The 131,620-nt window shown below is 30.5% G+C and overlaps 1 protein-coding gene across 9 annotated transcripts; it reads right to left on the reverse strand.

Moving 5' to 3' along the window:
- Positions 1 to 1,379: 1,379 nt before the first annotated feature.
- LOC132731939 (nuclear factor 1 A-type-like) lies at positions 1,380 to 89,263 on the reverse strand. Of its 9 annotated transcripts, none has more exons than XM_060718233.1 (15): positions 88,529 to 89,263; positions 86,817 to 86,876; positions 47,842 to 47,997; positions 46,095 to 46,470; positions 34,037 to 34,108; positions 25,771 to 25,863; positions 19,017 to 19,070; positions 17,679 to 18,014; positions 15,768 to 15,995; positions 12,258 to 12,359; positions 7,014 to 7,165; positions 6,239 to 6,407; positions 5,696 to 5,841; positions 4,873 to 5,104; positions 1,380 to 4,424 (listed from the first exon to the last, which is right to left on the reverse strand). In XM_060718233.1, exons 1-15 carry the CDS (start codon positions 88,607 to 88,609, stop codon positions 4,219 to 4,221), a joined length of 2,463 nt encoding a protein of 820 aa, XP_060574216.1. In that variant the 5' UTR covers positions 88,610 to 89,263; the 3' UTR covers positions 1,380 to 4,218. The 9 variants fall into 9 exon arrangements, with proteins under 9 accessions (XP_060574216.1, XP_060574219.1, XP_060574218.1 ...); XM_060718236.1 differs by lacking the exon at positions 88,529 to 89,263 and adding an exon at positions 88,001 to 88,080; XM_060718235.1 differs by lacking the exon at positions 19,017 to 19,070 and having other exon boundaries at positions 88,529 to 89,259.
- Positions 89,264 to 131,620: the final 42,357 nt, after the last annotated feature.

Consider the following 131,620-nt stretch of genomic DNA (forward strand, 5'->3'; position numbering starts at 1 on the left):
AATATTTATTTCATTTCTATTTTTAGATTTGTATAAAACCATATGTTTATTTCATATCAATTTTTAAATTTGTATAATACCAAATAAATACCAAAAATTTATTTCATATCTATTTTAGTTTCAAATCTGTTTTACCGAATGTTTATTTCATGTCTATTTTTAGATTTATACCATGACATATATTAGTGCTCGCCAATTTTTTTAAGCCAATCACCGACGAGGATTTTTCAAATTTTCAGGAAAGCTACAGTCGCTTCGCAAGCTTCGCTCCTTTTTAGCTTTCTTATTTACGAAGAACACCCAATATGCACTCTAACCTATACTTGTTGTTTTTTCCTTGGCAATCTTCACAGATATTTTGTAATATCTATTTTTAAACATGATGACATCACAGTAAAGGTAAAAATCAACATCTCAGCAGTTATAATTACCTGAGACTTATCATTGTTTATAATACTACACTTACATTCACTTTTTATTGCAGTTTCAAAATAAATGAAGCATATGTTACACAATGCCTGTAAAAATTCTGATTTTCTACTTAATTTTCAGAACATCTTTACTAAACAAAAACAACAAACACCAAAGTATTTTGTTGAAAATATTCCTGATCAACATTTTGAAATGAGAAATATGCTTTTTGGATATCAGTTATTTCATCTAGCTTTTTTGATTTGTTAACAAGTGCATCTTAGAGGCATATTTGCTATTATAAGTGTTTAGTTGTTGTTGTTTTTTTAATCTATAAAACTTAGAATTGATATGTGAACAATTTAGTTTAAATAACTATCATTTACACCACAAAGACATCTTGGGTATCACTGTACAAATGCTTGGAAAACTATCATTTTTCTTTTCTTAACCACCCTGCAGTGACATACTATTGACCTGTGAGAAGCCTGTCAATTCTATGTCATGTTCTTGTTGTCATTAAAATAAACAGCAACTCATTGTGTTTTTACTACAATGTCGCAAACAACTGTCTCAATCAGTATAAAACATTACACAGAAATACCATTAACTAAATTCATAAACATAAACAACTGTTACTGCAAGCTGGTGAAAAAAGCAATTGAAAATGAAACTAACTCATAATTAACAACTGCAAATTGGTGGAAAAAAAATAATTTGAAACAAATCTATCAGTCCCTAAGACAACGATAGTTAACAAATTCAAATATGAAAATGTGTTTGCATATCTTGTACAATACTTTGATCCAAGCTTTAACTATTCATCACAAGTGGTTTATTCAACTTTCTATACACATGATAATGAGGTAGATTTTATTCACACAACACCGATTTTTTGTAGAAAAGAACTGCATAAAAACCCTGATGATTTTTTTTTATTTTTCTTTTCCAAATTGTTTTCTCACAATAAAATGTAATATTGAAGCGTACTAACTACTTTATAAAACTGCAAATAGGAACCAGTGTCAGAAATCACACTGATGATTGGCCGATATCAAAGAATTACCCAATCAGACAGCTGAGTTTTATCACTGGTTCCCAGTCCAGATCTTGGTATCCGATCAAGATCTCTAATATATTTAACCCTTACTACATTATGATGTCAGAATGGCTACCAAGATGATATAAATTCTGTTTTCAGAGGCATAACATCTATAACATTAAACTATTTATTAATCATATCTACAGGTTAAAGTTCAAATCAATTAATGATTTCAAAGTCTCACACAAGACATTGTATTCAGAGGCCTAGCGTACATTTTTTGCCGGATGTTTGTATTACGTTAGAGCATTTAAGACAAATGGATGCATCTTTCAAGTAAAAATCTAACCTAGTGCAATCTAACCAAATGCAATTTAACAATAGCATGGTCATGGACATAAAATAAATAGCATTCAATAAATTATTAGGATTATTATTCATTAGGATCAAATGACTTGAAGTTTTCAACTTTAAACATACCGCTGACTAGGGTCAAGTAACTTTAAACCATTGGCTCGTTAGGTGTGGCTTTAACCTGAACTGAAAGGTTCATAGCCCTTACTATTTTTTTCAAAAATGTTATAACAGTTACACTATAACTTCTATCTTTTTGTATCAACTAAAACTTGATTGATTCAAATATTCTTTACCCAATCATCTTACACCAATTTTCTTTTTTGAAAAGACTTTAAATAAAAGTGTGTCAATTAAGGCACCAGGTGTTTCATTAATATTTTTGTATGCGCGTCTGCTTTATTATTAAATGTAATTTATTCAAGCAACATACCAAAACCTTTACTGTAACGTTGCTCTATCCCAGCAGTTGTGCAAATTGTATAGAAGTTAGCAAACAGAAACAGACATTAAGAAAATCATCAAAGTCGTTCATTTTCTTTCTCCCTAACAAAACAATGAGAAATATGACATACATATGTGTATACATAACATGTTTGTGTAACATAAGACATTCACAATGTGCATATTTTATGCATAGTACAGGATGTGTTGATTTTGAAAATGTATAAATGTGTTAATTGATCTACTTAATACAGTCATCATATTATCAAAACACTAACCACCCTGAATTTGTGTAATGGGTTTGCCCTGTTTTTTTATATGGAACTGTCCATTTCAATATAAAGGGATTTCAATATCTTTATTTCAAATTGCTGCTGTCCGGACTGCTTAATTAGAAGAGTTTAATATTAAAACACCTTCAAATATCAATGAAAAGTTCCAAACTTAAAAGAGGTCAAGTCCAATATACAGATTTAAGAGGGAGGTGGTTATTAATATTGTTAGTTAAACATTAAATTGGTGTATCGATAGAATATGATGACTTTTTAGAAAAAATCGTTATTTACTTACAGCTACATTTGCTTGAATAAGAAAAAATCCTTACAGGCAAAACATGTTTCAAGAAAAATGTTCTTTTCCTCTGGATACAATCTTATTTGAATCAATGAAAAAAGAAAAGTTACAGAAAATAAACTGGTTATTAAATTGCTTTTGCATAGTTAAGTATGTTGAACATCAACAAATAAAATGGTTTCAGTGCAAAACTTGTAAACAAATAACATTTTTATTATTTGAATGTAACAATTTATATGATACTGAAAACTGAGTACAAAAGTATACATTGTTTACTGTACTGTTTTTCAAAAATTTATGGAAAGAAAATATGTGCACCAAGATCTCATCTTCACGTGAAAAGCATCAACTTTTTTTTGTCATATTCTTTCACAGGACAGTAATACAAATTTTGCACATTTAAGTAATATAATTTTATACAATATTAAAATAAAAGGAAAATGTGAATAAATAACACTTAACTCAACTCAGTAAACAGTATCATTTAAATTTCTATAAAGTTATTTTTGGGGTGCATACTGTCTCATCTTTTTCAGTCATCAAAATTGTTTAAATCTGTAGAATGTTACAACTTGTTTAGGGCATGATCGTATAGTAATATGCATATATGAAGCTAAAACAATATGCCTTATTCCTACAGCTTGTAACAATGCATGCAAATATATGAATAAATCACCTCTAGTCTTACCAAATATAATTATACACTTAACAAAATACTAAATCAACCTCTGATCTCTAAATCATTCAAATGCTCTTGTTAAATCCAATTGCAAGAAAGAAATAAAACAAAGTAACAATATAAATAAGAGAAGAAAAAACTGTCAACTGACCTTAGGCTTTCATTATTAAGAAAGGGGAAGAAAAATAATAAAAAATAAATAATAACAACAATGGTTAATCTATCACAGCCTTTCACAGCACTTCATTGTGCACAATCTCAATTTTTATGTACCCCACCCACAATAAAACACACCATGATGATGATAACAACAAATTTAAGACATAATTTTTACATGGTCTATTATATTGTGTGTTCAAATAAAAATCTGCACAAACAACCACTTATTTGTTGAATGCGAATTCCATTGACAAATCCATCGTTTTTTAAATAAAAGATACAAAAATAAACTTAATTAACTTCCTAAAATACATGAGTATATTTATTTGCATTCAATATTTATCAAAACAAAAAATAAATAAGTAAAACTTTGTTTCATAATACTAGACATTGCAGCAAAAACCATGATGATAAAATATAGTCTTGATATTTCAGATTTGATTGGTGTATTGTTTAAACATCATGGTGATAATTAACCCCACCCCTGTGACAATTAGCCCCACCCCCTACAGTTTGACTGTCCTGCCCCCTAGTGGCTACACCATTACTGTGATTGTCAGGTGCCTTGCTGTTGACCCTGTGCTGGCTGTTTTGGTGTTGGTGGCCCTGGTGTAGCAGGCCCCTGGTGAGAGGGGGGTGGAACATGGGAGGGGCCAGCTGACTGCCCCGCCCCTCCATTACCCGTGTTGTTACTGTTACTGTTGCTATTTCCGTTAGTATGATCCATACCCTCTGAGTTATGAATCACTGGAAATATTCGATCTGAAAATTTAACAGATAGTTCTTATATAAATTCATTAAAGCACAACATTAACACAAGATTATGATACAGTCAAGTTATTTTTCACCAAATATCCACAAGTGGTTGACTTGCTTTGAGACAAACAATAGTAACAGAATTTGGTGACAGACCGGAAAAACAAACATACAAATCTGAAACTAAATTGCTGTTGACCTGTCATTTTTTGCACCACTTCCGTTTACCTGTATACACAATTTGACGACTGGTAAAAGCATGTTCAAGATAAGTAGAAAAGTCTCCTTTTTAAAACAAACACACAATATGAATAATCAATCTGAAACATACTAAACAAAGACAGGCATAGAAACAAGCCAGCTACAGGCATGTTTGATAACACCCAGTTAGAATTATAGGTAATTGATATTGTGGTTAGAATTTTAGATAACTAATTGAGGTTATATTTTGTACCTTCGTTCATCAGACCCTCATCAGGGTTAACATGCATCATTGTGGCAAGCATACTGTTATAGTCCATGTTATCATCCAGCGGTATTCCAAATGGAGTGGTCCAACGAGGTATTGGCGTCGACCTTGGTGTCGTACGTGGCGTTGCTACGGGCGAAGAGATCAAACTTAGTGTAGTTGGACTGATAACTCCACTGAATGCATTGACTGGACTGATATTTGGATACGAGAATAACTGAAATACAAATATGTGCCAGTTAGTTTTTCATTATATTATATGAAATCTAGAGTCTGAATTACTTAAAATTACTCAGCATCCTCCATTCATTAAGTAGGCTAATATCAAAATAAGAACATGGTCTGCAGACAATATGGAGGACAGCTTATAGTGTGGTTAGATCCTAACCTCATACTAACGGCAACTACTGTACTAAAGATAACATATGTTTTAACTCTTACAACTCAACATACTATAAATGGACTTGTCCATTGTTAAATATGGTCAAAACCATTCATCATTTAAGTGAAATTTTCAAAATATTTGTCAACTGTAAAGTGGACAGTGCAATTTGATCTTGGTCTGCACTGGTGGAATGGGTAGATTTAGTTGCTGTCAACAGGTTATGAGTAAATACAAGTCAGATTTTCCATTAACCAATCATTTTTCAGACCTGACTTTGTTTAAAGCAGCTAACATTAAATGGTCAACTACTTCCAATCTATAGAGCTTTTGAAAAATAGAAAAAAATTGCATATTTGATGCTTTATGGGCCTATAAGAATAAGTTAATATATATTTATCTACTGATTATATAGAAAACAAGTACCTGATGCCCCTGTGGGTGTATATGTGCAAAGCCGTGTTCCGGCCTCTGTAGCACTGAGAAAGGACTAGACATTATAGATCTGTTGGCTGGTGGGGTACCAGGCGAATTACTCACTACCTGACCAACACTGCTGCTAATACTGGAGCCTAAAATCATCATGTTATACAATTTTAGTCCATTTTATAGAAACTGTCACAAATAATATTGGAAGTCTTTACTTTTTTTTACTTAAGTTTTATGAAACAATATTAAATCAAGGAACTTAATTTGGGAAATTATGTTTATGTGTTTTTAAATTTCTGATAAAGTATGTGGAGCTTATGCCAAATCATCCCTTTACCTACTTTAAATTTTGTTTCCTTCTATATAAATCATGTACATTAAATAGCAGATACATTTTGTTTATATTTTCTCAAATATAACCATTAGAATATGAAACAATGCAACTGTAAAGTTTATGAAATTTTTATTGTACATTGTACATGAATATTTCAGTGGTGATATAAATATATATCTTTCTATAAATTTATAGAATGTACAAACTTGACATTGAAGTAGAACTGTTAGTACTGATAACTGTCCCATCTGACGTTCTCAGTATTGCGACCGGACGAGCCAGTGTGGGAGGAGGAGGGGGTGGGGGTAACATCCCCGGGGTGTAATAGTGAGGCATCTTGCTTGAGCTCTTCCCAGGTGGCGAGGGAGGCGTTGACTGTAAAAGAAAAGATATTTCTTAGCATATTATAAATCATTTCTTAAAAAAGTGTTTTTACTGCTCAAATGGCTTGTTTAAAACAAATCAAAATAGAGCCTCAGCAGCCAAGTGGTTAAATTTCCTGACTTCAAACCACTTGCTTATCTCCATTGTTGGTTCAAATCCCATCAGGGACTAAGGATAATTTCATGTATGGAAGCAACCCAGCAAACTTATGAAGGTTAGCGGTTCTACTCAGGTGCCAGCTCATGCCTGCAATAATGCAGGGAAGGGCACCTGAGATCTTCCTCTACCAATAAAGCTGGAAAGTTACCATATGATCATTACACTGTTGATGCAACTTGAATAAAATTCAACAAATAACATGTAAATAAATATTATCAAAATATGCCGTAATTTGTGATTTTAATCTTGGCATGCATTTACTCTTCACAGTAACTGAAAAAAATTGACTTGAAATAACAATAAACTTGTCTTGTGTGTTTTGCTTGTCTTATGTGACAGACAGCAAACAATAAGTCCTTACATATATACATGTGTCACATTTATTCTTATTACATTAATTTTTTTATCAGTACTTCTTTTTATATACCATACACTAACCTGGCCTTGCTGTGAGGGATTATTGGCCTCCTGGCACACTAGAGAAACAAAATCCTGGAAAGTGTCACTATTGTGACCACTATGTCCTGGCTGGTCAGGATACTTCATCTGGCCATGACCATGACTCGAATTTAATGACATGGGCTGCATACCTGTAAATACAGTAACTTCACCATGTAATTAAAGATTATCAAAGTAAGTTGTTCCAAGTGTGAAAATTTATGAAAATCAAAAACTGAACAAAAGTCTCCAAATGAACTTTTTATCATTGTCCAGTTTTTGTTTTGAATCATCCTATCAGAGGCTCAAGTTTGACTTCTTCAACCAAGTTGTAACCTTTATGTGCAATAGGTAAGTTGAATTGGTTTCCAAAGTTTCTGACAACTTAAAGTAAATATGGCTTACAATAGGCACACCACGAGATTCATCTTTATTTCTATAAAATTTAGGAAAATACCTGAAAACTTCTGTAAATGTATAAAGCACTAACAATTTTTATTAAGATCCTTAAATGTACTAAAAGTAGACAAAAAACAGCCCATACATGATTTATAATAGGGTACAGCCTTACATCGTGAAAATTTATACTTATCTCAAAGTCTTCAAGTGTTTTCATAAAATTTGATTTTTTAAAAACTGTGATTGCTCATCTGGAGGCATACAGTTTTTTAAACACTACCGGTCGGGAACCATCAACCGGACACTTTTTGAACATTTTTCCGTACAGATTTCATAATTTTTAACATAGAGACCTAAAAATTTGACACAGTTCAGCTAGGTTCTTGCCCTAACTAACAAACTAGTTTGTTTATTTCTGAATGTATTGACACTTATATCTCGACAAGGAGGGTATCAAAATTACCTAAATTGTCTACACTACAGTACCATGTGTCCGGACAGATATGTACATGACGTAATTTAATCCAGATAAAAGCTTGGGTGTTTTGATTTTTAACATGATATACAATATGTCAGCAACAAATGCTGAAGTCTTGGATATTCTATAGTTTACTCTGCAAATGATTATAGTGGTATATGAGGTCAGGCATTGCTTTCCTGGCCCCCAAATTTCAACGTCAACATTCTTGAAATAGACATTAAAATATTACCAGTTACGGAGGTTGAAATAAATTTATTTACTTAATTATAGAAGAAACATGCATTTATTGTTGGTAAAAAAGTAACTGACATCCACTGAACAAAGAAAATACTAAATTAAGCATTTTCTGGGCCGTCCAGGTTTGATGGTTGTCCGGTTTTGGTGGTCTCCAACCAGTAATGTAAATTGCCATATCCAAAGTATCACAGATTTTTTAATGAAAGTTTAAATATTAAGCTTTGATACTGATAATAACACTCTTGTAGTTATCTCCCTTTATATATCTGCATTTACAGATTCTCCTGTTTAATGTAACTCACAGGCCACCACCACTCTGGGAATAGTGGGGACTTTGAACTTACTGATTATAAAACCAGTGGTATGATATATGAACCCGTGTATTATGGCATAAAATTTTTACTTACAACAGAAACCTTGGCTACCAGTTCACTCATAAAATTTAAGATTTAAGATTTCACATATACAATACCGTAAATGTTGTGAATGATAAAAATAGATAACATTGTACATGTACATACAAGACACAATCTATGCTAATATGTTTTAAAACACTTAAAAATGCAGTACATTGACCACAACCTCACCCCCAGGGATGAAAGCAGGGACATTTATAAGCATGCAATATATAACTGTTTATTACCCCCAGTCAAGTTTTAACTGCTTTTTTATTTTGCCTACAATCCTCATAAAATAAAATTGGTTTACTGTAAAAAAAAACACTGAATATTTCTGGAACAAAATAATTTCTTTTGCAATCTGTCTCTACGAAAGATTAATAGAGTGCATTTTATTTGGCTGATGTTTTGGTGCCACAAGTCACATGTTCTACACTTAACTGTAGATATGACAATTATGACCATGACCCTATTTTTTTTGTCTCCAAATGTGACCTTGACCCAAAAAAGCAGATAATGACCTTTGACATTGAATTAAGACAAATACATGAACTTTTTTGGTGAGGGCAAGTGGTTTGAAGTCAACGACCTTTACCACTCGGCTATGTATGCCCTCCCGAAACCACTGGTGCCAAACATAACGGAAGTAAATTAGACCTTTTATCTTAAAGTGTAACCTTGACCTTATAAGATAGAGACATAGCTCTTAAGCGTATCACTCAAAGTATTGTTTTGAAAATGAGAATAAATTTTGTTTGCCAATGGTTCGGTAAAAGTTTAGCCCAATACAAAAGAGCGTTACAATAACTAAAATATAATATAGTTGTAGATGAAAAATGCACAGGAATAAAAAATGATGCTATACAACCAATAAAAAAAAAACATGAAGAGTCTTAAAAAACAACGTAACTTGTAAGTCCTTTCTGAAAAAAAGAATTTTTTACATCTTAAGGCATTACTGCAAAAACTGAGTTTTTTTACAATTCCTTAAAGCAACCATTTACTGTGGCTGCATTTAGGGACAACATTCAAAACTGGATTAAAGAAAACATATAAAACTTAATTCTGAGGAAGCAAAAACACTGCATAGCACCAATCAATCGAGCCCAAGCAAAATTTATTGCATGCAACCACCTATTACTAGAACTATCACTGATCCTACAATTAATTCCCTGAAACTGTATAAATTCTAGTTCCATATGACAATATTATTACCCATTAGTCTAGAGACCTAGCTCTTAAGCTTACTGATCAAAGTATTGTTTTGAAAATGAGAATAAATTTTGTTTGCCAATGGTTCAATAAAAGTTTAGCCAAATACAAAAGAGCGTTACAATAACTAAAAGATAATATAGTTGTAGATGAAAAATGCACAGGAATAAAAAAACGATGCTATACAACCAATAAAAAAAAAACATGGAGAGTCTTAAAAAACAACGTAACTTGTAAGTTCTTTCTGAAAAAAAGAATTTTTTACATCTTAAGGCATTATAGACTCAAAATTGTAACTGCAAAAACTGAGTTTTTTACAATTCCTTACAGCAACCATTTACTGTGGCTGCATTCAAAACTGGATTAAAGAGGACATACAAAACTTAATTCTGAGGAAGCAAAAACACTGCATAGCACCAATTAATCAAGCCCAAGCAAAATTTATTGCATGCAACCACCTATTACTAGAACAATCACTGATCGTACAATTAATTCCCTGAAATTGTATGAATTGTAGTTCCATATGACAATATTATTACCCATGTCTTTTGTCTTATTTACTGATTTTTGTTTTGGTTTTGTTATTTACCTAATAATATTTATTCTATTTTTGAAAAATTGTTTACAGTGAAAATTATTACACATACTCTACAACTTTAAATTTTCATTTCTACAAAAAATGCATTTCTTTAATATTTCATTTTACAAAATAAGCAAAAAAAGGACAAATACTTCTGAATTTGTTCAACAATAAACAATATTTTTTTCCTTAAGACTCTATTACAGATATGATAGCGTCAAATCTATTCTAATTATAGCATGTCATAAATGACAGTAATGTGTGTGTGATGAGATCAATTATATCACTCATTCTATTCTGTTACATATTCATTATTCATATTCAAACACTGTAGCGTAGCAGCATATATCCCTGAAAAACAACAAATTGTGTAGAAACACGTTATAAAACATCTGGAATAAAAGAGAAGTAGCTGAAGATGGGATGTCACCATAAAGCAGGTGGAGAGGATTGCAGTAACACAAATGAGCCGCGTCATGACAAAACCAACATAATGGGTTTGCCACCAGCATGGATCCAGACCAGCCTGCTGATCAGGATCCATGCTGTTCGCTTACCAAACCTATAGCAAGTAGAGAAACTGATAGCTAACAGCATGGATCCTGATCAGATTGCGCGCATGCTCAGGCTGGTCTGGATCCATGCTGGATGCAAACGCACTATGTTGGTTTTGTCATGATGTGGCTCAAATCATGTCTTATGTTTTAACAAAAACAGCAAATGAAAACAAATAGTTGCCTGTATCCCCATCGCAATTCTTAACATCATCATGAGTGAATAATGCATTTAAACAACAACATGTTGATTAAATCAGCACATGTTATATTTTGAGAGGCGTTGAAATAGTAAGAAAACCTGATTGAATTGTGACGACTTGCCAATAAATTCATTTTTCCTTTGCATCAACTAATTTTGCTTGGGTCTAAATCATCACCATTAGAATCATACTTTGACTTTCGAGCTTTACTTCAAAGTAAGTAGAATAGCCCCACTACTCTTTAAATTGTCAAGCTTATACACAGATCCAATTACTAATCATCTAAATTGCAGTTATGTATGTACATTTGTTTATAAATACATTTTAAGGAAAGAAACTTATAGTGCCACATACAAATAATTTGATAAGAAATATCAATATGACTGTAAAGAATTTGTATGTTATCAACATATTTTACAGATATGTATTATAATTTATATAACCTTTATCAGGAATAAACCAAAATGTGGTGACATGTTTGGATAGCCTTGGCTGTGAAAAAATCTTCAACAAACCTTAAGAGTACACAATGAGTATTGGGAGAAATATCAGTCCTTAACCAACATGTCAATCAATCTGTAAAGTGTCCTTAAATTATCACTAATTTATCACATAGGGTTGAAGAAAGCTAACAAAATCTGGTATTTTCCAATAAAATTTCATCAAAAACAAGAAAAGCCTTGTAAAATATGTGCTGTTCAGCTGGTACTTTCCTACAAAGTTTCATCAAAATCCAGAAAAGTAATGTAAAATGTGTGCCGTTCAGCTGGTATATTTCTAACTAAGTTTCATTAAAATCTGGGAAAGGATTGTAAAAAGTATATACAATTTATGACCTGGCATTTAAACAGCGCTATTTGTTGGTTCTAGGTCACACCAACACTGTAAAGGTCATTTGGTGACTTTCCATCATTATTGGTGGTGGAAGAACCTCAAATGCTAACCTCAAGTGCCCCTTTGTTAAGCAGGCACCTCAGCACTACCATCAAGCCATAAGCTAACTGAATAGAATCCAAAATGTTCAAAATGAGATTTGGGGACACAGATGTGAAGGTTAAGTACTTTAAAGTGTTCATATTTGGACAATCTGTGTTACTGCAAACATAGAGAAGGGATAAAATACGAGTATAAAGAACCACAACCATCTAAAAGTGAAGAATGATGAAGATTTTTATCGTACCAACTAGAGTGGTGAAGATCGGCTGAAAACTAGCACTGATCACAGATGCGTGCCGTGAACTTCTTGCCACATCCTTATCTTCCTCATCGCTGTCTGAGATTTCTATATATGATGAATGGATGAACAAATGTATGAGAACATGTAAATAAATGTATGAGAACATGTAAACAAATCTATGAGAACATGTAAACAAATGTATGAGAAATTTATGAGAAATGTATGAGAAATCTATGAGAACATGTAAACAAATGTATGAGAACATGTAAACAAGAGCTGTCGGTAGGACAGCAACGCTCGACTATTCTTAGTGCTTGATAGTAAAAAAAATACTTGATACAGTTACCTCCTCCTGTTTACAGGTTGGGGTAATGATGGTGAACAAGTGTGCAAAGTTTCAAAGCCATATGTCAATGAACTTTGAAAATATTTAAGGTATTACAAAAACTTTAACATAAATTCTAAGTCGAAAAATATAATTGAACTATTACAAAAACTTTAACGTAAATTCTAAGTCGAAAAAGGGGCACGATTTTGTCAAAATGCTTGGTAGAGTTACCTCCTCCTGTCTACAGGTTGGAGTCATGATGATGAACAAGTGTGCAAAGTTTCAAAGCCATATGTCAATGGACTTTGAAAATATTTGAACTATTACAAAAACTTTAACGTAAATTCTATGTCGAAAAAGGGGCATGATTTTGTCAAAATGCTTGGTAGAGTTACCTCCTCCTGTCTACAGGTTGGGGTCATGATGGTGAACAAGTGTGCAAAGTTTCAAAGCCATATGTCAATGGACTTTGAAAATATTTGAACTATTACAAAAACTTTAACGTAAATTCTAAGTCGAAAAAGGGGCATGATTTTGTCAAAATGCTTGATAGAGTTACCTCCTCCTGTCTACAAGTTGGGGTCATGATGGTGAACAAGTGTGCAAAGTTTCAAAGCCATATGTCAATGGACTTTGAAAATAGTTGAACTAATACAAAAACTTTCACGTAAATTCTAAGTCGAAAAAGGGGCGTAATTCTGTCAAAATGCTTGATAGAGTTACCTCCTCCTGTCTACAGGTTGGGGTCATGATGGTGAACAAGTGTGCAAAGTTTCAAAGCCATATGTCAATGGACTTTGAAAATATTTGAACTATTACAAAAACTTTAACATAAGTGGTTACGCCGACGCAGACGCCGACGCTCGGGTGACTACAATAGCTCTACTTATTCTTATCGAATAGTCGAGCTAATAAATGTATGAGAACATAAATAAAGAAACAAATGTTTCAGAACATGAATAAATGTATAACAGCATGAAAATAAGAAATAACACATAAGAACATGAAATAAATGTATATGAGCAGGACTCAGGATATAATGCATGACAACATGAATTTTATGTATGAGGGCATGAAAAACGCGGAAAAAAACAATAGGCATTTGATGGTCCCCATAGTTCCAACAGAAGTTTGAGAACCACAGAAGGCATGTTCCTACCAAAACAAAAAGACATTCATCAATAAACTAGAAATGTGTCCATAGGACACGGGTGCCCCCAACGCGCCACTGTTCTGTCAATCTTACGACTCTAGGTCAAATATTTTTTGAAAACTAAAAATCTTTTACTAAGTAAAGGGCAAGAACTTTACAAATACTGAATAAATCCACAAGCAAACCCCAAGGTGCATAAGTACACATGATGACCAACATTCTTGTAAACTTTCAGGCCTACAAGTGAAACACTTTTTTAGCTATGCATGAACAAGTTGAAAATTGCAAATTTATACTACTGTAACTCAAGGGCAATAACTCTAACAAAACTGAAAAAAATCCACTTGCAAAGTCCTAGGTTCATAGCTTCACAGTGATGTGAATCATTATTCCTGTAATTTAGTGATGTTGATCATTATTCCTGTAAAGTTGGTTGATTCTAACTCAAGCACTCAAGGAACAAATAACAACATAATGAAACAGTTTTTACTAAGTCAAGGGAAATAACTCTACAAATACTGGATAAATCCCCAAGCGAAACCCCAGGTGCAAAACTAAATATGCTGAGCAACGGTTTAATGACTCTATGTCAAATCCTTTTTGAGTTACATGCGACACAAGTTGAAAATTGCAAAAAATTTCTAAGTCAAGGGCAATAACTCTAAAAATACTAAATAAATCCATACGAAAATACCCAGGTGCACAACTACACATGCTGATCAATATTCCTGTAAAGTTTCATGACTCTAGGTCAAATCCTTTTTGAGTTACATGCGACACAAGTTGAAAATTGCAAAATTTTACTAAGTCAAGGGCAATAACTCTAAAAATACTAAAAATATCCACACGAAAATACCCAGGGGCACAACTACACACGCTGATTAACATTCCTATAAAGTTTCATGACTGTAGGTCAAATACGTTTTGAGTTACTTGCGACACAAAAGAGAACGGAAGGACGGACAAGGGTAAATCTAAATGCCGCCACTAAAGTGGGGGCACAATAAAGTGTAAAAAATCTAGTTTTAGCACAGGTTACCTTGACCAACTCCTGACTTTGTAAAAAGATTATCAAATGAATGTTTATACCAAATATGAAAGTCATCTCTTATAAAAACAGGCTCTATAAGCAGAATGAATTAAAAATCTAGCATTGTGACCTTGACCTGAGTGACCCCAAACTACACCCAAAATTAGACAAACCATCCAAGGTATATTCCTACCAAATATCATACCAGATATCTGTCAAAATATATAGGCTGTATAAGCAAAAGTGTAAAATTCTATTTGTATCACTGATGACCTTGACCCCATTGTCCCCAAGTCCAACCAAAAGTAAGAGGACCATCCAAGGCATCTACCAACCAAATATTTAAGTCAAGATATTGATTGATAAATTAATCTACTTGGAGAAACTGAAGGAAAATGCGACAAATCTACAGAACTATGAAAGGACAAAACAGCAATAAATGAATAAAGCATGAATAAAATGTGTAATATTAGCAAGAACATACAATTAAATTGAATTAATGTATAACAAAACAAATTGAATGTATGAGTACATAAAATAAATGTATGAGAAGCATGAAATAAATGTATAATACGATACAAATGTAAATTTATGAAAAAAAATGACTTTAATCAACTGTTTAACAAATATATACCTTCCAACAAAACAATGATATCAACTGATTAAACATATTTTGAGAATATTTTACATATTTACATAAAAAATGATGAGGCACAATGAAGGTGAATGAGAGGTCTTCATGAAAAATGCTCCACAATACTACAATTTTGAAGTTCTGCCTTTTATTCTTTTTTTTCTTATGCCCCTTTTTTAAAGGGGTTTTAATTTTTTTGAAAACTGATTTATAAGCAAATGGCTGTAAATACTAGGTGAGAGAAAAAGAAATCTTTAAATGTCTCCAAAATTGTTCAGCTGTGACATCATTTTGAATGAAGACCAATGAAATTCATGTTTACATTAAGTTTTACTATTGGAGGAAAAAACAAATGAGGTCAAATTCACCTGTGGCCCTTATATGATGTGGTGGGGTTTCACTCTCGTGACCGGACTCCACTGGTTGGCCTACATGGTCACTAAGAGGCCTGGGAGGTGTGGCTACATGATCCGATCTGCCATCATGGTGGGAAATAACAGGTGCAAACCCTATACCATCCCCAGTAGATTTGGTTTTCAATGTTTGTATGATATGAGGGGAATGCAGCTTCGTAGATGAATGTGCGGTTACAAGACCTAATGTATGAGGCGATGGAAAAGAAATATTAGCAATCCAGGTGAATAATAAGCAATCATAAAGTCTGTAGTATGATGTGTGTTCTAATATTAGCTTGAACAATGCAATAACAGTTCAGTACGGTACTATATCATTTTTATTACATCATTGTGATATCAATAATAAATACACTATGCAATATCATTCTCTATTACAAAATGATATCAATAATTCTTTCTGCAGTCTGATATAAGCTATCTAACTACCATTCTTTTGTTGTTTTTGTTGTGGGCTTATCAGTTCAAAGACATGTTATGTCACAAGTTATATACCATGTAATAAAGCTTTAATAGTACCAGTATCATTCATATTTGTGATTAAAAAAATACATATTTCTTACCACCAATGTCAAACTGTTATGGTATTAAGTAAGGCTATTTCCTTTTTCATCAATATACAATCATGGCATTATATCAATACTGCTTTAAACTGTTGCATAAGAGTGTAGGACAAATGCCCTCCCATACATAACAATAATAATTTAAATTATTGCCAAAAGACTCAATGGTCAAATATCAAATATTCTGAAATTAAGATGTTAATCTTACATTATTCTGTACCAAATATGATACTGTATCTTTTTTTTCATACAATATTATATAATCACATACTTTCAGCTATGCACTTAAAACAAAGCTCCTAAAAATATCAAACACTGACATTCTATTTTTTATTCGCAATGCTTAATGCTAACTATTGTCACTTCATAACTCAAAACATAACGTATTTTGTCTGGACCCACAGAAAGGGCATCAAGTTATTCATTTTGCATGTATGAAAGTTTACAGAAATTCTGTTCTTTTGTGAAATTGGTTAACAACTATTTGAATTTTAAATGTTACTCAATGTGCCCTACACAAAGTTCTATTCATAGGCTGACTATGATTATAAATGTGAAAAAGTATAAAATCAATAAATGAAAAAAGATGATGAAATTATACAAATTTATGGTCTAAGTTGCTGTAGATTTTTTATTTCAGAAAAATGAAACCGTACGATTATTTGTTCTGTTTTAATGCAAATATAACAGGAAAGTAATTATTGAATGATATGAAACTTGATTTTCATATTGTAAAATATATCAAAATTGCTAACTATAAATAGAGGACGAACATGACCAAATTCTTTGTGCTAGGATATAATCAGGGTATATAGGAAAATTAAGTAGCTACAAACTCATCTGTTAGCATTTTAGAAAAAGTCAAAACACTACAAAATAGAAACTGCGGTTTACCTTTAATTTCCAAATGACGCAAGAAATAGGAAATAAAACATCTAAGAATACCCTCCAGTATTTTATAAGAATATCTATAAAGCCTACAAGTTGTTACAAACTACTTCACATTTACGATGCATATCTACATCTTTGTACTTTCTAGTACACGGAATCTTAACAAAATTTTGCATGCTATAAAATGATAATGTTTTATGACAGTAGTTATATCCTTTAAAACAACATTTGCTGTATATGCTCACCCATAAATTTTGTTTCCCCCCGAAAAAATTCACTTGAATTTTTCATGGTAGCTAAATTTCCATACATGCAATCGTGTTATATTATAAGATTTGCACACACATTAAATAATATGCAAGCAGTAACACTTCAAAAGTAGCACACGCATGTACTGGTGTACAAGTTTTACCTGGATCCATGTTTGGGTCTTGCCAACCCTGCTGACCGGCCATCCCGCTGGCTTTGTAGTACGTTGACATCTGTTCCGTATCATCACCAACGCTCTCTTGATCTTCGTCCGCTGATGATATAGAGCTCATAGTCGAACGTTTCAATCGTTTGTGAGGATTACCTGAGGGACTGAGTTGGGACTGACCATTTGGCATGCCACCGTGGTGCGCCGTCATGGCAACCATGTGATGGTTGGGGTCCTGAGGATGGGGACTGTAGTTATAGTAACTAGGGCTGTCAATCTTTGGTGGTGGCAACATCGGATGGGTTCCATTTGGAGGCATCATAATAGATGCTGAAAATATACAAGTGAAAAACAATCAGTGAAGAGAAAAATCTGAAAAGTCTCTAACCATGATAATTATTTCATATTAAACAAACAATAACTTTAAATGTCATTCCAAATCTTTGTGAATTGCCCTTGCTTCACACTTAAATTGCAATAAATCTGCTAAATTTCTCAAAAGAAGAGAGATTATGGTTAAATATTAAATGAAGGAAAATTGTGACCCAAATTTGCATGTTTGTTCCTGTATTATAGCATTAAAATGATAATAAAATAAATAAATACACAATATACGACAGATAGATAGGGAATATGAAAATGAAGACGTAGATATTAAAAAAAGAAAAGAAAGTTTGGATGCATGAAATGGAACGATGATTAATGGAGGTCGTACATATTGAGGAGGGTATAATTAATGTCACAAAATTGACAAAGTTTGGAATCTTTTAAGTGCCATCACAAATTTTTGATTGCAGGATTGAAAAGTTCTACATTACAAACATCTTTAATAATTACTCCACACTACCGTTTTCACCTGCACTAACTTAATGTGTGGTAAATGTTTAAATAAGAAAACATTACACATCAGTAAATATTTTGTATTACAATAAAATTTTAATTTTCAGTCCAGGAAATTTTCTGTCTTAAATACATAAATATTTTAAACAAAAGCATTAGATGCAGTTCTTGAAGAGCCTATGTCACTCAGATTTCAGATCAATTTCTCATCACCTCTGTGGATTTTCATCACAAAGAGGAAAGTAAAGAAAATAATCAACTGCATTCAAAGCTTAGTGGATTTAATTCAGGTGCACGTTTTTCTTAAAATAAGGTTCAGAAATTCTTCCTTAGTCGGCAGAACTAGCCAAGAGGCCAGGATTAGGACCTCTACTACAGTGTCTGTGCGTCCTGACAGTTGACACACTACCAAACAATAAAATGTGATGGCACTTTTCAGCTTCCGTAGACAAAAGATACAGAATGAAGAGGATAGGAAGGGAATTTACAAACCGTTAGCTTCCTCCTCATACTGGTCTTGGTCACCGTCTAACGGGTCTAAGGGGTCTAAAATGAAAATGAGGTTTGACAAATGATACATGAGATAATGTGGTTTATAAAAATGAGGATATTTTAGTGAGTCATTAAACACTGCACAAAAAAGAAACAACATCACAAAATATTAACAGATGCAGCGTAAGCCCGAACAGTGATTTTGGTGAAATTTAATTATCACATATTTGCTGCAATGATTGTCATGGCATAGCAGTATAAGTAAAGATTTTCAGTATTTGATTTATATAAATAAATATAATATATAAATAATAACTTAAAACGTCAAACTTCAGCAAAGTGCTTTGATAACCATGTCATGCAAACATCTGAAGTTTTGTATGCAACATTTATGTCAATTCTTACATGCTGATTAAAAGTAAACAAGAACAATTCTTTTAACGAGTTTGAAGACATGAGTGAAATAGATATCTATCTGTCGAGATATTCATCTGTCAGCAGATGTAGCATCCAACTAAAATAGAGTGGTTATAAAGTATGGTCCTTAATCTTATTAACCTTTTGCCTGTTTGTGACCAGTGTTTGTGACCAGTGCAGACCAAGATCAGTCTGTACATTCTGCCAGTTGATCATTGGTCCGTATTATTCACCTTTCAGCCACTAGGACAATTCTTTTTTTAATTTTTCCTAAAACTGATGAACGGTTTTGTCTAAATTGAGATATGGACAAGTTCATTTAAGAAATCAAGTGGGGTATGGGTTAATGGACTTTCCCTGCTTTAAATTTGGACTCATCTATTGCTATTTTTAGGAGTTATAGGTATACACCAAACAACAAGATAAAATGCAAAAATTATCAAAACCTCTTTCTCATTAATAATAATAATCAGATAAAAAAATATATATATATAGAACTCTCTTAAATTTACAATGGACAGTTCCAAACATAACATTAGGGAAAGTCCATTTTATAAATTTAGTGGAAGTGGAGTGAATGTTAATATGATAAATGATGACATGAAAATTGATCAGAATCTTGCACAGCTAGTTTTTCTTTCTTTCTCTAAAGAATACTTCAATTTGCTTCAAGTAATGCAGTTTGATAAATAAACAAGATTTCTCAACAAATTTCTACGATATTGAAACAGAATTAAAGAAATTACAGAAGTCTACAGGATTTTCTACATGATTAAGATAAACACACAAACTGCAATTCTATACACCGCCTAATCCATTAGAACTCTACTATTCTTGTAACAATGACAGCAAAATCTGTATAAGGAAAGGAACCTTTATAACAACATTTATTGTACGTGGACAATCATAATGATACTGTTTAACATAATTAAATATCAGCTTGTACATGGGTCAATTAAAATAGTTGACCAATATCCTGAAGTTCCTTTAATTAGCTATTTTGTGAGAGAAAAAAATATTTGTGTAGAAAAATTAGACTTTTAGGTGTGTAAAAATCCTAAATTCAAGAAAACTCCAAAAACTTTTTATCTCAATGTGCTTTAATATGACAGAGAAGCTAACAAAACTCAATAAATATGAGGCAGCATGTCCCAGTGGTTAGCTCACAGCTAGAAATCTCAGAATTGCCCAGGCGGGTTCAAGCTCTGTCAGAGGCAAGATGTTTTGGGTTTTTTAACAAGGAACTTTAAACTCAATTCTTTATATAGTACTGGTTGGTTCCAGAAACATATTCAAAGGTTGAATTTGAAAGGCCTACACAATCACACTGAAATAAATTCTGTACAAGTTAAACCCCTAGAAATTTTTTTATTTTTTTCAATAATTTATACAATGCCTTTATCCATACATCTTATCATACTATATTTAATTACATGCATATACAATGAATATTAAATTTCAAAATGATATGCAGAAGTACATGACAAACTTTCTTTCAAAATAAAATCCAAGAAAAAAAAACAGAGAAAGGCTTTCCGTGCAACTTACTTTATTTTAAATTTAATACCCTCTGATTTACATTGTTCAAATAAATATACAATTTAAAATATGCATTTAATAATCTCTAGTCACACGCATGTGATCCCTAACACGAAATGAAAAACTGAGCAGTGTCACCCAATGTTACTTTTATTAAAATTTTAAAGCGACTCCACCATGTTGGGACTTGATATATTTTTCCAGTAACTTGTGTACAAATTTTCAGATCATTCCCTCACCAATATTTCCAGAATAATAATTTCTATTTTTCAAAATGGCTAAAAAAAAAGGTGTTGCGATGCTTTTCACTCAAAGAATTCACTCAAAGCTAAGAAATGCAAAAAAAAAAAATCAATATTCAATTTATTTCTATATATAATAAATTGTTATCTCTTGCAGATTTTTCGGCTTAGTTCTTCGCTTGATCTATATCCATGCCGAGTGGTTGAGGTCTTTGACTTCAAACCACTTGCCCCTCACCACTGTGAGTTCGAATCCCAAAAGGGACTTTGAATTCTTTCATGTTAGGAAGCTATCCAGCTAGCTTATGGAAAGTCAGTGGTTCTACTCAGGGGCCCGTTCGTGCCTGAAATAATGCATTGAGGGGCACCTGAGGTCTTCCTCCTAAAGTTAACCTGGAACATCGCCATATGACCTATATTGTGTCGGTGTGACGATAAAACCCAATTAAAAAAAATATATATAAGAATTTCAAATTATATGTTTTTAGTCTTTTTTACAAGTAAAGTTCCTTCAAAATATAGAAATGAGCGCAGTCTGATCAGGATCCATGCTGTTCGCTTACCAACTCTATTACAAGTAGAGAAACTGAAAGCGAACAGCATGGATCCATATCAGAATGCGGGGATGCGCAGGCTGGTCTGGATCCATGCTGGTCGCAAATGCACTATGTTGGTTTTGTCGTGATGCCGCTCAAATCATTTTAAACAACCCCGCAAAAAAATAAATATAATCATTTTAGATATACGTTAATTATATTTAACCTAAATAGATAATCATAATTATTTAATTACAGTAGTGTTTATAATCAAACTACTGTAATGTTTTAACATTGTATGACGTAAAAGTAAATATACACTGTGGGCTTATCATAAAGAACAACTGGACTACGATCACCAAATATAACATACCTGAATGTCACAGGTCAACAAGATAAAACAATTTAACAAATTGACTGCCTTCAACCCTAATGAAATTATTTTAACATAAAAAAGGAACTTTACCATATTCAGCAGTCCCCATAAATATATTTCATATAACAATTAATATAAAGCTTTCTTTTATGGTTAAAAACGGAATATTCAGAGTTCTTTAAAGTGTCAAGAAATTTTAGTTATTGTTATTGTTAAGAAATGATGTGAACAATTAAGCCTCCTTTAACTTCATTTAGATAATACAAAAACATTTTCATTTTCAGCATGGTTCTCCTTTATCCATAAACTGCCGGATTTTTTCAATGAACTTGGATAAGAAACTGCTGTGACTATTTCCCTTTAATTTCCCTTCAAAATGAATCATAAAAATTCCTGTAAATAACTATTTACTTTTAATAAAGCAAATTCATTTACCTTCATATATGTACATGTATATAATTTTCTGCCCTCTTTCAAACCTTTTATATTTCATATTAGAGGTAAATATCATGCAAAATTAATTTACCTCTCACTTTGCATTTAATAAGTAGAAGAAAAAATTCATGCATATTAGTATATAATTTCCATCCTAAGATTGCCTTTAAAAATTTTGTAAATAGTAAAAATGCATGCAGTTTTAAACAAAAATTATATAGTACATATAAATTTCCTTCCCTATTACTTGCCTCTAAAATTCATGTAAATGGTAAAAATTAAAATGCATGCAAATATCAAAATAAGAAATAATTTTCCCATCTAAATTTGCCTTTAAAATTCATGCAAATGGGGGAAAATTCCCGCAAAAAAGATATCAAATACAGAAAATGCCACAATGTATCAATATTTAAAAAAGTTTCGAGTTAAAGTAAAAATACTGCACAATTCACAGATGTAGGGGCACAAAAATATATTTTTTTTAAAAATATATAAATAAATAATAAAAAAATTAATAAATAAATAATTTCTTGAATTCGAGACAAAAAATAACGAGGAAAAAAAATCAACAAACCAAACAAAGTTGTAACAAATGACAAAGATACAGATATTAGATATGAAATAATGTAGTTTAATACACATATATACAAATGAAGGATGACTTAGGAGCAGACCTAGGCACTGACACCATTATATGGCTGCATGCAAAACACTTCAACGTGCTATATATGCGATCACCATTATCAGTAATGTCTCGCAACTTTATATTGCATCTGCTTGCCAAAATATATACCATTCTTTTGAAAGGCATTTTTATGCATATGTATAACTTTTATATTCAATTTCTCTTCTTCTTTTTTTCATTTTTAAAGGAAATTTTTGAAATTTTGAAAACTGATTAATATATTGGTAAATATATAATTTATTTAGAGGAAATTAATTTTATATAAATATCATCTTGAAAATATCAAGATTCCTTTATTCTAGGGCAGTTCCATTAATTTTACTCGAACTTCTAAAGAAATTTTCTGGATTATTTAAACTTGTCTCAGAATATGCAAAACTAATAGAATTAATGTTGTAATTATTGGGCATGTGTGTTTCTTACTATTCCATAATTAACTCGAAACTTACAATTTAAGTACAAAAGTGAATATAAGACAGTTAATTTCCCCATTCCTGTATTTTAAATAGGCCAAATTCTGCGAATAAGCTATTAAGCAGAATACAAGAATAGCAAATTGCTCGACAATATATACAAAATCAAACCTCGACCATATACAACTATGACAATTTATGTAAAACAAGAGCCCGGTTTGAGCCGGGTGATGCTCCCCGAATAGGTTTTGGACACAGGAAAGTACACCTCTTGTAGTTTCAGAGTTATGTCCGTGGAAAAAGTTCAAAGTGCAATAATTCCAAAATTAGGCAAGGCAGAGTTACAGTTCTTTGCACTGCACTTCTAATCAATGTGATCTATCAACCTACAAAGTTTCTTGATGATATCTCTTATGATTTCCGAGTTATGTCCTGGACAATTCAAAAAGTAAAAATAAACAAAGGGCAATAACTCCAGAATTAGGCAAGGTAGAGTTATGATTCTTGTGCACTGCACATCTACCCATTGAGATTTATCTACCTACAAAGTTTCATGTTGATATCTCTTATAGTTTTACAGCTATGTCCTGGACAAGATTTTTCTAAAAGGGGAGATTATTCAAAAATAAGGCTTAACAGAGTTATGGTTCTTTTGCACTGCACCTCTACTCAATGAGATCTATCTACCTACAATGTTTCATGTTGATATCTCTTATAGTTTTAGAGTTATGCCCCGGACAAGATTTTTCTATAAGGGGAGATAATTCAAAAACCAGGCAAAATAGAGTTATGGTTCTTTAACACTGCACTCCCCCTCCAAGCCCTCTACCACTGTATGAAGTTTAAACAAATTATCTCCAAGGGTTTTCAAGTTATGTTCCGGACAAAGTTCAAGTTCAAAGTATTAAAATAAACAAAGGGCAATAACTCCAAAAGTAGGACAAAAAGAGTTATTGTTCTTATGCACTGCACATCTACGCATTGAGATCTATTCACCTACAAAGTTTCATGTTGATATCTCTTATAGTTTTAGAGTTATGCCCCGGACAAGATTTTTCTATAAGGGGAAATAATTAAAAAACCCGGCAAAATAGAGTTATGGTTCTTTGACACTGCACTCCCCCTCGATGCCCTCTACCACTGTATGAAGTTTCAACAAATTATCTCCAAGGGTTTTCAAGTTATGTTCCGGACAAAGTTCAAAGTATTAAAATTAACAAAGGGCAATAACTCCAAAATTAGGATGAAAAGAGTTATTGTTCTTATGCACTGCACATCTACCCATTGAGATCTATTCACCTACAAAGTTTCATGTTGATATCTCTTATAGTTTTAGAGTTATGCCCCGGACAAGATTTTTCTATAAGGGGAGATAATTCAAAAACCGGGCAAAATAGAGTTATGGTTCTTTGACACTGCACTCCCCCTCGATGCCCTCTACCACTGTATGAAGTTTCAACAAATTATCTCCAAGGGTTTTCAAGTTATGTTCCGGACAAAGTTCAAAGTATTAAAATTAACAAAGGGCAATAATTCCAAAATTAGGATGAAAAGAGTTATTGTTCTTATGCACTGCACATCTACCATTGAGATCTATTCACCTACAAAGTTTCATGTTGATATCTCTTATAGTTTTAGAGTTATGCCCCGGACAAGATTTTTCTATAAGGGGAGATAATTCAAAAACCGGGCAAAATAGAGTTATGGTTCTTTGACACTGCACTCCCCCTCGATGCCCTCTACCACTGTATGAAGTTTCAACAAATTATCTCCAAGGGTTTTCAAGTTATGCTCCGGACAAGACAACGGACGGACAGACGGACAGACGGACGGACGGACAGACGGACAGACGGACAAGGCGCCGACTATATGCTCCCCCGAAATTTTTCGGGGAGCATAAAAATATTTCTGAAGCCTTACTATGTAACATGACCTTATAAGGCCAATGCTGAACATTTCTTAAATAATGGTCATAAATGTTTTTTTGTTTGTTTTATTTTTATAAATTAATGAAAAGTTATTTTCTGATCCAAAATATTAAAATCGAGGTTTGAAAGATAAATATTGCATTTATAATGGAATCATCCATGTTTGGCCATGCTGATACTTACGTCGTGTGACCCGCATTAATTCTCTAGCACTGAAGACCCCCGTGGCCATAATGCTGTCATTGCCTGAAACTCCTGAATGAATGTTGCCTGGCACTGAAACATGGAATGGTTAGCATGAGACAAGAATGATTGATAAAAAAAAATTGTGGTAAAAAAAAAATGATTTTCTTATATAATAAACAATAGTGACCTGTCTTACAATTGTGTTATACAAGTTTTTCGCTGATGTTCGATGGGCTCTTGGATATGATCATTCTATTTATATCACTGCTACTAGAGTACTGAAATACTATCTCACTTAATGATATGAGATAGTTGATTGCTTTATAAATTAACTACTTGATCCAATTAACGATTTAATGTAAATTCTGAAAAAAAATCAGTTGATTGCTTTATTAATTATCTACTTGATTCGATTTATGATTAAATGTAAATTCTGAAAAAAATATCTTAAACAGTACCATACTAAAACTCCATGCCTAACTGAAATTTCGTTATCACCTCCATTCTACAAACTTTCAATATTTTCAGTGCTAGGATTAACATAGAATTATGACTTTCAATAGAGACAATAGAAGACTCATTCAGAAATTAAGCAACAAATTAGCTTTTGGATGTTGATGAAAATCAGCAGGATTCTCAGCTTAAATGTATGTTTTTTCTCCCTGAAATCAAGTGACCAACCCTGGCAACAACTTTGCTAATGATTGACCCTTGACCTGCTGAAACCATGTTTTAACTAGTTGATAATAATATATCCCTGGTCCATATGGTTTTAACTGGTTGATATGGCTTGTTAAAGCATGTGGGTATCATTATTAATGAGAGACATAAGTAGCCTTTCTCATTAATACACATACATCATACATGTTATCTTATCTCTTTTAGAAAGTCTTAATCTGTTGCAGAATTCCTCAGCTAACTAACCTTGCAGACTGCTTCCAGGTGTCTAAACACATTTTCGAAACCACAGACACAGTATCATGTAACACAGTCAATCAGATCTATTTAAAGTTACATGTAAAATTCACCTAACATATTTTTTTGCGGTAATCAAATACCCTTACTTCTCCAATAATTGCAGGTCAATTTAAAATGGTTCAGCTGTTGAAGGAAACAATTTGTTAGTTATGGGGGTGGTCACAAGGACTTAAAAAAAACCCAACTCTTGGGACCAGAATATAGGTAACATACTATTTCAAATGTAAGGTATTTCTAACAATATATTACCCAAGAGTTATAAACAGGTCAAATCCTAAGCCCCTCTCTCCCAATACTTCTTTCCCCCCTCCCCCCCCTGCCTCTTCCACCACCTTAAAGGTTACCATACAATTTAACCATCTCTTCTTCAGACAATCTATTTTTGATGGTAGCAATTTATCAGGCACATTAAGATAATTAAATTACAGTTATCAGAAACAAATCAGCCTTATCTCTCTAGTGAAAACATCAAGGTAATGGGGCAGATACATGCTGTAATATGATAAACACAAAATGCAGTCTTGCTTCTGTTTCGTAATAGGGACAAACATACTTATCTTTTTAAAAAACTTTGCGAGTTCTCTCAAATTTCAGTCAATTCCTTGATAGCATTTTATGAGTAAGGATAATAATTGATAATTCTACAGTTTCATTCATCTTGATGATAATTCAAATCAGAGGTGATAATAAGTGATAACGTGGAGCAGAGATGATAACAAGTGATGACTAGAATCAGAAATGATAACAAACTTTTTTCTCCTTCTTCCTCCATATATTTAATTGGGTTATGTCAATCAAGGAAATTGTATTTTATAGAACTTTGAAAAAATATGAAGAAAAAAATAGATAAAGATAAACAAAATAAATTTTGTTCCCAAGCGACATTTTTTATTTTTATGTACCACTATCAACCTCAAACAGAGCTTTTTTCTATCTTTAAAAGTTCATTTTCCCTTAAAACACGGCAACAAAAAGTAATATGAAAATTTCTTCAACCAATATCAAAGGTCTCTGTAGAATACAGAATATCTAGATATTCCTGGCAATCAAATTATTGCTCTATTTCAATGAGAATGCACGCCTAGATATATGCAAAATCATTAAAGTAACAACTACCTCTTATGATAACAGATCTGTTGTAAATAAATTAGCACCTCAGATGCTTCAGATATAAGGGTCCTGTTAACTTTTATCTGATTCTACAAGCAACAAAATGTGCTCACCATCATTTTCAATCCTCTCAGAACAAAACAATGACAATTTAAGATCTTAATAGATCTGTAACCAAAAAGGCATGCCTCCCCTCTGGTTTCACTCAACAAGGAAAACCATCATATGAAGTCTGAAGGATGTAGGTCAAATGGAAACTCAAATTATTGACAATTACCAATAAACATAATGTATTTGATTCTGGTAAATTCATAATATTAACTTCTTTTCAAACTGTTGCAGGATTTTTGTTTAATGACTTATTGACCTATTTCTACAATTCTCCCTCATCTAATATACCTCTTATTTGACCTAATTCTAACCTTTTCCCTCTGTCTGACCTATTTTTATCATTTTTTTTCCTTTTATCATCAATAATTTGAATCTTCTTTCTCAGATGATATCTGATCTTTTTTATCTTTCATCCAAATGTGACATTTCTTTATCTTTCTTGCACCTTTATCTGACCAATTTCCTAAAAAATATTGCCCTCCTATTTGACCTACTTCCTAATATTGTCCTCCTATCTGACCAATTTCCTAATATTGCCCTCCTATTTGACCTACTTCCTAATATTGCCCTCCTATTTGACCTACTTCCTAATATTGCCCTCCTATTTCACCTACTTCCTAATATTGTCCTCCTATCCGATAATTTCCTAATATTGTCCTCCTATTTGACCTACTTCCTAATATTGCCCTCCTATTTGACCTACTTCCTAATATTGTCCTCCTATCTGACAAATTTCCTAATATTGCCCTCCTATTTGACCTACTTCCTAATATTGTCCTATCTGACCAATTTCCTAATATTGTCCTCCTATTTGACCTACTTCCTAATATTGTCCTCCTATCTGACCAATTTCCTAATATTGTCCTACTATTTGACCTACTTCCTAATATTGTCCTCCTATTCTTGTCCTCCTTTTCTCTAATTTGACCTATTTCCTAATATTTTTCTCCTATTTGACCTACGTCATTCTATTGGTGCCCTATGTAATTTATTTCTATCTTTCTCCCATACTATTGTTTCCTACATGTATATCTGTCCTGTTTCTATCCTTCCAAAATCTGACCTATGTCCACCGTTCCTTTTATATAACTTATTTCTATCCTCCCCCAATCTGACCTATTTCCACTTTCCTCAAATGTATATCTATTCCCACCCACCCAATCCATCTGACCTATTTCTATTGTTTTAGCTTATCTGATCTTTTTTACTCCCCCTGCCCATACATTTGACCCCTCATTTGACCTATTTCTGTCTTATAAATGACATATTAATCATATCACACTTATACAAAGAATGATTTAAGTTTTATCTGAAATGACTGTTTTGTTTTCCATTACATATCATACTCCTGGACAATGAATTGTTCTATTGTGTTTATTGTTCATTGCATTTATTGCATGTTCTACAAAAATCTTTTCATACATTCTCAAAACAAAAGCCTAACTTTATATCCTCTAATACAATAAACTTAATTATAACAAATTCAGGCATTTTTTGTACACTAACATGAGAATAATGAGGGTGTATTGAAAGGTAAAAATCGGCATCTAGCAATTTGCAGATTTTTGTGAGGCTGCGGAAATAATGAAGTTATTACGACTTTATCTCCTCTACAACTATTAACATCTGTCGGAATCTATCTACAACATGTGCCTTGAAATCTTTAGAATATTAGCAAGAATAATTAAATACATGAAATATCAACTTCTGATTACACTAGGTAAATTAATAGGAAGACGAACATTACAATAGGATTTCCGTGTTGTTGTAAAAAGAGAGAGAGAGAAAAATAATCATGATTTACGAAGCAGAACAAACTATTATTATAATATACTTTCTTGTTTTTAAAGGTTTGTAACTTTTTCTTCTATATTACCGTGCAAATTTTGTGCAATAGACTTGCTCTCCTTGGCCGACGGAGCAGGTCAAAATTTGTTATTTCATGGATCTTGATATCAAAAATGCTGAAGTAAGATTTTCAACATCACCTTGGAAAACAGTCTTGCCAATGATTGCATGGATGTAAAGGCTGGCCTGGCTTTATACTTGTAGCATACCATTAACATAACTGACTATCCTACGTTATATTAGTTTTACAGCCGGCTGGCAATTTTGTTATGCCGATTAATTACCTCAAGTTAGTGACATGTTGCAGATCTGCATAAAAATGTTACAATGGACTGTAAATAATGTATTAAGAGCATAAAATTAACCAAGTTAAGGACCGGTGGAACACATATTGAAATATTTGCACAATTGAATTTCAGCCATATAATTAGTAAACCATATAATTAGTAAACATGGAAACAAAACCTGCTGGGGTATTGTAGATCAAAGACTTTAATGATGAATGTCTTTCCTTCTTGCATTGTCTACATCATTTCATTTATGGTGCAAAAAAAGAAGTTGCAGAGGAAAAAAATGTTGCCAATTCACTTTAGTCTGACAAAATTTTAGCAACAAATTCACTATTGCTTAAAAAGGGTAATTAATTCTTCTTTTACTATGTATGTAAATAAAATATTCCATACAAGGATGCTTAGTTACATGTACTTCATAAGATGACATAATTCATCTTTAATACTATTTTCTAAAACATATTTTCTTTTCTTTATATAGTTTATGGTTGATATTTTACCAAATTGTTAACAACTAACTTGTTCATAATAATTAATAATAATCTTAAACAAATCATAAATAGCAAAAACATAATAACATAAATTCTAAGTTGAAAAAGGGCATAATTCTGTGCAAAATGCTTGATACAGTTACCTCCTCCTGTTTTACAAGTTGGGGTCAGATGGTGAACAAGTGTGCAAAGTTTAAAATCCATATGTCAATGGACTTTGAAAAAAATTTGAAACTATTGTAAAAACTTTAACATAAATTCTAAGTCGAAAAAGGGGCATAATTCTGTCAAAAATGCTTGATACAGTTACCTCCTCCTGTTTACGAGTTGGGGTAATGATGGTGAACAAGTGTGCAAAGTTTCAAAGCCATATGTCAATGGACTTTGAAAATATTTGAGGTATTACAAAAACTTTAACATAAATTCTAAGTCGAAAAAGGGGCATAATTCTGTCAAAATGCTTGATACAGTTACCTCCTCCTGTTTACAAGTTGAGGTAATGATGGTGAACAAGTGTGCAAAGTTTAAAATCCATAGGTCAATGGACTTTGAAAATATTTGAACTATTGCAAAAACTTTAACGTAAATTCTAAGTCGAAAAAGGGGCATAATTCCGTCAAAATGCTTGATACAGTTACCTCCTCCTCTTTACTGGTTGGGGTAATGATGGTGAACAAGTGTGCAAAGTTTCAAAGCCATATGTCAATGGACTTTGAAAATATTTGAACTATTACAAAAACTTTAACATAAGTGGTTACGCCGACGCTCGGGTGACTACAATAGCTCTACTTATTCTTATCGAATAGTCGAGCTAAAGACATAAATAACAAAGTAAAAGACAAAAAAAAGCTTAATTCTTAAAGAGAGATAACTCTGTTTAAAGGGCAGTAATTCTGAATATGAAAAAAAATGTAACCAAAGTAGGGTGAGTATAATAGCTCTCTATATTCTTCGAAAAGTTGAGCCTACAATCAAGGAAATTACAACCCTCTTTAAATTTTTCCAATTTCCCATCTTCTTTTTTACTTATGTTTTTTATGTGTATATTTTTGTATAATTCATGATATTTTTATATTCATATCATAGACAAAGTTTTAAACAATTAATTTAAAACATTAATAGTACCATTTACTTCTGTATACTTAAATTTTTCATCATTTCATAAATCTGAAACTTTAAAGTATTCATGTAGAAAAGAAGAGAAAAAACATCCATGATGAAAAAATATCAAATTATGTCTCTATAAAACTGTAGTTTAGAGCAAAAGAAACAAAAAACAAAAGAAAAAATTTCCTGTCAAAGTAATTATTAAATAATTCCACAATACACACTATTTTTATTTTCTTTTCTTTAATACAGTAGACAATTGGTTATTATTTGAGACTCCCGAAAAAACCAAAGAGTGCACTCTCCAATTCGTTCTAGACATCTACTGCAAGACATTGTTTTCCCTGGAATATGACAGAAGCCCTTCAACATAATGTGATTTATGAAATCAGATTTATAAATATTTACTGTGATCATGTTATAGGCTGGAGAGGTCCAGGCTAGAGGATTTGTAGGCTTTAGGAGGCCAGACAATTCATGCTGGACATTAATTGGAGATTTAGTTATACTGGACACTAGAGTACCTCTAATCTCCTCATATTCCAATCACTGTTCACTTTGACATTCATTCACTTCTGCCTATGATTTTTCAATGAAGAAATGGTATGACAAAGTAAGCCAATATTAAATTCTCGAAAGCTGGTTAGTCTAGGGTTAGGCTACGATATCACTTCTAAATCAAGTTTGAACAGAAAAATGACGGTGATTTTTGGACCAAACACATATGAGTCAGAGGTTTCTATTTCACGTTTTTTTCTTAATTCCATATAAAACTCCAGATGACAATTTTCAGTATATTTTATATAATTTGAACTGACATTTACTTTAGCTTCACATACTTTGGCACTTAGTATTTACATGAATATCTTTATAAATATAAAATGATGATTTTCCAAACTATAGAATGTAAATTATTTAAACTAATTCTACAGTGTTTCATAAACAGTCATGTCCGGATTCAGTTTTTTAACTGTCCATAATTAATTCGAAAGATATCAAGATATAAATTTGTAGCTCATACTGTTAAAATTAGGAAACACATTTTCCCCATAAAAGTGAAAGAATCAGAACAATTTTTCAAAATGTAGCTACATGAATCTCACCTTAATTTAGCAGCGCTAAATTATTCATTGATTTTCTGTTATAACGAGCAGAGATTATATGTAAGTTAAAGACGGAACTGAAAGATTGGTCTACCGAATCTATCTACAAATATAGAAAACTTGTTGAAATTTTGACCACAGATTGATCAAATCTAGCAAGTTTCGAGAAACAAGTACCGACAGTAAGAAAAAATCTGTCGTTACGAACTGACAATGTGCAACAACAAAAATGTTGAAAGAGCCAATTACATTTGTATCCTCTGGCACTGCCTAGACTAATTAGTCAGTAATTTACAACAAATCACTTGCTTCCATATTAAATACCTATTTTACATAGGTTACAAGTACATTCACCCTATGAACGGTCTTTCGGTGGTCACTTACCCTCGTAAATGACACCTAATGAATTGAAATAAATTCAAATACTAATTTGCTGTCAAGTGTGATACAGGTGGACAAAAGGACACGTCCTACCTAATTTGGCAAAAAATTGAACCTGATGCCAAATACCTGGGAGAGGGGACGAAAACAACAGGTGCGTAAAATATTACCAGTATCAGTTACAATCTATCAACATAGTCCAAGTCTGAAATTAGTTTTAATTTCATTGCATTTTATATCTCATTACACGACAATGAAAACACTTTTGATCAAATTCGTACACCTCTGTAAATAAAACTATGTTTTAATGGCTGTATTTCTTAAGTGGTCACCCCAACAGTGACCTTTGTTCAAAACTAGGAATTGAACTCTCTTTTTAACAGTAGATGATTAGCTCATAATTATTGAAGAGATAACTCCCTTTTGACAAGAGTTCACTCTCTTTTCTTAAGATAATTTCTCTCTTTACTGTCCCCATTTTTTATCAACCCATGACTAAATGAAATATTCACATTACATTTTAATATATTGTTTTTAGTATATTTTAAATGAAACAACATATATAACTCATAAAGGCTATGTTTTGCCATAAGGCTCTCCTTATTGACATAATTGGAAAATCACATAAGCATAAAGACCAAGATATATTATTATTGCAAAAAGAGTACAGTCAGGTCTGTCTTTTGGTTACATCAAACACAGAACTTAAACAGCAAGAGTTATTGTGATAATAGGAGAATGTCATGGTTATTAAAAGCAAGTGAAAAAGATGAATGAAAGAAGTTACTTGGTTAATCAATTATGTTAGATTATATTTAAGGTATTTCTACTCAAGGTGTTTTACCTTTAATATCCTGGTCATGATGATTCATAGGTATTTCTTGATAATCAGCACGTGGATCCCGAGGGTCCGGAACTGAAAACATATCAAAACTAGGTCAACGTTTGGTGAAGATTTTTTTTTTGTAATTCAACTGAATGTTTAGCATAAGCTATGAAAATGGAAATGAAAACAACAGTTAAATTTCTCTGTTCACATTTTAGTCTTTGAACTGTATGCAACAAGGTGGTTCTTTTCGGGTGTCCACTAGGTGCCTGAAATAATGCATTAAGCGGGGCTCCTAATGCCTTTTTTCACCAGTAAGCTTGAAAGTCTTTAAATGATGTCCTATACAGTATCTGTGTAACTTTTACCCAATTTTATACCTTTCACAGTATCTATAATTTTGAAATGCTTTATGGGTTTTTTTTATTGTTTTTTGTTTGTCAGTTTTAAGCACCAACACTGTATAAGTCATGTACCAACTTTCCAGGTTTACTGGTGGAGGAAGACCTCAGGTGCCCCTCGGTGCATTATTTCAGGCACAAACAAGCACCTGAGTAGAACCATCGACTTCCTGTGAGCTAGCTGCATGGATAGCTTTCTCACATGTAGCTCTGACCTGCTCAACCCTACAGTGTGAGAGGCAAGAGGTTTAAAGTTCTTTTAAATTACAGTATATAAGAAGTTAAACCCCTTACTGCACTAAGGTGACAATATTATGACTACAAAACCAATGTAAGGCCAATGTCCAGCTACGCTTCAACAGGGTAAGGATTCTTTATACAGACCTACTAAGGAGGGCTACTAACTGCATTCAAACTGCAATAGCTATATATATTGTATATATGAATTTTATTTCAATATACTAGTAGACATTTATATATTATATTTAGATAAACTGACATTTAGTTGAATGTCAAAACTCAAGAGATTACTGGTTAGTAACAACAAAAGTGTAAAATATGTTGATTTTTTGTTGATGTTTTTTTTTCATGTAGCATTTCCATTCTATAAAAATAATACATTCAAGGTTAAAAGCTGTTTTAAAAGCTGTTTTAAAGGGACTCCAGTGAGGCATTTTTGACATGACAGGACTGAATATATATTTTGATTATTTTATATTTATTTTAATAATTCACCCAACCAACTAGCCAGTGATAAATATCTTTATCCAACTCAATCTAATAAACTTAATCTAATAAATGTTTTACTTAAGTATAATGAAATTCATGAAAAAAAATATAAATATATTCACAGAACTATCACAAAAATTCTGTCGAACAATATCTACAATTGGTTAAAAAAAAATCTCACACTTTTATTCTTTTGTATTTAGGAAATATAAATGTAAGTTCTTTTAAAACTAATTTCAAGAGATTATCAAGGAGTTTCTGCCAGTTGGAATGACTTATCTATGGCAACAGTATAGGGTCAGATCATCCTATTGCTTCTATGCAGTCTGACCACATCATTTTGTTATCAAAATCCCTTGTTGAAACATAGGACTGTTCCAAATTTTCCAGGACAAGTCTAATTGACACTAAACGGGTAAATTTGAACTTCACAATAAGTGAAAATTGTATATATAAGCTCAGTGCTGTTTGTTTAAGAAAGGAACATAGATAGTTAATATTGATCTCATTTGCTATATAAACTGTGGTCCATCGACTTACGATATACAAATTAATGCGTCCCAGTAGGTATGGTATACTCAGAACATGCTCCATGCATTGCTGTTAACTAGCGAAAAATGCTTTACTAGGAAGACCACTCAATAATGCCTCTATACTGGAGATGATAAGCGGAAATTTGAAATTTATATATTTTTGTGTAACGTTGTATAAGAGATGTGTATTAAAGCTTCAGAGAATGATACTCCAGTTCTTTGATGATTTGATATCAAGTTAAAAATTTATGTCCATCATAATCGTAATGACACATGGATAATATTTAGATAAACTAGAAATGTGTCATCATGCCACGGATGCCCCCGCATGCAGCCAAAATTTCAGATGTTATAATATTTAGTTCCAAATTTGTTTGCACAAATAATTTTTTTCATTTTAAGTTCAAAGCCCTTAAAACTTTTTCAATGTTAACACAAACCATTTTTCATACAATGTTCAAGGCACTGAAATTATTCAGTCTAAACCTTTTTGAAATAGCATATTTCATATTTGTAGCCAAAATAATGGCTAAATACATTTCAGTGCTGAAACTGAAAGTTCAAAATTTTTACAACATTCAAGAAAGATAAGTTTGTCCAAATCATTGAACCACGACCAAATTCAAACTTAAACTGCTTATTCCTAAGAAGTATCTATATTATTTTCAAAGTGAAAGGGACATAACTCTGCCAAAAAAAAGTCATCCAACCATGACCAAATTCAAACTTGACCTGCCCATTCCTTTGGGACATATCCATATGTCAAATTTGAGTAGTTGGGTAGATAATGAACAGAAACTGTAAATTTCATATTTTTTTCAAAGTGAAAGGGGCATTACTCTGCCAAAAATCATTGAACCATGACCAAATTCCAACTTGGCCTGGGCATTCCAAAATATATCCATATGTCCAAATTTGAGTTGAATGTGTTTGTACCATTGGGGAGATAATAAACAGAAACTGAAAATTTCATATTATTTTCAAAGTGAAAGGGGCATAACTCTGCCTAAAAATCATTGAACCATAACCAACTTTGAACTTGACCTGCGCATTCCTGTGACGTATCCATATGTCAAGTTTGAGTTAAAAGTGTTGTACCATTGGGGAGATAATGACTGGAAACTGAAAATTTCATATTATTTCCAAGTGAAAGGGGCATAACTCTGCAAAAATCATTGAACCATGACCAAATTTTGAACTTGACCTGTATTTTCTCACGACATATCCATATGTCAAATTTGAGTTGAATGTGTTGTACTGTTGGGGAGATAATGAACGGAAACTGAAAATTTCATATTATTTTCAAAGTAAAAGGGGCGTAACTCTGCCAAAAATCATCGAACCATGACCAAATTCGAACTTGACCTGTATTTTCTCATGACATATCCATATGTCAAGTTTGAGTGAATGTGTTGTACATTGGGGAGATAATGAACGGAAACTGAAAATTTCATATTATTTTAAAGTAAAAGGGGCATAACTCTGCCAAAAATCATCAAACCATGACCAAATTCGAACTTGACCTGTATTTTCTCACGACATATCCATATGTCAAATTTGAGTTGAATGTGTGCAACCGTTACTAAGATAATGAACGGAAACTGATGATGACGGAATGACAGAATGACGGAATGACGGAATGACGGAATGACGGAAGGACGGAAGGACGGAAGGACGGAACAGGGTAACACTATATGCCCCGGCCATTACATGGCGGGGGCATAAAAACTTAAGTATTGTTAAAATGCACAATTAATATTGTTTTGACAAATTGTGTTGTTGTACCTTAAGAACCCCCCCAAAAAACATGAGTAAAACTGTAAAATCACATTAATAGGGCTATAAATTATAAATATTTGAGCAGAATTGTAAAATCACATGAGCAGGTCTGTAAAATCACATGACTAGGACTGTAACTTCACATGAGTATGACGGTAAAATCACATGGATATAAATGTAAAGTCACAAGAGCAGAACTGTAAAATTACATGAGTAAGACTAAAATCACATGAGTAAGACTGTAAAATCACATGAGTAAGACTGTAAAATCACATGAGTAAGACTGTAAAATCACATTAGTAAGACTGTAAGATCATATGAGTAGAACTGAAAAATTACATGAGTAAGACTGTAAAATTACATGAGTAAGACTAAAATCACATGAGTAAGACTGTAAAATTACAGGAGTAAGACTGTAAGATCACATGCCAGTAGAACTGTAAAATTACATGAGTAAGACTGTAAAATCACATGAGTAAGACTGTAAAATCACATGAGTAAGACTGTAAGATCACATGAGTAAGACTGTAAGATCATATGAGTAGAACTGTAAAATCACATGAGTAAGATTATAAAATCACATGAGTAAGACTGTAAAATCACATGAGTAAGACTGTAAGATCACATGAGTAGAACTGTAAAATTACATGAGTAAGACTGTAAAATTACATGAGTAAGACTGTAAAATCACATGAGTAAGACTGTACAATCACATGAGTAAGACTGTAAAATCACATGAGTAAGACTGTAAAATCACATGAGTAAGACTGTAAGATCACATGAGTAGAACTGTAAAATGAGTATGTAGGACTTAATTATTATAAAAGCATATGCGAGTAGAGTGTTGAGAAAAAAAGTTCTACATTATATCTAATGATCATTATTATTGTTTTATTAATAATAAATTAATAATATATATTTAGAAAAACATGATTGTAAATATTTTCAACCCTTGCATTTTAATGAATGCAGTTTGGAGATTTTTTTACTTAACTAGATGACAATGTACTTTTTTACAAACAAAAAAATGTATCAATGCCATTTAAAATATCAAATGAACTATAAATAACAATGTATCTTCCACCTGACAATGCCGTTTAAATACCAGCAAACAAAAACGCTATCTTTACCAGGCATTATCTAACCATTTACCGAAGATTTTAAACTGTGATACCTTTTACAAACAAAAAGGTAAAAAAAACTGAACAAAAGAAAATGCCGATAATTAATACCAAAATCTGCAAACAGTACTGTTTTTATCAGAAAACCTTATAGTGATGTAATAGCACCTATTGTCGTATAATACAGCTGTCCAGGAATAAATCTTGAGATACGGATGTACAGTATAATATAAAAGTTATCGTTTCTTAATTCAAGATTTTATTTACACTATTCAACTGTTCAAACAAAGCAATACCAAGTTCTTCAAGAGTTATTTAAGTTTACAATAATTTATATTGATCAGTATACTGGTTATGTTTGAAATTTTAATGAATACTTATTGTATCATAAATTCAGGTTGTTTTTTTTTATCTCCAAACAAGAATTCATTCACATGATCTTATTCAAGGAAGCTTTTGCATTCTCTATAACAAGCAAAATTAAACACTCTTATATATCTGTATGAGCCTCTAAAGAAACTGAAGTCAACAAGCTTTTTTTTTGTAATACCTGAAATTATATAATAGAAATCTAAATATAGAAGAACCTCAGAACAATAATTTTAGGACAGAATAAAGTAAATGAGGCTTTAGGACAAGTATAACAGTGGTTTTAGAATAGCTGTAAATAAGACTTAAGGTCAAATAGAAATGTGGTTTTAAAACTTATAAAGAAATTTGACATTTTAAGAACATTTAATACTCCTGTCTCTAGAAATATAACTTCATTGAAACTATAGGACAAAACAGAAATATTACTTTTGTATGTCTCTTGAACTCTCATTAGATAATCAGAATTTTGGCCTTGACTGATATAATTGGAATGTTTAAAGGACTGGGAACTGTGACTTTTTGACTGTGTTTTTGGTACACCTTTTGTCTGATTTTAGGACTCAAGTTTGGACAAATAGGGATGAAGCTTAAAGATAAACAGAACTTTGGTTTTAAAACAAAAAATCTGTTGCTCTAGAAAAACTAGAGATGTGGCTGTAAACACTTCAAAATTAAATACTGCTTCTTATAACAAGAATTAAATTTTATTAATTTATTATTAATTATTTATTAATTTATTAGATAAAAGTTAATTTTTTTATTTTTTTTGCAATAATGAACAACAGGTTTAAGGTTAAAATACAAACTAAAGAATAATTGGTCCTCTTAATAACTTTTTTATTTCAGAAAAAAAACAAACAGAACTTAAAAAAATTGCATCAATAACATCATTACTTGTTTCTTAAAAAAATTTAAAGAGGAAAAAATTGTTTAAATCATGGACAAGAACCTATCCCTTTAAAATTTTAAATACTTTAAACTTAATCATGCCCGATTTAAAAACAAGATCACTGATATTTATTTACATATAGGTTCAGCCAGATTTGAACCGTGTCATAGATCAGATCAGATTAATCGCGTGTAAAGTATTATGTACAAAATTAGATATATTATTTGTATTATAACTAATTAAGCACAGATTAATGGCTCAGGTTACAATTTCAATACGCAAAGTAAAAATGTTTAAATTTGATACATAAGGTAATGTGTCAAGGAGGTTAAATTGCCTTTGACAAGCGGGAAAAATGATATGGGGGATAGTAACATGCCGACTTGACAGTTTCTACTGGATACCATTTCATGGAAACACTAATACTGGAAACACTAATACTGAAGTCTTAACACTGGATACAAAGTTTTTGGAATAATAATGTATGATTCCCTTAAAAAATACTGGTATTTCAATTGAATTTGCTAAGAAAGCAAAAACAAAACAATCTGTAGACAATGAGAAGTGAATTTTTATACACTTTCATACATATATAATATATTATTTATATATTATAAAGAGTATCGGAAGCTTTAAGGAACCTCCATAGAGGTTCAAAAAGCATTAAAAAAAACGAAATTTTGAAATAATGAATAATAACTCCATCATAGATCAACTGCTGCACTTAAGAAAGGTAAGGTGAAGATTATAAAGAAGGAAATACACTAAAATGGATTGAAAATTGTATTTTAAGCTAAATTTTTATTCTGAATCCTTTTAAAGGTGTTAATAAAAAAAATTTATTTATTTATTAATTTATTTTCTTTTGTTGCTATTTTTCACAGTTAATTATTCTGGAAAAACACAAGTGATCAAAGAATCTGACACTTTGCACACATTTACTTTTTGGTCGGGACCTACATCAAATCGGATATAAATCTTGAAAAAATATTTCCTCTCCTGTCATGTCTAAAAACATCAGTGGAGTCCCTTTAACTCTCAAACAGAATACAAACAAAATAATATCAAGGGTTTTAGTCTGTACACCTTTGCAGTCTGACCATGTTTGATACTGTTAGTTGCTGCTTTAAGTATACTGAAACCCCTTACAAAAACATTAATGCAAACAATTTAAATTGAAACTTTATAATACTTTTTTTAATAATATATTTAGGATTTAAGATCATTATTTTGCCTGTGACTGCTGTGAGTGCATGATTGTTAAAATGTTTCATGTGAGAGAGGCCAGGACTGGTCAAAAGGCAAACACATTCAGTTCTTTGGACAGTTTTGACAGTATTTAAACTTTCTGAAAGACACACAGTTGCTGCACCCTGTTGGTGAAATAACTCTGAATCTTTGACTGTAAACCCTACATTCACAAATTCCCCTGCTGTTTAAAAAATCAGAAACGATGAAACATAAAATAAATGTAGCTAAAATTAGTTTAATAACTGATATAACAAGATTATTGGGCTTGCAGTCTGTCGACAGGTCTGTTAAATTACAACAAAGTCTATCAATAATTGCCACAGTCTCCTGTTAATGAAATGATGCCTTAAAACATGCCACAGTAAAGATCAATCACTTCTCATCTTGGACAGAATAATCTTGTGTTTGGATCAACTATAAGTATTAGTTTATACCAAACTTAAAAGCTACAATTCTTCATCCTCAATAACCCATGACCTGTGTACTCCTGATGAATGCAGTTCAGTAAAATCATTACTAAATGTGATGAATGCCATTATGTGGCTTTAAAATAAAATTTTGTCATTCAATCCCTTGACCACTTCCCTGTTCAAAGATAAGAGTACTGTCATAATACTAAACTCATATACATAATTGATGCACATATGCAGGTTATCATGTTTTTCTTGACATATTTATGTAATATTAAACTAATTAACTCCTGAATGTTCAAATTATTTATTTTTATAATCTCAGAAACCTGAATGAGCATGTCAGTCTTTAACACTTGCGAAAAAAAGTGAGTTCACACCATCATTGAACCGTTTCTAATTGAATAACCTGTGCTGCTGTATACATGTATAACAATGTCAAAATTCATATGTTCAATAAAAGCAACATAATTATAAATAACAATATAACATTTTAACCTGAGACTAGTCATTTACTATAATTATGTACTGTTACAAATAAATAAAACATATTAATATTAAGTTAACACTAGCCTATCCCCTAATTTATTTTTTTTAAAAAGAAAAAAAAAACCTAAAAAAACGTGACGTTCTGACAACTTATATATTAACCAGTACTTTGTCTAAGCATTACTACAGCCATTAGGGACGTAACTTTTATGCAAATGCCGTCAATTCATTACATTTCTTTCAATTCGCCACTGCATCCACATCTGCTTAGAGGCCCATAAACACACTATGGTAAATAATATATAAAGTATTAACCTTACATAGATAAACGTATAGACTCCCTCGATGACAATTTCCCGTGCCGAAACGAACTGATCAAAATATACTCATATTGATAGAAAACGTATACTTCACAGCCACTCTCGTTTGAATTTCTTTCATTTTTGCCTTAAATTAAACTTGCCCCAAAAATTTATACAGTTATATGGAATAAAAGACGGCAATTACAGCATTTATGTCGAAAAATGAATAATGTCAGACACATGTTTATAATATTTTATTCCTGTAAAAGTGAAACCAGTCATTAAGCATAAGGAAGTACATGGTAATTCTTTAGCTTGCTAGAACCAATGGTGATTACTAAAATTTGGCATTGCAATCAGTTAAAAGCCACACAAACTTTCACATAAGACTATAAACTGGCGATCTTTAAATTTTTATCTTTATATTCCCGAAACTTATAGCAAATGGAAGATGTATAGGTCTATATAGATCTAATAAAGTCAGCAGTGTAAGAATTTTCTCATATTCTACTGTTGTTTTTTGGAACTTTTTTTAATAAGCATTTTCTCTGGGGTTCATTATGTCCTGTTGACCTCTTCAGCTTCCTCTTTTTGACAAACGGTGGTAGGTGTAAAAAAATTTATAAGGGAAAATCACAATTTTACTATCAAAGGGGGATAGTTGAATAAAATATTCATGAAAATCTAATTTTGGATCCTAAAAAAGACTGGCTTTATTTCAAATTTCAATTCATTTTTTGAAAAATGTTTTTAAATATTTTGAAAACTTGTTAAAATATGTGTCCAGAAATTGGGCTATGGTTCTCTAGAATGATGATCTAAGTAAATCTGTAAAATTGCAATAATATTATATGGGTTTGATTCTGAAGAAAAACAGATGTTTAAAGTAAAGAAAAAAAATCCTCTATCCAGACTCTATTCTTTCTGGCCAATAAATTCATAACATACTGAAATCCCCAAAATTTACAATGGACAGTTCTTAATTCAAAGTAGGACAAGTTGATTATATAAATTTAGCATGGTTTTCAAAGTGTTAACATATCAAAACAAAACTTTCAAAACCTAGGTTACTAGACAAGTTCTTGATAGAAAGAAGCCATAAAATATCTGGGCATTTTTAAAAGAACACTTTTTTTTTTTTGATTTTACGATAAATTATGTCTGTTTTTATTACCTGCTTCCTTTAATTTGACCTACTCCCAGTAATGTAGCTAGTACCTGGCTTCATTCTAATTAGGTTTCAAGTAACCTGTATGAAGGCTAATTGGAAAATGGTGTTAGTTCAAGAGGTTTTTCCACTAATCATAACATTCCCACCTGGCTAGGATGCTTCAAATATTACCCTGATAATTTGGTAAATAGGAACTCTCTGCTATACAAGACTTAAAATAATATTCTTTTTTGATTCATTTATTGTAGACTTTGTCCTTTTTTGTAATATTTGTTCCTTATTTCTATCCTCTCTTTTGACCAAAAACATTCTAAAGTGTCCCTTTAAAAATCCTCTTTAAAAATGTCCTCTTTTTTCCTACAATTCCTCATTCTATTCTAAGACTCAAATCTTATAGTCAATTCAATAACCCCTCCACTTTTACATACCCAATAGTGAAACCTACAAGCATTCACCTCAGAATATACCATAATCTTGTCAACCATAATAAGATATACAATGTGCTTAAATTTAATGATGTCAAAAATTTGCTTTACTGTATTTTCTTTTAACCCTTAAAGTGCTTTATATCTTAGACGGACAAAACCATTTTTTTTTGGTTTGGGGGGGGGGGGGGAGGGGGGGATTTTTCAAAATAATTGTACTGGTTGAATAGTGAACAGTGCAGATCATGATAAGCCAGAATTGATGTTTTGGCTGATCTTGGTCTGCACTGGTTGCATGGGTAGAATCTGGCAAATAGTTCAACGATAAAACCCTCTTTTTTAATGTATTTTCACAGTATACTAATTCACTCAAATGGAGATCAAGACACTGAAAAAACCTAGATTATTTTGGTGTAGATCCCAAGCTACTGCATACCAACAGATTACAATACAGAAATTCCCAGACTTGCATTCTTTCATGTGATAAAAACCTAAAAAACTGAAACTATTTCTGTTGTAAATTCTGATTTGCTTTTACTTTAGCACAAGCTAGTCCAAACTGACATACAGTTGGATATGTAAGAAATGCTAGAATGACAACTCTTTATTCATAACGGCTGAGAAGTAAACAAATAAACTTTATAAATTGCTGGTACAAAATCAGTATAGAGAACAAAATAAATAAGCTTTAATATTTTCACTTGACTTTTCAGATGAACAAGAAATAAAGCAATAAAATTATGGACACTCCATGATATCATGATGTAACTTTGACAAAACTGAAATGATAAAGAAATGTAGGAAAAACTATTTTTAGCCTTAATAACCTTGACCTAATTGATTTTTTAGGGTAAATCTACAGAAAGTACCAATATATCAAATAAATACCACATAAACTTGGGCTAGCAGTCAATAAAATGGTGGACCATGAGAAATTGTAAGAAAGTGTGATGTCCATCACTAACCATGGCAAGATGGAAAGACAGAAGAAATAAAGGACAATATGAACCAGAAACAAAGATTATCAGAGCATAAAAATTACCTTAACTCTTAAGTTGTTCTTAAGTCTTTTCGCACATTTTTTAATTACCTTTAGCACAGGAAAAAGACATTCCAATTTAAATAATAAATTAGTTCTCTCTTGCCCATAAATCACATTTCAGATTACAGTTACTAACCAGAAATGCAACAACAACAACAAAACTTGCAAACTAGTCAATTTCTATTGAGATATTACAGACCTATGTAATTCTATTTAGCATTAATAGGCAATTTGTTTGTTCAAAAAACTTCTACAAAATGTCATAATAGGGCTACCGTTTCAACCGGTAATAAGTGTTTTATCTACCAGTGGTTTTCACACGCACAGATAAAAATGTGATGTAATTCAATTATCTAAAGTGTGTGTTGTGTTTGAAGATGATAATAATTTTCTTTATAACATTTTGTTGATTGTCCTTTCTCCATTTCTTTCCTATCTCTCACACAGACCCCTGTTTCAAATTTCAGAGTTGATTTTTTAATATAATTTCATAATGTTGATTTTTAACATAATTTTATAATATCTTGCAGAACAGTTTTACTTTTTGTGCATTGAACACTGTAACAGGTTACAAAATTAAAAACCGGTTATAATTTTGATCTACAACACAAAAATTAAATCATTTATATTGACAGAAAAAAAATTAAAGACCAAAATTTAATTTCTGTCTGAAGAACAATGACACATTTTTATTCCTGAATTGAGAAGGCCTGTTTGGGGCAATTTTGTGGTGGAATGGACAGCGGGGTTTGGATAAATTTTTAGACCAATGATAATTATATTAACTTCAGTGCCAAACAATCTTAAGAATCAAGACTATTGTTGTACTTTCATATTTTTTTTACTTTTAATTTTCTGTTATTTTTTTAGCTCTTTTACATGCATTTCAGAACTGTCAAATTTTGAACCTTCAGCATGTCAAGCTGTGAGTGACTATATCAACCAGACCTTGGTTAAGTGTGTTTAAGAAACCACTCAACAACTGACCCCATGGAAGAGAGACATGTTACATTGTATGCTATGCCCTTTGAATATCAGGAACACCCTCTTAACGTAACATGGACTGAAATTGCAAGGTCATTACATAAATATAGAAAGGCAAAGATTAATTATAATATACTTATAAAATATCAGCACATACTGACTGCATTCCTGTACTTACCATAACTATGTATAAAGTTGGCAAGGTACAGATCTAATTCTCTAACAGATACTGATATATGGTGTGGATTCACGCACAGGTTTGGATGTAAACAGTCTGGCGACTTTTCAAGCCGCTCTCCGTCTGTGCTTTCCAAGGGAATAGCTTTAAATAATATCACCATTACTAAATCCAGTCTCCACACTTTGTCAGCTTGTCTTAAACAGTCTATACGCCGCATTTTTCCTTTTTGATCGGGATTACTTAACACACATAATGGCGGTCTTTTACCCGATATACTAAGCACAAAGTCCTCCCGACATTCCTGTGTGATGTCTTTTCGTAGTTTAGCAAGGAGCCTGGAAGCCCACTTTTGTTTGATTTCTGGTTTTTCATTCTGCAGACAGAAACATAATTGGTTAAGAACTGATTAAATATGTGTTTGCGAAAATAAATCTTAACTTTGACATGCATTTCTTTAAAAATCTAAAATTAAATTTGTTCAAAGTAAAGTTTAATTTAAGGTGTTCTTTAAGGAAATCATGAGATTATAAATTCAAGTACATGTATACTGAAAACAATATATTCACAATCTGTCTGAAAACAGCTAAATTTACTTTTGGGGGTTTTTGACCTGGATTTTGCTCTCTGCACTTCATGTCATGATAGGGATCATTTGCACCATTTAATTTCAAAACTTTCCCAAAAGTCAATAAATTATGGTGCTAAAAAAAAAGTGTGAATTTTCCAACATATTGCCTGTCTGGTTGTTGAGCTTAACACATCATTTCATAACAGAGATCATTTATGCCAAGTAATTTTAAAACATTTGCTATTTTCAATAAGTCATGGAGAAGACATGTGGATTTTATCATATTTGACCTGTGCAACCTTGATTTTTGCAGAGTCCTGGATGTTGCACTCTGCACATTTTGAAATGGTAGTGATCATTTTGCCAAGTTATTTTCATGAATATAGTTAATCAATTAGTTATGGACAGACAAAATACTTGGACTTTTTAATATTTGACCTTTGTGACCATGGGGGTTACAACTTTTGCTGTATTGCTCTGAGTGCACACTTAGAACTCATATGTGGCAAGCTATCTATAAAACTTCTTCACAGTTTCAAAGTTATAGAGCCAAAAAAGAAATGTGGAGTATTTATATTCTATCTAAAAGTGTCATCTTAACTTTGGGGATAACAACCTGGTTGTTGTGCTCTATACATAGTTTCATAGTAGTACTCCTTTGTGAAAAGTTATATTTAGTTTAAAAGTTATGTGGACACAAAGTTCTTTATGTATGACCCTAGCCTTGGGGGCAGCAAACATCTTGTTTTGCCAGCACATTGTCTCATAATGGTATTCATTTGTCATTATGAAAACTTTTCAGCAAATTATGGAGTGGACACAAAATAAAGGACAGATGGACAGACAGGCAAAGGCTATTCCTATAATCCCCTCCCTGCTACATGGCAAGGCATTATATTGTCATTTATCTAGAAAACAGGTTTCTACAAACTTTATGTCTAATATTAAAACAGTAATGAAGACCTTTACAGACACAAAGGAAGATTTGTTTCAATGCTCCACTGCCTCTGTACATTTTAATAAATATATTATAATTTAGCACTCCCGAGTGATTTTTAAGTATTCATATCTATCATAGCAGACAGTAAATCCTGTGATAATCAGCCTGCCATTTCTCTGTCCTGTCCCTTTAGACTGATAACCTTTGACCTTTAAGGGATTCTATATTTAGGTCACCTGTAATTCGTCCTTGACCCTGCGCTCCTCCTCCATTGACATTCGTTTCTCATGTTTCTTGAAGTGTTTTCTTTTAGCTGCCTGTAGGTTAAACCATGTGTAGGAGAAGGACTTCACATGAGGCAGTAAAGCCTCAATAAACGGATGAAATTCATCCTGAAACGAGACAAAAATATACAACTTATAATCAACATTCCTTCATGCCAATAGACTAAACAATTTTCGAAAAGTCAATTAAAAAAATTTCAACACTCGGCACACTACTGTTCTATTTTCTCAGCTTGTACCCCAAAAACTAAACATTACCTGCATAAAGGTAAAAATGAATAATCACTCTTTACATCATATGTTCAAATTTTCTTTACAATAAATAGCTTTTTTTCTGGGATTCCATTACTTGCCTCATTAAGAAAAGCAATTTACAACCAATACAGATCAAAACTGATCAGAACACAGATGTCTCTCTTTTTTTTCAAAATTGTATTTTAAGAGCCTTCTAACCTTAATTTTGCTACTTGACACCTTTTTCAAACAAGTACATGTAAGTGCTTCAAAAACGAAATGAATTTTTGATGTAATAATATACTTCAGAATAATAACAAAAGATTCCCAGTGAAACGCCTGTTATTTTCAGTTTCTATTTAATACCACTTGTACTATCATAATTTTAAAATTCATCATGGTAATACAATGTACTTCTAATTACTTCAAAGAGATTTAGCTAATAAAGATCTGCCAGAATTATGCATTTTCCTGGTTTTTTTTAATCTTTTAGTACCTGTTTAATTCCATTAATGAACCCAATAATTATAATATACCATTTATAGAACTTTCCATTATCAATTCTGGGGATAACAAGTTAAAATCTCAAGTTAAATCTAAATTTAAACCAAGCTTTAAAAGAATCATTTCTGATTCCAGCTAATAGGTAGGGTTTGACCGTGCAGTAACATCAATTTCTACATGTATGTGTGGTCAAACTAATGTTTATATGTTACTTAAGATTATAATTAATATTCTCTTTTATTTTTTTAGCTCAAACAAAGAAACAAATACGTATTAATGCCTTCTATTTCTGAACCTGACCAAAATTCAAAAATGACCTGCAACCATCTTTTCAAGGCCCAAGGTTACCGTCTGAAGGGCAGAAATTGAATGAAGAAATAATATGTACTGTCTGTGTTATAAATAATCACCTGTCCTTTTACTAGCTATCTAACCTTTTGAAGATGGAGAATTTACATCCAATTACTGTTATTTTATAAACACCTACACCTTGAAAAAAAATGTTGTCCAAATTGACATAAAATTGTATCATTTAATGGCGTGATACATTCCTCTCCTTTCTTGTAACAAAAAACCCTTCTAGGAGCTTTATTGAGGGCCAAAAGCATTAAAACATAGCATTTAAATTTTATATACAAAGATCAACTTCAGAACTAAAATTGGAAAGATATTCAAAAGATAATAATGAAATATTAACTCAGAATTAAATCCAAAATCATATTTTTTACACTATTCCTAGCAGGATTTGAGTTAAAAGCATTTAAACCCTTAAATTTTTTATATAAAAATATTTTTTCTGGAAAAACAGCGTGAGTGAATGAATTGAAATTTGGCTCACAATAAAATGATCCATCCAGGCCTACATCAAGTTACTTAAATTTCAGGTGTTTTCAGTCCTATTATTTAAAAAAAAATCAGTATTTACTTGTATCATATAAAAGGAATATAATTAATGACCTTTCCATTTTAGAACTGATCAAAATGCTACATTTTATTAAAATATAACAAACTTAGAATGGAAACACATAAACAAAATACAATTTCATTGAAATCATATAATAAAGTGGCTATTAACTGCTAATATAACAACATGGCCGTTCTGACCTACATAGCTGTAAATAAGTACAAAATTTAAGTATGAAAATCATCAAAAAAAAAATTCTGGAAAACTAGGTAACCATGCAAGCACAAGATTATAAGGGGAGTAGATCAGCATGTTTAATTTGCCATGAAACAGTATCCAGGTGAGTATGTTCTATACAAGATGATGCACGAGATTGTGAATGGAATAGTGATATAAATCACAGATCTACATGTAGATATAGCCACGTCTACCATCTGTCTTATATACAAGACATCATTCTGCTAGCTTCTCAATGTAAAACATAACATTCCATTATAATGTTTCAATGTAAAATTAGGTCTTCAAAAATAAGTACAGGGCAAAAATAGTAGAAAGTTCACTGCAGAACAAATTTTTCCTACCTTCATTTTCAATGATCAATTATTAACTCTCATACTGCCAGCAATGTTTTCTTTTTCTGCTTTTAAATACCACTTCATTGATACAAGTTAGATTGCTCTCATTAAAATTTAATATTATCTTAATATGTTGGTTTTTTTTGTTGTTTTTTTTTTTGCTTTTTGAGGAGATGAAATGTATAAGTGAGATATAAATCATATTGTTGTAAAAATGTAGAATCTAGTGGCACAAAGTAGTCATATATATATCATTTTGTGCAACTTTTCAGTAATATCCAACTAATTATATGTACATTGTATAATGCAAATACTGTAAAATATTATATACAATTAAAATATATTTATATTCAATTTAATAAATATCAAAATATATTTCATTTAGCAATGATATTTTTTTATTTTATATCTTCACCCAGATTGTGAGCATCGATCTGCAAGTACTTCTTAGTAAAATATTTTCTATATACACTCAAATTAAACAAATATCCTCTAAATTTTCTATTTTAATACAATGATTATTATCATATCTAAAAATTATCATATAATTCTTTAAATAAAAGCGTTGAACAACTTGTCTCCTTGTAAAAATCAGGTTTGTAAGACCAGCTAGAAAATGCAACTCTCCGTCATCGAAAAACCCAGCATCTATGTATAATCTTGAAAACATATGAGGAAAGCAACATGGAATCCTAATAATATAAGCAAAGTGAAGGTTTATGTACACCTAAAAGTCATTGGTAATGATAAAGAATAGACTGATAAAGATCACCTCTTTAGTCTTGTTTATATACATAGTGCATACATACCTGTGTTCACGGAACACGCTTACAGCATATTTCTAATACCCAGTAGAATCATATACCTTATTATATACAGCATATATATATATGTACTTCTAATTATCTATCCCCTCCCATTTTCTTTATATTTTTCTCTCAACAGAAATAAATCATATCAAGCATCTATGTATGTAGAAAACCTTTGTTTACAACCTCCGGGGCAAATTCCACAGAAAAACAATCAAAATGCCATAAAAATTCTTCAAGAATTCTATAACAGGTAACAACAAGGTAAATTTAATTGCTTTGTGTGTTTTTCTCCCAGTTCTCATGATTAAAAGAAAGTTAAATCATTTATCATTTCAAATAAATGACATCATTTTCTATAGAACCAAAGCTGCAAATTGACCGAAAACCAAAAACAACAACAGAATCTTCTAACACTAAACACACAAAATAAACTGTAATAACAAATGTACAAAATTAATGATATGAACAAAAACAAATTTAAATGAGTAATTAATCAAGAACTTGAGATATACAGAGACTTTTAACAAAATTTGCATATTTTTCTTTCATGCATCGTAAAAAAATCAATTTATGCAAGTTTTCCAATCCCCACCCATTTGATGGAAAGTCAGAAAAAACTCTTTCATTATTAATCTTAATGAACGAACAATCAGAGGGGCTATGGCCATATACAGGATACAAGTCCCATAAATAACCCACATGTTACCCATGTAAAGGAGAAGAAACAGGCATGCATTTCCTATTTAACTACAAAGTTAACATTTAATTAAGCCTTATCAAAATTAAGCCAGTCATGTATAGTATAAATTAATACACCATTGCTATACCTTCACCTTACCCAATAAGTTGCTGATGTAGATATTCATTCATGATTTTATACAGATAATAGAGAAAAATATCAAAGTACATGTATCTGTGTAATTACAAATAAAGTATTGTCATTATATAATATTTCTCTTAAATATAGCACCATATTGCAATTAATATTCAAATATAATAAAATTAACACAAAGTCATTAAAATAAAAAAAATTAAATGAAATTTTCAAAAAATGCAGGGAAACAATCAGTCAAGTGTATTTCATATTCTAATAATGAGAAATTGTATCATAACAGTTTATAATGTCAGTGAATTTAAGAATTTCTCAAAGAAAGTGGTATGTAAATATCATAAAGATGTAAATTTATTTATTATCTTATCCCTTTACAAACTATTAAGTTAGATAATTAGTTATAACTAATTTCTATAAAAAATATTTTGAGGTTTCGAAGAACATGTGACAGGTATGATTATACGTACGATACTATGAGTAATATAAGTTATATTACGGTAACTATGTAGATATGACAAATTCAACTTTGTCTGTAAAAAAAAAACAACTAAATTACAACTGTGAAGATCCTAAAACTGCAGATTTCAAATTTGAATAAAGCTTTTTACAATGTTTTTAGTTAACAGTATTTATAGCAATTTTGTCCACAAAATATGATATGCATTTCAATATTTTAACCGTCCTTCAGTGTTTAAATTAGCTTATAAAGAATGCTTACTGATTACAATATAGTATACAATATAGGTACAAATGTATTATGTGTAATTTAACTTTATGTTTTTTCCCAACTTGCCTAATTCTGATCAACCGATATAAGCCTTCGTGTATGTATATTAAATAACCGTTACTTCCATTAAAACTAAATTAATACCCCAACCAGGTCATTTGGTCAAAATACTCTTTGTTGACCATTTAATTCATTTGTCATTGGATTTATTTTAAACACTTTAAAAGAGCATAATCAGTTGAAGTAAAACGCCGAATGACCATGTAGGTTTGCCTACATACACACTTTCAGTTGTGAAAAATCTGCACAGTTTACCAATTACAGATTAGACTAAACAATGATGAAATGTACTGTCAAAAGTTTAGACAAAATGTGCACACCTCAGGTATATTCCTAACACTGCCTTGAGATGTTATTTTGTATGTAACACCTTATGTATATAAACTATATTAACATGTTCAGATAATTATTTAAGCCACCTTATTTCAAATATTTATAATATAGTAAATATACATATTTACTTATGATTCAAAATTAAAACAACTAATTAATCAAGGTACTACCATGCTTGCATAGTCAGCATACATCACTTCACCGCCACCGCCCCACATCTCGATGCCTGTGACACAATCACACAAAAACGTACAAAAAATCCTTCCTATATAATTCCCATACTTTTGTTTAATACAAACACTTCAGTCTCTTATATCACAACATTGTCGCTACACTGTTTTCACATTTTCCTATTCCGTATGTATATTAATATCAACATAAAATTCATTTATGTATAAAAAAATCCAACCTTTCATCTAAACATCTAAACTTGTAAAAAATCTATTACAGATAAAACTATGCACCGAATACTGGTTTTAATCAACGATCCTCCGCATTTTCCTCTTAATAATGCCTGTTACGTTAATATAATGCATTAACAGTTTTGTAAATTCACATTTTTTCTTTCAGACAACTTTTAAAGTAGATACAGTAACAATGACTGACTGTGGTGCAAAAAAATAGAAGAAAAAAAAAAGAATTGACAAGAATATAGCAACGTTATTAGCTTAAACATAAACTGGTACCGTCAGTTAGAGAATGTACATGTGTAAACAGTAATAGAATATGAATAGCCGGGGCAATCATAATAATCCAGTTATATTGTTCTTTCGTGTTCCATTCAATATGGTTATTATATTTGATCTGTGCGACTAAGTCAGGAATAAATACGATGTCTACTCAACCGAAAATAAACCTTGTTAAATTACCCTAAATCTGTAAAAGGATGAATACTATGCTCAGACGTAAACTATTAAGATATAAAACTCCTGACTTATGTTATTGGAGAATAAATATTATCAAATATTGCTACGCTATGCAAATTTCACTCTATTTATCAGCAATTTTATTTATATAATACAGACGTTTTTATTTTATATCAATATTAGCTATATCCTGCGTTTTATCAAAACGTTATTTATTTATACTGTTCCATTATATAGAAAAATGAAAGCCGACAATTATTTTACGAGTGTATATCCACGTCTAGGCAAGTACATTTTCTTGTAATATATAACTTAAGGTTACAGGCATTTTTTTTGCGAAAATAAAAAGGATTTATTTGTCTAATGATAAAAAAAAAATGGTAAGATAAAAAATAATATAAATATATGATTTATAAATCCAATCTTTGAGTATGTTTAAAACCAATGTGACGTAATAACAGATCATTATTGAAGAAATAAGAAAATAATTACAGTATGAATTTGAAATTCACCCATTCATATCATTCAAAACAGATAGTAAATTGACACTTAGAAATATAAAATGATAGAGCTCTATATAATTAATCCCACATAACATGAATTTGTATTTAGAAGATCTCAAAGTATGATTATAAATACACCAACAAACAAAAATATGTTCTTTCATACCACCGACTAAAACAAAATTTGTACATAAGGTGTTCAATTGCTTTTCCTTTAGAAAAAAAATCCTATAGTATTGGAATAAAACAGAAAGCTCTGTACACAGTTATGTTTTTCACAATTACGTGAGAGGCAATGAATTCTGCAGTATATCAGCATGGCTCAAAAAGTTTTACCATGCATGGTCAAATCCTCAACCTTTGGTCTTTTATATTTTTAATATTTCTGCTGGTTCAAATTTGGAACAGTTTATTATTTCAAAAAAGTACTAAAACTGAGCACTAAACAGTATACAGTCTCAATCAGGTCAGGCTGCATTAACCCTACAAACCAGCTGAATTTGTATAATGGATTTGCCTCACTTTAAATTTGGACCATTCTATTTAAAGTTTAAGAAATTTCAGTATCAAAATACAAAAACTGAGACTGCACATAATCTGATAAGCAGAGTGGCCTGACTCCATACAGGTGGCCAAGGCTTAGCGGATGACCAGGCTGGACTGGTTCTAGACTTGTTGCACATGCCAGTAAACTATTATCACTGTTGCACTTATTCAATCTTGAGTTTTACACAAAGAAAATAGACAACTGAAATTAATCTCTAAGCAAAAGCATTTATAATAGAGCAATATATAATCTCGGAAACAAAAGGCATTATGAAAAGATGATGGGTAAACCATGTTAACTGTTGCTCCTGAGTAACATTTAGCCTGGTACACGATTTATCTCAATTCTACACCAACAGAAGTATGTTCAAGTGTACCAGACACATAAACCAGTCAACAATTTCACAAAATGTGGATAAAAGATGATTTATACAGACCCGCAAAGAGCAAGTGATTGCAAGAGGCTGCAAACAACAACAACAAAACAGCCATTATTATCTATAGTATATATATGTTGGTGCTTAACTACCAGGTCTGTTTGTGCCTCACATCAGAGTTAAAACATCACTTAGTCAGTCTGTGACATGACTGAGTATTCAATAGCCCTGTAAGATTATACCAACTCCACATTGACAAGCAGTAAGTCCAAGTAGTCCAATTTTATCATAATGGCCCAAGATTGACAAGAAATTAAAGCACAATAAAATTATACATGTAACAAACCAACATTGGTAAGGAACATCCAAATAAGATTTTAACCCATAACCAGCTATATTTCTATAATGGATCTGTCCAGCTGTCCATTCAAAGTTCAAGGGATTTCAATATCAAAATACCAAAATTGAGCTGCCAACAGTATAGAGCCTGGTCTGACTGCATGGAAGTACAGGCTGGCCTGGCTCTATACTGGTGGCAAAGGCTGATCACTTTTGGTTCCAGCAGATTAAGGGTTAATGGCCCCAGATTCACTTAAAAAGTTATAATGGACCAACCTTGAAAAGACCAATATTACAGTAAGCTAAGAAGCTTCAAGCAAGTCATTGTATTAATTTATATTTGTTATTATTACTATAAATAGTTCACAGATAATCATATTTTTTCACAGTCTGTTTAAAGACAAAGTCATCATAAATATTTAAAATCCACATTATGTATATGATTGCTGATTCCAAAAAATATGGAAAAATATAGAACTTTGAAAAAACAATACAACAAACTTTGGCTCTTACTTTACCATTTGACCAATCATTTAAGGCTCATGTTGCAGTCTGCAAACATAGCCCTCTGACTCGACAATAATTCTTTTTTTATGACAGCTTGATTTTGACTAACATAACAGAATACTGCATGTTATAACTTATTGCAAATTTCTTTTGTACAACAGCATGAAAATGAAATGCTTTAGCAATAAAGTCTATATGATCATGGTGAAGACAGTCTTGACTGCGAAAATTATACAATCACCTGTCTGTTTCTGTAGAGTTCGTTCCAAAGTGCTACTTAGTATTTCTGTCATATAATGACTGGCACTTACCTAACAAGTGTTTCTGGATTCTTTACCAGTACTAACCTGTTTTCAACACCAGTACTAACTTGTTTTCAACTTCTCTAGACTCTACAAGAATGATAGAATCACACTAAACTATTTGTAACAAGGCTAACTAGGACATATGCCATAATGGACATTAATATTAAACATATTACTGTGAATGGCAACCTAATAGTCATCACTCAGAAAACAGGAGCCTGGCAAAGGAGTCGGAACAATGTCAAGTTAGTTTACTTTACACACAGTAATAACCCCATGTATAATACAGATCAGAATCTGATGAAACAATCATATGGTCCTAGAATCTTGATGGAAATAGCTAAAACAACAAGGAGAGACAAAATCTCAAATCTGTTTATGAGAACATCTGAGAAAATAATGATTAAAGAATCATATACCAGTAATGTTACATAAATTATGCACTTTCATAATAATAATATATAATAATACCTATACAGATGCTTCTCTGTTGATATACCTATGTGCTATCATACATGTACACAATTTACCTGTGTAAGTTATAGAGAATAGACAGAGCCTGCATATTTACACGAAACATAAAAAGATCGTTCTAGATCAAAATCAGTTTGAAACACATGTTTCCATTACAGCCTAAACTAGAAAACTTAGTTCCATGTCTTTATTTTTTGTGACATTATTATCATTATTAAATTATTAATGGCATCCCCCAGTATGTGCTCTTTTAAGCCTCATTTCAGTTCAGAAAGCTAAAACTACTAAAGAAGAAAACATACTGCCTAAGGTTCACCCATCATGCACATTTGATTATCTTATAAATAATACAAAACAATTTAATACAGATACAAGGATATAAATAAACCTTTTTTCTTTGAATTTAAATCTTGAAAATAAAGCAGAAACATTCTTTTTCTAAAAATTGTAGAATTCATGGGGGTTTCTCCCTTTTATCATTTATGACAGGTACAAAAACATTTCAGTTGAGATTTTTACCAGTATCTACTTGGAATACATTCTACACAGAAGAAGTAAAATATTCTATACTATATCACTGAATAATCACATTATATGATCTCAAGGCGCAATCATCACTTGCCTAAGCCACCAGTACACTGTAATTTTAGTCAAGCTAAAGCCCAGTGAACCTTGGTGCAGTTTGACTAGTCACCACACTTGCAAAACTACAGCTTTGCAACGTTTAAACACATCAAAATTACAATAAACTATAACAAATCCAAAGAATGTTATAAAGTTTCCATTTAACAAACTTGATGATATAAAGAAAGTAGCCGAGAGCAACCTATTTTAGACAAGAAAACAACATATATATCACTTGAGGCATAACAGCTTTTTTTATTCTTCATACTAAGCCAACATACAATTAGCATTTGGTCTAACTATGGATATCGATCGGAGAGAATTTCTTTAAATATATGTCATAGAACTTCATAGATTCACAAAAAATTTAGTTAATTCTCAACACTATATGAGACTATACAAACTTATACTACATGTATATTGGGAATTTAAGATTCATAAATTTTATAATTTTTTCAATTTAAGCATTAATATCTTCATGATATTCTGCTTGACTATGACTATAAACACAAATCAGACTATTAAAATTCAAAAGCAAATCTCTAGAAATGTCCAGATTCTAAATATGTGATAATGTAAGGTTAAGCAGCTTTGTATGTTCAGGTATTTCTGGATATATGCCAATAATTAAGAAAAATTGACTAACAATTAACAAATAATGGAACAATTACTCGAACAAATTTATAATTTATTTAATTTGAACATTGAATTGACAATTAAAATACCATTAAATTGTTAAATTACAATGCAACCTTTGGAGAAGTCACAATTACCAAAGAACCTAAAAGACAATGTAACATTTACATCTTAACATCTAAAGGTAACTAACTTTCTTGTTTCTTTCCATAAGAGTCACATAAATATACTCTTTAACAGTTGCCTGTTTTGTTCATTTTGTTGAGAATAGCTCCAAGTGAAAGTTCGACAATAAACATGATCATATGTGAGTACATACTAAAAAATATATCACCTTAGTAGATCTATGTAATATGTAGCTATTTTTTTAAAATAGATATATGTATCGAACAAGGGCTACTATCAGATGTTAGCCCTGTTTTGATCTCTGTCAGGTAAACATCATACATGTAATAAGAAATTGAAAATTATAGCCTAAATTCCTAATTTAAAAGCTTTAATGTGATTATTTCAAATATGTAAAACTGATAATTCTAAGGAATTCATGTGATTTATAAAACTTAGCCTAGGAAGTAGATAACAAGTCAACTAAAAAGCAAAAACACTATTGGCATTTTTGATTCCAGATCTTATATAGTTGAAGAGCAAGTACCATATCATCTACCAGAGTAAGAGTACAATAATAATCATACTTTGACACATAAACCTATTTTATATATTCTTTGACATAAGCGGTAAGAAGTCTTACCTGGATTTCCAAACTGACCCATCCAGATTCCTGATACACAAGCAACAAAGTAAGTTTGAAACTAACCCAAACGAAAATATGAATGAAAAACACAACAGGCTACACTTATATGTATCTTAGCATTAAAATGAGTAACTATTTTGGCTCAAAATTTTGTAAAAACACGTTAGAACACGAAACGACGGCCATTTTGAAAATTAGTTCTGGCAAAGAAACCCAAAAAAGTTGGCGAACAACCCAAAAATTTCGTTTGCCAAAACTTTATCTGGCTCATATACAATTCTTCAACTCACTGGCAACACACACACTACAATCAAAGCTTACCATGTATAGATTAAAGAATCAAAGTTTGTGTAAGTCCCAAGTGGAAAAGTCGAAACTTCGTTCACATACCATGGTCATTTTACGTAGAATTTCAGCTTTATCACATTGCGCGTTCGGAAAATTGATAAATTCAATAGAAAAACGAATCCTTCATAAACACTGTTTCGATCGCTTAAGTCTTTCACTGTTAATTTGTTTACAAATTTGTCGGTAATTCTTTGACCTTTAATCTGACCAACATTAATGGCGTAGTGTTTTCATCTTGGGGCAAATTGTTGTTGTCTGACTCCATATTTGGACTATACGTATTCTTACTCTTCAAGTTAACCAATCAACGATGGGATTACCTGTGTTGTTGCAGTTGTTTCCCTTTGATAAGGCGCGTCACAGGTTGCAGAGTTTATACCTGTAACGTCTGCTACGTGTAAACATGCTTATTGATACGTTTTTCATGGATGTGAATTAAAGGCAGTTTATTTAACATATCTTTTTACAAATTTTATGCCATATCTGTATTGAATTGTTTTTCTAATTTTGAACAGTAGTTAAGTCGAAACCGAAAGTAGAAATACTATTCTACCCAACTGAACCTCTTTAAATGACAGGGATTCCCTCTCAGCAGAATTTCCTTACTGGTATCAAGTTGCCCATATAAATTACTTCCTTTATCGGGAAACCCCTTTAATTTTGAGAAACATTTTCAAGAACATTCAGATAATTTAAACTTTTAAAATGGCTCTGGATGTACAAACTGAAAAACGTAACTTCGTATAAATATATACATGTGACATTCACCGTCATTATCAGCAGCATTATTGAACTTGACAAATTGACAAACTTTAGATCTATATCTAGTAAGAAGAAATCATTTGTACGACAATCTTTCTGACTACTGTATTCTTATATATAGTATATAAATAAATATAGTTCAAATTAACTTCTTTTACCGAAATTAATCAGGCCTAATTGATTATTGATCTATTTTAACATTCATTGTGCATGCATTGCTTAAATCTGGCATTTTCATATTTTATTTCTTAAATTCCTTTTAGATATAGTGCAAAATATTGATCATCAAGGATGGAATCCCCCTATATGGATTTTGTATATCAGATGTTAATTAATGTGTAGAATGGGGCCAGCAAACGCTTGTAAAAATTACCATTCTTGTTTAAGTAAGGCAGGTGGCTCACCGGATGCTTCATAAAACTCGTGAAAAATTAAATATAAAAATATTTAAAATATATGCATAAATGATATTAAATGATATGAAATATTAATAAATAGATAAAAAATAATAATGATAACAATAAATACCCAACGTAATTTATGTATGCATGTATATGTGTATCTAAGCATAAAAATATTGCAGTCAAAGAGAAGCTACTCGGGACAAAAAATTGATTATTGTGGTTAAAACGCAAGTTCTGCACAATTTTTCAGGTATTTTTATTCTAGGCAGTGCTAAAAAGACAAAACTGGAATTGTATTTTTCGTGATTTTCTGGACAAAAATCGGGCATTTAAAATTCAAAATAACTTGATGAAAAAGTTTATAACTTTGGCATCTATAAAATCAAATAAGCCTATATCTATGAAAAAAAAAGAAAAACTCAAAATAATTTTTTATGTGTATGTCATAATAAGCTGTTGATAATAACAATAATAATAATAATAATAATAGTAGTAGTAGTAGTAGTAGTAATAATAATAATAATAATCTAATCATTCAGTTTGGCTTACTATATTCGACTTGCCATGCTTTGAAAAAGAACTACTTATTGCTTTTAAGACTTTCGTTTTTCGTTAAACCTATTCGATAAAGTATTAGAACACTTTAGTCTAAGAGTTCCAAAACATCAAAGTCATAAAACAAAAATGGTAAAAAATTAAAAAATAAAGAAATCTGTCCATATTGCTCTTGCTTTTTTTGTCTGTCTTTGTCTATTTAATTTCTAAATGTTTCATAGTTTTTTATATGATTGTATTAATCATTTATGTAAATTGTCTGATTATCTATAGTCATATTTAGTTTTGTAAACGGCCAAAGAAATTAGAAATGCCCTTGTGACAAGTCATGAAATGAGATGATATTGTTCTACATAGTTACGTTATGGCCTTTCATCAGTCATCACGCAGAACTACATTGTTTGCATTTCGGAGGCATGGCGTTTACTTATGCCCTACATTCAGAAACTATCTCATCCGAACTTGATTGATAGAGTATAATCTGTTCAGCTGAGGAAGAAAAAAGAGAGCATTTATTGCATTTTAATTTAAAGAAGATGCGTTCGATTAAATTTCGGTCTGTAAAAAAAGAATTTATTCCAGGTTCCATGTGCGCAAATCTATGCAATTCTAACCAATCGCACCTGCAGCTTATTACAATAAAACATATTGAAGAGCAAGGATCTATCAGGCAAGTTAAATGATACATCTTTCAAATTAGAAGCAAACGTTCACTTTTACTGATAACGTTAATTCTTGACAAAATGATTCAATTATTTACACTGATTTATCTGGGAGATAAGTACAGCTAAATTGGGATTTATGTGCGCACGAGGGCCGTTTCGGTCAACCCATTGACAGTACCCTATTAGCCCAATTAACGAAATTTGCGACTGGTATTGAATTATTAAATGCTCATAAATCCATCAGTAGGGAGCTTTATGAGTACAGAAAGTTAATTATATTCTTCTAAATTCCCATAATTTTGATCTTGTCAAATACATTCTCCACCCAATTGTGCATAAACGATTTCTTCAAAAATATAAATAAAGCGAAAAAGAAACATGTTTTAACTAAACCTTACAATGTATACAGAATGCACATTGTACATATTTTATGTTTCGAAAATTTCCTGTTGATAAAATGTTAATTATTCATTCCTTTTTAATTCACTTTCATTTAAAGCAAGGTGACAGTAGATGGAGATTGGGACAATTTCTGATCTTACACATACAAATTTAGGAATAGTTCTTCCTGTGCTCCTTCCTTTGATAGAAAATTTGCTTTACAAAGCAATATATTTTTTTTATCAACTAACTAAATGATAAAACATGCACACAAATATTTTACGTTATAAACCCTTACAAATATGTATATGGACTTGTCTGATTTGAAGTTAGAACTGTCCATTCAATGTTTAAGGGATTTCAATATAAGAATGCAAACATAGAGCCTGATCAAACTGCACAGATGGCATGGCATGTCTCTATACCAGTAACAAAGGTCCATTTAAAAAGGTTAAAGGTCAAGAAATATTACAATGTGATTATTATACAATTATATGTATAATAAATTACAAAAAATAATTATATTGCTGGTTTATCTTTATTATATAGACGATTTCAGCATGTTTTAAATCATATTTTAGTTGAAAACCTGTGGTTCTGCATAGCTTTAATCACTTTTTTGTACATTTAACTCATTTTTTTACTAATAAAACATATTTTAGGAAACTAGAGGATTACATTTTGGATATTGCATTGCTAATGTGATCAAATAAACTTCAGTTGATACCAAATTCTTGTTGTACTTTTTGACTTTCAGAGAGTAGTCAAATACTTCGAAAAATTATCCCGAAACTATCCCACTATAAAAGTAAAATGAACTGTCTAATGTAACTGTCCGGACAAAAAAAGTTCGGATTAAAACTTTCCCGGTTTAGAAATTTCCATAGAGAGGCACTTGTTACCATTGTTTCTGTTAAATGTATTGTGAAAATAGTTTAGGGAAAAGAAATACTAAAATGATTTGAAAATGCCAGTGAGACTAAATTTTATTTTTCAGTCTTTATGTTTCATAGTATTGCATTATATTAAAAAAAAATAATGAAATTCAATTAAAAGCTAAAATAATCATTTTTAGGATAAGTTAATAATGTAAAAGGGCGGAGGACAAAATTAAATTGCGTCTAGATTGAAATTCTGTATGTAAATATTATAAATTTAGCGACATCCAAAATTCATAAGTTTGTATTAATTTTTCATTGCTTAATATACATTATTGCAAATCCATTAAAATTGGAATTAAAAAACACGATTTTTGTTTGCATTAATATATATTTTATTGAAGGACGAAATTACAATGACATTAAGGAAAGAGAAGATAAAAAGGCAGCTAAGTTTAATTTTAATTCGAGATATGTAGATAATCCGAAAAAATATCAGTTTTTAATGTTTTCACTTGTATAGTTGCGCAATTTTTGTTATTAAGAATGGTGACTCTTTGCATTAATGCTGTTCGATACAGATGTAAATTTTAAACGTTAAGATAAAACAAAATTGATAAAAAATTGTACCGGAATGGGAAAGTTAAAGATATAAGGCCCATTCAAAGGGTTTTTTTATTATTGATAAAGAACACGCAATCAAATGAGAACCTGAACATTTTGATAACATCAAGGATTCCTGTATTAGTTCGATTGGCAAGCACTTATAAGAATATATTAAATTAAAAATGGCACTGTCTAATTTTCAATGTTTAAACAAAAATGAAAAGTTCACTGATGGTTTCATTAGGAGTAAATAGCTTTCGTTGTTTACTGCGAGAATAGCCACTGAAGAGGGCACTGTAAGCTTTCCAATCCCAAAATGTATTGTGTAAATATTGTTTAACATGCAAATATATATAAATATATCTAATAAATAATTATGTTTAAACCAATAGCTACTAAAGAGTGAACCACTTTATTATTTTTCATGTCTTTCATGTCATTGTGATAGTTTGCGACTTATTTTATTATACAAAAAATAAGTTTTGTATTCGCTTAAGAAGCTGAAGCGACTTGAGCATTTTAGAAATAATGGGTGTAAATGCTAAAATGGGCGCTCTGTTATGGACAGAATATTTAATTGCGTCTTGATAGAAAAGTACTCATAATATTTAAATAATATTAAGGCGGGTGCGGCATGCGCAGAAACATTGCTCAACCAACTACTAGTATATGTTGTAAGGAAATGTTTTATTCTGTGCATTGAATATAACATTTATTTTGCTAAAACTGTTGCCAGATAAAATTGAAAGAATATAAAAGCAACACGACTGTAAATTTGTTTGAACATAATATTGTATATTTCGCTATTAGAAGCACAGAAACCTTCAAAGTGGACCTGATAACAAAAGAGAGAGAAAAAAAACACTAAAGTTTATGTTGTTATTCGAGAATGTATGATAGAATCCGAAAATATCACGTTTTTAAAACAATTTTTGTTCACGTTTTGTATAGTTGAATATTGTTTTTAAGATGGTGCTCCTTTCTTACGAATTTGCAATGTTTCTTACTAACAGATGTCAAATTCGTTCAACACTCTTTAACCATAAACGCCCAGCTCTAAATTGTTCTTGAACTCTTACAGTTGTAGGCACGTGGAAGTGGGGAGAAAGTTGCTTAAAAGATATAACCACCATTCTAAAGTTTATATTTCATTATATGATCAAAGAAATATATTTTCTCACGCACTGCAAATTGTTTAGAAATACCTGAACGTTATTTTTTATGAATATACATATCTATCTGTATTGGAGTACCTGTAGTTAGTTTCGTTTGCGTCAAAACAACTTATTTCAGGATATAAGGTCGATGTTAAATTTAGAAAATGGGACACTTTCCATTTTTTTTTAAACAAAAATGAAAATGTCTGCCTGATGTTTTTCTTTGTATTGGAGATAAGAATGACTGGTAATACTAATGAGAAATGCATACGTAGTCTTCAAAATAGGTAGATACAGTGTTGTACTGTATATACACTGTAACAATAAAATGCTAATAACGATACAATATTGACTGATTTGCAAATGGAAAAGTAAGGGCAACGAATTTCATTTTTCTCGCATCTTGCATATGCAAAAACTATAATTCAAAATTATTATTTAATCCGTCTTCACATATTTGCTAATATTATCAGAATTGAAGTGAGTATAAAATGTTGATTTGAAAATGCAAGTACATATTCAAAATAAGCATGACACAATGCTGTTTCAGTCATAATTGCAAAAATTATAAAAAGCGCACAACAAATATCACATTTAAAAAACGTGTTTATTTTCATACTGTTTAGTAAATAATACACAACTTTAACATTTGATAATTAAGACACAATCATGTCTGATAGTTAGTGATGAGGTTTAGCTCATAATATAAACAACTGTATATCATGTCACAATTGTTATGCATATGTTTGTCAAAACTTACTTATTATGCCGCCGCTTGTAACAAATGAACTCAAATGTGCATTGAATTGTTTATAATAACACGTATTATTCTTGATTATCAATTGTAAAGAGTGCTTGTGTCAAGGTCTGAAAAAGGTTTTTGGACTTGAAATTGGACTGACTGTGTCGAAGGCTATGTATAAACGCAAAATAAAGTTTTGTAAAATATCACACATGTTTGCCTATCATTTTCTATTATGCATCAAAATGTACATGCATTGGAAGCTTCATCTGCCATTATATTATGCAAGTTATGTCTTTTTAAAAAACATCGGCTGCGTTAAAAAACATGTTAAATTTCCTTTCTTCAGTTTCTTTAGTTAAAGATGATCTAGTCTTAAGATGTATATTCAGTCAAGTCAATTATAAATGATTATATCTTAAAATACTACAACTCATTTCCATAAATACAGCAACAGTATTCAATTTAAATGACATTTTATTTGTTAATAAAATAAAGTGCGCCTCATATATATTCCAATTCATTGTCTTTTATATAGGAAATAATAGTAAATAGAATTTCAATATTCATTTACATAATTCAATTCAGTAACATCTGCTGAGAACCACAAGTTGTTTTTGAAGTGGCTTTATTTCTGTTTTAATTTATATTCTATCGTGCATACTGAGAAACAATAACGAAACTGTACATTATTTTTTTCAAGTTTTTATTTAGAACTTTGTTATGTGAACATAATTTTCTCTAGATAATGGTCTTCCTTGTATTGTGTAGTTTTAACCATGTTGTTGTGTATTAATTGTTTGTATGTGTATTATATATTAAATTATCTATGGAGAAGCCTCAAAGTTTGCCAAACAGAATTGAAAAAAACATTGCTCTGTTTGAGCCTATTCATGGACGGCCCCACCGAGTTCCATTGCGCCTAGTAGATGACAAGTTTTGTTCTGTTCTATTATAAAGGCATGTTTTACGCATTGTAGTGTAGACAACTCTGATTATACTAACTGCTGTGTCTGTCATAGAGCATCGTTCCTGATTATATTTGATAAATTGTGTTGTAAGATAGTTATCTTTTAGATCTATTTGCTATGTACAAACAAACTGCCAAATGACCGTTCAATATAAAATCAAGCATGCTCTGTTTTGCCGAAGAGTGATGGTATATTATTTTTTATTTATTTTGTCTTTTTCTTTCTCGAGGATGTTTTTTCAATGAAGGGATAGTGTAGGAGGGGTCTCACCGACACTTTAAAAGCAACTGGCGATTTTTTTTAAGATTTAGAGCAGTTTGCGCTTCAATACTTTGTAATTATATAACAAAACTGAATATATAATTATATGTTTATATATAAATAACTACTACAGGCTGTATACACGAATAAATGGAGATTTTAAGAAGTAATATCTGTTAATAGTAAAAAGTGAACACTCTTGCATTTGTTCAACGGTAAGTTATGTTGAATGCATATACACATCTGTTAAAGAAAACAAGAGGCTTTTATGATTTTTTAAAATTTAATCAACTGTTTTAAAATAAACTTTGTTAGATCAAATACTAGCAAATATTTTCGTTGCTGTAGTACTGCGGACATAATTATATAAACAGTATGTTGCAATAATTTGTTTTGACACACGTTAGAAGTCATAGTTTAGTATTTCTAATTATGACATACGTTTATAAACAATTTGATTTTATTCTATTTATTTATCTTTTTATCTAAATAATCTAAATAAAATATGCTTTTTGATCCCTGTATAAACTAATTTCTTTGATGTTTCATAATTTTTTATACATGTATATGTACACGTATATGTTTCAATGTCAAACTTATTAAGTTTACGACGTTCTTATGTGAATATGTTGTAAAATATGTATGTTTAGGCTATGACTGTACAATTCAAAATGTTCTTCTTTTTCTTCAATTTATATCGCGTTATAAAAACAATCTCACTTCGTTTTCATTTCATTTAGAATCATATTAATTGGAGTCCACTGAGTTTTTTTTGTACTAAATATAGTTTTGTACAAAATGCCCTAAACAGGAAAAGCGTTTAAAATGCTTTTTAACTAATTTCGGGCTACAACAGTGCAAGTAAAATATTGATTTTCGATTTAATTTTGAGTATATTTTTTCATAGTTCAAGTACCTCCGAAGATTTACGTAAGATTTTCAAATTTTATATTTTAAGGCTTCTGTTCATCAAACTCGCCCTAAACTATCTTAACATAAGTCTGTAAGAAATGGCCTGACACGTTTTAAGAATGTAAAATCATATATTTGTATTTTGAACAGAAATGAAAAAAAATCATAATATACCAGAGGTCTAAAACCGTAGCCGGTAACTGCAACTGAAATATTTATTTATCAACAAGATGGTGCCTTACGTCAAATTAACCAAACTCGCCAAGAAGAAAAAATAAATTAAGGAAGTGTTTTTTCCAGAATAAGATCAAAACCGGATATCTGTATTTTGTGGTGTCTGTTTTGAAATCTGTCTAATATTTTAAAAGAATTACTATGTCTTAATATAATACAGTTATAATGTTTTTGTGAAATTAATAAAGTGTATATATTTGTCAGGTTTATGATCTATAAAACATTTTAAAATGATGGACTGTCTCAGTGGAAGAGTGGACGCTAAATTACCTATGTATCAATCTTAGACAAAAAGTAAACCCGAAAACAATTTATCAATAACCACTAAAAATGTCAAACCGTTCACCTGTTATAAATTTTCAACCATTTTAAGTGATCACATTTTCTTAAAAATATTAATTTCAAAAACACATTATGAAAATTCCATCAAATTCTTATACTGCAGTTGCAATGAAATGTTTATGTTGTTCATTTGAGTATGAATAATTTGCAGGTTGACCCACTTTACCTTGTCCCGTGTCCACCCAGACACAGAACTTTTGATGTCGATACAAAACCTTAAATTAAGCAAACAAATATAATAAAGAAAGCCTTTTTTGAACAAAAAAAAACAAAACAAAAAACAACAAAAACAACGGATATTTAGCTTTTAAGCTTTTAGAAAATTGACAATCGACTCGAAACACAGGATTTGAATTCCATGTCTTTTTTGTTTCAATTCTATGTAAAAGCAGCTGCCCACGATCGGAATTATCCGAGGCACATTAAAATGCAATGAAGCTTGACTTTATATCTTTTAAACGCTGGACAGGTCTTCTCCGCTTTAAAATGATAAATATGTCAATCTCCAGTCTAAATACTTGTGGGAAAGTCAGTCTTTTGTCCTAATAACAGCGCAATAAGTGGATGATAATTTTTGTTTTAGAGTACACTTATAACAATGTAATTAAGATAAGATAACTTCAATGCTTTAGATAATACCTTTATCTTTTTTTTTATTTAACTCAGTAATTTAATAATATAACATTTCGACAAAACTGTTCGTACCAGCTGATTGTCTGAGGTAATGCATGCTCTCCACTTGTCGATAAATAGAAAAGGGTAATTTGTTAAGAAGAAGGGTAAATGTATGTGCTTGACATCGCTATGGCAAAAAACCTTGCAGCTGCACTAGTTAGCGACTGCGTTTCTCATAGCGGCAATTCTGTAATAGAGGTTAGGGGGATATATATACTGGTAGAGTACAGGTGGTTGTCTAGACGTTTACATTTACATAAGATGATGTTCAGGTGGGAATGGTAAGCATGTAATACATCTACAGTCACTTGCAAACTCCGTGCAATATCGTATATTCTGCCCCAATTACAAATCATTTCTGTTTAATGCTAAGTTAATCAATAGCAATAAATAAATGAATTAAAAAAAATCAATTGGCTTTCTCGTTCTAATTATATTGACGTACTAATTTGTAAATATATCTATTAATTCCATTTTACAAGTCAATGATCACATCAGGAATCTTAACTATATTGTTTTGCCAGAAATGAGAATTACTAGTTCATTATCAGGAATAAAGATTTTTGTCTTGTGTTCTCATTCTTAATAATCTACATATGTTACCAGTACAAGTAATTCAATTTTATTGTGCTGACACGGAAATTTATATCAATATATCGTATGTTAACATTTGATATTTTTGCTTACAAACCCCATAGAAAGACGAGAAACGCTTTCGTGCAAACTCGACGAAACGGACATTTTAAAATGGACAATACGTGTCCGGAACATTGCTTTAATCTATCAACATTTGTATACATACAGTGATTTGTTATTATTTGCAGAATTTAAAGAATACTGTTCTTAGATGTAAAAGCGTCGAAAAATGATTTTGCATGATGCAAATTGTAAATTGGTATCTAAACTTGCTATTTTTTACCCCGGTATAGTACAGTGTAACACATTATAATAAGTGCATTATAAAGGTCAAAACAGTTTTCATTATCAGAAATTCAATAAAAATATTTTTAAAATATTTAAACAAATGAGAATACCAAATGATATTCTAACAGGTAGTTATCAGGGGATAACAGAATCCAATTAGCTATTGCCAAAGATTGTAACCTGATGTAATTTCTATAGGTGATGTTAGAGAACTGCTAATCTGCAATATGTTTATCTGAAAGTTTTACCGGGACTGAGTGATGTCTTAAATGCATTTGCTTCCATCACAAGAAACCGGAAAGCATGGACGTGTTTATTATCGATAGAAATGCATTTCAGACCGGTGTCAGGTCACGTGAAGATGGCTGAATACAAAGGAAACTAGGCAACAAAAATGCAGCAATTTGAAATATGCCAATAAGCATAGAAAATAATGCAATTATATTATTGTTATAATTCAAGTATAGCTTTTTATTAAATTTAATATGCACGTATACATGTATGTATATGTTAATTTGTTAGTGCAACATTCATTGTGATTTTTTTTTCTTCATAAACATTTTTTTTCTATTATTGTAGACCAAATTGTAATGTTTGAAAATTGAAATACATGCATTTATATTTTAAGTAAAACAATATTCACATGATTTGAATGCTGAATAATTTAATAGTCCATTCAATCATTATATCATTTCCATTTTTTTCACAATCAGACAATGAATAAAGACAATTACATTAAATAAAAAAACTGTTTTTAAAGTATTATATGCGGTGCATATATTTATGATGCATTTGGCTTCATGTCGCACAAACCATTTATTTTCGTAGATTTGTCTTTTTGAAAAATTAACATGAGAAATACAGTTTATGAATATATGAACATACGAATTCTTGATATGTTGTAAAATTTCATTTTTTTATTATTTTTTAAAAGTCATTTGTACATATGCCGCGTCATGTTTAATCACAATATTAAACCAATAATTTTCGTATTATCATAGTTTAGAGTTATACATATTTAAGGCCATATTACTGTTGATTTCATGTAACTTATGACATTCTTTGGCAATGGCACTAGACGTAAAGTATCTGCAAATGCTCATTTAGTATAATCTAACTGTTTATCATATTTTGGCACTTTTATTTCTGATCATTAAACAGATGCTGGGTTTAATCAACTATCTTTAAATCTTTAATTATGTGACATACAGGTATAATGTAATTATATTATTACAGAACACGTGCTTTTATTACAGTTTCTGACGAAGAAATATGTCATTATAATAAATATATATATAATATCATCCTGTTTAAGCCTGAAGGTAAAAATAAATTATCCTTACCAAATTTCATTTGATACGTTATAATTATGCTTATTAAGACGAGTGAATAAGACTGGTTTAGATTGCATGAATTAGTTTAATAAACGAACAATGAATACAATTTTGCCTATAATAATTATTTTTGATATTTTAAGAAGCATAAAACATATTGTGCATTGCCAAAAAGCACGCCTACATATTAATGTTATTTTTTATATAAAAAAACAAAACATTTATTGTTTAGATAGTAAAATTATTGTCACAATAACAAATTCATGATTAAGGCATGTTTTATCCACATATATTTAATGCATATATTCTAATATCAGTGTGCAAAACATTAAAAGCCCTCGTAAAATTATGTCGATGTAAATATAATTCAGTTAGAGTTTGCACAGAACATGCAAAATGAAACGTGGTTTGTAAACTATTTTTTGTTGTTGTTTTTTTAGATGTGCACTTTTCACAAGTGAAATAAGATTGGAAATGGTAATTGTATTGCACCATACAGGTACACCATAGTGTACAAGAAATGTGTTACATCGGTGGATCAAACAATCAACCGAAATTTTCTAAGTAGTTCTAGCTAATGAACTTATCATAAAATGTATTTAGAACAAAACCCCATCCGATTTCTTCAAATAAATTACCTTAGTTTGTTTTTGTAAAGACGTCTTTAATTGGCTTATATAGCTCGCTTCCAGAATCATAATAGTTTTAAGAAAATTTAGAAATTGTTTTGAGTAGTATTTATATCAGCAAACTTGCAAATAAAACAGTTAAAGATTGCACTAACAGTCTCCGTAAATTATCTTAACGTGTCAAATAAGCAAAAAGAAGCAGTTACGTCGTTATAACGGGGTAGAAATAAAGTAATAAAACAGTAAATTCAGCCCAGTTTATAGAGCTTTTTTACGCTTTCAAGTTATATGGTTTTACATTTTTTTACATTATAGATCAATATAAATTTGAAAATTTAAACTTTCCTCTGGATGTTGACAATCCGTAAAGTCAAGTTTTAGCGAACAAAACATTCTCTTATTGCACATGCTATTAATACCGATGGCTGAAAATTACAATTTAAAATATGTGTAATTAAAAATAGTTTCGTAAGATAAACTGTGAAGTTTTTAGTAAAATCAATACCGAAACCAAAATATTAATATTTTTGGAAACTGTAACAGAACATCAAATATAAACATATAAATATTAGATTGGGTACTACATTGGGCTTAATTTAAGTAACAGATAATTCACAAATGAAAAGTTTCACAAAGCCATATTAACATAGCATACTATTAATGTGATATTTTAATCTGCATTGAGCTTTAAGGTAATATGCATTTGTAGCTGATCTTCCATAGTTGAATTAATAAATTAGCAGCTTGACAGAAACGCATACCGCCACACGAATGAGCAGCTTAACAGCAGCGTTTACCGCTGTATATGCCACAGAAATGAGCAATTTAACAGCAGGCTTAGTTTATATTTAAAAAAAAAAACACGAATAACCATAGCAGCTGTTGAATAAGTAGGTTGACAGTTATTCTTAGGGAGTACGCGAATAATCTAATTAAAATATAATATATCTGATAGAATAACCTTTAATCTTGACAGTTGTTTCTTAGATTGATCACGATTGGGCTTATCCTATCTTTTATTTCAAACTGGTGAACAGGTTAATGAGTGCTTAAGATATTTCTAAGAAAGTCAAAAGTACCTGGTGATAAAAAGTACTTCATTGTGTTGCAAAAGCGTTTTGCAATTTGAACTAAGTAGATAATGAATGTGTATTATGGCAAACATCTAAGGATAACTGCTTTTGTGTCGAATATCTCTTTTGTGTATCAAGATTTATTTACTTTATAAATGATTTGAACTTTTACAGTAAATGCGATTTGAGAATTATTATTTGTTCAATTAATATCAGACCTAAATAGCTTAAATACCTATATAGTACCAACTTCGCTGTTTATATGAATTCAAAAGATGTTTGTTTTTGTTTGCAATGTGTAAATTGTTGACGTTCTTTGCCTTATGACGAAATATGAGTAGTCCTAGTTTAATTATGAATTATTAAAACAGATACAGGAATATTATTATTATATTTTCTTACATTCAATTGTTCATACTAAAAGTTTGCACATGTAGTTTTTATCTTATTTCAAGTATTGTGTATTCACCCATATTTTTTATAAGATTTTCCAGTATTTTTACTGCGTGACACTTACGCAGAGGTCTATTTTGCACATTTTAAACTCTGTTTTATGCATGAAAAGTAGCATGAATCTAGAGGCATGCTGCTTTAATACTTGTCACCAAAGCTTTGCTTTTTTGGCTTAGAGAATGATATAAACAATGTACATTTAGCTTTTATCAAATATAAGTTTAAAATTTGAATATTTAAAGGTAACAGGTTTAAAATTTGAATGTTTAATTGTAACAAGTGTAAGTTTCATGAACAAAATCTGAGAATAAAGATACGGTCATCTGAAATCTACAATATAAATAAGTATACGAACATATAAAACAATTTGTAAAATTAGTTTAAAAGACAGCAGCAGCCAATAAAGTAATCTAATAACAATTTTGCTGGATGTTTTATTCGACTCAAGCAATGTTTCGCATCCAATTGTTAACAATATAAATATGTTAATTTTTTCAATTTTAGAAGATAAAACTACAAGTGTGAACTCTATGTACATTTTATCTTTTTATTTTCATCTTTCCTTGTTTATGAAACAGAGAATACATACAATTGAAAGAATGGCAAATATTTTAAAATTTACCAGGAATACAAGACAATGTCTGTGACATTATGCTTGTTCTTTCGCTGTCAAGTTGAGCTGAATTAGTAATATATTTAAATGATTGACTTTTACAATGGCGATTGACCAATGATTGATTTAATGTTAAGGATAGAATATAAAAACTACATAAATTATAAAAAGACTGACCTTCTCTTTTTGAAAAATAAAATGCTTCCGTTACATTCCTAACTGTATTTATAGATATGGATCACGTGGATCATTATTATTTTTACAAAGTAAACTATATATTGAACATAATTATGGCAAAATTCGAATAAAATAGAGAGAAATAAAGAATCTTTAAAGAAAGCCCAACAAGACAAAATTTAAAATGTTGCAGGCTCGGTTTGATTGAGCCTGTTCATGGACGGTAATGGAAAGTGCAAGTAACCGTCCACGCCCCTTAGCACCGGCTTAAGCAGAATTCAACATTAAAATCGAAGTTTTGTTTACTTTCACCTTTGCATCCACCATTTACAATTGGATGGACACTTTTAATGTCACTTTTACTGGCCAATTATTTATCTACACATTTCAATTTTTTCCACGGTTTGAAAGAAAAAAAGCTGAGCATTGATTCTCTGATGCTTTTGAAACTTGACCGGGAAATGCAAGACAATGTCTGTCTTTTAAACTGATCAATAACTCATCTTCACATTTTCTTTTGCATGTTTTAGGTAAGCAGTGAGTCTTTGTTGTATAATTCACCATTATATTTCAAAGCATGTGAACTAGTACAGGGCAAATTCAATAGAATGGCAGATTAGCACGACTTTTTTTGCAATAGCTATCTTTTTGCATGATAATTTTCAGACGTTTCGATTGGGAATTAGGAAGGAAGCACTTTTTGAAGCGGTTTCCCATGAAGATATATATCAGAATTAACGAGAGCTAGATATTTTGACAATTTAGTATTTCTTTTTTTGACATGGAAGGAGATTACTTTGATTTTTTTGAAAGATCTTATCTAAGAAGTCGAAGAAAAATGACGCAATCTTTTATTGTCAGTTGCAGACAATTCATTTTAATTTTTTTATGACAACAGGTAGCTTTTAAGTTTCGTACGTATGAATGATTTCTGAAATAATTTGTCTAACGATTTTTGTGCAAGCACGTATGCACTATTTTACAGTTTACCTAAAATATAATACAGTCTTCTAATTATCCGATATACATTTTTATGATTTATCTAAGACAATAACATTATTTGAAATCATTGGCTTTATTTTAAGAGGGAAATTTATTCATAGTACGTATTTTTATACAATAAGGAAACCTCAATATGATTAATTACACAAAATATTCCAATTAAGAGCAAATCACTAAACATTGTTCCATACAATTAAATATTTCATATATTTATATTGATATTTCATATATTTATATTGATATTTCATATATTTATATTTATTTGTGTGCTTGTCAACTACTTAATATGAAATATACTGTATAGTTGACAAATGGGTCCGTTTGAAGAAAAAAATGACAACCCATTAGCTGGATATAATGATCTCGTATTTATTTTCTTCTAGCCGAAAGAAGACAATAATTATGGGTTACTTTGAGTGAAGATATAAATTAACTACTCTTCATGATTGCTTGAGAATTAAACAGACTACTTTAATTTGTAGGAAAAGCCATTTCCCGCTGTCTTGATGGTTTAAAACTAACATAACATTTTACGCTGTTTATGCAATAAGGTACGAAGCTTTTAGTAAAAATGCAAAACACGTGTGAATTATGACTTACTGCACTCAACCCAATGTATAGACTACATCACTTGTATAACTCTAAATAAATTGAAATGTTTTTCTGTCTCATATATAGACCATAATAAGCACTATTCGGAGCTTTGATCTCTGAAGAATTTACATACAGATTAGTGAACAATAAGTTATACATGCTTAAGTGACAAGGCAACGAAATGTGTATACATAGTAAAATGTAGCACATTGCAATAGTAAAATATCAATATAGGTATCTTAAAGAAACATGTTTTAACATTTGCGAATTCTTTGCTTATGTTTGCAATTAGCATTATTTTGACGTCAATTGCGCAACGCTAATTCAATTAAAGGTAAACTTATTTCAACATCATCAACTATTACCAGGACAAACCAAAAAAACTGTTTTATGATTTAACTCATCAAAATAACTCTTAACATTGCATTGAAAGCAGCACCTGTAAATGAATACTTAACATACATTTGCAGTGACATTTATTTATTGGCCAACATTATTCAAAAAGACAATTAAAGTAATTGATAAATAGATCGTTTAAGTACCTTTTAGTAACATTTATTTTGCTCTGCAAAGCTTTCAATCGTTTTTATGCATCATAAGCTTGATAACATAAAGGGGAAAAACGATATAAAAGCGAATATGACTGAATAAACAACACATGTATGATTAGAGTGATTAAAATTTCATTTATATTTGATTGTATAAATGTCACAGATTTTGTGTGTGTGCCTTTTGTGTTCTTATTCAAATATTAAATAAGAAGATGCGATTACTCGTAAATATCATGGTGTGTATTTCTTATATTTCATATTGCCACTAAACAAGCACTTAAGTATATATTGTCTACAGTGCACGTCTAGCCAATAAAGTAACACAATTTGTCATAAATAATATTTTTACATATAATAAAATCTGTTCAGTATGCGAATCAACTTTGATAATAGTCGGTGTTTACAAATATTAGCATTATTAAAACAGACAGATTTCACTTTAAATTGATAGGAACAAATATCACGGCAAGCGGATTGTGTTTACGATTTTCAGTATGCCAATATGTAATAATAAACCGAAAAAATATGCATTGCACATTGTTTGCTGCATTTTTCCATCGTAATCCACGAAAACATTGTTTTACATAACCAATCTGTGAATATATTTTTATTTATATTATTAAATGTTCATGATTCCTTTCATGTGTTATTTTTTTTAATATTTTTTCTAATGCAAGTCTTTGTTATTTAAAAGAGACAACGTTTTGGCATGAAACTTTTTTTGTGTGTATAATATATATATTTCGGATTCTCATGCCCCAAAAGCCATTTCGGGAGCGCACGATTTATTTCGGATCGTTTTTGGGATTAGTGCTGTTATTTTAATTATGCAAATCCAGTGGTAACCTGATGAGTTCTGATCATATATATAAATCGGTTCTAGTGCGGTTTTAATCATTCTAATTTATTGTTTATTTTAGTAACAATTGTCATTATGCTAATCATAGAATAAAAAAAAAACTTGTTTGTAGTCGCCATATAACGGTAGTAGTGCGGTTTTTTGAAATATACTTCTAGTGTAATAGTGTAAAAATAAATGCTATTATGATATTTTTGAGCTCTATTTTGTTCCATAAAATGCTTTATACTTTATTTGATATATTCACAACATTCTTGTTTCCAAAGGTGCTTTATTTACAGACATGTAATGTACAATATATATATTTGCTATAGACACTGCACATTGTTCACATAGCTGTTTCAAAGAAAGCATACAATGGACACATTTCATTATATCACACACGGAGATCAGATTTATTTCGGGCATGCTGCATGAAAGTGCGCATGCTAGATAGTATTTACGTTATTTACATGAAAAACAATAAAATAATTTCAACTGAAACTCAATTCACTTTGGAAGCATTGTGTTCCGGCAAGGTTTATACGTATCTATGTGGGAGGTGCAAGAACTTCATGATATAAGATAATTGAATGTTTATGTCATTTATTATTTTCACACAATAAAACGCTAACGAAACACAACAGTTTAGCGAGATCGTATCTAACAACATGTTGTTATTCTTCGTATACAATGTAAAATAGCTATATAAATACCACTGTACATGCTAAAGATATGTTTTTAAATGTATATAACTAAGATCAGTTTTAACTGATTTAACTCGAGTATCGCATGTTCGGGGAAAGTTCATTGTCCCTTGTACACGGCCAGTTTACAGTAAATGTCCATTTTTTTCATTTCTTTTGTACAGTTATACCAGCGATTGTTTTTTACATGTTTAGTTACATTTTATAGGACGATGTATGTTGACATCTTGAATAAAATACTTTTTAGGTTGTTTATAAAATTAATATAGTAACATTGAAACTGATGTTAGTGATACACATTAAATGCTACATGTATTATATCAAATATTCTTTCTACTTCAACACCCTTTTATGTCTTGAAATAACAGTGAATGAAACTAGACATTTCTGACTTTAAACTTCAAAATTTAACAGAGTACCCATTCCATTGTAGCTTTGCAACAAGAAATCAAACAAACAGGTTGGTTGATGTCGATTTCATTGGGTGTTTTTTAAATTATCATTTTATACGCAAAATACCACGTTTAAAAGACATTGACGTAAGTATATGCTGGGACTATAATGTCTATGTTTAAAGATGTACATGCATGTAAAGATGGTTATTGTGCTTAAATTAGCAAGACACAATGTAAACATTAAATTAAGCGTTTTATAGCCAATATTTGTAATTGACCATGCAGGTTCTTTATGATCAAAGCACATACACTCTGAAACCGGTGGATTCTTTTTGCAGAGTGATTCCTCAATTACACTACACTACAGATAATGTTTGCACATTTAATGAATACTTTATACATCCACATTTTTAAGTAGTGGTTCTTTTCGCATTTATTTTTTTTCAGTTATTTTAGTGAGATTATATTTTGTTTATATAAAGCTTTTTTGTCTTTATTATATTGGTATTTAGACATTTACATCTACATACGCGTGGTGTTTTGTGTTTGTGGAGGTAAATTAAAAGGTCCATTATGCTTTAGATTGCTTTTATTTCTATTTCTCAAAAGCATTTTAATTGGACTTCTATAGTAACTTAAAAGTGACTCACTGGCCAATTACCTGAACCATCATTTTCATCTGTTGCTTTTTGGCAATAAGTACAGTTACAGTAAATTAGTATTTTGTATACTACTTTGTTTACATTTTGCTACATTTATGACAAATTATTTCACATTAATCGCTACTCCAGGTAACGAGCATCTAACAGTATCTAAAACCATTATTTAAACATTTAAAAAAAATCAAGTTTGCCGTTTCGAAAGAAGTAAAAAATTGTTTGTTCCTGATGTGCCTTCAAAGAGAAACAAGTTTGAACTTTGAAAACAGCACCAATGCATGTTTACGCAAATTGTATTATACCAATATTCAACATATTTAATTAAGTTTAGTTAACTTTTGCGTGTAGAAAACGCCATTTGCTATTGAAAATTGTAACCGGAAAGAAATGAATAGTAAAAAAATCAGTTTTAAAGAATATTCATTAACAAGTATAAAAAGTATAGTAAAAATGGACTTTAAAGTTGATAGTTTGTTAAGTAAATTTGATTATAATTTGAATTTACGTCAGCAAGGTTTTAAATATCATTTTAGAATTCACACATCGAGACTGAAATAAGACGCTTAATAAAAACATGCTTAGTTGTTTATTTTATTTTCTGTGTTTATTTATGGTTTTTATTTTAAATTTCAGTTCATTTGATCATGGAAGTTTATTATTTGCATAACGTACTTATAAATAATGTTAGACAAGTGTTCATATAAAGCTGAATATATTCGTGCTTTTTAACATGATAACAATAACGGCAATAAGTATGGTACTTTGAACACTGTAATTGGGTCCAACAGCTTCAAAGTCAGCCAGTGCACAGTGTTAGTTTTTATTTTCCATTACAGGATTGAAAGCTCGTCCCATCACTTATAATTTCACATTGATGATGACAAAATTCGACATGGTTTATATTATTACCGTATTAAATTGAAGTAAAGATAAAATTCATCTGTTGTTTTTTTTAAAGTAAAGTAGCTTGTTCCAGGAATTTTGTCGGGAACATTATATTCATAAGTAGGTCATGTTGATGTGGTTTATTATTAATTTTATTATTATTTTTTATAACCTTATTGCATTTTAACATGCAGGTGTTTCGTAAATCTTTTGCAAAGTGCTACCGATTTTACTGCCCCAAACTTAATATTTCATGATGTTTAATTCTTTCTTTTTTTTCCATTTTTCATTGTAGTTATATCCTTCTGTTGGTATACTGATAAATGCTACAAACTTTATCTTGAATTTCAACTTAAATTGTAAAAATAACACTTAATAGCATGCTTTCGTTCAAAATAAGAATATATTGTCTAAAACGCGTGCGTTTGATTAACCTTCATGGTTTTTTTGAGAAGTTAATATTTTTGCAGTTAATTATTAATAAACTGGGTGTTAAAATGAAATGTATTTTCAATTCAGCAGAGGATAATAAAATATTACATAAACCGGGGTAAATCAAGAGCAAATCTGCAAAGTTTTAATGAAATTCATGCTGCCTATAAACACCTTCTTTCCATGTTCTGTGTGATACATGCTGGTTAATCAGGGATAACGCAGGCACATGTTTCTCGCCCTTTTCACTTATGTACAATGCTCAACTAGTGAAAATAACAAGTTCAAAATCAGGAAAAGAAAATGGCTGCATTATGAGAAAAATTATATCTTTTTCATTTCGGCATTTCGCTTTATTTATTAAGTTTATGTGAATGATACTTCATTTACTTTTCAAAAATACCGAAGTGAAGCACATATAAATTGCAATTCCGATTTGTTAATTATATCCCTGATACCAAAAAGAAGAGAAACATCATTGTACAATCAAACATAGAAAACAAAATAAAACACAAAAGAACCCTACAAACATAACAAACTCAGTGGTAAACATGTATACAAATATTTTTCTAAACGATTAGTGCTTTTATAAACCATAGTTTCTCCTTGCTATTTGTGCAGTTCTTTAATAGTTAGCATACATTTAAAAGTCACAACATGATATGGAACATAAACAGAAAAAATTTTAACAATAATAAAGACCTTTGAGCGGCATCAAAGAAGAATGTTAAGTAAATTAGTAGGAAGCATATTTTACACAATCCATTTTGCTAAAAGGAAAATTCAATAAGCCTATTCTAGCAGTATTACATCTGTCAGTTCAGGTCTTTTCTGAGACCGATCCTAGAAATAATTCCTTTATGTAAAAATTCGGATTATTTTACACAAAAACCAGACGTCTATAGAAGTTGTTTAATATTAGTGTTGCTTGTAATATTTTTAACATCACAAAGAAAAAATAAAGTGTTGCGGTTATTGGCCTCATTTGTTTTAGACAAATCATCTTATCATATGAATAAAGTCAAAATAATTTCTTGTCAAATCGATCAGGGCACCGAAGTTTAATACTAGTGTATCAACATCATACTATGTTGCAAACCTCACAATCATTTTACTTTATGATAATACACAACTAAACAAACAAACAAACAAACAACAACAACAACAACTAAAAGAAATCTAGCCCAGCTAACTTATTTTTGTTGTTTACAAAATTTATAACAAAATATCTTATTTAGAAATCATATGTTTTCATATTATGAGTAAGAGTAGCTTAAAAATAATCATGTAATCAAGTCAGGTATGGCTTTTAAAACAACTTTGATAACAGATGCAAATTTGTATCTAAAGTAACAAAACTGATGGGAGGATGTATTAGCGATTAAGAAAACAATGTTAATCCACTGGTAGTGAGAGATTAAAAAGCACAATTAAGAAATCATTATAGAATGTAGAACCAGTGAAAGCTATGTGTAGTTGTGTGCATTAAACCGCTATATGATAATCCATAAATTTGTTTTAATCTTTTAATCTGTTTTATCTATAGAGTTTCAGGTGTTTAATATATTGAGCGATGCCAACATATGTACAATGAAAGATATAAAGTTGATGCTGAAATCAAATGAAGTCATCCATACTGCACAAAAGACATTAGTACATGTAAGCATGAGCGGGTTTAGTTAAAGTGGATATAGGTTATTCGCCTGTAGGTTAAATGCAACATGTACCTCATTGCCTATGACATGGAAAACATCTATGGGGAAACAAACACAGCTAAAAGCAAGTTACCTCGGACGTGGTATTTGTAAAAAGGACACAAACCTTAGCATATTAATTAGTGTTGAAAAGTGCACATTTTAAGTGAAATTATTTTTCGTTGCAGACAAAATGAAATAAAATCCTTCATAATAATAAGGTCACATCGTTAAATATGGTAACGAGATATAGCGAGAAGTTACGAGAAGTTACATGTGATGACTGTTTAATAGTTGTTTTTCTTATCTTTTGTAGACATCACGATTTGACTAATAGCTTTTGCACTTGCACATACGAAATTTTTATGAAAGACGGCGTAACTTTATCGAACTCTTAACACAAGTTGTGCCAACACTTTGCATGGCGTTTGTGATCGCATCATTAACATCCTTAAATTACATCTATCAACTGAAGGACTAACTAAGGGCGTCAAAACACCCTTTAACAACAGCATTGAATGCATCTGTGAATTGAGTGTTTTAAAGCGATACTTCCCTGCAAGATAACACACAATGTGTTGAAAGATTTGTACCAAAGAATTGTGGTTGTATTTACGAGGACAACAGTTCCAGCAAAAATAAAAACCAAGCGTTAACTGATCTTTATAACTTTTAACCACAAAATATAATCAGAATATCTCTTTAAGACGTTAAGGTTAGGTAAGATTCTTTTGATAGTCATAATAACTATAATGATATTCTCTAGCTTGTAAAAGTCCCAAACGCAGACCCCGATATAACCCAAAAGTACTGGCAAGACACTCAGAAGGGCACCGAATTAAAATTGGGAGAGTGTAGGGTGAAGATGGGAGAGGGTGGTATCAATTTCTCTAAATTTAAATTTATAAAAAAAATAAATTCAGAGTTCTGTACTTAGAAGCGTATATAGATTATAATAAAAAAGCAAAATAACAACACGTTTTCATTGCATTAATTTTGGAGACTGTTATCTTGAGATTAGAATTTAAAGTAGGTCGCCGTGTATATTATTCTGCGCATGAACAGAAACAACTAAAAATATTTTATATAATCAAACCATGTTAAATATTTAAATATACATGTTTTTCTCTTCTTTTTTGAAATTATCAGTTATAATACATTACTGTCAATCCTTATATTTAAGTATCTAACAAAAGAAGAAAGTTACCTAAATACTATTTTGTCGTGAAAAGAGACTATTAAATATAACAAATATCATGTTGAAATAATGACATGTAATCGTAAAAATAACAGAATGAAAGAAACAGACATTGATGCTTTAAAAAGTTTGAACAGACAAAAAATAATATGCCAGTAATTCAAATTTTTATATTTTAGGAGTTTTCAAATTAATTATGCTTTTGTTTGAAACGTTTAATGAATAGTTTTTTGCATATGCCCTTTCTCCCTTAGTGTGTAAATGCTAAGATTCGAAAAAAATATCTGTAAGCATTACAATTAGATTTGTGCGTGTTTGAAAATAAAGTTTCCAATGTTGTTTTTTACTAGAGTATAATTATGATAACCGATGGTAAACTAACCTGATAAATACGTTTACCTGAGAAAATCGTGCAATCTAAATCAAAACTGACAATTCTTTGAATACATATGTTTGAGTTATGAACATTTTTCCACAATACTCTGGAATGTTAAAGAAAGAGAATTAGCAGATTTACAGATTAACATAATGTTATAATAATATATTAAATATGCTATGATGTTAAAAATGCATTTGGTTAATATTCTCACATGTAAAAGAAATATTTAAAAAGTCAAGATTTTGTGTTACTAAATTATCATAATTATGTCTAATTGGAGTAAAAATATAACTTTTAAATTGTACCTCTTCCTCTATTACGCTTCATATAAAAATGTAAAAAAAATAGTATTTGTCTCTTGATTTAAATACTATTTCAAAAGATAAAATGATCATTTTTCTCAATCATAAAGGTTAAAGTTAGTATTAATGTCTGTATTAATGAAATTAACATTTAAAACATATTAAATGAACCATCCAGTCATATTGTAACTTTGGGTATTCTTGAGAATATTGATATGATATCATTTGATGTCGCTTGTTGTCAGTGTAATATAACCGTTATGTACTAGTATTTCTTTCTATTACACATGTTAATCATAAAATGGATTGTCGAAAAGTGATTTTGCTGTTTCTCATCGCTTTCTTGCTTTATGATATCATTCAGAGAAAATAATTTTACAATTGTTGTCATTCCATATAGACAGACTAACATAATTCCCGTTCCAGAAATGTGACAAAACAAGACATACACCAACCTTTCTTTAATTTGTTTACGAGGTAAGATCTTATAAAACATCAGTTGAACTTTGTGAAAGTACCACCTTTTGAAAGTTCCAGGTAAACAAACGACAATTTACGGTGAATTAAGTACTATTTTATTGTATGAGTCAATGCATTTAAACAATACAAATTGAACATGAAAAGAAACATATACAAATGGATGGGGTCACGTGTTATATCACCCGTTCCTTATGAAGTCATGTAAAAGAACACTATATGTTTAAGGAATACTTAATATGTTTATTGTTATTAAGATTTTAAACAATCAACACTATACATGTACACGTAGGTTAGTAATTCAATAATGCAATAAGAGACAATAAGTAATGGACAAAGAGTTTACATAATGTCTATATATATGTATAACATAACATTAACAAAACAAAACAGAACAGTTATTTTATGTCGTTATTTTTTGTAATTCAGTTTCTTTATTACACTAATAATAAGTTATCACATAATTTATCATAATTATAATAATCAAATACATTTTTACATTCCCTCGGAACCTCGGAAAAATGTACGTTTTATATCGCACAGAGCCGAATTAAATAGATTTATCAAGTCTTAAAGTTTTCAAGTAATATACGATTGTTTTTTATACTTTTTTTATTTTGTCACCATTTACGCCAGAATTTAAAAGATTTCCAAACAATTAATGAATAAACGGCACACAAGTAGGTTATTTCTTTTCAAGACAGAGTCTACTATTTTCAGAATTATTGACAATCCATTGTAAAAAAATATTAAAACGCAGAGAGTAAAAGGACATAGGTTTAAACTAATTTAATTGCTTCATGTGCAAATGATAAGTATATAACTAAAGCAATGGTTTTAGCAACAATTTAACAAGAATATAATTATACCGTTCACTGACATAAAAACTAAAACTTAAAAAGTAACTCGAAAAGTCAAGTAGATATTTAATTGTCTGAAGAACACTTCTTACTTTGTTTTTCAGTATTTCTTAAATTACAACATTAAATAACATGATATATAACTATGGCAACAATTTCTAACAAGAATATATACAGTTCACTGATATAGAAATTAAAACTTAAAAAAGTAACTCGTAAAGTCAAGTTGATAAGTAATTGGCTGAAGGGAACACATCTTAGTTTGTTTTCAGTATTTCTTAAATTACAACATTATATAACATGTGGACGACACTATCAATATTTATGCGGGGGAGGGGCGGAATGGATATGAAAAGAGATGCATTTGTGTTTCATTTCGAAAACCAACAATATAGCATGTCATTATCATGCCTGTCATGTAAACGATAACACATTGTATACTTATTTATTAGGTGAACGTAATTGTGATTTCTACAGAAGGTTAAGTGCTGAAGCATCATAATTTAATACCGCTATGGAATGCACAATAATAATAATATAAATACCGCCACACCATGATTATTCATTTTACAAAAGGAAGCGAGTCTTTCATTTCCTGAATTCCTTTATTAATGAAAGTACATAGCATAGAGACATGGCTATTGAAGGAAAACGGGAAGAAACGCCATTTAGCACTGAAAGAAGTATTTAAATAAAACGCCATCAATCATGTTCCAAACACACGGCGTGTACAAATGATAGTTTATACTTCTAGAAGAAGCATAAAGATTGCCTGAAAGCCTTAGTGATATATTATCCCTTCTAAAGAAGATAAGTCTGTCTTATTTGTACGGATTTATCAAGTTTTATAGATAGAGAGTTTCAAATTTTATGCAATATTTATTAACCATAGGAATTATTTATTCTAATCAAAGCTTCAACGTTTTCTAAGATGATTCGATTATACTCGGCACGCGTTCCATGAAATTAATTGAGGTATTTTTGTACACCATAACACATCTAAGAATATCTTTTAGACAAATCTGGCATAAATTGTCCAGTGCAGCTATTTGACAAAATATTTTTAAGTCATTAGAAAAAAAAAACTTTTGACATTTATCATATAAAGTTTGCTGATCATGCACTGTAACCATTTTCGCTATGTTATTATCAGGATATTAATTCATTTCAAATATTGATACTTTATTCTTACAATAAATAATACACAAAATGTCGTCATTTTGACAACATGTACTTAACACGGCATGGAAAATCGCGGGATTTGTTTGCATTCCTAACACAATTTATCTTGTTAAACCGCATGTTGTTTTCATATTTTCACGACAACACTTTGTCTTCATCCATCACCGGTATTTTAAACAAACTTGTGAAGCCACGTGCCGCGCGCACTCCCATTTCCAAACAAACTAAATGAAGCATTTGGGGAATGATAATAATATTTCTAAACTAGAATTAACGACATGCTACACTTTATTGTTCTTAAATTAGAAATCTGCGGTTTTTGTATAAATGTTCTTATTTCTATTCATTCAGTTTATTTTTAGATTAAATAAATACAAGTCTTATTCATAGCGCGTTAGAAATATTGCTCAACTTTATTGTACCTAAATTAGAAACACCGTTTCATATATGATTTTGTTTCTGTTAATTTAATTTATTTTTAGATTAAACAAATTCAATGCTTATATACATCGCCTCATGTATAAATTGGTACTATACAATTGAGAAAGAGCTTACTCTAAAATATCATCAGCAATGGAATTACCAGCTAATTTGTGTTGCACTATTTCATGATTAATTAATAATGAAAACCTCATAAACAAACAAATGTTCATGATTTTGCGAACGATAAAAAATAAATTACAATTTAAGAATTTAGAAACAAGCATTACTGGTCAATAAATTCATGTTAATTATACTGAGTAGTCACATGCATTTTTTTCACTTACCGGCGGATATCCTTCATAAGGCGGAAACCAGTCACCAGGGGGCGGGCGTGGTCCTGCTAGCTGTAAAATATCAAAGATATCAAACATGATTTTATTTAATTACATTTAATTTGATTTTACCGGATGAAATGTCATTTTAATACGTTTGAGTATTTATTTCATATTTTTAGAAAAAGGCGTTAAAGAATTCAAGTCTATTGTATTACATAACATTTTGTTAATTTTTTTCACAAAATTGTGTACACCCCTATATAATTAAAGTACGTCTGTGTTTTAGCAACATTTTAGTTTAGTCTTAAACACGATAATAACCTTATTACGAAAACAATATCTTTTGTTAATTTAGTGTACTTCATTTATTGTTACCATCTAAATCTGTGGATATTTTTGATTGTTTTATACGCTTTGAAAAACGGGTAAAAAAGGTAAAGTGGTGATAAAAGGTAAGACGAATAACTTTTAATTATTCACAACTTAAGTTTTTAAACAAATCTAAAGTTGATTTATGGTCGTACAAGCTTCAGCTAAAATGAAAACACCTTTTATTTATTTTATATTATGAAACATTATGTGTCTTCAAAGACATAAAGAGACATTTTACATCCGTATAATACACGATGAACATCTCTTTAATGTGATGAAAACCTCTCTTACAAAATGAATTGAGATCATATATTTATCTTTCAATTATGTTAAAACAGATTCGCACTCAAACATTGTGCTTAGAATTGTAGAAAGTTATATCTTTCAACACCTCATAGACTAAATAATATGCCTTTAGGATATGTTTCTATTATACATACATTGATACACGGTTGCATTCAATAAAATTTACGGGAATAACAAAGTCAGCTTTTAAGAGCACAGTTGGAATTGTAGCGAAAAGCATAACTACGTTAATTGGATTTATCATTAAAATATACTAAATTTGAATAAGTATATCATTGTACGACAAGATGAAAACATAACATAAACTTGTTATTCTGTTTCTTATATCATTCGTCTTTTAGCAATTAAAATAATGATACTTTACCGAATGTTATATGGTTCCATATACGCACTAAAATGTTCACTATGAAAGAATACTACACACACAGTACTTTATACTAAGACTAAGAACAATACAAATCATTCTTAAACTAAATCACATATTATTAATTGTTTTTGTCTAACTCAATACACACCGAACATGAAATAAATCCGGAAATCATTGATGTGAAATGTGTGAATTGTAGCCAACTTCGAACATGAGCAAGTCTTCGGCCAGCCAAATGCTCCCTTCACAGAGCCAAATATTCTAATCTCTTTAAATACTTATTTCTGGCAATTCCAGGTTCCAAAATAAGAATAACCATACAGTCCATTGCCAAATATTTTATTACGATGAGATTTATAACTAATAATACAAAAGAAACCTGCTCAGTATATCGTATGCAATAAGAAGAGATATTTTACAAAAAGGTGCCAAATTTTTCGGTTTTAATTTCTATAATATGATGACCATCAATTTGGCCATGATTGTCCGGATTATTCGACAAGGTATTTTTTTCGAATATTTTTTTTCATATAAAATAAAAGTAAATCAAATTAAAAAAATTTCAAATCACTTGTATTCATTCTATATACAAAAGTAATTATAGAATATATGTATAAATTGTTAAACGGATAAGCTTATTTAGTTAATAATAACGATATAATCAAACAGTACACACCGTCGGCGGGAAGCAGTCGTAAGGATGACATCTGTCCGGGGGTCTGAGGAACCCTGTTTGCTGGTCCCTTAGGCACATCATTATATCCAGGAAATGTAAATCCCTTTCTTTATAAAAATAAAATAATACCGGCACAAAATTTCACTGCATTAGTAATTATTAAATAAAGTTTAATTTAAATCCATGAACATTTATCACACTTTTTTCATTCAAAATTATTCTAATATTTACCCTTACACTACCAAAGCAAATTAATTCATCCAGTATTTGCTCTTCATATTTTTTTTATTCAAGTTAATTCTTTATCACGAAACAAACCAATCATTATACATATGTATAAAGTAATCAGTCAATTCTTAAAATCAAAATTTTTTATTACGAGTCGCTCCTGTAAGTCTCCGTCAAAATTTTTATTGTTATGACATAATCCCATATAACATAAAGGAACGCTTGCGTTTCCATGTTCTCTATATAACCTACGTTCACATATCGAGTACGTAGTTTAAAGACAAACTATTGTCTCTCATTAGTTAGGTTGCTAGCAGACCTCTGCGACCCGCGTTCCTTTTCATTACCCTACAAATAAAAGCCAACAGACGACCTTCTGATTTGTACAACTGCACTGCTTATTTGATCTTACCATGCTTTTGTTTTATCGGCGCATGCCTTTCACTTAACCCCTATGTTACATACAGTGGATAGATTTTTGCGTTAATCTAGCATACATCAATGTATCTGATGAATAGACTATAACACTTTTAACGACCAGTCGATGCCACTAGCATTTTACTTTCGTATTATTTTTCCGCAGAGCCTTTCATGTTTTTCTACCTGTTCGAAGTGTGTAACGCGAACAGATAAATTCAATTACAACTTTGGTAGATAGGTTTCAGTTAAAACATCTAATTGTATAAAACTTTTTTTCTCTATTGATAAAAAGAAACAACAAAGAGAATACAAGTTTTCGGGTTTTTCCATTTACAAGTTTCTTTGTCGTATTTGGAACAAAATTAGTACCTTGAAACAACTATAATACTGCTGTATTGCAAAACACTTTAATTTTTCTTCCACACAGTACTAAACTATTGTACTACATTAATTAAACGCTGAGAACACAGGTTTATTAATGCAGTGGGAAGCTCTTGGACAATATAAAACTGAAATATCACGACGTACATTTAGTAAAGTGACATTATAAAGTTGTAGTATGCCATTGTGTTTAAATATTTAAATTGCTAAAATTTTAATTAATAGTAAAATCTATTTTTAAATTCATTTTCACAATGACAGTTTAGATAATTTTTGATATATTATAAAAATATAAAGAAAATTATAAATAAAAGAAAATTCAATATTGGATTAATTTATGTATTGCAAAACAGGAAATATGACCTATGAAACATTCTTTTAGATAAATGTATGTTATATTAATATGTATGTTTGTTATTTTAGGCAATTTTATCAGACCTTAATTTGACATTTATAGGGCACTCTGCTATAAGGGAATTGGAAAAAAATATTAATAATTATGAACATACTTGTATCAAAAGTCCTCTAACATCTGTGTATTACATGTACATTGTATATATTTTAAACATTTGAAGGTAAAAACAGCTGAATTTGAAAGCTGCAGCAAAAATGAAAAGAAATTGCGAAAAAAATTACTAAGATAGTACGACTGGTCAAAGTAATAATATACATAAATGTAAGTTAAAGGAATGTTGTTAAAGATTTAATGGGTGATTACCTACACACGAACGAGCCGGTGTGCTACAGGTGATACTATCTTTGAAGAATTAATCATCAAAAAGTTGGTCAGTGATGCGGCTAATTATTCATTATACCGTCGGAAATGTTAATTGGGTAAAGATGTGAAACATGTTTTAAACAGGTAACGGTGAACATAGTCATTCTGTGGCGTATTCTCGGAAGGTGATTATATATCCGAAATGGCAGGAGGAAAAAAATAGCAGTCCCTATAATGTATCACATTTAAAATCAATTACTTTTGATGCCCTTTGAACTCAATGTTACAGTTATATTGTGTATGTTATATACATTTATCATAAAAACTTCTAACATAATTGTGTTTAATTTTCAAATTACTGCCATGCAAATATATTCCTGCAAGTTGTTTTAATACCTTTGTAAAGTACATTCCTGGCGAAAATTCTGAAAACAGGAAAATAAACAAGGACAAATAGTTAAAACTCACAGATTATGTATCTGTATTTATCGAGTTGGTTTATGGTTGGTATAACATATGGAAGAGAAATCAAATTTAAATTCATAAATCAAGAAATGGTTTATTATTTGTTTTGTATTGTTTATTATATGCGTCTTTGAAAACTAACTTCATATGATATTAAAATCGATGTACTTTTAACAGGAAATTATATATAGAGTTTGCCATACAGACTTAAATATTTAGTATACAGATTTTGTTATGTAAAATGTTATGAAGATGATGCATTCATTTTTTTAAGAAAAACGTCGCAGATCAATTGGTGGCGGGTTGGGGCGGAATCTGAACGGCTATTAAAGGTTATTGTTAATAATGTATCATTTATGACTAACTTTATAATAAATCCTATAACGAAGTGAAGCAAGGCAATAAGATATAAATATTTATGACATGTATATTTATGCAACTGTATAAATAATAGAATATTTCGTTGCTACATACTTGCTGTTTCTTTCATGCTTAATATGTATCTAATAAAAACGTGTTTACAATGTATCTGTTGTTTACGTTTGTTAATTACGTAATTACTGTGATACTCTAAAACAAGACAATGATCTATTATTTCCATTTTTATAGATTTTATTGTGCGAGAAACTACAAAGAAAATGTCAGAAATTTATGTAATACATATAGTATTTTGAAATGCTTTAACCGAAAGAAAAATTGTACCGACCCTATTGCAAAAGGAAAGAAAAGAGAAAAAAATAATAATAGGTATTATTTAAATAAAGGTTATATGCATATTTTAATTCATAATGTTTGCATGTTCTAAGATATCATGATCATTTCTTCAACTTCAAACAATATGAATGTCATCAGCATTTGAGAAATAGTTCTTTTCAATCCTATATATCTCTATCCACGTATATTTATATGTAGAACACTTACTTACTTTGTAGCAGATAGAGTGTACCAAATATCTAGATGACAAAAGTATGTACTAAGATTATATCACATCATGTTAGAATTGCTGAAAACTTACAAACAGTAGCGGTTGTAGACATGCGTGATGCCTATCAAACGGGCCTGTGACGTAAAACAGCGTCTCAGGTAACTTACAGTGACTGTATCACTAGCTTTGATTGTTTGTATATCTACCTACTGCATCAACAATATCGTCATTAATCTGTATTTACCATGACACGACAAGGCTTTGGGAATTACTTACTTATAATAAAAGTTCTATATCGGTTCACCCGTGGTTTTTATATTTTTTACCTATATCCTGGACTAAACTAATTTGCACTACTTTTCTGTTTGCTATGCATTATTCTTTCCAAAAGTATGTTTTTATTATTCACATTAATAATTTTAAAAAAAATTAAGCAATGTATGGAGCGCTTTTTTTAATGAAGAGCTGAATAAGCAAACCTGAAGAAGCTCACTATTCTTCAGTTAATTTTGAAATCATATATTCTTCATACGGAAATTTGAAATTCTATGAAAGGCGAAATACGTCATGACAAATTGTATTGGTCTATGGATTTTTAATTATATGAATTAACTCATTGGCTAATATTAACTTACTTTCTGAATACATATTTATTCGCTGCGGATAAAGTCATATCATACGCTTGAAATAATGAAGTTTAAACTATATGAATGGCATACAGTAAGAGAATTCATTCGTTGAACTCCCGTTTCCTGCATGATTGCGACACATTATCGTTTTCAGATAATTGCTGTGATACTCTTATCTAGGTTTCAAATGGTTGGTCTTTGCAAGAACGTCATATCCGAATGGGCGTTACAATAATTACGTAAACATTCAACATAACACATACCAGCACACTAAACACGCTATTCTTTTTCCGGGTCATATATTTTATCACATAGACTATACCAGTCCGATTCAGCTCAGATACCTTTAGATAATCTTGTCTTTTAAGTCTTAATCTATGAATATGTTTAACAATCTCTATAGTTTTTGATTTCATGCACATCGTAATCGAAGAAAATATGTCATACGTATCGCTATAAGGTTATCCTCATCTTGATGAATGGTTTTGCAGGTGTCCACAACATGTTAAATATCCATTTCATTGCTTGCTTCTTTGTCAATATTATTCATTTATTGTTTACAATTGCAAGTGAAGTATATCTCTGCGAATGGTATTTTTTTCTTAGATAACACCATTTTCATGCTGAAGTCTGTTCAAGCCGTTTCTTGGGGTACATACGGTAGCATGCATGAACCACTGCCATTATAGGCTGAACAAAACCGAGTATCAATCACAATACTTTTCTATAAATGCTAGTTGAAACAAAACTTAAATGAATCCGATGTAATGTGTAAAGATTTATAAACAGTATAATAAAGTTGTTTCCATAACTTTAAGGTTGATTCTCAAAAGGGTTGTATCAAAGAATGTCTCTGTTATTTAGCACACAGCTATATTCTAAGTAAATAGAATGAAATGTATCAATATGTATTAATTCGTTTACCAATGAATTCGTGCATTTGTACATTCGCTTTTAAGGAAATATACCAATACAATTTATTTCATACATGCATTTTGAAATTATTTTTTACATGCATTTTGAAATTATTCTTTTTTCAAAATGCTGTCAATAATATTGTAAACTTGTAATTTTATACAATTTAGGCCGAGAGACACATTTGATTTTGCTTTTAACGTATTAAAAAAATTAAAAAATGAGTTTTTGTTAATTAGAATAATGACATTAATGCTGAAAAAACTGCCTGTATCTTTAATCAAACGACATGTATCTTTTTTCTGTGTGTGAAACATAAGTTAACGACGACATAACATGCTTTGTTACACTATGTTACTTATACTTATAGTTATAAATATTACCACAAGAGCGTAAAAATGATTATAATAAGACTAATATTTCCATTGAATTATTTCAACACTAAAAACGAATTTAATTAATGTCCGGCATTGTATTATATTAATATATTAAGTGGTCTAGTTATATCATGTCTCAGGTCATGGCCTTATTTGCAAAAAAAATTCAATTTTTCTTGTAACCGTTTTATTTTATGTTAAATGGTTACCAAAATTGCATTTGTTTAATTAAACATTTGAAACAAATAATACTAGTTCATCTCATTTTTCTTCATTTTATTCATCTTCAACTGCTTCCGTAATATTCAAATATTTTAGTTATTTTACCTCACAAATTTCAGTTTTACAAAGTTATGTTCATTAAATATTTTTCACCAACCAAAGTCACATTTGCAACCACCTTGAATAATTAATGAAACATACGCTCTAAATCAGTAAGTAGTGTTTCTTTGATTGTTTTGTAGAAAACATACGTCGGAAGTTCTTCTATCTTCGAGTGAACAGTACCTCCTAAATGTGGAATATCCAGAAACACGTGTCTAGCTGTAGATTGGGAAAACATACTCTTACGAAAGTAATTGACTTTTTGAACGCAGAATGAAATTCCACCCGTTTAACGTTAGACAGAAATGATATGTTATTGAAAGAAATAATCTTTATGAAAAAGACAGTGCAAGTAAACCTTGACTTTAATAGGCAAATACAATTATTCCATTTTTGAAATTATCATGATTTTCAATTGAACAATAAATATAATTTAAAATATGAACTAAATTTATGGATATGACAATTTTACATCAAAACGAGACGTGTATATTTAATGTCAATTTTAGGCAAATTTAAGAAAATATAATAATTTGATTAAAAAAGTCCTTCATATCAAGTTTTGTCTCTGAGTATGTTAATTCGAATATGCATAAAATAAATGAAAACACCTTTACATGTTTAAATCAAACTGTATCATTGCTTTTCTGCACTCCGGTTGTACAATTTTAGCAATATACTTTTGAACAATCCAGCAATCAAAATAAATTGAAAAATTGAACAAAGGGAGGCAAGAAGAAGACTTTTAAACAATACTGTTTTAAAAAGCCAGGTGTATTTCCTCATTTTATACCACCACCTGCATTTTAAAAAGGGAAATCCAAATGTTTAATTTTCATAAAAAGATCTGTTTATGTAATCATCGATGAAAACTATGATTAGCAATGAAGGTAAGTCAACAAGACATACTAGGTAAAAGGCATACACTAGCTGGGGAAGTAACCTACACATCAGAAAAAGTAGAACACACAGGTTGCCATCTTTATGTATGTCGAAATGCGAAAGCATGGATTTATCCTGGTTTGCATATGAGCAAGTCCTTTGTCAGTTTCAGCAGTTTTAATTTACCAATAGTAAAAATTAGGCAACCGACTGTATAAAGTTAGTTTCTTTTTCCTTTTTTTAATTTTCATTTTCAGAAATGTTTAATTTTTTATTTCTCAAAAGCTTTTTAATTTTAGTGTACTTTTATAGTATCCAAAGGGTACTCCTTGGACATTTACCTGAACCATCCTTTTCATCTGTTGCTTCTTGGCAGACTTTTAGTGAAAATACAACTTTGTTCACATTTTGCTACTTTTGTGACATTTTTTTTTACATTTATCTTTCTTCAGGTAATAAGTATCTATCAATCTCTAAAACCATTATCTTAACATTATAAAATTCGTGTTTGCCCTTTCTAAAGAAGTAAAAAAATATTTGTGTCTGAGGCATATTATGCCTTTAAGCTACAGCTTTATATGATAGAAGGTATGTGATTATGTGTACATATGTCATACACAAGCCGAAAATTATACGAGACATTATAATTTATGGTAAGGGCTTAAATTTTGGTCAATAACATTACAAATTTTCTGTATTTAAGGCAAAACATCAGAGACAAGACCTCGTAAAATCCACAAGAGAGTTCATGAGATGAAAACATTTTGCCACAGACTGGTGACAATAATCAGGTACAGTCATACATCATTACCACCGTCAGAAATAAAGGGAAATGCAGCAAACAACTGAAACAAAATGATAATGTTCCCGTTATTTATGGCTTCTTTCATAAATAAACAACAGTGCTACAATGTTAAAGTGTTCCTTGATACACGACCTCTTCAGATACAAAAAAAAATAACTTACATACCGAGCATATAACGATTCTGTTTTGCTTTACTAATTTATTATGCCACCACTATTACGGGACATATAAGTTTGCCTTTGTCCGTTTGTCCAGCTGCCCGTCCGTAGACTGCATAACAGTGGAATGTAGGGGGTATCCGTGTCCTATGGACACATTTCTTGTTTAACATGATTCATCGAGGATATCGTGTGTTGTGCGGTCAATTCTAACACTCACATTTGAACAAAAATTAATGTTATAGTAACTGATTTTTATATTAACAAAATGAATAACAGTACTAAATTAAGACACTTAAAAATATTCATACACCTCAATGCACTCGAGAAAAAAAATATCTATGCACCTCGAGCAGTGTCAGTGACGTTTGGGCATTTAAAATATTTTTTTAAGTACACACTTCATTTTAATGATTGAATTCTTTTATTTCACAATTTTTATAATGGAATGAATATTAAAATTGAAACAGACATTTAATTCTCTACCTTAATATGCTATATATAGTCTATACGAATAGATACGTTACATTTATTTTAAATAGTGAGTTATTTTAATTGGCATAGTCGTTTTTACAACCTCATGATCATTAGAATTGTTTGGATAATTTTCTACCAGACAAAGTCACTATTGCAACCACCTTGAATAATTAATGAAACATAAGCTGTAAATCAGAAACGGGGTTTCTTTGATTGTAATGTAAAACACAGACTTCGGATGTGAGTCTGTATTTATCTGGAGAATAATTGTTAAATGAGGAACTTTCAGAACACGTTTTGCTTGATTCTATATCAAAAAAGTCTTATGTAATAAAAAGAAAATTTCTGATACTTTTCCTGAAATATTGTAGTCTAATTTATTTAATAGAAAAATATTATCAAAATAAAAACGTGTCCATTAGTGTAAGAACCAACATGTTAATGAGACACGAAAAGGAACTGAGGTCTACTTAGTAGTCTTATGTTTTGGGGGGTCTTTATATCTGTCTAGTTAAATTGATTATTTTAAATTATAACTTATCTGTCTATGATACACTGACTTAATAACCTCCGATACCCGCTCAAAAATCATTTTGTCTAGTTCTGCCAACTCTTCAGCCACAGTTCGCGGAATGGCACATAAAAAACCTTCGATTGTCTCCCTATGAATACATATCTCCGGATGGATGGGGGTTTTTTAAACTGTAATTTCATGTATAGATATTGAGGTCTTCATAGGCCGGTGTTGGGAGGGGCGTGCTACCACTGGAGACCGTGATAAAGGTAAATCAAACCGAAGCGGCGGCATTTTAATTTTGCCATGTTGAGAAACATTTAAGATTCCATTGTTAACTATTTAGGCAATATACGCTAATTATAGTTTCATCACGAAAACTAGTTAACTTTGATTAATTTATACAAGAGTGATGGCAATTTTTGAAAAGAAACTTAAAAAAAGAACATTGACATGACATAAGAAAACACTATTGTTTTACAAAGCCAGAAAACACAATTGCCACAACGACCAACATGTTAAACAACCCACCTACTTATAAAAATGACTAATAATTTTTTTTATTGTATAAGTCATGTATGTATGATTTGATACTTTACATCTTTTGTTCTATTTTGTATCTATTTATTCCAACCAACGGTTGTTAAAAGATAACACAAATTGTCACATTTCGATTGTATTGTTACCGTTACCCAAAATGTTAAAAATGCTAACATGCTCATCTATAATTGGCAGTTTGTTTATAGGTTAATTGTTCACATTGTCCATGTCCATAGCTGCAACGTATTGAAATGCATGTTTGTAATGTGAAGCGACTTTAACATCTTCCTACTTCGTTTGGAATTTGTCATATGTTATACAGTTGTAATCGTTGCGATAAGATATGAGTGGCGGTCATTAAAATTCGCCCGTATTTCATTGCAATGCTGTTATATTTTTTCTGACTCTTCTTAGATTATTGAGTCCAGTCCTTAAGTGTTGAAAGTTTAATAAGGTTTATGTCAGTCCTAGGATGTGAGAGATGTTACATCGTGTTTTCTGTCTTGAAAAGACTTACCATTAAGTATGAAGTATGCACTTTTGAATTCTTGTTTTAATTGCTTTCGCGGGATGTCGAGTTTTTCTTGTATATTAAGTTGGAATACTTGTACCTCTATTTCGTAAGACAATTACAAAGGAACGTTAGGATACTGATGAAAAAAACAACAACACTATTTCACTTTACAAGGAGACAATAAACATTAATGTCAAACATTTAAACAAAGGACAGAACCTTAGCATAACTCGTCCGTACGCTTGTACAGGTCAGTAATCTTTGTACAGTCTATTTCTACAAAGCAACTTTGTCTGATAATTAAATATACGCCTATAAAAGTGTCCGAGCATAATGTTACTATGTTACTGATTATATCAGTAATTAAAGACGGGTGTATTAGAATTTCTCAGTTTGCTGACCTTATCTTACCTGGTCAGTAATAATCATGGTGTATACAGCCTAAACATTCTAGGTTCTGTTACAAAAGTATGTGAGTTATATCATTAAGGGAGATCAACGTTCACCTAACACAACCTAGACAATAATCAGCCACCAGGCCCACCAGAGAAGGGGCAAAAAAAAACGAGAGATGGAGAGGGTACTAAAAGTGAAGCAGAATGTGCGAGTGACCAATTTATTATTTCCAACAAAGATTATGAGAGCAAACATTTAAGTGGAATTAAAAGGGACGAAAATTAAAGGAAGGATTGCAAAATGACGTGAGGGCAGGGCAAAAAATGGATGGATATATGAGGAAATACGAACCATAGATGGCAAGACACATGACAAAACATAAACACGAAACATACACAAACATTTAAACTGCTGACAACATTTACATGATAAAACGCATTGGAGCGGTCAGTAAAAGAAAGTTCTCATTATGAATTTGGACATATAAACAATGCATTTGCCATGGTTAAACACTCATTTATGATAGAACATTTAAATAATTTTCATCTATAGGTAACTTGAAACAAATTTTTAATTTCCACAGATTTACTGGATAATAGATGTTCATAAATCATAATGAAGAAACACGCTGTTTTGTTTTAAGTTTATTACATATAATGCTTTGTAACCACAGAAAATAACTGAAAGGAATGAATATTTATACTGCCGTGTAAAAAATAGTGCACTAGATAATGAATTAGATTAAAGTTAGCAACTCTGATGATGAATCATATTGAATAAACTATGAATATTTATATTAATATCAGCTATTTTTCTTTTTAAAACCATTACAGCACCGCAAATTTTCTTACGGTTTTAGAATTTTGCATTTGCCACGAATCAATACTACATCTTATATATACTGTCAATAAATTCTATAGTTTCATTTTTCGCTTTTACTTTATGACTTACCATTGCACTAACCATTCTATACAAAGATACAGGCATAAAACCTATCTATGGTGATGTCATTGCATACGCAGTCGTTTCGTGTTGTTCAGTATCCCTTAATCTGTTTAACTGATTATTGGTATCAATTATTATTTGTATCAATTTATTTTTTCAAACTTTGTTGCTTTAAACTGTTAAGTTAAAAATGTTATCACAAATTGAGTCCGACATTGTCGTCATTGCCATATTTTAATTACTCTGATAGGATCATCTGTTTAAGACTTTCTACAAAATTGTGTGTTCCTGCTTGTTTTATCAATATTAACAATGTCCCTCAATGTCTGCAATTATTGTCTAAAATGACTTTTGTCCTCCACCTTATACAGTTCACCTTCCTCTTCATCAAAACCTTTAATTTTGTTGCATGTTGTATTATTTGGCGACAATTATTTGTATGGAAACTCGACCATTTAACAATGTCACGCTTTAGTATAGAAATTGGCTTCTAAAATGATAATACTGTATGTATAAATGTTGAAATGAAATTAAGGACAAGGTTTGGTAGGAGAAGGTATGTATACAGTTTTACTTTGGCCTGCCATTGCTCTCTGGACATTCTTACCAGGTAATTATTGAGAGTGATTTTTTCGGTCGGTATGCGGTCAATCGTCAATCTGAACATAATTATTTACAAGACACTGTTTCTGTTCATAAAAATAACACATAATAATACCGGAATCTGAGCACAATGTTGTGAGTTATATCAGTTATGAAGAATAACTGCAACTTGTGCTGTAACCTGGTGACCTTATCTTACCTGGTCAAGTGCTGTACAAAGGCATTTCATATTCCCGGAATTGCTTATATGCCTACTAGTACCCTTTTATACTCAGAGGTGTCTGTTATAGTTGAAATAATTTTCTAATGACAGGGTTTAATATTTTCTAACTTACATGGTATTTGTCAGACATCGATATAAAATATTGTTGCAAAAACAGTTTAATAATTTCATCTTGTAATAACAAAATTCTACGTTCTGCATTTCCATAGACCGTATTACATTAATTAACATATGGTATCACAGAAAAAGGAGTTGATATGTTAATAAATTTCATATATTACCATTTTTTAATGGCTGACACTAAAATGCTGTTTAATACATAAACTGTTTCCAGATGTATTTTCGCAAAAAAATGAATTTTTAATTTAAATAGTGAACGCTTTGACAGATTGATAGCACAACGATACTCCGGTTTTCTGGACAATTAATATGCATCTATTTTACGTTGAGTACAACTCTTATTTGTGGAAAATAAACAAATAGACGATATTCATGTGTTTTATTATGAATACAGGATTTATTTTTATCGAGTGTTATGAAAATAAATATTTTACAAGTGGTGGAAATCACGATAGAAATATAATAAATTTCATATCACAAGATGAAGAAAAATCCTGTATCTATTAAAAAAACTTGAAAAAAATCTGTTATTGTATACCTTTTGACCTTACAATACTTAAGACTTCTTCTTTTGTGTATTGACAGAATTAAAAAGAAAATAGTACGGAAAGACACCAGTGAAATAAAAAAAAATAAAGCAGTGAAAAATATTCTTTTTCACCATGAAAATAATACGGAAAATGTAATTACGCATTTAATTTATCAATATTTGATTAATAAATTAATATAAACTTGAAACATTGTTTACGCTAAAGTTATAAACAACAATATTGATCATTCCGTGAACAAAGTTCAGACAATAATAACATTATCAAGGTGTATGCGTTTTTTTTATCAGGACGTAAACAAAACATTGTGTATAGAATTTGATTGAATGCACCAAACAATTCATATTATTTAAGCAATTAAAGAAAATTATGAGTATTAGTATTTTAAAACAAAGTTAAATATCACAATGCACAATAATAATGCCAAGTTATAATTTGTTGATGTTCAAACTAAAAACAGTCTGTATATTGAGTAAATTATAAGAACTATTTTCAGCGTGGGAACATGCATAAAGTAATTTACCTGCCTAAACTTGTTATAATTTCATAATTATGTAACAGATTGGTTTTCAACACCTAATGTTCCAAGTATTATCAAAATAACAAGTAGGTAAGAATATTAAAAATGTTGAAGGAATGTAAACCCGTCCGTCAAAATGATCCTGGATTTTTAATGAATAAAAAAATGTTATCCCAGCTAGAAATTTCATAATTCTAATGATTACAAACAAATCATTCACCCTGACGTGACAATTTTAATATTTTGTTTATTTGTGACCACTCCAGTATGTTATATATCAAATTTAAACTGAATGGTTTAAGAATAATGAACATAACAAAAAAATCCACATGCCATACATAAATTTTTGTAACAATATTGTAAATTTGCACGTTTTGACCATTGAACAAAGTAACAAAAGCAATTAAAGATTTGTATCTTGTTATCTTAAAAGGAATGACAGAGATCTAAGGTCCAATAATCGTTCACCGAAGCAAGACGCAAACCATTTCGTCTTAAGAAATTTCTGGAATAATATTACTCTTCCTAATTTCCGAATTTATCACATTTCCAACTATTGGAAATACTCTATCAATATGACAAGAGTGTTTCTTCGAGCGAGTTAACGAAAGCAATGCAATAAACCACTGTAACATTATCATTTTTGTTGTTTGTTGCATTTCCTTTCATACCGAGACAGGAAATGATGAACGACAAGTATGGTTATTGTCTGAAACAGTATCACAGTTGGTCAGTTGGAAAGATGTCTGAAATTATCTGTAATTATGAAAACCGTTAAGATATCGAATCATAGCACCAATAAAGTTTTTAGATTGTATTTTGTATTAGAAATACTCTAAAATGAAGAAATAGCGTTCCGAAACCACTACCCAATTTGTTTGCGTTAAGGTTCTTTTTATTTGTAACATACGTTTAGAATCATAAAACAAGCACCTTAATATCTTTCGATTGTCTTTTATGAAACAGTTGCAGTGGCATCTTTTATAAAACAGTTGCAGTGACATTTGCAGATATTTAGATTCTGAGAAAGCGCAATATATAACAATAGTTACACTGGACATATAATTACAAAATAAAATTTCCTTTCATCTCAAAACGTTTCTCTTTCTCAAAGGATATAATACCAAATTAATGGTAATATTTGTAACAAACAGTCTCTTTAAATGAATGCTGCAATAACGTTTCCTACAGCGCTGCATTTTTATTTACAAATGACTAAAAAAGCTAAATGAAAACTCCCAAAATTTTCATTTTAGCAATTGTTTCTTATTAGAATAGACACAAAGCTAAATTTATTTCAAACCATGTAAATTTTCAGTTGCACTAGTCTTAATTTTAATTCTGGGCCTATGTGCATTTGACAACTGTGTGAAACGCTTTAAAGTTTTTTTTGTCTACTCCAACCTCATTTGACTTGAATTGAAAAAAAAACAATTAAAAAACAATTTTTATATGACTGTAATGGAGGAGACAGATTAATTAATGTCTTGAAGAGAATATGATCAGTTCAATTTTAAGATTTTTCTTTGAATAATAATACTTCTATAATCATATATTGAAGAAAAAATATTGAATTATTTCCTGCATGGCCCATTTATGGATAGTTACATCTTTACATCTGCATTTTGAAAAATATAAAAAAGTGTAAATCAAAAATTAGCAAAGTTCAAGGCGATTGGCTAAATTCAATACTAAGGACTACATTATGCTTAATCCGAAACATTTTCATATTTTATCCAATAAAAGGTTATTGTTATTCTGCTATGCATTCTCCAAGATATTCTAATGTTATGTTAGTGTAATGGCTTTTATATAAATCAAATAATTGGAAATATTTTATATTAAGAAACCAACCTATGACAAGATATAAAAGATATTAAGAGATCTTACGCAAATTTTAGCATGTTCCTTTTTTTTAAAGTTACAATTGCAACCACCTAGAATAATTAATGTAACTTAAACAGTTAACCAGAAAATACTGTTTCTTTGATTGTGATGTAGAAAACATCAGTCGGAAGTTATTCTGTCTTCGGGTGAACAATACCTGCTACGCCAGGAACATCTAGTAGAGTGCACGTCTTTTTCTTGATTAGTATAGCAGGTGGCACCGTCTAGAGAAGTCGTTGACTAATATTACTGGAAGATCACCAACTTAGAACTTTTTGTGTTATTGGTATTTGAAAAGATACGACCAGACATCTATTCATCTATCACTGAGTGACTTTACAACAGTTGTTAAAAGGTAAACTGTGAAGACACTCGGTTCTCTTGTGAAAAGCATTTTGTGGGTACCATTGTGGAGAATCCTTTTTATTCTCTTTCTCCACCCTTTAATTTCTACCCAAATTGGCAATCTACTATAGTTTTCATTTGACTTCTTTGTTCTGAAAATAAAAAAAAGATAGTTTCTAAGGTTTTTATTTTGTTTTTGAAATTTCATGTAACAATGAAACATTTCAAAAATCGTTATTTTTAAATGTCACCTGATAACCACCTCTTTCCATTGTTGATATTTCCATTTTAAAATTATTCTAATTACCCCTGCATCAATCAATTCTTACATATTTATCAATAAGTTTGGAGATCCGAAGTCATCCTACTAGATTTACAAAATGCAAAATCTTCAAAAACAGCAAAAAATGTTAATAAGCCTTCCATCAGAGAAGGCATGTTTCTCAAAGGAATTGTCGGAATCTGCAATAGAAACCGCAACAATTTAATACATTTGCATTTTCTCTATCGTGAGGATTTTACTTTTTATTTTTCATTGCTAGTGACAGACGTTGGATTATGATTGATGGGGTTTAAAGTATTTGTTTGTACACAAGTCACATATATATTCAAAGATATAATTAAACATACACCCATGCATTGCTATGATTACCTGTAATGTAAGGAAATATAAATGTTGAAAAGTAAGGTAATAATAATGTTGAAAAGATGTTGTATTTCATTTTTGTTTTCAAGCTTGACAACATTTCTATATTGCTCCGATCATTTCGCTTTAGTTAATATACTAGATTTGTTGAAATGAAAGCAAATAATAAATTCCAGCGGTCAAGAATTGTAATATGTATAAATGATAAACGAGGTCCCAAGCTATGGCCAAGTTTTGAAAGATGACCACAGTGACGTATAGCATACTTGAAGTGGCCATCTGTTATTTCTTTTCATCAAAATGACATGCTCGTGCCGTTTGAGGAATTAAATGTCTCCGAGCAATTATAGAATGTAAGCTGCACTATACCGAAAGCAACGGCGCTTGTTCATTCAATATAGTGTTGCTTAAAGTCAGGAAAAAGAGGGATATTAGCTTAAGCAAGTGGCAATTCATAAGACAATAAACAATATTTGTTATCCATCATTTCACGTATTGTTATGAAAAGAGATGCATCAAACAACACGGATGATAATGTTACCATTATTTATGACATTGGTTTCGTTAATTCATTTGATGAAATGCTCTTGTCATAATGATCGAGCGATTTTCAAGCTCCGGAAATATGATTAAGTAGGAATTTGGAAATATAATGAAAACACCTTTCCAGCTTAGATTTAGTGTGCCTGTCTGATGTTCTGAACACAATGTTAGGCCTTATGGTAACGCAAGTATGGGAAAATGATAAGTTAACGCCGTCCCATGTGATTGTACATTCATAAGGCATTTTCGAATATTAATAAATTATATAAACTATATAAGATATATATCGTTTGTTATTCTGGATATTTCTTTTTATATAGAAAAGTCGAAAAGATCGATCTCCTCTGATAATTAGAACATTGATTTCTGTAAAGAAATTTAAATTTTAAAGTAACTAAATTATGTCCTACTGTATTATCATAGTATAATTTCAGGTAATGTATGAAATGTGTTTCCTTGTTGAAGTAGAAAATAAAGAGACACTGTCTTAAATGATATTAAGTTGTATCCTTATGTTTTATCATAAACGTCCAAAACGTCCTCAAAATATATAGATATAAAATATTAGGCACTTTCTGTTACAAAAATTGATGTTTTCATTGAAAAAGAAAAAAGACATTTATTATTGGTTATTCGACAATAAATGTCAAATATCTTTTTCCTTCCTTTTTATTTTTGAATAATTAGTATTACTGATTTGTTTCACCGATCCCCAGCTAAAATATAATCAACTACCTTCCATTTTAAGGTTATATAAATTTATTTAAATCTATTAAAACAAAAATAAATATTTTTGCCTGTAATATTTTAAACAGACGCCGGAAGTTAGTCTGCTTTCTAGGGAACAATACCCGTTCAATGTAAAACATCTAGAACATTGTATTTCTAATTGTTAATCATGAAAACAGACGGTAACAGTCTAGAGAACTTCTTACTAATATCACTGAAAATTCATCAACCAAAGAGAAATAGTTTTTGTAGTGAAGTTATGTATAGACATTAGACCTCTTTCATTAAATGAATTTACATCAACTCTCAAAAGTATTTGAGCCGTGTCATGACAAAACCAACATAATGGGTTTGCGACCAGCATGAATCCAGACCAGCCTGCGCATCCGCGCAGTCTGATCAGGATCCATGCTGTTCGCTATTAGTTTCTCTACTTGTTTTAGGGTTTGTAAGCGAACAGCATGGATCCTGATCAGACTGCGCCAATGCGCAGGCTGGTCTGGATCCATGCTGGTCGCAAACCCATTATGTTGATTTTGTTGTGACACGGCTCATTTGTGCTCATATAAAAGGCTGTACAAATCATTACATCTAGACAAAATAACACCAGGTTTTATCAGAAGTTTATTTTAATGATATGAAATGATTACTTAATTCATTGATTTTGAAGGTATTAAAGGGTAAAAAGGTAGATAACTAAGCTTTCAAAGATATTAGATATTGATGTAATTAAATGACAAACTTTAAAGTATGCTAAAAATTTGAGATTTAATATTTTTGTTCAATATTGCTATAATAATCACGATGGTTGTCATCAAAGTAAACAAATATGACATATTTGTAAAGGAAAATATATATTTGAAGAGTATTAAAGTGTATAGTAAGATTTGGATAGAGAAACAAGATAATAGATTCACGAATTTAAGTTATAAAAAATCAAATTTTGTGAACAATAAAGATAAAGACGATTCCCACAAGGCAAAATAAATTAATATGTTGACATAAATACACGGTAAATAAGCAAAGAAAAATACAAAAATAAAAGAGCGCATCAAAAATCTTGAACTATGTTTGCATTTAACAACACAAAACGATTGCAATATTTGATAATATTGGAGGAATGGGGATGAAGAATTATGCACTTCACATGAAAAGGGAGAGTACTAGTCTTGGACTAGTCAATAGCAATGTTCATCCCGTAAGATTAGTATGTTACCGAAATAGAAACCACAAGAATTCAGTGACGGTAAAACCAGTATCAGCATTGTTATATTTAGTGTTCTGTTTGGTTTATTGATAGTAGCTGATGTAATATGACTTATGTTTTTATGACAAAAGTATGTGCTTCGACTTAAAGCAAATTAGTATAACAGTTCACATTTTTGTTCAGAAATTTACAAGGCTATACCTTTGCATATGCAATATTCTGTTTAAAAGTTTTTGATATTTCTTACCACAGTACATTTAATTGTGTCATATTTATATGTTACGTGACATATACAGATAATATATATATATATCATTTTAAAATTGTATAGAATGTGTGTCAGTTGTAAAAAATTGAACTCTGCTCATTCGTCATTTTTGTATGAATTTTGATTTCTTAGTCTTTGATGCCAATAGTTTAAGAAATTTAATTATGATATTGCTGCAGCAAATACTTAGGTGTGTGACACTTGTGTCTCATGAACAGACTCGATCAAATCAACATGCGATTATTTATGATTCCGCCGCCCCCTCCCCCATTTTGTGTTGCATGCAACAGAGAAGCGGCGACATATAGGGATCACTTCTCTCGGTCGTCTGTTCGTCCGTCACAAAACTTGTTCGGACTACTCACCACTACCTACTGGTCTGCAACAGAGAAGCGGCGACATATAGGGATCACTTCTCTCAGTCGTCTGTTCATCCGTCACAAAACTTGTTCGGACTACTCACCACTACCTACTGGTCTGCAACAGAGAAGCGGCGACATATAGGGATCACTTCTCTCGGTCGTCTGTTCATCCGTCACAAAACTTGTTCGGACTACTCACCACTACCTACTGGTTCAATCTCGTACAAACTTTTCAGGAATGCTCGGTACCAAGTTCGGTTGTATATATCGTCAGCATTTTTATGTTCAATGATTTTTGTCCTTTTTTAACCTTTTAATGAGTTTTATTTTAAAAGTTTGTCTCAACTACTTCTCTTATACTACTAATGCAATTTAAATGAAATGTTACACTGCTACACAGTAAATGCAACATGATCCAAAATAGCCGCGACATATAGGGATCACAGTCTCATTTAGGCGGCACATGTGATCATTGATCGGTCTTGTTTAAATTGCAAACAATTGCTTAATGTTAAGATAAATGCATTTCATAACAAAACTAAACGATTGGGTAAAACAATGCCGTGATGGTTCGAAATTGATGGATACATAAAAATCCATTTGATTTTAAAAATATGCTGTCTGGTAAAATTATGTCTTGATATTTCATATTGCAGGACACAAAAAGAGATTACAGTTAGCGATACAAAGGACGAATTAATTTAATCCTCCGTTAGGAATGTTTTCATTACAACCCAAAATTTCCGAAATAATGTTATGTTCGATGTAAGGTTAGGGGAGATATTCATTATTAAGGTGATACCTTTTACCAGAAAAACGGATGGGGCGATACTGTTATAGAAAGTGGTAACATCACCGTTCTTTGTTTCTTGCTGTATTTCCGTTCATGACCAGAAAGGAAATAGTCTATGACAGTTTTTGATTGGTGTTTAATTTATATTATATCCTACTGATAAAAACATAAAATTCTGAAATAGAAAATAGCGAATAAAAGCAGACTCAATTTGGTTCAGCATGTCTGTAAATGTAAATTGTAGCATTTCTTACAAACAAGAAGTATTCAGTTTAACTGACGATATATATAACATCACTCGGATAAGCTGCAAAAGGAGAAATAGCAAACACATCATATAGCTTAGCGTTATTACTTGACGAAATCAAGTAGCGGTTTTGTTACAGAATATTAAATGTCTTCCAGTGAAATCATGCCGGGTCTGCGTATTTCTCTGCTTATTTACTATATTTGTAAGCATGTATCACTAGATCGAGTAATGAATCAGGATCTCCGTTTTAAGTCACAAGAGGTCTAACAAACTATGTAAGATGTGTACTCAAAACAACAATAAACACCCAATCCCGATCTTCGTTCCAATGTAAATCCAGATTATTTATATGTCATTGATTTTATTACATTTTTATTTTTAATTGAGTTATTTGAGTTTGTTTTTATCGAATATATGCTAACAATCTAGAACAATGCTAGATACTATATATCATTCCATTACTTTTGTTACAGTTCCTCTAGATTAACTTGTTTTTATCGAATTCTTACTTTAGCTGATATAATTACCCAACATATTCATATGTTAAACATTAGAGATATATAAATCAGGAGAAATCCTAATGATATAGCTATATTTTATTACATTCATTACTTTTAATATCTTTACGTCTGCATTCCGTAATATAAAAGCCACCCTTTAATACACTAACAAATTCGTTGCATTAAATATAACTGTAAACGTGTTCAAAGGAATCTTAATGTGTGTTTTGTAGCAATAATCAAACACCAAACAATTACAGATATTTTTGTTTCTAATCACGGTCATATGTTTTCTTATTATTTGAAAAATGCAAGTCGAAATTTCCATTATTCACTAAATGAGACCTGATGCCATTCATGAAGCCCGAGGTACAGTCACCATATAAAGTGGTTTTACAATTCGTTAAAACTATACTTGCGTTTAAAAATCTTTTTCGTACATTTAAAAATCAATGAAATTAACGAACAATTACAATAAACATTGAAGTGTGTAAGTGTTAAATCAAAGCCATAAAATATTTATGATACATAATATTCAACATTTCATGAATACACTTTGGTAAATCATTTATTCTTCGTGAAGATCGATATGTTAAGATTGTCCCCACAATCACAAATAACAAATGACCAGGAAGTTAACTAGCGTAGCGTATACTTGAATTTTATCATGTAAAACCTGTTAACTTTGATCTTTTTTATTATCTACTTAAAACCGAAACTACAACCATTAATGATAAAATTGTAAATAAGAGTGCAATATATTTCAAACCGGACAAAATGGATAATTTTTATGAACACCTTAGGGAAAAGTATTTTGTGAATTATGACAATGAAGAAATCAAAGATATTTCTAAAGCTATGAATGAATTTCTGAACCAACTGCGTGATACATTTAACAAGTTCAGTGATGTATTACACATAAAAACGTTAATACCATGTGGCAGTATGGAAGAGAAAACGACTATTTGGGGTGAGGAAAATACTGCTGTTGAATATGATCCGAGTAGTGCTATTGAAACAATTGAATTTGACTGTGTAGCTGTTCTTGAACCAATAGTTTCGGATATGGAAATGGAGGATTCATGCCCTGGTTATAAGAGAATAACGTCACAAACTTTACATCAAGTTTTTAAAGAGAAAGAACGAATAGAGGATAGTGACACATACAAGAAAGCGATGTCAGACCATACCGCCAACGTAATGCAAACTTTACGCCTTTTACTGACTTCTCAATCTGAAAGTAATTCAGATGAGGTAAATGAAAATAGCAAAAAGGAATCCCCTTCATTTGACAGCTTTATAACAAAAGAAATTGCGGAAAAAATGAAATCGAATGAGGACATTACCTTTCTGCAAGATGTCTTACGATTACACAAATTCGCCAACGGAAAGAGCAAATCAATAGCTACCGAATTCATGGTTCATGTTGACGATGCTGCTGAAGAAATGTGTAAAACGGGCGAAGCCCTAGGTAATATTGATGACAACGTTAGCACATTTAAAGTAGACACGCCGAGTGGTACATTGAATTATGTAAGATGTTTAGCTGGTTGCCAGCTTGCATTGCGGTGGGAAAGTAAAACCAACCAATCTTTTAATAAAATTGTTTACGCCGATTTTGTTCCAGCATTTCAGGTACCCATTGCATACTCTAGAAATACTGAAAACGACCCGCCGAACTACCTTGTCGCAAAGGGATGTCGTAATAGTGAATGTACAACGGGATGCTGGAGATTATCGCATTGTCTGGCTGAAATGAGAGCCATCAAAAGAACGTCACAACGTCATAGAGACGTGTACAAAATCTTCAAGATTTTCAACAACAATCTTCTGTCTAGACGACTAGATAATACTTTGAAATCGTACCATATTAAAACAGCTTTATTACGTCATATTTCCATCTGCAAAGACGACACTGCTGACATCACTGAGTGTTTTTGCCAGGTCCTATCTATTTTAAAAACATTTATCGAAAATGAAAAAGTACCACATTGGAAGGATCCCAATTACTTTCTGATACTTGTACATGACACGTGTCACAGTTTTGTTCCAATAATGCTGCAATTTGTATTTGGTCAGGCTGTTAAACATTCACCACAGCTTCTGTATCTTACCATTTTCTGTGTAGATAAAGCTGGAAAAGAGCTAAACTTTTACAAAGCTGGTTGTAAAATTTCGGAGCTTGTTTGCAAAATCGTGTCTGGAGAAGACTGCTACGATATCCTCGAAACAGAAATTGAGAATACTATACTAAAGGCAGCAGATTTAGCGCCATATTACCATCAACATCGCCTTAAGTACTCGGTGGTAGTAGAAACAAGGAACAGCCCGGCTGACACTGTAACCTTATATCAAAGATGTCAAGAAATTTAACGATTTACTCTACGAACTTTAGGTAAATCTGTTGGTAGCTTACGTAATGCAAATTGAGAAATTAAATAATTTGTTAGTGTTTCAGGAACACAAAAATAAGAACAAGACTCAATTGACTTCGAAAATAATGCATTGCTTTTTTATTCGTTATTCGGTGAAACGACATATACGACTAGAATTCAAAGAAAAACGTTCTTTTTTAATTAACTTGTTAAGAAGGACATAGGTACTTTCCTAAAATTTGAAACGATACCAATATTGAATGAGAATCTTTTTAATTTGTGTGTCCCAAAATAAGGCTTTTATAATAAAACAAGAATGTAATAGTTATAACATTTATTAAGAAATTCTTTTATTAGTAAATATTTATTATTGGAGACCTTAAAATCTTAAGAAATAATAAACATTTATAAATTAACCTGACATTTTCCTTGAAAATGATAAATTTACGGATATTTTTTTATTGTACAGTACTTTAATTTATTAAGAATAAAAAAATTCACAAAATTGTTTAAAACATGACTACGAGAATATTGAAATTAGATATGAAGAGTTCTTTTAGTGAAAAATGGTAATATGCGATATTTTGAATTAAAAGTATGTGTATTTGAAATACAAGTAGACGAGGGAAAACATATCGCAATAAAAGTTCAGATTTTGATTTGACATCCATACAGTTCATCGATTTTTCAAATTATTTTACAAAAGACATATGTGTATATAACATGATGATAGCGTCTGATTTCTTCTTTTAATATTTACGATTGAATACTGCTTAGCTCTGGGACGCGAGAAATGCACCTTTCATAATCTCTCATAAACAGAAGCGATGAAACCGAGTCTGCAATTGTCACATTTTAGTTTTTGTGTGATTACTCTCAAACTCTTATTCTTTGTTGCTGTGTGTGGTTTTTATTTATTGCTTTTTTGTACTTAAGAGTACATATTCGTCTTAATATATCGTTGATTAATAAACTGATGATACTTATACAGTCAAATGTTTGCAAATAATAAAAAGGAATATTGTAGGTCAATTGGACATAAGAGTTATACAACTAGCATAATTATCTAATGTTTTGCCTTCGAATAAAGAGTATTACAATGAAAACATGGCCACTGTTATTTTTTCTTTACCTGTATTTGACAAAACACGGTACAATAGTGTCTGTTTTTCAGGAAGAGTAGAACAGAAATGCATTTATCTGCATTTCCTCATGTCATTACTATTCTGGAATAACAGACAAATAACAGACAAATAACAGACAAATGCCTGTGTGCGGTATATATTCCGAAAATGCGTTTATAATAGCAATATATTTTGCAATAAGTAATAGTTTACCATCTGGATTTATTTCATTGTTATATTTCTATCAAAATAGTTATGTCTTATTAACTTTAATGTTTATTAAGCTTGCTTAATTAATAAATAAATGAAATAGACAATTAGTAACTCTTGATAATCTTATCTACGAATGTTTTCGTAGTAATTATGCTATGAAAATAAGTGTTATTAAACAGTTTTTGACATTGCCTTTTATGTATGTATGACTTATGTACAAACACAATGTTGGCATGTCATCTTTGCTTTATATTAGTATAGATACATCCATTTCATATGTAAGATCTTAATGTATTTCACAGAGTGTACAACAAAGGAAATGAATTGCTGAGTTGCATATCCACCAGTAAAATTGTAACAGCTAATTTACATAAGTAAAATATAATTTCTCAAAGGCTTATTTTTTATTTTTGGTGTGTCGTGTTATAGTTTCTAAAATAATACTCATCTGCCAATTACCTGAAGCGTATTTTGCCTCTGTTGCTTTTTGGGAAATTGGTTCACTTTGGTGTATTGTATGGTAGTAAAACTTTGTTTACATATTGCTGTTATTATGACAACATTTTATCAGTTTTTTTTTCAATTCAGCGATATTTCTTCATGGCATTTCTATAATGCTCTAAAAACCTTTATTTAAAACGTTATACGTTGCCTTTCTTAATGAGTAAACACATATTTGTTACTGAGGCGTAATGTGTCTAACATAAGTTTGATTAGTTCCTAAAGCTTACAATTTGTGTAATGCTTGGAATATTACAAAGTACCTTGCTTCTGTTTTGTTTAATTTCTGGAAATACATGTACCTTGAAATTGTCCACGAAGTTCATATTGTAGTTCTAATATTTACTTTACTTTAATGACACACTATATATTTCCATATTGTTAACTTACTCTTTCCAATATTTTGTAAAATTATCACATATTTATAATAAAAAGAACAAAACATTTTTTTATAGTATCACAAATTGGATTTCTTTTAGAAAAGTTGTTTGTTTTTATATCTAATTGTGACCATGAAAACAAAAATCTTTTAATTTCAATAGCAATATCTATTCAACTTATGTACATGACTTTAGGGAAGATCTTTCTGGATTAATCAAAGTAAAGCAAATAGTTCAAACTGCAACATCTCTCACTTCCCCAGCACCGGCCTAATTGGTATTAAATCAAACAACAAGTCAACGAGTTGCCACATGACGTTGAACGTGTGAGTGTTATTTAGAAATGGTACTCCAAAATTTTATATTTTTATCTAACATCGAACACAATTTTCTTATGTGTATTACTCAACACAAACATTGTTTCTTGAAATGTTAAACAAACAATGGTAAAGTCATGTAAGTTACAAAAATAAAATAACTAATGTAAAGTGACAATATATGAATATTCTAACTATTTTCTTTGGCAATGAAATATTTTGAAATTAGACAGACAGTTCAAAGTAAATCGAAAGTTGAAAGAAGCCGAAACACAATAGTCTTTATTTCTACCAGCGAATTCAATTTAATGTTTTCAACAGGTCCTTGACAGAGCAAAAATACCTTCTGCAGAATGATTTTCTCGTCAAATTTTCTGATGGAAAAACAATAGGTAAACTGATGACGGGAGATGTTTCACAACTTTCAATGTTTTTCCGGCTGCTGATCGGCGTGTGGTCGCTCTTGTGACCACAACAAACGTTTCCATAGGAACGTGTTACCAAAATACTAATTAACATAGTTTAAATACCAATGTTGAAGTGATAGCATAGATGAGCATTTTAATGATACAACAATACTACAATTGTATGATAATGTTATTTTGTTTGATTTTATGAGAATTCCAGTCAGATCGATTGGAAAAATTGGTATCTTATTATTTATTTATTCATTTTAAAGCTTCCCTCGGGATACGTTTCGTGCCTTCAAAACTCAAAATGCTTATTTAAAAATCAACATGTTGTATCTTTATAGTTAACGAAAAATCAACAACAGTCTTTCCTTTCATTAACCATTAACCTTCTTAAACCGAATTTGTAAAGCCGAGCCGGCCTGTATGCAATGTGACAATGCTCCATACAAATGGTGCCATAAATTGTACTTTCCTTTTAAAATCCTTTGATATTTTAATAGACAAATTGCATAAAAAGCAAGCAAATATTTCTGAAAAATATATCTAAAATTATATACACACACATATATTTTGAAATTATTTTTTTCCTCCAAAATTGACAGTTTTGTGACGATATTCAGCACAACCATAGCTTTAAACACTTTAATTTTTTTAATTCATCCGATTTTCTTGAATCTTAAGATACCATAAATGTACATAATGACTATTGTCTCCGACTTTGTAAACATTTTGAAATAATAATACTATACTCAGTAAGCTTCATAGTAAGTATTGTAATCTTTATTTCTAGAACATTTCGAAAATATTTCATTATACAGCGTTTTTTCCAAACGGTAATAACTCTATTTTGCACAGAGCAATATTTGAAAATTGTTCTTATGGATGAATGAAAGGCCACATACGCTTGTTATTTTTTGGTTTCCTGAATTCGTTAATAATCTTCTACATGACAGGAAGACGTAACGTTTTGCTTATCAGGAAAATGCTTTGAAAAAAATGCAACTTTTTAACAATATTGCAAGCATTACGCAATCATAAATTCGTAAGATGTTAGTGCTGTTATTGTTATTTAATTCCTCCTTCAACGAATAGGAAATCTTTTAACAATATTGTTACAATAAGTGATGTATATGTGTATCACTTGCTGATAGTTGAAATATTTTATCCGTTTAATGGTACCGATTGGGAAAGTGTTTTATGAACGTAAATATTATTTGTAATCAATTGAAAAACATTTCTTGGGATTTTAACAAGACTATTAATTGAATGATATCAATTGATACTGTGATAGTTTGTATGCTCACTTTTGGTTGGGCAAATCAATTTTTTAGCATATATTACACAATTAATGCATACATTTTGCAAATAGAAACATACATTTGACAAGGAGAAAAAAGAGCACAATTAAAAATATGTACACTAGTTATGTAATGGAGAATATGGACACATACAATGATAATGTGTTTCAAAATACAAAATGTAGTCATGTATACAATATTCTAAACAAAAAAATAAAACTAGTTTTAGGTGGTTTATTTTCACTTGATTCCTTTATTCTAGTCATTATAAAGATAGTAACAGTTAAGATAATATTTAGAAATTGTTGCAATCTCTAAGAAACTATCTAATGAAGGTAGCAGACGAGATAATTGACTAATGGTTATTTAACGCTCACCGATGGCAGTAATGCAAAATGATACGTTTCAATAACAGAATTTGATGTAAGAATAATTAGAGCGTGTGAAATTAGTACTTCGACTGCAGATAATTCACATTAAATTATAAAAAGAAATAATGCACGAATACCTGAGTGGTTTAAGGAACTCTTGATGGCAACTTGATGGCAACTAACCTTCTTAATGTACTAGTATAAAGATAAGTTCGTAAAATGCCGAAGTGATTTGTTTCTGTTAAAAGCTTATGCCACCCTTAACTGTCCTGGACTGTTAAATTATACTCCTCCGTTCTTTTCTGCTCTAAAACCAGCTCTTTTCTGCTCTAAAACTGTTCTTTTCTGCCCTAAAAACTTTTCTTTCTTCTCTAAAAACAATTTATTCGTTTTGAAAATCCTTAAAGTTGTTAGAAAATCAACCGTAAGAAATAAAGAAGATGTGTTTAGGTTTTTAGAACATTCGAAGTTAACTCGTTCTGCATTGTATCCTCATCTACACATCTGACGAGAAAATCATGTTACCGACATTGTTTTAAGTGACAAACAGCTGTTAAAGGGATACTCAGGCAAATATATGACAAAATATTAAAGTTACCATATTTACTTAACTTACGCTAAAATGAAGTTTTTAAAAGTGATTAAAAGTCCCAGCATGTTTTTTTTCTGTATAAATACTTTATAATGTGAGTTTAAAACTTAAATAAGTCTACATATGACGAACGAAATAACGACGCAGACAGAACTAACGAGTAGTTTTAAAACAAGTCATTTGACAATTACAATCCCTAGAAGTTAAAAAAAATGTGGATATTGTAAGATAAAAACAAGCCTAAGTCATTCATTTGACAGGTTCTTTTACGTTCCCATAGTTCATTATGATAACTATGGTGAAATCTAAATGCTCTAACCTGACCCGCGTGGGTCAGGTTAGGAAACCAACATTTTTTTTCTTTATAATTATGGAGAAAAATTGTGTTCCCTAGACTGCTTAGTCTATTCATTTCGATGACATTAATAGAATAGTGCATAGAAAAATAAAATATAAAATATTTTGCCTGTGTCTCCCTTTAATAGAATGAAAATGATTTACAAGTGTAACTGAAGAAGATGAGTTCTATATTTCTATCGTCAATCATTTCAATTTTAACGAACTAAATCATGTCTTAAAATCGGTTTCTCCTTATCTATTACGTTAAACTTTAATTATGTTTATAGTGTATGAGATATACTGGTTTAATATAATAAATTAACGCAAAAAATTGAATGCTAATAATAAAAATATTAAATATTGTTGTTCTATTTTTATTGTATTATATTACAAGAGCGGTATGAAAATAAATGTAATCTTTTAAGTTAAAAACAACAACAACAATAAAAAATCAACAACGACAACAATAATAAGTTGATATTTGTAAATGGCAGTACAGATGTGCACATTGCACTGTTGTGCTCTATATTATTGGCAAAGGCTTATCACTTTCGAATCCTGTTAAGCGACAAAAAAGTTTATGTGTGAATTTATTTATACATTGCTTACTCTTAAAATTCACTCAGTTTGCCTGTTTCATTGCTTTCACTACACCTGCCTAAATGCTTTCTTGTATTGCTTTCAGTTTATCATTTGTTCCGCTGAAACTATCGAAGGAAATGGACCGGAAATAGGATCACAGAAAGTCATATTTTGGTAATTTGTTTCCATGGAAATAATTGTTGTGGTCATCATATTGGCCTCATACTGACAAACAAGCAAAAACATTCAGAAAATGTTAACCTTTCCTGTCATCGGTTTACCTATTGTTTCCTCATCACTGAAATTGATGAGAAACTCATGTTGCAGACGTTATTTTTAGCGACAGAGAGCTTTTAAAATAATTGATCTGAGAAGTTTGTGTAAATGGAGAAGATAAAAGGTAATTTCTTTTAAAATCTAACTGTTTGTGTCATTTTAAGTAAATTTGATGCCAAAGAAAATATTCTTACTATCCATGTAATGCAACATACAGCATCTTAGTTTAATGCTATTTTAGAGGAAAAAATTTTTCTCTGCTCAAGTGAATTTGTTATAGCTTACATTGTATTTAATACTGGATAAGAGCATGTTAGATATTTATGATGTTTAGATCGCAGGGTTTAATTTGAAATGATGACATCAATGTAGAAATATGTTAATAAATATGTATTTTGTACTCTATACAAAATACTATGCCACTGTAGCTTTACCTATGACTAAAAAGCAAAAGACGATGCAGGTACTAGTATTTTGCCAACGAGTACCGAAAGAACATCGAATTATTATAAATTTATAAAAGTAAAAAGAAATGAAAAATAATGACTTTTAGGAATTAATAAACCTTTTAAATTTCTTGAGGTTTCCAAACTTTTTGATACTTTTTAGGGAGAATGTTTCTTTCTATGAACAAAAAGAACTTTCTACATTGTAGGCTCAATAATATTTGATAGTATGTCTATTTATGTAGCTTTCATCTATTGACAATTATTCAGACAAAGTTATAATTTATTCCACAAATATTTATTTCTTTTATCCAAACGAAACTTAGATACAGAAAATGAGCGGAAATATGCAAGTCTGTCGTCTCTTCACATAAAACACGAAGGATGTTTAAATACAATTCTTAAGAAAGATATTTGACAAAACATTGTTCTTTTAGAATAAACAAAATGTAACAAAACAATTGATTTTGCAATGACATTTCAAGTTATGAAGTTGCCTAAAATGTTTTTATTTCTTTCAAATAACTTCTGCTTTAATTCATATTCTCGGTGATTTATATTGTTGCAGTGAAAAAAAGAACATTATGTTCAAAAACTGAATAAATGTACATATGTACTTACTTATGAATTAAGTTTTCAAAATAAATAAATAGTTTTGAGAGATTTATGTTAATGCTGTTAAGCATAGTTGGGATTTGAGAAGTAGTCAGAAAAACAAATCATGTAATAAGTATCTCGTAAGTGATTTATGTTCATGAAATAACTAGTATTCAATGAATAATGTTCATGGTTTTAAAAGTGCCTAGTGATCTTAAAGTTAGTTCTTTTAGATGTCAATGTTCACAAAGTGGGTAGTGGTATATGATTTTATTAATGACTTCTGACTTGGTAGTACTCAAGAGAAGTATTTGTCGAATAATGTTCACAATTAATTATAACTGCAGGGAATAAAAATAAACCACCTCATAAGCCCCGATGTTAATTAAGGTTTTAACAAGATATACCGAGGTGTAGCAGTCTGTCAAAATAAAGTTGAAATAGCCAAAAGAACAACAAAACTGGGTCTTTTGCTCAACTTGTTTGTCCAAATTGTAGGCCACAAAAACTGTATGGTAAATACACTTAATATCATGGAGGCGGAACTGTAAACGTGATGACACTATATTGCATTCATATCTACATTCATAAGATGGATTGGAGCAAAAGAAACATTTCCACCTGCAGCTATAATTGATACAGAATTTACAATTGCAGAAAAACAAAATATTTAGACGCATAACTAATGATGTACTAATCATGTCAAAAGAAATATAAAGCATTATATAAACATTGTCAGCTGTAACTGAAAATTGCAAGCTTACAAAATGTGAGTTTTCAAAATCTGCAAGCTGCAATGTTGATTTCATGTACTCTTTCTAGCAAGTGGAGAAAAATATTTCAACAATTCAGCAAAACAGACAAATATGACATGACATAGTATTTATAACAGTTTTATGTTCATATGGCAAAAAAATAACTAAATGTATATATTTAGATAGATATGCAGGACCGACGTTTGTCTTATGAGAAATTGATATAAAATTAAAACACCTTAATGACAAGAGTTATATGTATAAGCAATGTATCCTATTTTATACTTTCGTATTCGTTTTTAAAATCGTATTTGTAAGAACGTTGCCACTAGACTTGTAGTTGTACATACATGTAAGTTTTGATAATAAGTTATATAAGAGTTGCATGTATAAGCAAAGCAGTATATTAAGATAGATTTTCAAGATTTCAAGATTTTATTCCAAATACATGTGGGTATTATACCCATGAGCACACAGCATATATACAAACATACATACATACAGAAACATAATATCAGGGTCATTAAACATATATAACATATATTTAACATTTACTTTTTATTTGAGTCATAAGTTTGCTTTAATATGAACAGAATAACATATTACAGCAAGGTTTAAATGAAGCACAGGTTTTGCATAATGATATCAATTAAGTAACATTACATTTACCTTCTTATGTACTATAATTTACGAATATTCAACATTTGTTCTTAATTCAAACATTTTAAAGATAAACATTGATAATTTTCTTATAGCATTTTCATTTTGAGATGTTAACAATTCAATAAATTTTGGTATATTTGTTTGTTTCCAATAATATTTATCTATAAGCTGTTTTCTCAAAACATTGTATCGTGGACATTCTAATAATACATGAAATTCATCTTCTAGTTTTAAGCAAATATTACATTTTCTTTCATTATAAGGAATTGCTTCAGGTTTATGCCATCTACCAGTTTCTACTTTTAATCTATGCGAAGAAGTCCTGAAACATGATAAAGATTTCCTAAATTTTTCAATATTAACCATTGGCAAATACGATTTAAACCAAAATCACAAAATAATACATAACTTCTTGCTCTGGATGAATCTCTTAAAGTTGCATACCAATTTTGTATAAATGTATCTGTTAATCTTTGTTTTACTACATCTAAAAATAAATTTATATATTGCCAACGCCCTGATTAATCCATATTTCATTGAAACCTAAAGATTGTAACAAAATCATAACAGACTTAGCCCAGGACATTGAATTTGGTTCAAGTTCTAAATCTCTACACATAAGATCATATACAACTTTGACATATTTTGTACTACTTGACTGAACAACTTTTAACCAGTATTTTATAACATTAATAGCTCTCATTGTTTTCAAAGATGTCCTTTCAAGTTCACCATTGATAAAATTGTTTTGTGTTTGTCGTTTAACTCCTAACAACTTCTTACAATACTTTAAATGTATATTTTCTAATACACGACTATCAAGTAAACCCCATATTTGTGATCCATAGTTAAGAATTTGTAAGATGAGTTTATCAAATAAATCCAGTTTATGTTTAACTGACATACAAGGGAATCTTATCAGCTCTTTTTCAAGTTTATACAACGCCTTCAATGCTTGTCCAGAGAGTATTTCAAAAGTCATATTAAAAGATCCACCAACAGAAAAAACAATGTCTAGATATGTAAACTTTTTAACTATTTCAATTGACTGACCTTTATAATAAAAATTCAAATTCTGTCTAAGTCTTCCCCCTTTTTTAAAAATCAAAACCTTTGTCTTTGTACAGTTAACACTTTATTTCCTCCTATCACAATATATTTCTAATAATCTTAATCCTTTTTGTAAGCCCTCCTCTGTTTCAGACATAATCACTATATCATCTGCATACAATAATAAAAATATCTTTAAAATACCTAAGTCAATACCTTCAAAACAATTTAACATAAAATATTCTTCTATATCATTTAAATACATAGAAAATAAAAACGGCGAAAGGGATTCGCCTTGTCTTACTCCCAAGTAACATACAAACTCTTCACTAATAGTATTATTGTATTTTACTCTTGATCTTACATTCTCATACATGGACCTAATAATATCTAACATTTTACCTCTCACTCCAAATTGAATTAATTTATACCAAATAACATCTCTTATCAAATAATCAAAAGCTTTAGTGAAATCTACAAAAACAGCATACAACTTTTTTATTATTATCTAATAAATGTGTTATAACACCATGTAATATAAAACATTATCAATAGTGCTCATATTAAGATATGATAATTGGTTTTAACTGTTGTTGTCAGAAATTTGATGATATGCTTTTAAAGATAAAACTGTTTTTAAAGATAAAAATGAATGTGACCTTGACATATATTATAGGACCAAGTGCTCGTATGAAACAGGACTTTACCAAGACGCTTCCCTATCAGTAACTTTAACCATGGTACCTTTGCGTAATTAGTTTAAGTTATATTATTTTATAGTATTTGGAACAAAGCATGCCCATATTTCATTCAAATTATCTTAAGTTTCCTTATCCCTTTTCCCTGACGAATTCGATCTAACCTGTTTGTCTAACCTGACCTTGGACAATACATACATACAAGTTTAGTATATTGGAACCCTGTGACCGTTTCAATGTCAAAGACATCAAGCCATCTGCCGACTTAACCTGTTTGTTCAAGCATTTGTGTTTTATTGCAGGTGATCATTCTACACAGGTGCTCACAAAATATTATGCATGGGGAATATCAGGGGTTTAAATCCGCAAGAAAAGCCGAAAAGTCGTCTTGCGATCTTAAAGGTGTGTCGATTCTTCTAACAGTCAACAAATAAAATGAAGGATCTTTATGACAGTAAATTAAGTCCTTATGCCTAAAAATACAACAATATAAGTACCATAAAATAAACATTTGGTAAAAAAGACGATTGGGTGTACATTGCAATAATAAATAAATAATTATCAAGTAAGTTTAAATGTATACATTTTATCAAGTTTTACCAAACAGTGACATTCTGAAACTAACTTCTTCACTTCCTTAATTTCCCAAAGGTAAGAAATCAATTATTTTTGTTTTATCTGTATACCAATTATCCAGCTAATTTTATCATATACTATTATATACAGAACTTTGAAAGTGGCATAAAGTTCTTAAAAAAGTAACCGATGAATTATTTAGAATACAACATTTTGAATATGTACATAGTCTAGAAAGTTTTGTAAGTGGTATATTTTCCTGCCTTCCTGATTCTATAGTTAGTATATCACATTATATAGTACTTATTAACGCAAAATGTATTACTGAAAGAACAAATATCGTTTGGATGAACAAACAATTTGTATTATGAAGATAACAACAGCAAAAGATAATACTAAGAAATTGTTGTAATCTCTGACAAACTAGTTAATGAAGTTAGCAGACGAGATAATTGACTAATGATTATATAACGCTAAGCTAGGCTAATAATACATTCAAATGATACGTTTTAATGACAGAATTTTATGTTAGAATAATTACAAAGACAGTATTTTTCGGAAACGAAATACTGATGTTCACTTAATAATGTAATGACCTCTTGACTTTATATCCTTCAGAAACGCAATCAGAAACGCAATGAGTTACATTTAAAATAATATGATTGGTGTTTAGATTTGATTGTTTTATGCAATAAAATAATGTCTTATGATAAAAGCTGTTTCGGTAAAATGCAACAGACATTTGTTTCAGTCTTACTATTAATTAGTCTTGTTTAATAATACAGTAACGTCTATATTGTTACAAGTCTGATATCATTTGGAAGGTAGGTTATTATAGAAACGTTTCAGCTGGTCATCAAATTGGCAAAACACTTTTCTTTGTTTTAAAGACAACGGATATTTAATAACATTTTTTATGTATATTCTTATCCATTTTAACCAGTATGCTTTCTTCATAAACTAACATTTATTTTACAACCGTTAAAAAAGGGTTATTGAATTATTTAAATATATATGTAACTATACACTTGCTGATAGTTGAAATATGTTATCGCTTTAATGGTATCGAATTGGTAAGCAATTACTATTTGTTATCAGTTGAAAAAACATTTTTTGGGATTTAAACAAGGCTTTTAATTGCACAATATTAATTGACACTGTGATAGTTTTTATGCACACATTTGCATACAGCACATTTTTAAATATAATACACAATTTATGCATATATTATTTCAAATTGTTGTAATCTCTAACAAACTAGTTAATGAATGTAGCAGACGAGATAATTGACTAATGGTTATATAACGCTCACCGATGGCAATAATGTATTCAAATGATACGTTTCAATAACAGAATTTGATGTAAGAATAATTGGAGCGTGTGAAATTAGTACTTCGACTGCAGATAATTCATATTAAATTATAAAACGAAATAATGCACGCATATCTGGATGTTTTAAAAAACGCTTGATGGCAACTAGCCTTCTTACTGTACTAGTATGGTAGTACAGATGTGCACATTGCACTGTTGTGCAAGCTTGCTTGGCTCTATATTCTTGGCAAAGGATTATCACTTCGAATCCAGTTAAAGCGACGAAAAAGGTTTATGAATTCACTCAGTTTGTCTGTTTCGGTACTTTGACTACACTTGCTACATTGTTTTCAGTTTATCATTTGTTCCGCCTAAACTATCGAAGGAAATGGACCGGAAATAGGATCACTGAAAGTCATACTTTGGTAATTCGTTTCCATGGAAACAATTGTTGTGGTCATCATATTTACCTCATACTGACAAACATGCGAAAACATTCAGAAAATGTTGAACCTTTCCTGTCATCGGTTTACCTATTGTTTCCTCATCACTGAAATTGATGAGAAATTCATGTTGCAGACGTTATTTTTAGCGACAGATGAGCTTTTAAAATAATTGATCTGAGAAGTTTGTGTAAATGGAGAAGATAATATATAATCTTCTTTCAACTTTCTTTTGAAATTTAACTGTTTGTGTCTTTTTAAGTAAATTTGATGCCAAAGAAAATATTCTTACCATCCATATCATGCAACATACATCATCTTTACTAGTTTAATGCTATTTTAGAGGTACATATTCAGATGGAAATAATTTTTTCTCTGCTCAAGTGAATTTGTTATAGCTTACATTGAATTTCTTCGCTAAAGGATCAGAAAAAATACGTTTTTACCCCTAAAGAAAAGGCAAAGCAGTGTAATAACGTTTTAATACAGGATTAGAACATGTTAGATATTTATGATGTAAAGATCGCAGAGTTTAATGTGAAATGATGACATAAATGTAGAAAAACGTTAATAAAAATGTATTTTATACTTTATATAATAAAATACTAATTCACTGCAGCTTTACTTATAACCAAAAAGCAAAAGACGATATATCTACAAGTATTTGGTCAATGGGTATCGAAAGAACACCGAATTATTATAAATTGATAAAAGTAAAAGGAAATGAAAAATAATAACATGTTAATATGTACTAAAGCTTTTAGATTTCTTTTTTTTCAAACTCTTTGATACTTTTAAGAGAGAATCTTTCTTTCTATGAACAAAAAGAACTTTCTACAGTGTAGGCTCAATAAAATTTGATAGTACATTTATGAAGCTTTCATCTATTGACAGTTATAAAAAGTGACAATGTGTGAGTTTTATCCACAAATATATTTATTTCTTTTACCCAAACGAAACTAAGATACAGAAAATGAGCGGAAATGTGCAAGTCTGTTGTTTTCTTCACATAAAACACGAAGGATGATTTAATTCAATTCTGAAGAAAGATATTTGACAAAACATTGTTCTTTTAGAATAAACAAAAAGTAACAAAACAATTGATTTTGCAATGACATTTCCTGTGTAAAACTGTTGCTCAAAATGTTTAATTTATTTTACATAACTACTGCTATAACTCATATTCTCGGTGATTTATATTGTTATAGTGAATCAAAGAACATTATATTACAAAAATGAATAAATGCACTTACTTATGAATTACGTTCTCAAAATAAATAAATAGTTTCGAGAGATAAATGTTCATCATGTTAATTATAGTTAGGATGTGAGAAGTAGTCAGAAAAACAAATTATGTAATAAGTATCTCGTAAGTCATTTATGTTCATGAAATGACTAGTGATCAATGAATGTTCATGGTTTTAATAGTGCCCAGTGATCTTAAAGTTAGGTCTTTAAAACAAAGTTGGTAATGGGACGTGATTTTATTAATGACTTCTCACTTGGTAGTACTCAAGAGAAGTAGTTGTCGAATAATGTTCACAATTAAGTGGATGTTGCTGTTCACTGAATAATAACATCCACTGTGTAAGAAATGCTTATTGAATTATATAAATCATTTTAACGAAATACTTAATGTTTTATGAAAGGCCTCTTTTGTGACAGTATAAAGTGATCGTGCGACCACAAAAGTATCAAGAAAATGTATCTTGTACTTGACCATATAAATTAATTATAACTGCAGGGGATAAAAATAAACCACCTCATAAGCCCCCGTTGTTAATTAAGGTTTTAACAAGATATAGCAAGGTGTAGCAATCTGTCAAAATAAAGTTGAAATAGCCAAAAGAACAACAAAGTTGGGTCTTTTGCGCAAATTGTTAGTCCAAATTGTAAGCGACAAAACTGTATACCAGTCATTGAACGGTAAATACACTTAATATCATGAAGGCGGAACTGTAAATGTGGTGACACTATATTGCATTCATATCTGCATTCACAAGATGGATTGGAGCTAAAGAAACATTTCCACCTGCAGCTATAATTGATACAGAATTTACAACTGCAGAAAAACTAAATATTTAGACGCATAAGTAATGATGTACTTATCATGTCAAAAGAAATATAAAGCATTATATAAACATTGTCAGATGTAATTGAAAATTGCAAGCTAACAAAATGTGAGTTTCCAAATTCTGCAAGCTGCAATGTTGATTTAAAATATTCTTTCTAGCAGATGGAGAAATAAATATTAACAGCAAACAAATAATGACATAGTATTTATAACAGTCTTAAATCATGAAATATACTATTGCAATCTGACTAAAGTTCCGATCTACTTATTTCTTTTATGTAGATCTGATGACGACCGTATATGATTCGCTTTTTTTATAATTTCAATTTTTCGAGAAAGCTATTTTCAGACATGCAATCAAACCGGTTTTTACATAGGCATAAGAAGAAGTATTAAAATACCGTTATCCGTGGAAGTTAAACAAATTGTTGATTTTTGTTAGGAAAAAATGTTCGAAGTATTTTTTAACAAATTAACTTGTTATTATAGAGTCAATATATAATGGGCAAGATTGCTTTGCCATTTTACCTGTCAGCCATATGGACAACGCCATGTTTGTTCTCGGAATCGAGAATAACCTACTAAGTATTGGTTTTCCCAGGGTTAAAATTAGAAACCGCATTCATATCTGCATTCACAAGATGGATTGGAGCAAAATAAACATTTCTACCTGCAGCTATAAATGATACAGAATTTAGAACTGCAGAAAAACAAAATATTTAGACACATAACTAATGATGTACTAATCATGTCAAAAGAAATATAAAGGATTATATAAACATTGTCAGCTGTAACTGGACATTGCAAGCTAACAAAATGTGAATTTTCAAAATCTGCAAGCTGCAATGTTGATTTCATGTACTCTTTCTAGCAAGTGGAGAAATGGTTATTAACAAGTCAGCAAAACAGACAAATATGACATGACATAGTATTTATAACAATTTTACAGTTAAAAATAACTAAATGTATATATTTAGATAGATATGCAGGACCGACGTTTGTTTAATGAGAAAATGATATAAAATTAAAACACCTTAATGACAATAGTCATATGTATAAGCAATGTATCTTTTTTATACTTTCGTATTCGTTTTTGAAATCGTATTTGTAAGAACGTGGCCACTAGACTTGTGATTGTACATACATGTTAGTTTTGATAATAAGTTATGAAAGAGATGCATGTATAAGCATAGCAGTATATTAAGATATGATAATTGGTTTTAACTGTTGTTGTCAGAAATTTGATGATATGCTTTTAAGATAAAAATGAATGTGTTTGAAAGATACTCGTTGTACAATCTTTTTAAAAATGACCTTGACATATATAATAGGACCAAGTGTTCATTTGAAACAGGACTTTACCAAGACGCTTCCCGCTCAGTAACTTTAACCATGGTACCTTTGTGTAATTAGTTTAAGTTATATTATTTTATAGTATTTTGAACAAAGCATGCCCATATTTCATTCAAATTATTTTAAGTTTCCTTATCCCTATTCCCTGACGAATTCGACCTAACCTGTTTGTCTAACCTGACCTTGGACAATACATACATACATGTTTAGTATATTGGAGCCCTGTGACCGTTTCAATGTCAAAGACATCAAGCCATCTGCCGACTTTCAACTTTATGTCAACGCCTATGTGGTATATTGCAGGTGATCATCCTACACAGGTGCTCACAAAATATTATGCATGGGGAACTTCTGGGGTCTAAGTACGCAAGAAAAGCTGAAAAGTTGTCAAGTGACCTTAAAAGTATGTCGATTCTTCTAAGAGTCAACAACTTAAAGGAAGTATCTTTATGACAGTAAATTTAGTCCTTATGCCTACAAAATACAACAATATAAGTACCATAAAATAAACATTTGGTAAATAAGACGATTGAGTGTACATCGCAATAATAAATAAATCATTATCAAGTAAGTTTAAATGTATACATTTTATCAAGTTTTACCAAACAGTGATATTCTGAAACTAACTTCTTCACTTCCTAAATTTCCCAAAGGTAAGAAATCAATTATTTTTGTTCTATTTGTATACCAATTATCGAGCTATTTTTATCATAAACTATTATATACAGAACTTTGAAAGTGGCATAAAGTTCTTTAAAAAGTAACCGATGAATTATTTAGAATACAACAATTTGAATATGTATATAGTCTAGCACTTTATCTTAGTGGTATATTTTCCTGCCTTCCTGATTCTTTAGTTAGAACAAACATCGTTTGGATGAACAAACAATTTGTATTATGAAGATAACAACAGCAAAAGATTATACTTAGAAATTGTTGTAATCTCTGACAAACTAGTTAATGAAGTTAGCAGACGAGATAATTGACTAATGGTTATATACCGCTAAGCTAGGCTAATAATACATTCAAATGCTACGGTTTAATGACAGAATTTTATGTTAGAATAATTTCAAAGACAGTATTATTCGGAAACCAAATACCGATGTTCATTTAATAATGTATTGACCTTTTGACTTTATATCATTCAGAAACGCAATGTGTTACATTTAAAATAATATGCTTGGTGTTTAGATCTTTGATTGTTTTATGCAATAAAATTATGTCTTATGATAAAAGCAATTTCGGTAAAATGCAACAGACATTTGTTTCAGTCTTACGATTAATTAGTCTTGTTTAATAATACAGTAACGTCTATATTGTATAAATCATATATCATTTGGAAGGTAGGTAATTATAGAAACGTTTCAGCTGGTCATCAAATTGGCAAAACACTTTTCTTTGTTTTAAAGACAACGGATATTTAATAACATTTTTAATGTATATTTTTATCCATTTGAACCAGTATGTTTTCTTCATAAACGAACATTTGTTTTACAACCGTTAAAAAGGGATTATTGAATTATTTAAATATATATGTAACTATACACTTGCTGATAGTTGAAATATGTTATCGCTTTAATGGTATCGAATGGGTAAGCAATTACTATTTGTTATCAGTTGAAAAACATTTTTTGGGATTTAAACAAGACTTTTAATTGCACATTATTGATTGATACTGTGATAGTTTTATGCACACATTTGTATACAGCACAATTTTTAAATATAATACACAATTTATGTATATATTATTTCAAATTGTTGTAATCTCTAACAAACTAGTTAATGAATGTAGCAGACAAGATAATTGACTAATGGTTATATAATGCTCACCGATGGCAATAATGTATTCAAATGATACGTTTTAATAACAGACTTTGATGTAAGAATAATTGGAGCGTGTGAAATTAGTACTTCGAATGCAGATAATTCACATTAAATTATAAAACGAAATAATGCACGCATATCTGGATGTTTTAAAAAACGCTTGATGGCAACTAGCCTTCTTACTGTACTAGTATAGTAGTACAGATGTGCACATTGCACTGTTATGCAAGCTTGCTTGGCTCTATATTTTTGGCAAAGGATTACCACTTCGAATCCAGTTAAAGCGACGAAAAAGGTTTATGAATTCACTCAGTTTGTCTGTTTCGTTACTTTGACTACACTTGCTACATTGTTTTCAGTTTATCATTTGTTCCGCCTAAACTATCGAAGGAAATGGACCAGAAATAGGATCACAGAAAGTCATGGTAATTCGTTTCCATGGAAACAATAGTTGTGGTCATCATATTGACCTCATCCTGACAAACATGCGAAAACATTCAGAAAATGATGAACCTTTCCTGTCATCGGTTTACCTATTGTTTCCTCATCACTGAAATTGATGAGAAATTCATGTTGCAGACGTTATTTTTAGCGACAGATGAGCTTTTAAAATAATTGATCTGAGAAGTTTGTGTAAATGGAGAAGATAATATATAATCTTCTTTCAACTTTCTTTTGAAATCTAACTGTTTGTGTCATTTTAAGTAATTTTGATGCCAAAAAAATATTCTTACCATCCATATTATGCAACATACAGCATCTATACTAGTTTAATGTTATTTTAGAAGAACATATTCAGATGGAAATATTTTTTTCTCTGCTCGAGTGAATTTGTTATAGCTAACATTGAATTTCTTCGCTTAAGGATCAGAAAAAATACGATTCTTCCTCTAAAGAAAAGGCAAAGCTGCGTTTAATAACGTTTTAATAATGAATTAGAACATGTTAGATTTTTATGATGTAAGGATAGCAGAGTTTAATGTGAAATGATGACATAAATGTAGAAAAACGTTAATAAAAATGTATTTTACACTTTATATAATAAAATACTAAGTCACTGTAGCTTTACTTATAACCAAAAAGAAAATACGATACAGCTACCAGTATTTGGCCAATGGGTATCGAAAGAACACCGAATTATTATAAATTTATAAAAGTAAAAAGAAATGAAAAATAATAACATGTTAGGATGTAATAAAGCTTTTAGATTTTTTTTTCCAAACTCTTTGATACTTTTTAGAGAAAAGCTTTTATGAAGCTTCCATCTATTGACAGTTTTAAAAAGTGACAATATGTGAGTTTAATCGACAAATATATATATATATATATATATATATATATATATATATATATATATATATATATATATATATATATATTATTTACCAAACGAAACTAAGATACAGAAAATGAGCGGAAATATGCAAGTCTGTTGTTCTCTTCACATAAAACACGAAGGATGTTTTAATACAGTTCTGAAGAAAGCTATTTGACAAAACATTGTTCTTTTAGAAAAAACAAAAAAAAGAAAAGAGATGACAGCCATATTAAACAACCCAGCGTTCCTGAGCCAGCTTCAAGAGTTTTCCATTTTCCTAGCTGCTTTTTTTAATGTTTTCACATCTGTCAACACTTATTTTTTGTCTGTTACAATCCTTAAATAAGTTTTCTTTCTTTTAAAAAGGTGTATGACTAACAAATCCAAATGATATCCCTCTGAATCAAACACAATTACTTTCCTCCCGTGAAATACACAACTTTAAAAAATGGCTGCCGCTTACATTTAACAAAGCCAGGTCTAATATAAATTCGCAGTAAGTAACAGAAATATGGATGGATGGTTGGACTATTTCTCCTACAAGAATTGTTTGTTTTTATTATTAAAACAAGCGATCATTCATAGTTTTTTAATAAAATGAATAATATCACCGTCATTTAACGTTGATTGTCGGACTTATTTTTCAGCTCAAGACTTCTTGTTTTTAATGAGAAATTCCGAGTAAATGGGGCTCTCACGGGGATTTTAACAGATTTTAATATTAACGTTAATATTATGGAAATTTCGTTTTAACATGATTTTAGCTTTGTTGTAAAAGATGTAATTTTATTTCATCTCGTGAACTTTAAAAACAGTATTCTCACTCGTGGCTACGCCACTCGTGAGAATACTGTTTTTAAAGCCCACTCTATGAAATAAAATTTCATCTTGCACACAAACAAACAAATATCCTCTATATATTAATCATTTTTACGAAATACATAATGTTTTATGAAAGGCTTCTTTTGTGACAGTAAAAAGTGACCGTGCGACCACAAAAGTATCAAGAAAATGATATCTTAAACTTGACCATATATATTAATTAT

Source organism: Ruditapes philippinarum, unplaced genomic scaffold (genome assembly GCF_026571515.1).
Source record: "Ruditapes philippinarum isolate M1 unplaced genomic scaffold, ASM2657151v2 ctg10_1_1_1_1, whole genome shotgun sequence".
In the NCBI taxonomy this organism is placed as follows: Eukaryota; Metazoa; Mollusca; class Bivalvia; order Venerida; family Veneridae; genus Ruditapes; species Ruditapes philippinarum.

Bases quoted from the DNA above. Each gene is read 5' to 3' on its own strand.
- LOC132731939 (XM_060718233.1), bottom strand. From the start codon at position 88,609: ATGATGTGCCTAAGGGACCAGCAAACAGGGTTCCTCAGACCCCCGGAC. The intron at 15,996-17,678 runs GTAAAACTTGTA...CTCATACATTAG, and splicing joins AGACCCAAACATGGATCCAG to GTCTTGTAACCGCACATTCA. The intron at 6,408-7,013 runs GTTAGTGTATGG...TTTCTTTTACAG, and splicing joins ATCCCTCACAGCAAGGCCAG to TCAACGCCTCCCTCGCCACC.